Source organism: Peromyscus leucopus, chromosome 17 (genome assembly GCF_004664715.2).
Source record: "Peromyscus leucopus breed LL Stock chromosome 17, UCI_PerLeu_2.1, whole genome shotgun sequence".
Taxonomy (NCBI): Eukaryota; Metazoa; Chordata; class Mammalia; order Rodentia; family Cricetidae; genus Peromyscus; species Peromyscus leucopus.
This window is the reverse complement of record NC_051077.1, coordinates 2,588,084-2,731,875: the sequence shown is the minus strand read 5'-3', so window position 1 is coordinate 2,731,875 and position 143,792 is coordinate 2,588,084. Positions and strand designations below refer to the sequence as shown.

General features: G+C 48.2%; 1 protein-coding gene across 1 annotated transcript; it reads left to right on the top strand.

Moving 5' to 3' along the window:
- Positions 1-79,509: 79,509 nt before the first annotated feature.
- Positions 79,510-138,531, top strand: Tubgcp3 (tubulin gamma complex associated protein 3). The gene is made up of 22 exons (XM_028881296.2): positions 79,510-79,685; positions 87,657-87,764; positions 90,588-90,655; positions 93,950-94,027; positions 94,679-94,890; positions 96,689-96,861; positions 98,674-98,792; positions 99,401-99,526; positions 102,443-102,511; positions 102,825-102,957; positions 104,179-104,345; positions 111,950-112,060; positions 112,334-112,442; positions 113,940-114,129; positions 116,218-116,353; positions 117,123-117,191; positions 122,324-122,459; positions 128,265-128,353; positions 128,451-128,582; positions 131,813-131,953; positions 136,614-136,730; positions 137,476-138,531. Exons 1-22 carry the CDS (start codon positions 79,610-79,612, stop codon positions 137,632-137,634), a joined length of 2,718 nt encoding a protein of 905 aa, XP_028737129.1. The 5' UTR covers positions 79,510-79,609; the 3' UTR covers positions 137,635-138,531.
- The last annotated feature ends 5,261 nt before the right edge of the window (positions 138,532-143,792 follow it).

The following is a 143,792-nucleotide window of genomic DNA, read 5'->3' as shown; positions in this document are numbered from 1 at the left end:
CAACAGCTCTGAGTCTAGCTTAGTGTGGATTTGCTTTTCTAATGGTCCAGGAGGAGCACGCAAATCTCTGCAGCCAGATCCCAAATCCAGCGCTGAACTGGAGTGCAGGTGGGAAAGGGTGACCATGGCAAAAATAAGACCAGAAGCCCAGAGCAAATGCTTTTCCTTGGGAAACTGCACTATCAGAACCAGAGAGTGGCTGGGCAGGGGACCCTCATTCAGTAAGCATTCCTGGGTCAGTAGCAAACCACAGACCCCTTAGTCGTAGGAACTGGGATAAAGTGGGTGTTGGTAGAAACCCAAGTATAACCTTTATATAATGCACACCAACACATAAGAACAGTCCCGTTTCCCAGGTACTGGGCACGTACACCTTCACCTCAAACACGCCATTATACAAGAACACGTCAGGCATTTCTTACTGTAAATGGTGTAGAACTTTTGTTTAATTCCACGATGCTTTTGCTAAATCTACTTATTTTTGCTGGGGTTGGCATCATGTAGGAATATTACTGCCCATAGTTTCCAGACAGAGCCTTGAGTGCAGCACACAGACTGTCCTGTCCACGGTGCTTACTCGGTTCCTTCAGGCTAGGTTTTTGTCATCCAGTTCTTTTAGGTTGTGGTTTCAAAGACTCCTGAAGCCGGATTGAATGCTTCCTCGGTTCTTTGTTCGTGAGAGGAGATGCTGTTCAGAGAGGAAAGTGATGGGCAGGCCAGCCTGCTCTTCCTTTCCTCCTTGCCCTCTGTTGGGACAGTGTGAAGGCTCATCTTCAGCATCAACCTGTTTGGACTTAGAATTGTCGTGGAAGCACCTCTGGGTGAGTCCAGGAAGGTGTTTCCGGGAAGGTTCATTGGAAGAGACGATCTGCCCTGGGCACACGTGGCATCATTACTGGAGGCCTGGACCCAATAAAATGGAAATAATAAGCTGAGCACTAGTGTCCTAGTTAGGGTGACTATTGCTGTGTTGAAACATCATGACCAAAAGCAACTTGGGGGAGGAAAGGGTTTATTTCACTCACAGTTCCATATAACAGTTCACCATCAGGAGCAGTGAGGGCTGGAACTCAAGCAGGTCAGGAACCTGGAGGCAGGAGCTGATGCAGAGGCCATGGAGGGTGCTGCTTACTGGCTTGCTCCCCATGGCTTGCTCAGCCTGCTTTCTTGTAGAACCCAGGACCACCAGCCCAGGGATGGCACCACCCACCATGGGCTGGGCCCTCCCCATCAATCACTAATTAAGAAAATGCCCTACAGGCTTGCCTACAGCTGGATCTTATAGAGGCATTTTCTTAATTGAGGCTCCCTCCTCTCAGGCGACTCTAGTTTCTGTCAAGTTGACATAAAACCAGCCAGCACAATCAGCTTTCATCTCTCTCTCTGCCTCCTGACTGCAGATGAAGTGTGGCCAGTTGATTCCCGTTCCTGATGCCATGACTTCCCCATCATGATGGACTCTACCCTCAAACTGTGAGCCAAAATCAACCCTTCCTTCCTAAAGGAGGCTGGTTAGAAAGTGTGGCTGGCAGATGTAAAGAACTTAGGAATGGAATTTGCAAACAGAATTTTGGTTTATGGACAGGGAATGGTCAAAAAACTCTAGCATCCACAATGCTTCTTTGAAAATGAAAAGGGACTGAAAAATGGACCAGACATTTCCTATTCTGCTTGGCATCTTCTATTTTCACAAATTAACTAAAAATTTAAAACTCAAGGGGCAAGGAGGAGATAGATCAGTAGGTAAAGTTCTTGCTTTGCAAGCAGAGGAGTTAAGTTTGCTCCCCGGAACCTACATGAAGAAGAGGGAAGAGGAGGAGGGGGAGGAGGGGAGGAGGAGGAGGAGGAGGAGGAGGAGGAGGGCATGGTGGGTGGTACATACTCATAATCTCAGTGCTGGGGAAGCAGAGTCAGGAGACTCACTGGGCCTCACTAGCCAGCCATCCCAGCTGAACTGGGAAGATCTAGGTCCCAGAAGGAGAGATTATCTTAAAAAACTAGATGAATATCTCTTGAGGAGCCACGCTGAAGGTTGACCTCTGGTCTCTATATGATGCTCGTCTGCACACACATGAACAGGTACACACACACACACACACACACACACACACACACATTCAAGTTAGCCATGGTGTTACACACTGGTAATCAGTGAGCTAATGAGGATGAGGCAGGAGGGTCATGAGTTTAAGTCCAGCCTGGGGTTACGTTTTTAGTGGTAAAGCGTTCACCTAGGATGGGTAAGGTTGGATCCTCAGCATGACAGCAGAAGACTAAACAAACAATTCAAGGTAGAAAAGTATGCAGTTGTACTCAGTCACAGGTATCACAAGCCTGACTCATTGTGACATAATTGTCTTTATTGTTTTACACTTATTATTATTATTATTATTATTATTATTATTATTATTGTTATTATGTGTGTATGACAAGGGATGAGAGTAATGCATGTGCCATAGCACACATGTAGAGATTGGAGGACAACTTGGTTCTCTCCTTCTTTTACTTGAGCTCTGGGTATTGAACTCAGATCTCTCTGCTTTGCAGCAAGCGCCTTTACTCACTGAGCCATTTTGCTGGCCCTTGAGTTAATGAAATCAATGAAAATGTTCCATTTTTTCCCCTAGAAAGTTTGAAAGACTCACTCATAGTGTATGGTCAATCAGGGCTTGTGTTATCTGCAGCCTTGGACACAGTTCATCTGTGGATGGAGCACGCAGCAGTGTCTCTGGAGGGAGCCTGGCCTTTATCCCACAGCAGAGGCAACTAATCTTTGGACCTCCTGGGGTCTACCTTGATCCATCTCCATAGTAAAAATAATTCACATTTAACCGAGGCTGTAAAAATCATTAAAGAGCAAGAAATAGAAAGTAAGAAAACCAATTTATACTGTCAGATATGGGAAAGATGAACCAAAAAGAATGTGGTCCTATTTAAATACAGACATGCGCTGAAGCTGAGCCTCTTATGAATCTGCACCATTTTAAATGTGGGTGTGCACAGAATCTGAGCATTTATCCCAAAGATCCCTGGATAAGAACAAAGAGGAGCGAGCGTCTGTGGCATCACCGGTGTGTGGGGTGGAGCTCCGACAGATGCCTGGTTACAGCAGCCACAGCGACTTCTTGAAGTGTTCTTGTGCAATGATCCAATTCCTCTGTGTCACCGCCTGTGGCCTTGTCCTGTGCAGGGGCAGCTCAGCAGGGATGAGGCGGGGAAGTTCAGCGATATGTCGAGCTAGGGGTCGAGTGGCTGCTGGATCGGTGGAGGCGCCACTTTATATCACCTTCAGTTGCATTCTTGAAGCCGTGGGTTTGGGTCCGGTATTTCCTCATTATGCCCCCTTCCTTCCCTTTCGGAATGGTAATGTCTATTCTGTGCCACTGTATGTTGAAAGTGTGTAATTTGCTTTTTGATTTTCTAGGAGGTAACGGTGAAGAGATTGCCTCGAGTCTCAGAAGAGATTTTGGACTTTAAACAGCTTTGAGACCGAAAGACTATGAGGACTTTGGAAGTTGGATTCAGTGTATTTTCCATCTTGATATGACTATAAGCCTATAGTGGCCAGGGAATAGAATGTACTGTTTGAACGAGAATGGCCCCTATAGGCTCAAATGTTTGAGTGCGTGGTCCCTAGTTGGTGGAACTATTGTGGGAAGGATTAGGAGGTGTGGCCTTGTTGGAGGAGCTGTATCACTGAGGTTTCGAAAGCCCATGCCAGGCCCAGTCTCCTTCTCTGCCTCCAGTTTATAAATTATGTAAGCTCTCAGCTACTGCTCCAAAGCCCTGCCTGTCTGCTGCCATGCTCCCTGCCATGATGGTCATGGACTCACCTTCTGAAACTGTAAACAAGCCCCCAATTAAATGCTTTCTTTTTGACATTGCCTTGGTCACAGTGTCTCTTCACAACAGAAAGGCCACAAAGACAGGCCAGACTTAGGACTTTGGGTGGGTTTTCACGGAAGAGCTAAGGGGAACTATTCCCTCGCTAGCATCTTACTGAGAGATACATTCATGTTGTTGGAACTAAAAAGAATGCAGATGAACATAAGTAAAGGGTGAAGGCTCCTCCCTCCATTCCCTGCCTCTCCCGAGTCCCTGATCTCACATTCTACCTGTCCATGTGCCTTTGTAGACATAATACCCTCTAACTGCTTCTTCCCTTAAGAAAGCATCCTAGACAGTTTTCATATCTAGACCTACATCTTTTATTTCTCAAGTAGAGGTATTGAAGATTGTTCTATAGTTAAGCCTGTTTATTTCTCCAGTCTCCTTGAAACAGACATTTTGTTGGATTCCATTTTTGTAAACCTCTGGGGCTATTTGATGGTAAATTACAAGCAGAACTTTTGAGAGCGTGCTATTTAAATTTTATCTTTTTTTATATAAAATTTATGGGTGTTTTGCCTGCATGTATGTCTGTGCACCGCTTGTGTGCTTAGTGACCAAAGAGGCCAGGAAAGGATGTTGGATTCCATGGAACTTGAGTTACAGGTGGCTGTGAGCTGTCATGTGGGTGCTGGGAACAGAACCTGGGTCCTCGGCAAGAGCAGCTAGTGTTCTTAACTGCTGAGCCATCTTCCTGGCCCTGAGTGTGCTTTTTAAACTTTGATTCATCTTGTTAAATTTCCTCCCAAGATGGTGGACCACTTCACATTCCCACTGGCAGTGTGTGTCTGTGTCTCCTCTGTTCCTAAGGAGGAGGCTGATTTGACAGGTACAGCTCAGGGCGAAAATGATCAACTGGCTGTTTTCTGTCTTCTGAGCAGCTTGTCCAGCTGCTCTCCCTCCCTCCCTGCCTCCCTCCCTCCCCCCCCCTCTCTGGTTTTTCGAGACAGGGTTTCTCTGTGTAGTTTTGGTGTCTGTCCTGGATCTCGCTCTGTAGACCAGGCTGGCCTCGAACTCACAGAGATCCACCTGTCTCTGCCTCCCAAGTGCTGGGATTAAAGGTGTGTGCCACCACTGCCTGGCTTTGTTTTGTTTTTGTTTTTACTTCTTTGCATTTACTAATTGGCCTCTTGTGTGCTGTGAGTGTTTTTGTATTTTACCCAGAAGGTTCTGTAGTCAAACATCTCTCTCTTTTTCCTTTGTGGTTTCTGGATTAAATCATCCTGAAAACATCTTCCTCGGTTCAGAAGGATGGAATCTTTCTGTTGTGACATTTTTATGTTCTGTTTTAAAGTTTGGCTCCATCTTGCATTTGTTTGGCTCCAGCGTGACCTGAGGGTCCTGAGACCAGAGACTGAACAGCCCAGATCATTCCTCCTGGCTTTCAACGGCAGTTCTGCCATGTGCTGACCTGTATTTGGGGTGTTTCTGGAGTCTTGTCCCTCAGGCTGTGTGTCTGTTCCTCCACCAACACCAATCCATTTCTGTTGCTGTGTCTGCTCTCTGCTTTAATGGGAATTCTCGGGTGACGTCACTCTTAACAGACGGGTAGTTAGTAGCTGACCCTGACTTCTGTGTTTCAGCAAAGCCATTTGGGTTTCTATACAGATTTCATGTCAGAATTACATTAATAATTGCTGAGTGGCTTGGTTTCTGACTCCCAGTGGTATCCTGTGGGGATCGGCAAGGGACAGAACATCTGTCCAGGATGATAGGCGGAGAGAGTATACATATCCTTGATCCTGCAGCCCCCAGATGCAAGGCTTACAGTGACTCAGGAGGACAGTACCTTGCAGGGAGCCTGGACAGTGCTACCTAAAAGGGAAGGAGCCCAAGCATGCTTGCCCAGAGCTCTGCTTCCTCCTTTTGTGGAGCTGCCTGCTCTACACCTCAGGGCTCTAGCCTTAGTCATTGACAGAACTCCACCAGCTGCTGTGGGCTCTTTTCTGCCCTCATTCCCATAACTGTGCTTAAGGACTCAATCAGTGGGACGTGCCATTAGCTCAAGCGAGAGAAAACAAACAAACAAACAAACAAACAAACAAATTGAATTGCATGTTTTTCATACCTATATCTCCTGGACAGAAGCAGTCTGAGGCTGATTGAAGCATGTGGTGTCTGGTCTAAATCAAATTATTCTTGCTCTGTACCCCAAATAAGCAAGCCCAAGGAGAGTCAGTGGTGTCCAGATAGCTCTGGTCAATCAGTAATATGTGCAGATAATGGCAATTCCAACCTTTAGATGCACGTTAGGTCTCAAAGGTGTTTAATCAGGCACTATAGAGAGGAAAACAAAGCGTGGTCCTGAGACGCAGATCACTCCTGATGTCTGTGCCCTCTCTTAGGAGGTGGACACAAGCAGGAGGCCTGCCACCTCCTTTGCCACACTCTTCGTGTGGATAGCTCTGAGTCCCACTTCCGCGGGTCTGCAAAGTGGCAGTGAGGTGACTTGGGAAAGCTGCCCTTTCTGTACCAAATCACAGTGTTTCACAGTTATTTTCCCTTCCTACATAAATATAAATTTGATATTGCATCTCTCTCTCTTTAAACTATTTAAATTAAGAAGTAATAATTCTGCCACGGTGATTCCAAGAGGAACTAGTACCCCTTGTACATGTTGCTGTGCTCAACTTTTTTACACAGGTGTGAGGGATCCAAATCTCCATGCACAGCAAGTACATTGCCAGCTGAGCCATCTCTCCATCCCAGGACTGTATTTTTGTCTTTGGAGAGAGGACAGAGAAGGCTTTAGACATAGAAAGTTAGTGCCAGCTGTCTTAAGGGTTTATTGCTGTGAAGAGACACCATGGTCACAACAACTCTGATTCAGGAAAACATTTCATTAGGGTGGCTTCCTTACAGGTGCAGAGGTTCAGTCCATTATCATCATGGCGGGGAGCATGGCAGTGTGCAGGCAGACATGGTGCTGGAGGAATAGCTGAGAGTCCTACATCTTGCTGGCAATAGGAAGTCAGCTGAGACACTGGGTAGCATCCTGAGCATAGGAAAGCTCAAAGCCCACCCCCACATTGACACACTTCCTCCAACAAGGACATGCCCGCTCCAACAAAGCCATACTCCTTAATAGTGCCACTCCCTATGAGATTATGAATTACATTCAAACTGCCATATCATCAAATGACATTTTTCATATGACGGTATCTGCCCTCCCCCTTTGCTGACCAACAGTCTTCATATCTGGAAAGACCCAACATCTAACATGCTAGGTGACATTCTTCATGCACACCCCCACCCCTCACACACACAGTAGGGATTAGGGACAGGAATCCCTCCTGGCCACTCTCCCTCAGTTCTTGGAATACTTCGTTTGCAGATCTTGAGAACGTGGATGATTTAAAATGTCTCTTTTCCCTTTTGTTTTGGTAAATTTGCTTTCTCCATTTTCTCAGTCAAACCCGATAAGCCTTTTGGATAGGACAAGATGCATTATTCATAAGCTGGTTAGAGGAAGAAATTTTAAGTTCACCATTTTCTCTAGAATTTCTTCTTAGACAGATTTCCTTGCGGTCTAAGGCTGAGGAGATGCACTCATGAATAAGTCATGACTGCCAGGAGAGGGTTCTGCAGCCGTTTCCACCTTCCATTTGCTCTCTTTTCCTAGCTGTGCTTTTCCTATGCACCTTGTGAGGTTCCAGACTTCAGCGAACAGGAAAGCTTTGTGGCTGAAGAGCCTGCAGGACCACACCTCCCCAAAATGGGGCCTTCTACTGGAATTCGAGTTTGGTTTTCAATGGCAGAATGCTAATCATGGTTCTAAATTTTCTCCAAACCTTGTCTGCTTGGCGAGCGTTAAACATCAGAACTGCCTCAAGTACTGTAAGGTCACATCTATACAAGATGCTGTTTTACAGGGACCTTGGAGGTTCCCAAGCATCTTGCCACCATTAGCATTCAGCACTTGCCCACAGAGGAAGCACAGGGTTCACCAAGAGCCAGGCCTTGTACCCCCACTCACTACCTCTATCTCTCAAGCCAGTTTATGGGGATGAGAGAGGCCAACATTGCTAGGCTTTTGCAAGCTGTAGACCAGGAAATTAGCACATAGCCTTTTCCCAAAGTCTCACATTCTTTCCTCATGCGAGATCCCAGGGCTCCCCCAAGGCACTGGGAGACTACTTTCTGTTATTTTGATTTCTGTCTTCAAGTGGTGATTGAATTCCAAAGCCTTCTGATTTGCTGGATAGGTACAAGTTCCAGCTACGCCTGGAAAAGTTCCGCCCAGAAGCTTGGGGTAGCTGGGCAGCATGCGTGTCCTCCAGCCGGTCCAATGCGAAGTCCTAAGTTTCTACCGCCACCCCTGGAGACAATCAGGAAGAAGTCCACCTCCCTGGCCAATAGACAACGGAGGAAAAGAACAAAGCTACAGGTCCATGTAAAGAGGATGGTCACAAAGCTAAAGTCCTTTGTTTACAAATCAAGGCTTTGCATGGGGACAGTCCTCAGCCTCCTACTCAGTGGATCTTTTCTTCTGTGGCACAAAACAGAGCTCTTTGGCCAGAGGACAGAGTCTAGGAGACTCCCTGTACTACTGCAAGTACTCAGATGATCCCATGGCCTTCTGAGAGGCTGTGACCTGCATGCACCTCTGTCCACGAAGTTCCCCATCCTTGCTTCTCAGATGAGGTGACAAGCATGTTTCTGTAACTAGGGAGTGTGAGCAGTTGCTAAAGTCACAAGGCAGGGTCTCCGGAGGAGCCAGCATCTGGAGAGTTTACTCTGCCTAGAGTGGTAAAGATGGGGAGTGGAGGTGGAAGCCACCAAGGGTGTATGTATGTGGGTTGATGGATGTGGAGATGGGTGGATGTGTGGATGGATGTGTGGATGGATGTGTGGATGGATGGATGGATGGATGGATGGATGGATGGATGGATGGATGGGTGGATGGATGGATGGATGTGTGGGTTGGTGGATGTGGAGATGGGTGGATGTGTGGATGGATGGATGGATGGATGGATGGATGGATGGATGGATGGATGGATGGATGTGTGGGTTGGTGGATGTGGAGATGGGTGGATGTGTGGATGGATGGATGGATGGATGGACAGATGGATGGATGGGCAGATGGATGGATGGGCAGATGGATGGATGGGTGTGTGGGTTGATGGACATGGAGATAGGTGGATGTGTGGGTGAACAGATGGATGACAAGTTGTTGCTTTTCTTGCTCTTCTGGCCTAATGCCAACAGCTCACACCCCTACTTCTGTTCCCACGCTCCTTTTGTTCACCTAAGTGATCTGAGAGTAATCTCAGGCACACAGGCCACAGTGCCCTTTGTAGAGTGTGTTAAGATCCTGGGATGTTTACCTCAAATGAAGCTGGGTTTGGAGCCTGATCCCAGCCCTAGGCAGAGCTGCCCTGATACCTTGCCTGCTGCGGGCCAGCTGGGAAGCTTGAGCTGGGAAAGGAGTTGGCCTCGCCCACAGTGGGGAATGGAGAAGCTGCTGCTTCTTTGTACTTGCTGAGAAAATAAAACAAAAGCATGGATGAACACCCAGGTCTTTCCTGTTGGCAAAGCCCTTGGCCAGATCATTTCACCAGCTCAACTGTGCCACTGGAAATGTGATCAGGCTTGAAGAACTGAGCAAGAGTAGAGAAAAACAGCCTCCACCAGGCTTCCTGGGACTCTTCCCTGAGCTCAGGGCTGGTTATGAAATGAATCGCCAATCTGGGGTCCGATCTTGAGGACCCAGGGCTGGTCAGGTGATGACCTCATGGGTGTGGAATATGGACTGAGGTCACTTCTGCAGTGGAAAGGAATCCTGGAAATGCACCCAGCCTTCCAAGTTTTGGTGCTAATAGTGTAGCAGAATAGTGTCTATGGGGTCTTGATCCGGTTCTGCCAGTTAAGGGTTAAAAGGAAGACTCTCGAGCTTAGCAGGTGGCCTCTGGGAGAATCTCAAGCTCAGAAGATGGAATCAGATGGCAAAGAGAGTTTCTTATTACAAGGAAACATACACACACACACACACACACACACACACACACACACACACACACACACACACCAAGGCACACGGAGAGAAAGACCCTCAGAAGAGAAAGGGACTTAAAGCTGAAGTCGGTCTCTCTTTGAGTGCTGGGAGTTTTAGGGCCTTTGAGGGGTCTTCCTACCTAAGTTAGATTGGCCAGTTTGAACAAAGGGAGACTTGTAAGCACGTGACTTTTGGATAAGCATGTCCTGATCTGGCCTAGACTGGCCCACAGGAATGGAGGCCCTACGGGCAGGGGAAAATACCTTTAGGCCTTTTTCTCTAGTCAGAAGTATGAGGAAGAAGCTGCAAGGGTACCGTCTTGACTGTTGATTTGTGGACCTTGTTCCTATCAGTCTGCCTATCAGGGCTCTGTCTAATTCCTAGTCCCCCAGTGAGGCCTTCTTGTCAAGCAAAAAAGACTCAGTATTACTGTGGCCAACTGCCTCGGAGTTGAGGTCCCCTGCATCTGCTAAAAGCTAAGTTGGTGCAAGGTTCTACATAACCAGCCATACCCAGTAATCCACCCCCATGCTTGTAGGCACACAGGGTTTTGGTGGTGCACCCCTCCAGGCTAATTTGGGATATTAGACCCATGGAGGGGGAATCTGCCTTGGCCCTGAGTTCACTCTTGAGAGCCTTGGTGCAGGGTTCTGGCCTGAGTCCCTAACTCCCTTGCGGATGTATGCCTGTATGCAGACACAGACAGGTAGGTTCTTATACCCCCAGGCAGTGCCCCGTGGGACAGCAGGTGGGGACCGGGCCCCCCTCCCGGCTGTTTGGGGCTGAGGAATAAACAGCACATTCAAACACTGCCGTGTGTGTGAATCAATTATTAAACAGTCTGGCTCAGTCGGTGCAACAGCGCCAGCAAGTTTCCCTTAGATCTTTCTGGAGTTTGTTTTCAATATTTAATCCAGCCTGAACTGGGAGGAGGTAGGTCATTAGGAAATGGATAGTCCAGGTCACCACAAGCTGGGGCTGGCATTACCTGTCGCACCACAGGCCGAGGGCTGGCTGGGCTGCACAGTAGGAGTTTGGTGGGCTGTAATTTTGAAAGGCTTTACTCTCCACAGGAAGGAGTAACAGAAGGGGCATTTTAACTTTTCTCTTTCTTTCCTGCCTTAAAAAAAAAAAAGCCTGGGGAGGGTTAGTCTGTTTGCAAGTTACTCAAGTTAACAATTTGCTGGAGTCTCTTGGATGGGTCTTAGTAATTAGTGAGAGCGGAAGTGTGCGTGAGAGTCTTAGGTTTAGTTTATAAGTGGTGGTATGTATGAGAGTCTTAGGTTTAGTTTATAAGTGGTGGTATGTATGAGAGTCTTAGGTTTAGGTTATAAAACAAGGGGAGGGATAAGGGAAGGAGAAAAATGTTTCCTTTTTAGAGTTGTATTTTGTTACAAATCTGTTTTCTCAGTGGCTGTTTCTCTCCTCAGCAGCAGGGAATGGATGAGTCAGGGATGATGGATGCACTTCACCATTAGGAGGGAAGTCAGCTACTCGGACATAAAAGGCTGTGATGTCACATTCCCACAGGGTCACTTCTGACACAATTGCCCACAACAGTCATTAAAACGTTGGTGCCTGTGTGAAGCAGCTTCCTTGAGCGCTGGTCTTCTGCTGTGTGGTGTGTCTTCTCTCACACCCTGCCCACCCGCCCTCCATCTCTGGGCACTGATACATACACCTTTTCTGAGACACCCTGGCTTGTGGATGCATCACTGTGCCTCCTTCTTCGTGTGGCCTTCTCTCTGTGATGGCGACTTTATTTCTAAATAGGGTCTCATTTGCAGTGTGAATATTTCCTAACCTGTGGCTTCTACGGATACCTTACTTACACATAATGTTAGTCACAGGCTCCAGGTGGACAGTACACTGAGAGGAACACTGACCACTGTTCTTGTGTGTCTACCAGTCTTCCCACCCTGAAGACAGGGACGTGACCACAGAGGCCTTGAGGGCCGGAGGTGGAGCCAGGGCCCCAAGCTGCAGGTTTCTCCATGGCAGTTCCAGAGCCTTGAGGGCCATGGTCTCTCTCTTTCTCTCTGTGTATGTGTGTGTGTGAGCATGCGCACGCACGCATGTCTGAAGGTTTGCCCACAGCTGGAAGGGAAACATCATCATCCTATGTACTGGTGTCTACTCTGCTCTTTCCCCTTCCAGCCCCTGGGCTGAGTGGTGGGAGGGAACTACTGGAGTGACCCCGTGGGCAGGGAGCAGAGGCACCTGCCACCTGCATGTGTACTCAGGAGGCTACTTCTGTCACCAGAGGGGGGCCCGGGCTCTGCTCCCGCTGTCATGCCTTCCGAATTGTGCACCCTTAATAAGATTATGTCTGCTGGGCTTAAACAGGATTACTTCTTAGTGAAGAATACGTTTACATAACGACAGGCAAATTCCAAACTTCCAGAAAGGTCACGGGAGCATTTGGACAACTGGTTAAGTCGTGAACAGCCACTCTCTGTGGTAAATGGAGGGGACACTGTCGGGGGTTGAGCAAATCCAGTCCGCTGCTGGAGAAAATCTCTTTACTGGTGATGGGAAAGAACCCCGAGGGCAAACCTCTGGCTTAGCTGGCTGTCACTTAAGCTCCAGGGCTTCCAGTGAGTGTGGGCCACTCCTTTTTCAGTTGTTTTAAAGGTTTAGAGATGAAGAGGAATGAGGAAGAAGAGCGAGCAAAGAAGGAAGATCTCTTTTAGAAAGGGAAGGAATGTTCTGGAATATTCCTTTCTGCCTAAAGGTGAAGTTGGCCGGCATTGATTACTGTTCTGTTCCCACAGGCTGAAGGGCAGCTGGCCGCTCCACTGGGGTGGAATAAGGAGATGACTCTTCTTTAGGTAAGGGAAGTGCTACAAAGCCACACTACCGTGGGTGAAGGGTGAGCTCAGACAGGGGCCCCCCCCAGCACCGAAAGCTGACCTTGTGGAGATGCAGGTGGGCTCGTGGCTGCTCACCAAACACTTCTTTCATTGTTTGTGTGTTTTGCCTGGGCCACCACAAACTGTTGGAGGAAAAGATCGAAGTGATAGATCCAGAGCCAGCAGGATGGCTCAGTGGGTAACCGTCAACCTGAGTTCAATCCCCGGGACCCTCACGATGGAAGGAGAGACCAGCTTCATGCGTGTCGTCCTCTCTCCCCACCACCCTACAGCCACCGGGAACACACAAAATAGGTGAAAATGTCATTTTCGAAAGCGGCAGGTCTGAGAAAACCTTGCTCCTGAGCATCACAAGCCACCGCCTCGCACAGTGTTTGACCAAAGCATCAGAGGTCTCCATGGAAACGACTAGATCAATTGTCTGAAGAGCCCCCTCTGACACGTGACCAAGAGAGGAAGGGTCACGCGGGCATAGGGTCTAGGCAGAGGTAAGACTGGTCCCTGGATACTCATGCAGGAATATCCACCATGCAAGCTCCTCTTCCTTTTCACAGAGGCAGCTGAGCAGGCAACGTCTAACTCCACCTAACTCTCCTGCAAGACCTGGGACCCCAAGGCCTTATCAGCAGCCATCCTCAGACTCTGTGGTGATATACTGTGTACCCTAGTAAACTTGCCTGAGGACCAGAGGACAGAGCCAGCTGCTAGATTAGACATAGAGGTCAGGCAGTGGCGGCGCACACCTTTAATCCCAGCACTTGAGATCTCATACCTTTGCTTGGGAAGCATCATGCCTTTAATCCCAGGAAGTAATATGGCAGGGCAAAGTAAGGTATACAAGGCGTGAGGAAACAGGAACTCACTCTCTTTAGGCTGAGGATTTCGTAGAGGTAAGAACTAGTGGCTGCTGCCCTGCTTCTCTGATCTTTCAGCTTTCACCCTGATATCTGGCTCTGTTTTTTTGTTTTGTTTTGTTTTTTTTTGTTTTGTTTTGTTTTTATTAAAAGACCATCTAAGATTCGAACAACAAGACTTCACACTGCCTTCCCTTTGATGGTGCCCAGATGGCACACTGTCTGGCTTCCCACAGAGCCTGTTTTTCGCCTTCAGACACACTCATACTTCTTTTTGAACACACAGTTTATTGAGCTGCGCAGGAAACTTTTACCTCCGGTTTCAACATCTTCTGGTTTCTCGTCTATTTTTAATACCTCGTGTCCACAGAGCACTTTCCTCCGATGCGGTCGGGCACTCCGCATCATCTAACGAATCCTCCCAGAGCGGTGAGTGACGGGCACTGAACAGCAGAGGCCACGGAGGAAAACCAACCCTGGGGAAGAGCTTGCTTGTTGGCTTGTGTAGGTTTCATGGATCTAGAAAGTTCCATGGTTTTGCTTAATATTTTGTTTCCTAAGTGTTAAACCAGACACCCCAAACTTCAAACGGAACACAGGGAGACTCCCTCAGTCCAGGGCAATTCTATCTTTCAAGAAAATGAACTTGAAAACTCGTCTAGCATCTTAGTGTCAAGAAAAAACCTATATCCTTACCTCTCTCCAGAGAGCTGATACAGTTGCAACTCAGTCTGTGGGAATGGAACGAGGTATATCAAGGGTCCCACCAGTCCACAGCCCAGGAGGGCCATTTGGTGTGGAGCTGGCACTGTGCAGACCTGGAAGAGCCAGGACCTTCTGGTGACTCTGCCTCCACTCCTCACACAGGGCACTGTGTTCTCCTGAGGATCATCATGTCCAGGCTTACAAACACAGGGACAAAGAGTTGAGATTCTGTTGGTTCCTAGGCCCCTTCAGCTCCTCTGGGACTCCGAGGATCAACTGTTTTGATTTTCTGGAAGTCCTACTGATATGACACACAGAGTTTTCCAAACAGATGACCAAGCACACGATGCTGACCCTGCAGGGCGTCACTGGGCTCCATGACGTGATACTCCTGAAGGTCTACATCAAAGATGTGCCACACATCGTAGAGTCTCAATACTGTCCCCATCACATCTCCTCATTTCTTCCAGAGGAAGGAAACGTCCAGAACTTCCCCCAGTAAGGGAAATTCTTTTTGTTTAGCCCTTGTATGTCATTTATGTATCCATCTCTTTAGTCAATCCCAGTGTTATTTATATACTTAATCTATTCTCTGTCTATCGCCATCCACCAGTTGAACTTCAGATGCACCAACTGGACGAACCATAATCTCTGGCAGACAGTGCCCTTCTGATGTTTGCTCATAGACTTGCCTCTTCCTACCCCAGGGGACAACCATCCCAATGCCCCATGGGTAGCTTTTGGAGGTACGGATAAATTCCCTTGGCGAAGCACACACCATCTCACTGGGGGCCTGTGCTGTGGAAAGCCTAAGCGGCCTGTGGAATTACTACGGAGGTTGGTGGCGTTCATGCAGGACTTCAGACTGTTTGCTCACGGTACTTTCTGGAGAAGGTTTTTGTTTGTCAGACTTTCACATTACTCATCTACCTCTCTGACTGTGCATCTGGGCATTTATTTATTCTGCATTTGGCTTCCTCGGCTATCGATCTTCGGGTGTCTGGATCAACCACGAGCTTTGGTGGACGGTGTCCTCTCAGCACTGCCTGGCTTCTTAAAGGGCAGGTAGTTCGGTGGCTCACGCGTTGTGTCTTTACAGCATCCTTCCCCTGCTGTAGCTAGGCTGGAGGGCTGTGCCGAGAGAGAGGGAGAGAGGGAGAGAGAGAGAGAGGGAGAGGGAGAGGGAGAGGGAGAGGGAGAGGGAGAGGGAGAGGGAGAGGGAGAGGGAGAGAGAGAGAGAGAGAGAGAGAGAGAGAGAGAGAGAGAGAGAGAGAGAGAGGATGTCAGTTCTTCATTTCTTTACTCTGTAGCTATGGTTCTCACCCAAGAAGCTTTCAAGGTGAGCCTCCCTGGGACCCCAGGCCTCAGAACAGGCTTGAAGAATGTGTAAAGCTGTGCTCCAGACCTTCATCTTTCAGTCGGGAGTAGAACCATCAGCTCTAAGACATCCACTCATCACCCATAGGTGCCTAGCATCACAACCCCCCTCCTGAGTGTATTTGCACTGGGCATGGGCATTGTTGATGCCCCCTGGGTGTTCCAGACCCTCATGCCTCGGAGCCCCTGTGGTGGATAGCTTTGCCAACTTGACATAACACAGAATTTCCCGGAAGAGAGTCCCAGTGAGCCTGTGAGCCTATCTGTGGAGAATTGTTTTAGTTAAATTAATCGATGTAAGGAGATCCAGCCCACTGTGGGTGGCACCATTCCCTTGACAGGGGGCAAACTGTATAAACGTAGATAAAATGAGCACAAGCCAACAAGCAAGTAAGCCTGTATGCATGCATCCATTCTCCCTGGCTCTGATGTGACCAGCTATCTCAAGCTATGGCCCGTGTGACTTCACCACAATGATGAACTATATATAACCTGGAACTGTGATCTATAATAAACCCTTTATCCCCTCAACTGCTTCCTGTCAGAGTGTTTTATCACCGCAACAGAAGTGAAACTGAAACAGCCGCTGTACCAGGAAAACACTCGTCCCACCTTGTCCCACCAGGGGCTCCTGAGGGAAGAACACGTACTTCTCAGGCCAGTTCAGAGACTAACCCACAGTTCAGGGCAGGGAGCTGTGTGCTCAGTGTGGTGCCATCCCAGATCTGCTCTGCCAGCTGCAGCCATCCCTCTCCCAGAAGCGCAGCCCCTTTGGCTGGTTCCCACGAGGTTGCTGTGTCAGCACAACATGACAAGGCTATTGGATCAATTAATTACTTCTCCCTGGTATGTCCTGTGCATGGGCAGTGGCCTCGGTACCTTCAGACACCTGGCTGTAGTCACTCAGGTCAAGGTTGCCCATGGGCAAGCATTAAGTGCAGAGTAACCCACCACCTCTCACCTACCATCCTCTCTGTCATCCAGAGCTCTCCTGCTCCCCTGGTCAGGGCTTAATTCAGTTAACTCTCCAGGTGAGAAAACTCAAATAAATTTTACTTAATGTACAAATGGATCAATAAAGCTTTATATGGTGGTGACTTCTTATTACCAGCAGCAGCAGCACCACCTCCACCTCCACCACCACCACCACCACCACCACCACCACCACCACCACCACCACCTCCACCACCATTACCACCTCCACCTCCACCACCACCTCCACCTCCACCACCACCTCCACCTCCACCACCTCCTCCTCCACCACCACCACCACCTCCACCATCTCCACCACCACCTCCACCTCCACCACCACCTCCACCTCCACCACCTCCTCCTCCACCACCACCACCACCTCCACCATCTCCACCACCACCTCCACCTCCACTACCACCTCCTCCATCACCACCACCACCACCTCCACCACCACCACCACCACCTCCACCACCACCACCACCTCCACCACCACCATCACCATCACCACCATCACCTCCACCACCACCTCCACCACCACCACCTCCACCTCCACCACCACCTCCTCCACCACCACCACCTCCACCACCACCACCACCTCCATCACCACCACCTCCTCCATCACCACCACCACCACCACCTCCACCACCACCACCACCACCACCACCTCCACCACCACCACCACCACACCACCACCACCACTACCACCTCCACCACCACCTCTACCACCACCACCACCACCACCACCACCTCCTCCACCACCACCACCTCCACCACCATCACCACCTCCACCACCACCACCACCTCCACCACCACCACCACCTCCACCACCACCACCACCTTCTCCACCACCACCACCTCTACCACCACCTCCACCTCCATCACCACCACCTCTACCACCTCCACCTTCACCACCACCACCACCACCACCACCACCACCACCACCACCTCCACCACCACCACCACCACCACCACCACCTCCACCTCCATCACCACTACCTCCTCCATCACCACCACCACCACCTCCACCACCATCACCACCACCACCACCACCACCACCACCACCTCCACCACCACCTCCACCACCACCTCCACCACCACCTCCACCACCTCTACCACCACCACCTCCACCACCACCACCACCTCCACCACCACCACCACCACCACCACCACCATCACCACCATCATCACCACCATCACCATCACCATCACCACCACCATCATTATCATCATTATTTCCTTTTTTAGACAGAATCTCACTGTGTAGTCCTGGCTTGCCTGGATCACAGAGATCCACCTGCCCTAGTCTCCCAATTGCTGGGGTTAAAAGTGTGTGCCACTATGTCCGGCACTGTGGCTGTTTCTTTTACCGTTAGCTTCAAAGCCTTAGTCATAAGTTGTCTGTGGGGTGCATTGGGAAACACCCCTACAGGTGTCTCACACTTCTGCATGGTTTTCAAGTGGGGCACAAACTGCCCTTTGTCCTTAGTGGTCCCTTCCAGAAGGCCTCCATAGCAAATGGCCACAAAGGACCAGGATGGTGTCTCCTCCAGAGAAAAAGGAGGACTAGCCCCCTGCCTGGCATCAAATATCTGAGTTCCTGTCCTCAGAGATGGCATGCTCATGTGTGCTGACATCCGAATGGACCCAGGCACATCACTGAGGGGCTTGGGAACGATGATCTGGAAAGCCATGCTCTTTGCCCATCATCTCTGGCCCAGGACGCTGGTGCCTCCTGCCAGCATCTGTGAATCCACGGCAGGCTGATGGACTGGATCACGAGAAGACAGTCTTCGTCACTTCATAGCTCTGGATCCATATTCATATAATAACATCAAAATAATACGCGAGGGCTGGCCGGATGGCTTGGGGGTAGAGATGTTTGCTGTGCAGTTTGGTCCCCAGAACTTATGTCATGATGGCAGAAGAGAAACTGACTCCACAAAGTTGTCCTCAGACCTCCACATGTGTGCTGTGGTGTGCATGAATGCCCCCCCCTAAAAATATTCTAAATACCCAAAAAGGGCTGGAAGGATGGCTCAGTGGTTAAGAGCATCGGCTACTCTTCCAGAGGACTGAGGTTTGATTCCCAGCACTCACATAGTGACTTACATCCACCTGTAACTCCAGTTCGCACTTCCTCCTCTGGCTTGCAAGGGCACCAGGCATGCACTTAATGCACAGACACACACGTGGGCAAAACAATCATTTAAAATAATTTGAAAGCTAAGAAAGCATGGTAGCAAGACCTGACAAAATGGTAAAACTTGGCGGTTTAATAAGTGAGAAAAAAGTGAGTCCAAAATCACGGTAGAAAGCACAATGCCGTTTAGTGACATTAGATACATGTGTTAGGAATATGGAGGATCACAAAAGCGTATAAAATGCAAGCAAGGCCTTCCCTTGGCCGGGTCTCCTTGATCTCTTCTGATGCCCAGGTGGGAAGGAAAAGCCTGACTGTGGCCCGTCCTTGCTCTGGTTCCTCTTCCCACACAGCTTCCAGAGGCATCCTGCGGAGTCTCAGCTGCTCTGCGGCCAGCCAAGAGAGAAACCGGGGCCTCGTTTCCGCGGCTTGTCCTCTGGTCTACCCACGTCTCCACCTCTTCTCTAGGCTATGCCTCTCTTGCAGAGTGAACCCCCAACAGGAAAGCCACTGAACTCAGGCATTTGCTTGTTGCTGGGATCATGCTGACAGTCCGTTTCCTCCACGCTCAGACTTCACCTCAAAATAAAAGAGACCCAGTTGGGTTTTTTCCTATTATTATTACTATAATTCTTCACTGGCAGCTTAGTGAGTTTGCATGAGTAATCGGACTCCTTGAGCAGGGTTTGACAGACACAGTGCTGCAGAAGACAGAAGAGGACCAGTTCGGAAGGGCGGGGAATTCAGCACTCAAGGTCTGCTGTGATTCTTTCCATCATCGACTGTAAGAGCAGGATAGGAGCCGGGCGGTGGTGGCGCACGCCTTTAATCCCAGCACTCGGGAGGCAGAGCCAGGCGGATCTCTGTGAGTTCGAGGCCAGCCTGGGCTACCAAGTGAGCTCCAGGAAAGGCACAAAGCTACGCAGAGAAACCCTGTCTTGAAAAACCAAAAAAAAAAAAAAAAAAAAAAAAAAAAAGAGCAGGATAGAAGTCAGGGTCCACTGTACGTGAATGATGAGTAAAGTCTAGATGACGTCTCCTTCAAAGACACTAGTCCTTCGTGTTAGAACATTGAATGGTGCTTAACAGGCCTGCGGTTTTTCCTCAGCCCTTCAAATTCTGTAAACTGTGTTTGGCCCAGAGTTCAGACAGCTCAGAATAACCAAAATATCCCCTATACCATTTGTAGATGTCGTCCTTGAGCAACTTCCCACAGTGCTGCTTGGCTATTCCAGGTAAGCAGGGGGCTGGTCCAAACTCCATGTGTCATGAGCCCAGGGGGCCACAGGATACAACCAGGCTTGACATGGGAGGATGCTGTCAGGTCCTGCCTCCTGTAAGCATGGCAGAGGGGTGCATGTGAGTCCCTAAAGTCCCCTCCCTCCCCGCCTACTCTGTGTGTGTAGAACAGAAACAGAGATCCAGGGTGGATGCCAAAGCCATCAGACAAGTCCTTTGACTGCAAGCCAGGTCCCTGCCGGTTCTGCCCATGAGAACAGCATAGATTGTTCTAGAAGAGGCAGAGGGGTGCAGATGTGAGTGGGCCAACTTCCCACTGGCCTTTGTCACCCCCCGAGGACCTTCACTTGTGGGTGCCTCTTTCCTCTTGTTTTTTGGCACAGGGCTGCAGTATCATAAGTGCTTTCTACATGACCATCAAGGCAAGCACTCCGTCAATGTCATCAAGGCAGAGACGAGCCAGGGATTAAGAAGCAAGGAGAATGAAGCGTAGCAGGAGCCTAGAATAGATCCTGTGCCGGAGGGGAAAAAAATATGATGAAGGACGCCACGGGGTCAGGATAAAAGTGGAATGCAGACAGATGTGATGAAATAGCGTGTCAATGTTAAATTTGCTGAACTTGATAGCTACCCTGGGAATGTTTCAGGGAGTATCCATGGCCTTAGGAAACAGACCTGAAATATTCAGAAGGCAAATGTTTGAAGGGGAAGTGTTCAGGCTGCACACAGCTCACTCTGAGTTTAGAGAAAACATGTGTGTATATTGAGAGAGAAAATATAGAACACAATTGCCAAAGGATACAGCACATGAGCAAAAAAGGATATCTGGGTCTTCTTTGTGTTTCCTTTGCAGGTTTTATATATACATATTATTATAATATATAATACATTTAATACACACACACACACACACACACACACACACATATATCTCAAGTTCTCCAAATGTAAATTTTTTTTTTGTTTTGTTTTTGTTTTTTTCGAGACAGGGTTTCTCTGTGTAGCTTTGCGCTTTTCCTGGAACTCACTTGGTAGCCCAGGCTGGCCTCGAACACACAGAGATCTGCCTGGCTCTGCCTCCCGAGTGCTGGGATTAAAGATGTGCGCCACCACCGCCCGGCGTTCCAAATGTAAATTTTTGAAGGTGTCCAGACTAAATTGTGATATTTCTATGGCAGAAAGTTTTTTCAGAAACATGCCATACATGACATTTTCTCCCACATTTGAACCTCTAGGCTTTACTTCTAGCATTATGTTCATGACTATTTAATATTCTCTCTCTCTCTTTCCTCCCTGACTTCCCACAGTGCTGAGGGCCGCAGGAATATATCCTAAGAACACAGCTGGTTATGGCAAAGTCACTACCTGGAGAGATCAGGGAATTCCTCCAGAGGAAGCCAAATCCCACGGAGTTTTTGGTGTTATTTGGCTTGTTATATATCAGCTGTATTCTGTTACAAAAATCATGTGTGCCTTTATAGTTTTCCCAGTTGACTTTTCCCTAAGAAAGGCTAACAGTGTGGACTGATCACTCTCTGGACATACACATTCCAGGCATTTGGAAAACAGCCCCAGGAAAGGCTTTCTCTGGAATCAGATTATCTCCCTTAGCCACTTTCAAGGACTAACAGGAGACACCGCCTAGGTTGACGCCCAACTTTCAAGGACTAACAGTGGTAACAGTCCTCATGCAGGTCTCCTGACTTAAGGTAAATTCCACAAGGAGACACCGCCTAGGTCAGGTGGACGTTAAGTAATAGCTTTACACAATTTAGCTCCGACCCTCCCTTCTTATACCAGGACTTCCAGGGCAGAGGACGGAGAAGAGAAAAGAAAATGGAAGAACTAGATGGGTGAGAACTTGAGAGGAGCCGGGTGGTGGTGGCGCACGCCTTTAATCCCAGCACTCGGGAGGCAGAGCCAGGCGGATCTCTGTGAGTTCGAGGCCAGCCTGGGCTACCAAGTGAGTTCCAGGAAAGGCACAAAGCTACACAGAGAAACCCTGTCTTGAAAAACCAAAAAAAAAAAAAAAAAAAAAAAGAACTTGAGAGGAACAAACTGATGTGGGCAAGAACTAGATTGAAGGGCTAGAAGAGAGTACTAGAGGGATGAGATGGAAGATGAGGAAGAGCCAGATGGGGAAGTACTAGCTGGGTAAGAACAAGATAAAAAGGACCTAGTTGAGGCAGAATTAAGACGAGAAAATTAAGATAGAACTTAGAGGGAGTAATAGATAGAAAAATCAGGCAAGAAAGGAGCTAGGCACGAGAACAGAACTGAAGCTGTGTATATGTGGATGTTATGCCAGAGGAATTAAAGCAAGTAGACTATACACCTCGGTGTGCTGAGATTCTATTTCCTGAAAATAGTCCTCGCCATTAGTAGTTTCTCTCCTGAGCCCCTGGAATGTATAATATTAAGGCTGGTCCCTCTAATATTATATAAGACCACAGAGTCTCACTCTGAAGTCCAGGCTGGCCTAGAACTTACAATCTTTCTGCCTCAACCTCTGAGTGCTGGCATCACAGGTGTGCACAGCCACATCTGGTTTATGATCATTTCATTTGTGAAGTTAGTTCCAGATGTGATATCTCAAAATAACAAGAAATAGGTGTCAAGGGGAACAGGTGTCAGTTCTCTGAGCCTGGTTCCTCACACAGCACAGCTATATCCCTGGGGACTTGCCGGGTGTTTGGGGCACCTTTTTCTTTAATGAGGTCAATTTTAGTGGGATCCCATGCAGGTAGTCCATTCACCCCTACCTGTAGGAGAAGGGAGGGATGGGGGGGTTGAGGCAATGCCTCCATGACACCCCTGGATAACACCACATCCACGGAGACAGAAGCTCCTGTGCGCAGGACCCTCGGGACCTCGCCTTCAGATGCTGCGTCTACCTGTGCGTCCACGTTTTCTTGTACTAACCCAGCCACTGTGCGTCCCCGGGTTCTGCGAGCTGCCATAGCGAGCTACCAACCCTGAAGCAGCATGCTGGGTTGTTTCTGTCAGCTTGATACTAACTAGACTCATCTGGGGAAATGGAACCTGGGTGGAGGATTCGCCTTCACTGCACCAGCCTTGGGCGTGTCTGTGGGGCATTTTCCCGGTGAATGATTTATGTGGAGGGGGCCCAGTAGACTGTGGGCAGGGTGGGTGGGTGGGCCTGGGGTCCAGGAGATAGCAGGCTGGACAAGCCTGGAGGGCAAGGCAGTAAGCGGTGCCCCTCAACAGTCTCTGCCTCGGTTCCTGCCTTCAGCTCCTGCTGTCTTGGCTTCCCTCAGTGACCTTTGAGAAGAAATAAACCCTTTCCTCCCCAAGTTGCTTTTGGTCTTGATGTCTGTGGTGGTTTGAATGGAAATGGCCTGCAAAGACCTGTAGGGCGTGGTGCGGTTAGGAGGCGTGGCCGGGTTGGAGTGGGCGTGGCCTCTTTGGAGGAAGTGTGTCCCTGGGGGGAGGGGCTGGCCTTTGATAACTAAAGATGGCAGTGAACCTGTGACCTGTAAGCCACCCCCAACTAGATGCTTTCCTTTTAAAGAGTAGCTGTGGTCATGGTGTCTCTGCACAGCAGTAAGACATTAACTAAGACAGTGTTTTCCACAACAACGATGAAGCGAGCTAAGATGGGGGATCAGAGAGCGCTCTGTGTGTGGCCAATATGGCAGACTTGGGAGCCACCCGGAGAGATGTGATTGGAACCTGAAGCGGGCATCCTGCGGGGCTAACTCTCAACCCCTGAGGTCTGTGCTTGAGTTTCAGGACACCACTATGTGTCTGCAGCACTGGGGGCATGGGTTGATATGTGGGGACAAACCAGATCTGATATGGGAGTGGTCTCCACCAGTGGAGGAAACCAGGACATGGTCGAGCCCATGCCTGGCATGGTAACCAATGAGCATAATCAGGATTACTTATAGGAACATGGGTGGGGTTTGCTTACAGGCATGGGCAACGGATAGTCAGCTACACCACTGAGGAAGAGTCGCCCTCCACAGCAATTATTAGCTACTTGTGTATCCTTGGGGATGGGCAGGGCCTCGTGGGTCCCCTGGTGCAGCCTCCGCCATCACTTGAGGGAATGTTAGGTGGCTCAGTCTTGTCAGGGTCCTTCCTCATTGGAGTACCCACAGCTGCTATGATATTAGATGACAACTGCCCTGTCATGCCCAGGGGACATAATTCCACAGCAGGGTGGTTATTAAAAAGTCACCACAAATATTTGTGGCAGTCATTGCGCGCACATAGGTTTCCAGGTAAGTTGGAAAAGGACCTGGGGGTGGGGTTGCCTGCTCCAAGGAGACGGTCACACCGTGCTTCCGAAATGGCTGCACTGCCATAATCGCCATGAACAGGGCACCAGCGTTCCTGCCGGGTCAGCTCGTCGCCAGCGCTGGTCATGATTAGGGGTCCAGATTTCTGTCATGTCATGGGTGGGCAGCTGCACCTCGCTGATGTTCTCATTTGCGGTTCTCTGACGACACAGGAGAACCTCTTCACATGCGTCTTTGCTGTGTGTGCTTCTCATTTGAGGAGGTTCGAACCCTTTGCCCATTTTTAAATCGGTGTTTTAAAATGTTCTTCTCATCAAGTTTTAAGCGTTCTTTGTGGATCTTGGATGAGTCTTTCCCAGATATATTTTGTAAATATTTTCTCGCAGTCTGTGGCTTCCATCCTCCTCCTCTATCTTCACGTCTAGCTGTTCCCTCTGTTTTAGATATCGGCAGTTAAATTTCCACTTATTATTATGCAAATGTCTGTTCCTTCAATTCTGTCAACATTTGCTTTATGTACTGGGGCACTCTGTCACTAGATACACTTCTATTTATGATCTGTCTTTATGAATGATTGATTGCTCTGTTATTATGAAGGGTCCCTCTTTGGCTGCTTTATAAAATTCTCTGTTTCGAAGACTGTAGCTGAGGCTACAACGGGCACCGTGTTGTGCAGATCATTCGTAGGACAGACTCTCTTCACCGGTCTCCAGTTCCCCTGCTTAAACTACAGCTCCTGCAGACAGCCTGTAGCCGGGGCTCCCTTCTGGACGCCATTCTGATAATCTTTGAGTCAGAGGGTTTATGTCCATTTTTGTTATAATCGATTTAGGACTCCTCATCTGGGCTTTCTGTTTGCTTCTCCTTCTACGTCTTCTTTTGGATTCTTTGACAAGATTGAAGTGCTCCATTTTATGTCCTTTCTTTGTTTTCCGTCTGTATCTGATCTTATTATTTATTTACTTTTGCTAGTTGGTTTAGGGACGACCTGCACTGATGTTTCGCCGCCTGCTTACAGTTACAAGTGCAGCACTTTGTGAGATGCAGACAGAGCCACTCTGCATACCGTCATGCCCTCCGTGCCCATCTCTCTCACTTCGGTTGCCAGGGGGGTTGTGTGCACAAACAGTACAAACCACAATGCGCAGTTACAAAAACCAGAGGAATGAGGACGGCTTTCTTGAAACGTTGATTATTTCCAGTGCTCCTGATTATTTTTTAAAGGTTGGGATTCCTATCAGATAGAATTCCCTAAATAAGGCTGGGAGTGGTGGCACCCACCTTTCTTTCATCCAGCACCCGGGAGGCAGAGGCAGAGGGAGCTCTGTGAGTTCGAGGACAGCCTGGGCTACAGAGCAAGTTCCAAAACAGGCAGAGCTACGTAGAGAGACTCTGTCTCAAAAACGAACACACCAAAGGAAAATGAGTTAAATTCTTACAACATCAATGTTTAAACTAAACTGCACGTGGGTAGCATTTTCGTAGGCTAAAGCCTTAGCTTTGCCTCTGGCTGTCAGCAGACCGGCAAACGTGGGCTGTGCTGAGTCCTGACCCCCCCACCCCCCCACCGCGCGTCCCTTTTGCACCATGGCATGTGCAGTACTGTCAGCCTCCAGGACTGTGAACAAGGAAGTTCCTACTGTTCTTCTCACCCTGCCTGGGCACTTTGTTAGGGACTGTGGAGCAAATAACGTCACCGAGAAGGTATTATTCTCCTCTTAAGGTTCTGTCCTATTTGGGGTCACTGTGCATGTGTCTTTAGGGAGGTTTAAATTGTTTAAATTAAAACGTTAACAGTTTTTAAATTGTCTTGATGTTTTCATTTCCTATGGAAGGCTGTCTGGGTGCCTCTAGCGGGTGCAGGGGCATCTCTCACTGTAGTCTGGCTGTGAATATTTGTGGGGCTGGTCTCTACGTGGGAGACCTGTAAAAGCTGATTCCGCATCCCTTGTGGCCTTGGTGTCTGCCATTGACCCCAGTGCCCAATGTCCCGAGCCATCCGTCCTGAGGCGGCAGAAGGCAAGGGCCTCTTTACACTCTTCCTAACTTCTGCAATGGCCTTGAGCAGAGGTTGGCTAATTCTGGCCCTTATTTTCCTTTTTAAGCCTTCTGAAACTCAGCCATTGCACTTTCTTAACGCCATTTCCTCCTTTCTCTGCGAAACCACAGTGGCCACAGAGGCTAATGCTCTGCTGCCTCCTCACCTTGCCCCCCACACCCCTGCTGAAGCCACAGTGTGTATTAATTATATCGAGTGCTATGTCTGCTTGTCAGTGAGTGCCACCACCCACTAAATGCCTGTGCCCCCTCTAGTTCATGATGGGGACCTTGCACCTCACAGCTAGTGGGCTGATGAATGGAGGCAGAGCATTTGGGAGGTGAATCATGACAGGTCTAGGCAAATCATGATGGTGGGGCCCCTATAATGGGATCAATTGTCCCTGTAAGAAGAACAGTCAGAGACCACCCTGCCACCATCTCTCGCCCTCGTCTCTGTCTCCTTCTCATCTGCCACTTTTTTTCCTTTGTAAAGTGTTTTTAATTTCTTACTTTATGTGTAAAAGTGTTGCCTGCATGCCTGTGTATGACGTGTGTGCCTGATACCTGCAGAGGACAAAAGAGGGTGTTGGATCCCCTGGAACTGGAGCTACAGATGATTGTGAGCTGCCATACGCAGGCATTGGGAATTGAACCCGGGTCCTCTGGAAGAACAGTCATTGCTCTTAACTGCCGAGCCATCTCTCCAGCCCCCTCCTCTGTCGTTTCTATACCTCCACTCCATCCCCATTTCTATCTCACTCTCTCTTCAGCTCTGTTATATCCACCTTCCTCTCTTACCTGTCACTTCCAATTCCCATCCATCTCTCTCCTTTATCCCCACCTTTCTGTGACCATTGCTAGCTGTTAATGCACCCACTAGGCTATTACCCATCACCCCCAGGTCCGCCTCATCCATCTGCATCATCTCCAGTCCCATCTCCATCATCTCTGTCTCCATCATCTCCATCTCTACATCCATCTCCATCTCTTCACCGTGTGAGGATGCAGAGAGAATGTGACTGTCTACAAACCAATAAGAGGCCCTCATGACACAGGTCTTGATCTTAGACGACAAGCTTCCAGAAGAGTGGGGAGTAATTCACCACACAGGCTGTGAGATTTTTCTGTAACAGCCTGAGCTAACTTGGAAACTCCTCCACCCACCCGGGCAATGAAGTCTATCAATCTCACCCCGAGGGATGCTCTCACTAAGACTTCTCAGCCTGGGGGTGTCTGAGAGAGCAGAGCTGGAGACAAGGGTAGTTTACGTGGAGCCCAGTGAATTGGCTGGGGGACAGGAGTGGCTCTTAGGAGGGGCCTATGGAACGGCCTCCTCCCGAGGCACCTCCTCCCGAGGCACCTCCTCCCAAGGCACCTCCTCCCGAGGCACCTCCTCCAGGGCAGGGTCAAGGAGGGCGACAAAGAGAGTACCCGTGCCCTCACGCGTGCAGGCTGGTACCCCGTGGCTCACAGGAAAGACAGAAGGACGCAGTGGCTTCGGCAATGAGGGCATCTGGGCGGCACAGATGGCAGGGCTGGGATGAGGACCTGCGGGTAGAGGCGCAGTGCAGCAGAGGGGACCACACGGCGGCGGCGGCACTTGTCGCTTGACTCGGGTGTCCCTTCTCTCAGGTGTCCCTTGATTCCTCTTCTGAACACTTCCTTTTTACTGGTTCCTACAGCTTGTGACTACACACCAACTGGCTGGTTTACAGGCTGCTTCCTTGTTCCTCGAGTTCAAGTGGCTGGAGGCATTTGTGCCGTGACATACTGCGGCGTGGTCTCCGTAAGGAGCTATCACCCGATTTCATGGCTCCTAGGCCCACTGTGGGCTCTTCCCATCTACTCAATTTCTTCCTGACTTCCCACTGGAATTGTAACAGGGTCCCAGACCTTAGTAGGTCCTGAGACCTTAGCACAACCAGCTCTCTGGTGAAAGTGCCTTTCAGGCTGTGAAACTCAGCCTGGAGACAGCATCACCTGCCAAACAAAGACCAAGGCCTAATCCATCAAAGTCCATAGTGAAAGGAAGAAGTTTCTAAAGCTACTAATCTTGCCTTTTAGCGTCTGTGTTCCGCTTCTGGCCAACTGTTCTTGTTAACTGAACTATGTCAACCCGTGTGGGCGCCATGGGCCCTGACCCCCGACTGTGAGTGTCTTGCAGCCTTGCTTGCTGACCAGGTGTCCTCCCTATTCAGATTCCCTGCCGGTGTCCTCAGCTTAGGATCATCGGAGAGCTTACCGGAGGTTCTTTGTTCCTACATCCTGCTTGTGGTGTAAACAACTTAGGTGCATCCTGTATTTGGTGTAAACAACTTAGATGCAAGAATGCGGAACTTTGGGTCTAGATTGTAGACCATTGGTAGCGAACTTCTGCCCTCAGGGGATCCTCCATTTGTGCTGTAAGCCTGTATTTAAGGTTTCTTCCCCCTTTCAATAAACGGCATTTGGCATTCAGCTATGGCAAATGACTCGCTGTCTCTTGTCTCTATTCTTTAATCCGCAGCCCTTCGCTCGGACATGGTGAACGGGTATTGGTAACGCAGGCGTTACTGCTACAGATGGAGGTCCCACCGAGATTCCGAGTAAGAAGGACCAGCTGATGGACACTCTTGGAAGGCCGGCCGGCATTTTTAAGGTAAGAGTGGATTGAAATGTTGAAATGGGTGCAATTGGCTCACAGTCAGTTAATTGGACTGTTGAAGCAGGAAGGCACCAAAGTTAAGTAAGGGCAAGACAGCTAAAGATTTTAAATGAAAAAGGAACTCTTCCCAATAGAAAAGAGGGAAGGAAAGGAAGTTTCCCGTTAGAAAAGGGAGAAAATTTTAATCAAGAAAAAAGAATTTTCCTGGTAAAAAGGGGAAAAATTTTTGAAACTAGGCATAAAGATTTGGGCCCTGTAGAGGAAGGATGAAGGAAAGAGAGAAGCCTCTTCCCAATGGTAATGGAAAATGTAAGGATTTTTTTCCAGTTGTAGAGTTTTCAGGATAGCTGAAAACTCTGAGCTCTTTCTTCCCGCCAGTGCAGAGCAGCAGCATCTGAATTACAAAGAATTGGCAGGTAGGCCTCATTGTTGCTGGCTATACAGCAAGCGAGCCCAGAGCTTAAAGTTTTGCTGTCTGTTTGCTTAATTTTGGTTCAAATGTTTTTTATTTTTCCTTCAGAATGGGAATAATTCAATATTTAGGATCCCTTTGTGGGAAATGTTTTTCTGTTTTCCCTTATGGTGGGAATAACTCATTGTTAGGTAGTCCCTTCATGAGAGTAGGAAGTTTAAATATGTTTGTGTGTGCGGGGTGCGCCCAACGGCTGTGGCGGACAAAGGCTTACATGAGATAGCCCGAAGCAGCGGGCGGACAGATACGCGCCGGTGGGAGGCAGAGCCGTGATGAAATGCGGCCCAGGCAGGTGCTGACAATAGAGCCTGAGCACTGGGCAGAGCCAGCGAGCTGAGGCCGGGAAGGGACTAACACTAAAATTTTAAACCGGGCCTAACTTCTGGTGAAAAATGGTTTCGGTCAGGACATTGAATGCTAAGTCAATGCTGTTTAAATAAAGGATGTTCTGTTCTTTTGATTGTCTTGATAAATGTTTGGATGAATGTTTAGATTTTCATGGTAGATAAACTAAAGGAACAAAATTCATAATTTTGAACTATATATTAGGTATGGTCTTGTCTGTTGATCATTACTGAAAATTTGGCTCTACAATTTAAGTTGCTTTCTAGAAATTCTTGGTTTAGTTCTATAAAAATATAACACCTAAAATAAATTGGGTTATTAGCCTATTAAATAATGTTGCTAAAAAAAAAACATAAATGATAATCTCTTACTGATAAAGAGGTTACAAAATTAATTTTCCAGTAAATAAAATACAGGTAAATTGTTTGGTCCACATTGTTAATAATTGGCTATTTGTGCTAATGTGTTATTTGGGATTTATAAAAAAGAATCCTCTTTTTAAGATTTTATAAAATATTCAAGAGTATTACCTAAAGTTTACCTCTTCAAATCCTATAGAGATTGTATTTAATACTTTTATAATTGGCATATGTAAAAAGGACCATGAAAACAAAAGCTGGTGATAAAATTGCTCAATTATTATTGCTTTCATATTTTAAATTCAAAATGGTGCCGATATATAGAACTGGAGGCTTTAAAAGTACAGGAAAAAAGGTGTTTTGACAAACAGTTATCAATGATAATCAGCTTAAATTAAAAATAAAATTATATGGGATTGAGATTGAAAGATTATTGGATTCTGGTGCTGGATATATGTATAATTTCACAAGAATCCTGAGATCCCAATTGGCCCCTTAAAAATTCTACCTCTCACCTACAAGGTATCGGCACAGCTCAGACGCCGTTACAGAGCAAGCTACTTTTAAATTGGAAAGATGAGGAAGGTCATACAGGAACTTTTCAACCCTTTGTGCTACCTGACATTCCAGTGAACTTGTGGGGACGGGATGTGTTGGATGGCATGGGAGCGGTGCTTACTACACAGCCTATACAACAGATGCTGAAGAGTCAGGGCTACTGCCCGGGCAAAGGCTTAGGGAAAATGTTGCAAGGAGACCCGCTCCCTGCAGCAGGCAAAAACTGTGTCACTAGGGGTCCTGGCGATACTAGAGGATTAGGATCTTTTCCATAGGGGTCACTACACAACAGCCTTCAATAATACAACCGATAAAAATCACTTGGAAGAGTGATGACCCTGTATGGATGGAACAGTGGCCCCTTTCTAAGGAAAAATTGGAGGCTGCGTATGCATTGGTTAAGGAGCAGTTAGATGCTAGACATATCATTCCTTCCACTTCACCTTGGAACTCACCTATATTTGTTATTAAAAAAAAATCAAAAAAATGGAGGCTGCTACAGGATCTTAGAGCTGTAAATAAAACCATGCTTCTCATGGGAGCAACACAGCCTGGCTTGCCTGCCCCTGTGGCAATTCCTAAGCATTGGCACTTAATTGTGGTTGACTTGAGGGATTGTTTCTTCACCATTCCTTTGCATCCCGAGGACAGTCCTCGCTTTGCTTTCAGTGTTCCTTCAGAAAATCTTAAGGAACCTTATCAGAGATATCAGTGGGTGGTATTGCCTCAAGGAATGGCCAATAGCCCTACTATATGTCAAATTTATGTGTCTTTGGCCCTAGCTCCAGTTCAAAAAGCTTTTCCAGGTGTTTATATAATTCACTATATGGATGATATATTAATGGCTGCTAAAGATAAAAAACTTGTTTTTGATGCCTTTTCTTATTTACAAGAGGTTCTTAGCTTGGCTAATTTACAGATAGCCCCAGAAAAGGTACAGGTATCTTTTCCCTATCATTATTTAGGTCATGAATTGTTACGCACGGGCATACGCCCACAAAAGATTACTCTGCGTATGGATCAGCTACGCACACTTAATGATTTCCAAACCTTTCTGGGAGATATTCAATGGCTTCGGCCCACTTTAAAAATTCCAACAGGTCAGCTTCGCCCTTGTATGATGTCTTAAAGGGCGACCCTGACCCTTCATCTCCCCGTAAATTAACAGCTGAAGGACGTATAGCCCTACAACGTGTGCAAGAGGCCCTGGAACAGGCTCACGTGCAGTATATAGATCTTAATTCTCCCTTATTGTATTTGATATTTTGTTTTACTCATTCACCTACTGGAGTGTTTTGGCAAACAGGTCCTATTTTATGGGTACATTCCCCAGCTTCTCCAGCAAAAATCATCACTCCTTATCCACAGGCTGTCGCTCAGATTATATTTAAGGGAATCAAGATCAGTGTTCAAACTTTTGGTAAGGAGCCAGATATTGTGGTGACCCCATACACCCAGTCTCAAGTAGCATGGTTGCAAGCTAATGACAATGATTGGGCCATATTGACATGCTCCATGCAGGGTCAGTTTGATACTCACTACCCCTCCAATGATGTGTGTCAATTTTTTAAATTGCATCCTGTTATATTTCCCAAGATAGTACAAATGACTCCTATTCCTCAGGCCCGTGTGGTATTTACTGATGGCACTTCACGTGGTTTTGCTGTGGTGGTTTCTGGTAACATAGTAAAGAGAATAAAAGTCCAGGGCACTTCTGCCCAAGTGGCAGAGGTACAGGCGCTGTTGCTTGCTTTACAGATGTTTTCTGATGAGAGTGTAAATATTTATACCGATAGTCAATATGTGGCACATGCCATTATGCCTTTGGAAACAACAGCCTATATACCATCCATTTCTTCCATTCATGAATACTTATTGCAAGTGCAAGGACTTATATGGTCTCGCTCACATAACCTTTATGTGGGCCATATTAGAGCTCATACTCAATTGCCTGGACCTCTAAGTGAAGGTAATCAGAGGGCTGACGCCATTACTCGTATGGCTGTCACATTAGTCTGTTCTGCCTTTGATAAGGCTACTCAGTTGCATCAGCGTTATCATCTTAATGCTGGATCTCTCCGTTATCATACAGGCATAACCCGGGAACAAGCCATCCAGATAGTTAAATCATGCCCTATTTGTGTGGAATTTTTACCTGTTCCTCATTTGGGAGTTAATCCTCGAGGACTTTTACCTAATCATGTATGGCAGATGGACGTCACGCACGTGCCTTCCTTTGGAAAATTACAATATGTCCATGTGTCTATTGATACATATTCTTCTCTAATTTTTGCTTCTGTCCATTCAGGGGAAAAGGTTAAGGATGTAAAGAATCATTGTCTTCATGCTTTTACTTACATGGGAGTGCCAAAATACATAAAGACTGATAATGGTCCCGCCTACAGTAGTACGGGATTTTCAAAATTCTGCCAAGATTTTTCTATTGTTAATAAGACTGGTATTCCTTATAATCCTCAAGGGCAGGCTATAGTAGAACGCTGCCATCGTACCTTAAAAACTTATATTGCTAAAGTAAAAAGGGGGGAGTTAGGGGCTCATCTCTCCTCTCCACATTCTATTCTTTCCCTTGTTTTATATATTTTAAATTTTTTATCGGTGGATTCTGCTGGATTATCTGCTGCAGATAAGCACTGGAGGGCTCCTGTTGCAAATCATCCTCTGGTGCAATGGAAAGATCTTTCTACTGGCACTTGGAGGGGACCCGATCCGGTGTTGGTGTGGGCCCGGGGATCTGTTTGTGTCTTTCCGCAGGACAATGAAATTCCTCTGTGGGTTCCTGAATGCTGTGTGCGCCCTGTGGCTGCTGCTGAATCCCAACATGGCAGAGACCTATTGGGCCTTCGTAAAAAACTCTCCCCTTCTGATGCCAATGGGGATTGAGAGCCCAATACGGCCAGCCTTGGCAAACATTATTGTAAGCCTAGGAACTGTAGCCATGTGGTTGGATTCTTCAGAAGGTAATGTATGGTAACCTTTTTCAAAAAATGTTGAGAATGTATCACACCTTGGAGATTAAGGATAACTCTGAAGGTCAATGAACTTCATTTGCTAACAGTAGCATGCCAGCTAAGCCTTTCGCATTTTGCAACCCCCCTCAAGCTGGTGTAGTACCTACTTTTCAGAAATGGCTCTGTGCAACATTTATTTGCCTCCTGAAATTTATCTAGCCTTTCTGAAGATACCTCAAAATTTGTGAGCCTAAATGTAGCCATTATTGAGGCCATTAGTTCTGCTCCTTGTTTGCTGTTTTTGTTTTCTGTTTTCTTTATGTTTCTCAGTTGTTCTCTTGCAGACCTGCCAGCCTAAGTAGTGCTGGGATCAAGAAAAATGGGCCTTGGTGGTTCGTGTTCCTGGAGCTGTGTCCATGCCAGTGGACCATGGCAGCTAGACACAGATGATGCTCACACGCTCCAGAAGAGACTCTGACATCGCTGTTGCCGTTGTTGCTGTTATAGCAGTGGTGGCCACTGCTGCTATTGTTTCTGGGATTGCTATTTCATAATTGGTTACTACAGCTAGCACAATGGAGACCCTGGCAACAAAAGTAGCTACCACAGTTAGTTAATCTTTCTTCTTATTGGGCATGATAAATTTAATTCCACTTTTATACGTTATAATTGGCTTTGTAAGTTGTAAATTATTTAAAACTCAAGTTCCATTTGCTCGGGATACCACCTTACAGGACTCCTATTTGCGGTAAGGCTCGTTTAAATAGGGAATGGTTCAATTGCCTGTAGCCTTCTGGCTATGGATGGGTTAGGACTTCTGTTGGTCTTTTCTGTGTCACACAGATTGCAAGCCCAGTGCCACTTTGAGATCTTTGGCAGCAGTCACTCTACAGCTCACGTGGTTGAGTCTGTATGATAATGAGTATTCAGAGACGGGTAATGCTTGGGGGCTGCCACCAACCTAAGACAGAGCACTTGTGTGGCCTGGGCAGGTGTCTCTATGACGGGTAAGGTGGTCTGCTGGTCCCACGCAACCTAAGTCAGAAGCTCATTTAATAAAAAGGGGGGACCTGTGGGCGCCATGGGCCCTGACCCCCGACTGTGAGTGTCTTGCAGCCTTGCTTGCTGACCAGGTGTCCTCCCTATTCAGATTCCCTGCCGGTGTCCTCAGCTTAGGATCATCGGAGAGCTTACCGGAGGTTCTTTGTTCCTACATCCTGCTTGTGGTGTAAACAACTTAGGTGCATCCTGTATTTGGTGTAAACAACTTAGATGCAAGAATGCGGAACTTTGGGTCTAGATTGTAGACCATTGGTAGCGAACTTCTGCCCTCAGGGGATCCTCCATTTGTGCTGTAAGCCTGTATTTAAGGTTTCTTCCCCCTTTCAATAAACGGCATTTGGCATTCAGCTATGGCAAATGACTCGCTGTCTCTTGTCTCTATTCTTTAATCCGCAGCCCTTCGCTCGGACATGGTGAACGGGTATTGGTAACGCAGGCGTTACTGCTACAAACCCGGAACATAGTTTTTGTTCTTAGAGGCTCCCCCTGAAAAAGGCTACGCTGGCATCCGGGACACCCAGTGTAGTCTCCAGCCGGCCGATAAAGACTTCCCATTGGCTTAACCCGTGTGTGAGCAGTCTTCTCTACTGAACACCCTACCACAGAAGAGTGCTGAAGCAGCGTCCTTGATGTGCGTGGAGCCGCGTTGTCTATTTCTTACGTGCTTCACAGGGGTGGCCTTGGCATGGGTCACGGCTCAAGAACCCCCTGCTCTGCCCCAAACAGTGCTGGCCTTCGGCCTTTTCCAACCCAAATATCCCTCATCCCCCAAACCTGCGCCTTGGCATGGAGTGGCACCCCTGCCTCCATGGGAGCGAGGAGCACAGGTGGACCCTGAGCAGGAAGAGAGGGCAGAAGGCATCGTGGAGTCTCCTTCACCAGATGCGTACCCATGCTGCCGAGCTGGGGCACGTTACCCCAGAATAGGAGGACACTTCCAGCCAGGGCTTCTCACTGGGCAGCGATGGTCCGTCAGTGCTGGGGTTGTTGCCTCTGACTCCCCTACCTTAGCACAGATGCCATGCTCCTATTGTGACCTCTGAGGAGCCGGGCACAGCCACCAATCCCAGGAAAAGGTGCCCCCACCTGTGGGGTTGGTGCATATCGTGGAAACTCTTCTGCCAGGACAGGTCCTGAGGCTGGGCTGTCTGTAAGAGGCTGTGTTCAGTAGAGCTACACGGTGGAGGTCAGCTCTGGAAGTGTGCATAAACTGGCTGTTTCTGTGGCTATAGCTGCTCTTACACCCCGGGCTTTACTTGGCCTCCATCATTCACTAGAAAGGTCCCTTTACTGTGCTAGAGACCTAGCCAAACAGCCAGACTTGGCTGTCCTGGCGCCTCAGGCTCTCTGGCCAGGGTCCATTCAGTGTACTTGGCTGTGAATTCTCAGGACTCTTTCACTTGGCTGTCCTGGCTTCAGGGTCCTCTCACTTGGCTGTCCTGGCTTCAGGGTCCTCTCACTTGGCTGTCCTGGCCTCTCAGGGTCCTCTCACTTGGCTGTCCTGGCCTCTCAGGGTCCTCTCACTTGGCTGTCCTGGCTTCTCAGGGTCCTCTCACTTGGCTGTCCTGGCTTCTCAGGGTCCTCTCACTTGGCTGTCCTGGCTTCAGGGTCCTCTCACTTGGCGGTCCTGGCTTCTCAGGGTCCTCTCACTTGGCGGTCCTGGCTTCTCAGGGTCCTCTCACTTGGCGGTCCTGGCTTCTCAGGGTCCTCTCACTTGGCTATCCTGCATCCCCTAGGCTCTCTGACCTGGACCAATTCACTGTCCTTAGCTTTCCTGGCTCCTCAGGGTCCTCTGACCAAGGTGGCGCCCTCCTCACCGTGACCTTGGGGTTGAGAGGTGAGCCTAGCATGGCCCATATGTTCTAGCATTCCTGCACTGTCAGCGGTGCCTTCCCTCCAGTGGCGAGAGCCTGGCTCTGCTGTCCACCATTCAGAGCCCTGTTCCACTTTAGGGTTCTCCTCAAGCACCACTGGAGCGGCCGCTCACCCACCCCTGTGAGAAATAGATGGACCAGCCACGGCCCAGCTTTTACGCAGCCTGGCTTTCCACTAGACTTATGGTTTCCAGACAAAGCACTGACTCCCAGCGTGGCTTTGTCAGAGCCCTGCCCCATGCACACAGTGTGACACTGTCGAGTTCAGTGTTCCCGCTGTGCTCTGGTCTTAGATCCCGGCGGCCTGCTCAAACGTTCCCTCATCTTACTGACGGTCCGGGTGACCGCACTGAGTTCTGTTTTCGCTGGGTTCTGGGAGTAGAGAGGTCTCACACTCAGTGCTTCAGCTGACCTTTACCTATCTCCTGGGGTGGGCAGGATGCTGTCAGTAGCTTCCATAGCCCACAGGACATTTGGAAATATAAATAGCAAGCCCTGAACCACACAGGAAGGAACAGCCACAGCTGAGGCTGGGAGCATTCTCTTGCTCTTTGTGAAGGCTGCCTTACCTTTCAGAGCCACCAAGAGGGTTTTGTTTGTTTGCTTGCTTCTCTCTCTCTCTCTCTCTCTCTCTCTCTCTCTCTCTCTCTCTCTCTCTCTCTCTCTGTGTATGTGTGTGTGTGTGTGTGTGTAAAACAGGATCTCATATGGCCCACACTGAACTCAAAATCACCATATAGCCAAGGATGACCTTGAACTGATTCCCCAGCCGCCACTCCCCGAGTGGCAATACAGAAGGTGTGGGCCACCATAGCTGGTTTGTGTGATGCCAGGGATTGAACCCAGGTCTTCATGGATGATAGGTGACCACTCTACCAACTGAGCTACATCAGAGTTGCCCTTGGGTTGTTGGTGACCTGTGAAAACACGAGGAAAAGCAGTATACTGTCTAGTGTGTGTCACTGCCAACCGTGGTTCCTAGGGAGGGTTGGTTCCACCCCCCCCAATGTCTTTCTCTTTTTTTGTTTTTTTGAGACAGGGTTTCTCTGTGTAGCTTTGGTGCCTACCCTGGATCTCACTCTGTAGCCCAGGCTGGCCTCGAACTCACAGAGATCCGCCTGCCTCTGCCTTCCAAGTACTGGGATTAAAGGCATGCACCATCACTACTTGGCCCAATGCCTTTCTTAGTATTTGAAGTGGAAAATGCCTTTCTGTGACAAAATGATGACAAAGGTAGACTGTACTGTTTTTAAATGTTGGGATTTTTGCAAAATAAGTACTTGACGACCCTATGTTGTCCACCCAGATAACCCACATTAGACTGTTCCCAAGATCCACCATTTTGACACCCCAGCCTCAGCAATGTCTGGTGACCAGCTGTGCACACACCCGAGGGTTCTCCAGTAGGACCTGAGGGCCTTCTCCCACATCCTACATCTCCATCTTGATGCGGAGTGCTCAGATTCTGACATAATTCCCTTGCTGGTTTTGGCCCGCCCCTTCTGTTCAAGCTATATTTATTTAGGGGAGAGATGGTTAAAAATATTTTTCTCACCTGACTTGATTTAGTTATTTCTTCTTGTTTCTTATGTTGCCAGACACCTGTCATTCTCTGGTACTCAAATGGCTCTATTTCCCAAAGCCAAGTGCCCAGCACCTCCCACCACTGCCCTGCAGATCAGCCCACCCCCATGTTCTTGCGCTCACACAACCCATCCTCAGGACAGCATCCTGCCCACTCAGACATGTGGTCTTACTGAGCCCGGCATCCAAACTAGAAACTGAAGAAGGTTCTGAGAGCAGGTGAAGGGGAAGTTTACTGAGCACCCGTCTGGTCTGGCCCTATGAATTCATTGAGAATCGATCCAAGTACATCTCACACAAGGATCTTCTGTCCTGGGAAGGGGGATTCCTCCTCACCAACAAAATCATGGTCTGTGGTGTCCACTCTGGGTTTCATCTGTCCATAGGAAGTCTGAATTGGAACTGGTCCCCTCTTTGGGAAGACTTGCGGACGGATGGACATTTTGTTCTTGGCCACATATTCCTCTTTTTTCCTGCTCCAATTGTCTCTCTTCCCACCTTCAGGAAGGGAGCTGTATCCTTCAGTCTTTGTAAAAGCAGTGACTAGCAATTTGATGGAGAAAGTAAGCAATACAGGGGTGGGTGATAATCCCAGGCCCCAGTGAGTAAAGGCACAGACACACACTGTGACCTTCTCCTCTATGACCCTGAGGCCAGGGGCCTAGGTGGCTGCTTCCGCTGTACCCAGTTGAGATGGGGACCGGTATCAGCACTCAGACACAGGTCGGCAGAAAGAGGGCTCTGTGTCCCACACGGATGTCTTCCGTGTTCTCTACCTCTAGATCATAGGTGTTCCATCTGAAGAATTAGGAGCTTGAGGTACCCTGAAGACCAGTTCGCTCCTGCTACACTGGATACCAGCCTACAACAAGCATGGCTCTGACTCTCCTCCAGCGACACCAGGAGTGAGTGGGGCCTGGAGGATGCTTTGGGACGCTCAGCTCACTCACCCAGGTGGGACACATGAGCACCCACTCGTGCATTAGCTGCAAAGCCCTTCACGAAAGGGGGCTCTATTCACACTTCCGTGTTATACTTTTATACTTTTCTTCGTGCCAAGCAATTGAAGCAGCTCTGTCACCATCCGAGAGGCCATTCCCCTAGGAGGGTCAGCCTGTCAATCAACAATAACTACCTGGCTCTCGAGGGTGGGACTCAGGATTTCAGATGGCAGAGTATGGCGGGTAAACGTGTCCCTTTCCCACGTGTTCCTCTGATGGGTTGGTCTCACAGTTATGTTTCAGCTGTTCCCTAAGGCCAAAGGCAAGATCTCAGTTTCTTCCCTGGTCCAGTCTCTGTGTGTGTCCAGTTACCTCTACCCTCTCCCATCACAAGGAAAACAGCATCTGGTATAAGCGTAGGTGTTAGCCAGAGCCTCGGGGTGTTCAGCATACTCCTCATGGATGTAAGCAGGTTGTCTCAGCTGGTGCATATGAATATGAAAATGAGCATGCGTAAGATAAATGCCGGCAGAGAAGACACTGGGCCTTCTCTGTCTCTGTCTTCTCTTCCCCGTTGACAAAGCTCTTTTCCAAAATCTAACGAAGGATAACTTTAACCCACAAAGGACAAGTCTTCGGCCTTGTGTTGAAATGTTTTGGCAATGTATCATCCCTACACTTGGCTTCAGAAATGGTTTCCTTCTCATGCTCTTTCTTGCTCCCCTTTTTTCCCCTCTGTTTCTCAGCTGCTGCTGTCAAACTTTCCACAGAACACACACCGCTTAACCTTCCTCAGAGAAGGAATGTCCCCTCGGGGCATCATTCTTTCGTTCATCCATTCCTTCATTTCTTTTTTTGCTGAATTGTCCAGAGTGCCTCCCTTACTCAACCCTCAAGCTGGTCTGCCCTTCACCATAGGAACCGTGGTGGTTGGCAGAAAATGGCCCCCAAAGGGAGTGGCACTATTAGGAGGTGTGGCCTTGTTGGAGGAGGTGTGTCACTATGGGGGTGGGCTTTGAGGTCTCCTATGCTCAAGCTACCTCCAGTGTCATAGTCCATTTCCGGTTGCCTTCTGATCAAGATGTAGCCAGCACCATGTAGCGTGCACACTGCCGTGATGATCATGGGCTGACCCTCTGAGACTGTAAGCTGCCACCTCGATGAAATGTTTTTCCTGGATAAGAGTTGCCATAATCACGGTGTCTCCACCTCCTGTTGCCTGCAAGATGTAGGGCTCTTAGCTACATCTCCAGCACCATGTCTGCCTGCATGCCACCATGTCACATCATAGAGATAATGGACTGAACGTCTGAAAATATAAGGCACCCCATTAAATGTTTTCCTTTATAAGAGTTGCTGTGGTCATGGTGTCTCTTCACAGCAGTAGAAACCCTGACTAAGATAGGAACCATCTACAGCACACACAGGAGCAGCAGCAGGCTCCCTGAGGCAGATACTGTTGGTCTGTTTGGAGCAGTCAGGAAACCAAGACAGACTGTTTTATCAATGTTAGTCTCAGGGCAGAGGCCTGGCCCAAGCTGTATTAGCCCTCCATTGCTTTCTACTCTGTTCTGGAAGTACGTGAGTTCCTGGTCATGGTTTCATAGACATCACGGATGATGACGTTGTGGTGGCTTCGTAGAATCCTCACAGCACCTGTCTATCTATCTAAGGCTGGCCTTGGAATGGCTCTCTCCTGTTGGTCACAGGATTTCATTCAGAGTCCTCAAGTGTCTTTTTTCTCATCTTTTTTCTTTTTGAGACAGGGGTTACCAGCAAGTGTGAAGAAGGTCAGGGTGGAGAAGGCTACGGGAAGGGGGAATAAAAAAGAACAAAACCAGGCTAGAGCGATGGCTCAGGGGTTAAGAGCATTGGCTGCTCTTCCAGAGGTCCTGGGTTCAATTCCCAGCTACCACATGGCAGCTCACAACCATCTCTAACTACAGTCCCAGAGGTTCTAACACCCTCTTCTGGCCTCCTCAGGGATGCACACAGGTGATGCAGACACACATAAAGTAAAAGTAAAAACAAAAGAACAAAGCATAGTAACATACACACACACACACATACACATGTATACGTATATGGAAAACGCCATAATGAAGCCCATCACTTTGCATGCTAACTTTAAAAATTGAATTTGGAGGCCCATGAGACGGCTCAGCAGGTAAAGGTGCCTCCACAACGCCTGACAACCTGAGTTCTAGCCCCAGACCCCACATGGTGGAAGAGAGGAGGGAACTGACTCCCACCGGTTGTCCTTCGATCTCCATGTAGGACCACACCACACACACACACACACACACACACACACACACACACACACACACACCACATACCACACACACCATACACACACACATACACCACACATACATACACACAGATACACACACCACACACACATATACCACACATACATATACCTCACACACATACACCACACATACATACACCTCACATACATACACCACACATACATACACTACACACACTACACACACACACACACACATATACACTACACACACACCACACACCACATGTACCACACACACCATCACACACACATACACCACACATACATACACACACCACACACACATATACCACACATACATACACCTCACATACATACACCACACATACATACACTACACACACTACACACACACACATACACCACACACACATACATACACTACACACACACACACACACACACACACACACAAGGAGAGAGAGAGAGAGAGAGAGAGAGAGAGAGAGAGAGAGAGAGAGAGAGAGAACCTTTAAAAGAACACCAGAAGCAAGCTTAGGAAATGTTGAAACAAACATTTTTCTGGATGCTCTGTACACTGGGGTGAGGAACAGGACAGACCCCATCACTGTGACTCTGGAAAAGCAGCACTAGGCACCACACTGCACAGCAGCCGTGTGCTATTGTGTCCATCCCACAAGGGGCTGGAGGACAGAGCTGTGGCTCTGCTCCTGAGTCTGGTCCATCACAGCCCCTGGCATGTGACCTAGCAAAGAAACAGATTTGTGAAAAGAGTGCACGATCTCGGCTGTGGTCATGGGAGGAGAAGGAAAGGGTGGGTGACAAGGATCGGGTTGGAGGCGTTCAAGGTGGCCTCAAGCTCTGCCTCGAGGAAGGACAAGGCACAGGAAGGGCCTGCTGGGGGCAGGGAAGAGGCTCATCCCAGACAGGCCAGGCTAAGGTCAAGAGAATCTTCTGAGCGAGTTGTTCCAGCTCAGGCAGAGAAATCGAAATCCTGTGGACTGCTGTGGTCAACAAGACACCGCAGGAGATGGCTGGGAATCATCAGAAAGGATGATGGAAGCAGAGAAAACACATACATACACCTCACAGCTTCCGGCTGATTCTGCACCCTGAAATTGACGGCTGCTCTTAACTGCCAAGCTCAGAAGTGATGAGGTTAGGAAAAGGCCAGAAGGCAGCCCTCCTCCTGAGCATACAGAGACCTTTTATGAAAAGACTAATGGAGAAAAACATGTATTTTATTTTTTTTATTATTTTGGATTTTTTAAAACAACTAAGGCATGTCTCTGAGTCTTTACCGCCCCATCTATGTTTTCTCTGGTTTTGTTTTGGAGACAAGGTCTCTCTGCGTATCCCTGGCTACCCTGAAACCTTCTACGTAGACCATGTAGCTCTTGAGCTTGCTTTGCCAGTAGAGGATGATCCTGAATTCCTGATCTTTCTGCTTCCATGTCTTAAGCATGGTCACTACAGGAGTTCACCATCGTGCCCAGTATTGAGAAGAAAGTTTCGACTTTTCAGTTGGAAATTAGTCAAGATAAAAGATGTCCTTTAGGAATGTCTTATTCAGTGTTCTATTGCTATGAGGAGACACCATGACCATGGCAACTCCTATAAGGGAAAGCATTTTATTGGGGCTGTTAGGGTCCTGGAGAAGTCCCACAAAAGACCACCATCCATGTATGAAATCAACAAGAGCAGTTATTACCAGCATGCTGGGGCCAACCATCCTACACAAAGGCAAAATGGAGATGACCCTGAGAGAAGCTGGCAGGCTCCTTTTAAGCACAGCTAAGGGGAATTCTTAGGGTAGTTAGGGCATCTCAGATATGATTGGCTTAAGCAAGTGGCAATCATATTAGTATATTCTAATTGGCTAGGGCTAGTCAGAGGCTGGTCAAAGCCACAGCTTTACCATTTGGGGGTAGGCCTGGGCAAGTCCCAGGCGTTGTCCTTATTTGGTTATTACCTTGAGCTATTGACTGTGGGGGCTGGCTGGCCTGGTGTGTGCTGACATGGGGCCTGGCTCAGGCCTGGTACGTACTATCTCCCTTGTCCCTGCTGTCGGGGCATTAAAGATTGATCATCCTTTGTGGCTTCCTCAGAAATTGTCTGCTCAGTCTCAGGAAAATGAAATTGAGGCCTGATCTCTGACAGAAAACCGGCAGCCTATTACGGCATCTGCTTGGTCCTCTCGGGGGCTGGCTTACAGTTTCAGAGGTTTAGTCCATTATCATTATGATGGGAAGCATGGCAGCACACAGGCAGACATGGTGCTGGATGGGTGGCTGAGAGTTCTGCATTCAAGTCCACTGGCAGCAGGAAGAGAGGGACCCTGGGCCTGGCTTGCTTGGGCTTCGGAAGCCTCAAAGCCCACCCCCAGTGACATATTTCCTCCAACAAGGCCACACCTCCTAATCCTTCTAAATAGTGCCACCCCCTAATGACTAAGCGTTCAAAAACGGGGCCATTTTTATCCCAACCTCCTCAAGGGGAAAGGGAAACAGCAGGAGGAGTTGCTGTGAGCAGCGTTCCCATGGGGAACAGACATGAAGTCTGGCCAGAGTCAGTGTGATTCGATGAGAGAAGACACCCACGGCCACGTGTCACTTTCTGTGCTGCTCAGTTCTGTCAACATCCCTCACCATCCCCTGAACCTTAGAGAGATCAAACTGCTCTGGTCATCCTCCCCTGCAGGCAGGCAGAGCTCGGGAAACAAAACAAGTATCACTTCATATACTGAGTCTCAAAATCTTTGAAACTGATTCACCTCTGAAGTTTCCAGTATTTCAAACATCTATCATTTGTGGGCATATTTTTAACTATTTTCTATTACTTTTGTTTCTTTAAGAGGAAAAAGTTCTAGAAACTGGATAGAGTGATTCATGCCTGTGGTACTAGCACTCTGGAGGCTGAGGCAGGGAGATGGTGGTAAGTTCCCAGATGGACTGGTCTACTTTATGAGACCCTGTGTAAGAAATAAAACCTCTCAGTGGATTTTCAAAGATGCCTGGAGCCAGCTTAGGTCCAGCTGCAAATAAGTGGAAAACATGAAACCTCTGCTAATGCCTGCTAAGCTATTCCCTCGTAAACAAACTGCTAAGCTAGCCACCACCCCAGCCCCCCCAAAAACCCTAGACGTTAAGATTAGAAAATTACAAACAGGCAGACTTGCCAACAAGGTCACGTGTCTGATGAGCTTTAAGGTAGAGCCCACACACAGTCTTTGCTGAGAAACAGAGGGACGCAGGCAGCCGAGGGGGAGATAAGACGTAAATGATGTAAGATTGTCCTTCCTGATCGCTGGGGCGAAGTGGGAAAGGAGGCAGGGGCTTGCTGGTGCCAGGGCGTAGCAGCCGTTCTCTGCATTCTGTCAGCGGACCTGACACTCCAGGCCCATGCCCCACTTTCCAAAGCCACAAAAGAAACTGCCTTGTTTCCACAGGTGGAGTCTCCAGCGCTCTTGTTAAGAAGCGAGGATCACTGCTTTTTACGCCTGTCTCAGAACAACAAACAAACAGAACATTCTGGGGCTCCACAGTATGTTTTCATTATGCTGTTACCTAAGGGTGTATCAGTGACGAACTTCGAGGCTCTTACATTTAAAACAGGTCAAGAAAGAGAGACTCTGGAGCAATAAAATCCTAGTGAGTAACATCTTCAGAATGGGTTCATTGTGGCTTGTGCAGAACGTCGACCACGTGCTGGCTTTGTGGTTCCCTGGGCCGATTTCTTCTTCTGATTGAGAACACAATGCACCATCGCTCCAGTCTTCAGACCGTATTTCTTTTGTTCTCAACAAATCAATCTTTGCTGCTGATTCATTATTTAATGAGCTAATCAATTTAATAATGCACCATCAAAGCACAGTTTTGAAAAACAAAACAGCTGTCCCCATGAATGTCAGCACTAGCAGGAAAAGAAATCACGCGGCAGATTGACTCGCGGGGTCAACGTGTCAGAGACTCTGAGGCGTGGTTTAAGATCCATCTCGGGTCCTGCAGCAGGATGACGCCATCCCCAGTTCAGTTCCCAGGAAGCCATTTTGGCACCTTGCCCTTTGAAGTCTTTGTCCTGTACTGAAGTCTGTCTCATTGCGTGTTAAGTTTTTTCCCTGCTCTGTTTTGTCTTACCGTCTCTACTGTTTGGGGGCACATTATTCTATCAAGCAGCAGCGTCTTGGTGGTATCACATCAAAACTGCTGAATCCAGGAAGACAACAGTCTTACTCTGGGAAGATGACTTTCACCAGCAAGAAGAAGTCTCAGCTCTCTATTAGCCAAAGACATCCCTGCACCCACCTCTGCCCACCCCCATCTGAGCTCGGACAGGACCAAGCCAATGCAGGACAGACCAGACATTCCTAGAAGGAGGGCAGAGTGTTTTTCTGGGTGCTCCTTGTGTTGGCATGCCTGAGACAAGGAGTCCTGAGTACGGACAGGGCTTTGGTGGCACCACTGCTCTGGTAGTGGCAAAGCTGAGTCAAGGTGGAGCCCTTCAGACCAACAGAAGGAAGCTATGGTGTCGGAGCACCTTGGGGGAAACTGAGTGTTGGTTTTAATGTGGTGGTGCAATGTTATTCATTAAGCAGCACCGTGGGAGAAAAGCCATGAGGCACGACAAAACCCACTATCAGAGTTTTATTAGGAGAAAGGAGGGATGGAAGAGAACCTGACCAGGCCAGTGGAAGACATGCGCAGAGAGAGATAGAGGGCTGACGGAGCTGCGCCGTGCATGTGCATAGATGGCGTGGTCACGCTGCACTCAAATTGTGCCATCACACAGCACACAGATTACGTAGAATGGAAGGCCCCTTGCTTGGCTACTGAACTGCGCATGTGCGGTCATGTAGCTGGGGGAGTGGCCAGAAATTCCAACACTAAGCAGAAAGTCTGGTTCATGCCATGGTGCCTATGGCCACCTGCCCAGCCTTGGCTCCTCTTGGCTGTCTGGATTTTGGCCCTGCACAAAAGGAAATCAGAGTATTTGTCTCATAGGATGGTTAGAAGATCAAGCAAACATGGACTCACTCAGAATTTGGTGTCGTGATGCAGTGGTTATGGCTACCTATGTCTTCTCCTGGATAAAGGACTCTTTACTTCCTAGCCCTAAGGGAGACAGACTCAGTGACGAACAACATTTCTTAAAGGGACCTTCTTTAGAATATAGGCATGTTAGAATGTCACATCTATTTTACTGTGCTTGTTTATGTCAATCCTGGTTATCTTAGGAGACAGCCACCTCAGCAGTCACAAGCCATGAAAGTTTTAGGACACAATCAAGATAAACAAAGAGCCATGGCCCGACATTCAGCCAGAATCGACCATGTCGATGCGTACTAATGAGTATGGAAGGGCATCTTTGCATAACAGTGGAATCCACTAGAACCCTGTGGCTTCAAGCTTCACTACTGAGAACAGCCAAGCTCAGGCAGATGAAGTCATTCAGCTGGAGTTGGACCGCCGAGAAGATGGAGGATGTGGACATCACTTGACCAGTGTCTGGGCCATAAGCTCCTAAGCGCTCTTTTCATATCACACTGACCTGGAGATGGATGGCTGAGGGGTGGATCAAGGGCCTGATTCATGTGAATTACATCCTGCCTCACGTCTCCTCTGTGTGATGAGGCTAATTGCATCCTCCGGGGCGGCTTTGGATGGCTTGCCTGTGTGGAGTCACATGAGGGAACTGGGGTGAATATTGAAACTTACAGAAATTCTACCAGGGCTCTGACTGTGCTGGGTACCCCATCAGGCGGAAGATGCTGCTTGGCGGGAATCTGTAAGTTACTGACTAACTGAACCGTGCTTGGGTCTCTACCTCAGTAGCGATGTAACAGGCCACCTCTGCTCCTTATTGTACTCACATCTGCTTCGGCTCCCTGGAGATTGTGAAGGCCTTCAAATAGGTCTCAGTGTCCCTCCATCTCTTCTCTACTTTCATCAGAAAGCCTGACAGTGGAGCCTGCCGGTGGAACGGGACATATATGCCCAGCCCCATCTTGTCACTGGTACTTCCCAGAGAAGATGGGGTGGGGGCTGGGCAGTGGGCAGCCCTCCAGAAGATGTAGACTCCCCGGCTCTGGACTGGATGAAAGCAGCTCACAAAGGTGGCAGCAAAGAGAGCAGTCAGCTATTACTGTTGACTCAGCCAGCAGTGAGAGAAAAATAAACACCGGACTCAGATTGGGAGAGATGCCGCTTCCAGACAGGCTTGATGGATTCAGGTCGCATGAAGGAGACGTTCCTGTAAGAACTGATGGCTAAGGAAGGATGTGGAATCACCTTCCCTGAAGGTCTTTAAAGATAGCATTAATTTCTACCTGTCTGAGGCCAGTTAAATAGGTCCAGCTTGAAGGAAGAAAATGCATCAAAGTGATGGCCAAGGTCTCCCCTGGCCCTGCGTGTCTGTGGCTTCTCTACCACTTGAAAGATTCACTCACAGTACATTTTGGGAAACTGAAAGTGTGCGCGGGCTTTGCTCAAGGCTCCCGAGTGATCTGTCTGCATGTCAAGGGAGGTAATTCAGACCATAGAAATAATCTGTATTTGTCTCTTGTGGACATCGGTTTATGAGAAAAGCAGAATGGTGTAGGTCATTCAGAAAGACACTGCAGGAATTACAACAGAGTCCACGGCTCCCCAGTCAGAACAGCCATCATTAAGAAAACAGATGACCACAGCGGCTGGAGAGGGGGTGATGAAGAGAAGCCCTCATTCATGGCTGGTGAGGGTGTAAACCAGTGCAGCCGCTATGGGAATCAGTGTGAGATGCCTCACACAACTAAAATAAATTACTGTGTTGCCGTGCTATGCCACTCTGGGGCATGTGCTCACAGGACTCTACATCTTCCCACAGAGACACTTACATGTCTGTGTTTATTGCTGCTCTTTCCACAACAGCAAGGAAACAGAACCAGTCTAGATGGCCACTGATGGATAAATGGACAATAAAAATGGGTCCATGCACACAACGGACAGGTATTCAGCTGTAAAGAAAAATTAAATCACGCAATTTACAGGATAATGGATGAACCTAGGAAATACTATATCCAGCAAGGTAACCTAGACCCAGAAAGACGAAGGTCACATGGTCTCTCTCACATGGGGATTCTAGCTTTTAATGTTTATATATGTATATATTCGGTGCGAGTGTGGGCATAGGCTGTGAAACTAGGAATGTGACCACAGAGGGGGTAAAGAGCTTTCTCGGGAAGAGAGGCCACAAGGGTACAGAACACATAAAGCAGAAAGGAGGCTCCTGGAGGTGAGGGGGTACAAGGGAAGGAAGGAGGTGGGGGACAAGAGTCAACAAAAACAAATTGTATTTGAAAATCTACAAGGAAACCTATTACTTTGTATGCTAATTTAAAAAAAATTAAAGTTAAAAAGTCACCGCAGGCAAAATGCATGACCTCAGCACATACTAGCAGAGACCTCGCTCAGTCTACTGCAGTTAGCCAGGCTTGCTTCCAAATGCCGGTTCCCAAGGCCCGTGGGAGTGCCCGTCAGGGAGGAGGCCCGCTTCAGCACTTAGCAGGAGGGAGACGGAAGACTAAGAGTCCAGCTGCCTGAGAACCCGAGACCCAGGCAGCACTGAATGGACTGCTCACCCACTGGGAATCCCAGAATTCCAGCAGAGGCGAATTCACCCGCCTCCGAGAAGGACCACACTTTCCACAACAAGCACGTGGAAGCCCCTATAATGACGAACAATAACCATTGAAACAATGAAATTCACTAACAGGCGGTCAGCAGACAAAGCACTGTGGAGGAGAACTGGGCTTTTTAATATTGCAGCGTCAGCCAAGAGAGCAGTAGTGCCACTCAGTGTGCTATGCACTGCGCACTGCATGTCAATGTGCTGTTCACTGTATGTCAGTGTGCTGTGCACTGTGCACTGCATGTCAGTGTGCTGTTCACTGCATGTCAGTGTGCTGTGCACTGTGCACTGCATGTCAGTGTGCTGTTCACTACATGTCAGTGCACTGTGTACTGTGCACTGTGTATGTCAGTGTGCTGTTCACTGCATGTCAGTGTGCTGTGTACTGCATGTCAGTGTGCTGTGTACTATGTATGTCAGTGTACTGTGCACTGCATGTCAGTGTGCTGTGTACTGCATGTCAGTGTGCTGTGTACTATGTATGTCAGTGTACTGTGCACTGCATGCCAGTGTACTGTGCACTGCATGTCAGTGTGCTGTGTACTGTGCACTGCATGTGAGTGTGCTATATACTGCATGTCAGTGTACTGTGCACTGCATGTCAGTGTACTGTGCACTGCATGTCAGTGTGCTGTACCAGTGTACTGAGCGCTGTGTCCCTATTTCAATGAGCAGAATCTTGGGCTGGCTGGATCCTGGGTCACTGCCGGCACAACCCGAGGACCTATGGAGAGGCTACCTCTGTCTCCATGGAAACAGCGTGTATTCAGGCAAATTGAAGTCCTTTTCAATTGGAAGAAATAGCCCTTTGCAAGTGAGTGGTTTTGTGCCAAACAAATGGATATCACGCATCACTTACGCTATATTACAAGGCCAAAATCAGGGAGCTGAAATACCTTAGTCTTACAAAGTGCTTTAAGTATGCTCCTATTTGGCCCTCCCTCTAAATATTTATAATTCTCCAAAAGTCTTTCCCTTAAGTGCCCTTTGAGTCAGGTTTACTGAGCCTTCATTTACTTATTCATAGCAAATGCTGATTGAATGGCAATGTATTGATACTGAGATGTAGGTATTAATCAGGTGTGACCTCTGCCCTCAGGGAGCTCACAGCCAGGTAGGTAAATGACACCAGGGCACAGTGCCTTGCCATGGCTACTTCCTCCCAGGTACCCCAAAGGTGTTTGTGCGCTGCTGCAGGCCCTCGGCTCCGTCCCAAGGATGCTCTCTGAAAGTAGCCTGCAGAGTTAGTGATCACCCAGAGGCCTTACAGCAGTGGATGTTTAGTGGGACAGAAGTTCAAGGTCATCTTCAGCTATATAGTGAGTGCTGAGTGAGTCCTAATCTTTAAAATAACAGCAAAGCCCCAGGATGGAAACCTGGGAAGCCAGAGCTCCAGGGATGATTGACACAAGGAACCACTGACTTGATTTCACAGTTCCAGGAAAAGTGGTCCACACACCAAGAACTGGGAGGTGTCCGGTGAGTGCACGTGGTCCAAAGCTGGATGAAGACTGCGTATGGCCTTCTGAGCTGGGCCACTAGGAGCTCTTGGTGACCTGGGACGAGGTAAGGTTTGAGAGGAAGACAAAAGAAGGAGGCTGAACAAACAGTGTGTGTAGACTTCCTGGTATGGTGTGCAGACTGGCTGCTGCTCAACCTCAGCATCCTCCATTCACATGGGATTCTGCACTTACCCTGCCACGCATCTGCCAGGAGACAGGGATGTCCTCGCCACCCTGGTTTCTCGAGGCAAGCCACTGCAAAATAGAGACTGCGTGTTCCGAATAAAGCCTGACTGCTAGCTCTTATCCTAGCTGCTCTTGTGTTCCTGGTCAACACTCACGTACTGCCAGCTGTTACAGATGAATTGTGCCATACTCAGAATTGCTTGTGTGTGTGTGTGGGGGGGGGTCATTGTGTGTGCGTGAATGTGTGCATATGTGCTCAGACAGGAAAGGCAAGGCTAGAGAGCCGGCAGAGGACAGTGTCACAGGGCTCCAGGGACTTTTGCAGACATAGTCAGAGGCAGAACTTAGGTTTTTCTTCAAGGGAAGTAGAGTCAGAAGTCAGAGAGAGAGAGAGAGAGAGAGAGAGAGAGAGAGAGAGAGAGAGAGAGAGAGAGAGAGAGAGAGAGATATGCAGAGCAGTCCCCAGAAAAAAAGGAAGATGGAGGAGCTGGAAGCCTGACCCTGGTAGGGAACAGAGGCTGAGAGTGGAGTGGATTTTACGTGGTCCTGAGAGACAAACATTGGATGCACTTTAAAATGCCCTGGGGAGTTTTCAGAAATGATCTTGAGTCTACCGTCCAATCCTGTCAGTACTGTGGGGGATCTGAGGGGCAGCCTCTCACTCTGGATGGGTACTGCTGGAAGGGGGTGGTGGGGCCGGAGCCTGGGCTGACTCGGTCCGCAGCCTGGAGTGACGTGTCTGGCACTTAAACCTGCAGGAGATTCTGCTCCTTCTAAACATTGTTCAAACTCACTACAACAGCTTTGATTTTAAACATCTCCCCCACAATTCAACAAGCCCTTCAGGAAGTTTGTCCTTGTTTCCCAGTGTTGTGTCCTATGAGATCATTATTTAAAAAAAAAAATTCATTTTTTAAACCATCATTTTATTTATTTTGCCAAAATTGCACTTTTGAGTCTATTGTTGGCAGCATCATCCCAGCGTTATCGCATACTCGACATTGGCATTGTGGAGATCTGACATAAACCACTTTCCAGCCTGCTCGGATATTGATTTAATATCAGAGGGCCATTTTCTCTTCATCCCTACCAGATGCTAAAAGGAACTGGAGGTGGATGGCAAGGACGTGTCCTGAGCAAGCTGTCCCTCACCTACCCATCATTTCCCTCCTTTTAAGTATCCTGCGGCATATTTAAAAACATCTACAGAAAGGCATGTATGACGCCTGATTAGCAATGGCAGTGTCTCCAAGGGACCCTTTTCACCTGCTTGAGGCACAGGACCCTTTATTTTGCTCCTCTGGTTCAGGAGCTGAGGTCCAAGGTTCCAAGGTCATTGTGTCCCTTCATTACGTAGACCCTTTCGGGGCTGGACCACGTGAGATCTCTCTGGGAAAACGCCATTAACCACAGACACATTGGTACTGTTCCCATTTCCACTCAACGCTTCGCTTCTGGCTTACTTCCTCTTCCTGGGGGGTTTCTGAGCCCTCCAAACTCATGGGATATGGTAGCAACAACAGGGAGCATCTTTGTTCTACCCCTAGTATGAAGAAAAATCCCTCTGCAATGCTCTGCATATGCAGTCCCTTTGAGAATATATTTAATAACGCAGGCAAATGTTGGCTTTAGAGCTGAGTGCTTCTCCTTTCTCTCGGTGAGATTAAATTTGCATGTGATGTGCACAAAACAATAGTCCTCACAAGGTTTGAGGCAGACAGGCACAGGAGAAAGTTTAGCAGCCTGGGGTTCCAGGTAGCTTGGGCAATAAACACATCCTTTTCCTAAGAGAGCACCTAGCAACTTAGGTCGCTTCAACTACACTGAGCTATGCACACACCCCACTTTAAACAATAGATTGAGTTACTTCTTCCTAGCAAGCTTTAGAATAGTAACTTCCTCTTTGGAGTTTGGTTTCCATTCAAATGTACTCCAGAACATATCTGGGTAAGGGAGGCAGGGACCATGCTGGCCCGAACTGGTTTTGGGTGCATGCGCAGTACAACAAACTGTTGTGATACTGCACCAGAAGGCCTTGGCAGGTTAGGCCAAGGTGCCCCAGTGGGTGAGGGAGACCACTCAGGCACAGGGGACATTGGCATGGGGAGGTGGAAAGTTACTCACACAGCAGATGTGCATCCTCGTGGAAAAGTTTATTATAGTAGAGAGGAGAGGGAGAGAGAGGGAGAGAGGGAGAGAGAGGGAGAGGGAGAGGGAGGGGGAGAGAGAGAGAGAGAGAGAGAGAGAGAGAGAGAGAGAGAGAGAGAGAGAAGGAAAGCGGAGGTGCGTGCAGCCTGGTGGAGAAGAGAGAGGGGAAGGGGGAGAAGAGAGAGGGAAGGGGCTATTTCCTCCTAAAGGAGGCTTTATGTGAGGACACAGGGCAGGTCCCCAAGGGGCGGACCAGAATGCCAACAGTCTCCTCTGAGTGAACTCTTGGGGGGAATCTCCTATTTACCTTCTTGTGTCTATGCATAGTTGGGAGTGTACATGATTAAAATCAGATGCATCATGGGAAACGACAGGGGGGAGTAAACTAAAGCTTACCGAACCCGAGCCCATCAATCCAAACACAGAACCACCCTCAACAGAGACCGCCAGCAGGGACCTGGGGTCCTTGAGCACTGTGACTCAAGGATCCCTGGGCTAGCTGGCAGTCTGCTTCTGAGAAAAGTCTTCTTGCTACTTTGCAATCTATGAGATAATCTAGTTCTTTTGTTAAAACACCAAGAATGTGGAAACACTCGGTCCAGACTGCTAGCCCAGTGATGGGTTGAGAGACGCTTGCCTCACGGAATCCACGCCATCTGGATGGTTTCCAACATCTCCCGTGAGTGCCCTCATAGTTTTTGGCCAACCCACCCCCATGGGCACGCCAGTTCTGAGTCCTGCCACTCCCAGTGAAATGTGGATGTCTTTAGCGTCACACAAAGGCTACTCAAGCACACATGATTGTGCACGTCTTATTTATCCTGTTCTCGTTTTAAATCACTGAGCCAGATTCCACTGTGATTTGTAGCACTCTGTTGACCCGTTCGCCTGTGGATGGCTGCCTGTATTGTTTTCAGTTTGGGGGTTGCTGCAGATGGGGGTGCTCTGTGCACCACCGTCTTTGTGACTGTTTTCATTTATTTATGAGCGGGTGCTCTGCTCTGCTTTATGTCATGCAAACCCGTGACACATTTACAAGTAGCTGCACCCATGTGAAGGTCTTAGGACAAGCTGGAGTTCTGCTGCTTCATGTTCTCCGAAGCAAGAGTGGTTTTCAGTCTTCAGGTTGGGGCCCTTCTACCAAGTGCAAAGTGAGATCAGAGTTCTGATTTGGATCCACATTGCAGGGGTGTGAGTGGTGTGGCTTTGGGAGCTGGAGTTGTGTTTGCTGTTGGGCACCTGGCACTGGTGAGCTGTGTCCTGCCTTGCCTAGCCTTTCCAGAGGCTTATTGATTTTTTTTTCTATAAAAAGAAAATTGTCTTTATAATTTATCAGTTTTCTCCTTTTAAAAAAAAATTGTATTGATTCTTTTCTTCCTTCTTTCTTTCTGTGGATTTATTTTTGCCTTCTTTCCCCTAGATTCTTGACTTGAAAACTTACATTATTGTGATTTCTTTTCTTTTACAATGTAAACGCTCTGTGTGTGTGTGTGTGTGTGTGTGTGTGTGTGTGGACAGTGGGTGTCTTCCTTAGTCTTTTTTCACTTCACCTTATTTGGGTGAAGGGCTTGTCACTGAACTTTGGCTCACTGATTCATCTAGACCAGCTCCAAGGACTCCCCATGCATTGGGGTGATGGCCGTGGACTACTGTGCCTGGCTTTTGACATGGGTGCTGGGGAATCATGTTTGTGAGGCAAGATCTTTACTGGTTAACCCACCTCCAGACCCTACAATAACAACATTTACAGCTCTCCATGTCCCTATCAGCTTTGGCGACATTCACAAATTTTTCTGAATTCATATGGTTTTCATATGAATTTTTGCCTTCATGTGCTTTTATGTATTTTCAAATTTTCCTCTCTCTCTTTCCTTTCCTTCCTTCTTTCCTTTCTGTTTTCTTTAGAGGGAGGGTTTTTGAAATGGGGTCTTGTCTCTGCCTTCTGAGTGCTGGGAGAACAGGTGTGTCCACCAAGCCTGAGGTAGTTTCCCCCTGAAACTTCCCGTGTTAGGTCCACTGTTACATTGTGTACTTTCTTCATGTTGGAGATTTTCCTGTCGCCACTGATTTCTGATTTGATTCTATTGTTGTCAGAGTGGTTCCATTGTGTCACTAGGGTCAGTTTTGTGACCGAGGCTGTCGTTAGTCTTGTTGAGCGACTAGAATGATGCTTGCAGAGACTGCACATTCTGTGATTGTCAGAGCTGGCATCTGGGAGTGTCAACGAGACCTGGTTGCTTGAGAGTATTATTTAGTTCCTCTAAATCTTTCTGATTTCTCATCTGGTAGTGCAATGTCTGTATACAGGATGTTGAATGATCTGAGAAGTAATTTTGGATTTGGCTACTTTTTTTTTTTAGGGCTCAGTGTTTGTCTCAGGTATTAATACTTTGCAATTCTTTCCTCTAGTGTCCACATATATGGTTGGATGTAGTGTTAAACACCTATAATCTAGTATTCTGGAGGCTGAGATAGGAAAGTCAGCCTGGCTCGCACAGGACACAGTCACAATCTAAATAAAGCAAACCACACTCCAACAGTGTAAATAATTCAGTGTCCAATGTCTAGGATTCACTCACCATCTTCTGGGCTCCTCCAATGGGCTCGGGTCACTTCTCTGGCTCTGCCCTCTGCAGCACACACAGCTTGTCTTCTAGGCTCCAGGGGGCTCCACTCCATGGCCGCTGCTGTCCTTGGTGGTCACCCCATGGTCCTGGCATCTCCAAAATTCCCGGGGCTCTTGCTCCAACTGAGTTCTTTACTTTCACTAATAGCCGTTCCTGGGCTCTCTTCAGGGACACCAACCCTGCCACACAGTGCCAGGCCTCAGCTGTTCTCCAGGTCCCTTCACGCCTTCAAAATCAGCGCCATCTGGGTGACTACCAAGTTCAGCAGCTAGCACAAGGTACAACCTTGGCCATGTCTGGAACACAGCTTCTGTGTGCTGACTCTCGGAAATACTTCCCAGAAGATTGCACCTCAGTAATGCTGGTCTCTTTGTAATCACTGCTAATTTCTTACCTCCAGCCGACCAGCATCCAGTATCCCAGCAAAGTTAATGTTTTGTAGATGTAATCCTAAACGGTCTTATTAAATAAGAAACACAGAGCCAAATAAAGAGTTAAAAGCCCAGAGATCACAGCAGTAGACAAGAGCTAAGACCACCTTAGCTTGCCACTCGCTGCCATCCTTCCCCTGAGAGAGAGACCTTCTTCCTGTGTGTCTGTCCTTTTATTGCCTTTCTGTTCTGCCTTCTCATTGGCTCTAAACCCAACCACATGACTTCCTTGTCACTGCCTGTCTATACAGACCTCCAGGTCTCTATGGTTGGTACTGAGATTAAAGGTGTGTGTCACCATGCTGGCTGTATCCTTGAACACACAGATTTTGCCTGCCATGTGATGGGATTAAGGGCGTGTGCTACCACTACCAGACTTCTGCTTAATGGCTTGCTCTTAGCTCTGATCTCCAGGCAACTTTATTAACATACAAATAAAATCACATTTCAACACAAATAAAATGTCACCATAATGTTTCACTTCTGTGATACTGGTCTCTTGTTAATCATGGCTAACTGTTCAGTCCTAGCTTACCAGAACCACATATCACATATGCAGTGGTCCCAATAGTGACTCCCAAACTTCCTTCTGCAATGTCACAAGCCAGGCCTCCATTGTCTGCATTTCTCTTGACACTCTTTTCTTCCCACAGAACAGCTCACCAACTTTGAACACTCAACGGTTTTTCTTGTCCAAAATTCCAAAGTCCTTCCACAGTTCTCCCCAAAACAACATGCTTAACTCTGTCAAAGCAATACCCCACTGTCCTGGTACCAATTTGTCTTAGCTAGGGTTATCATTACTATGATAAAATGCTGTGATCAAAGAAACTTGGGAAAGAAAGGATTCCTTTGGTTCATTTACACTTCCACATTGTAGTCCATCACTGAAGGAAGTCAGGACAGGGACCTGGAGGCAGGAGCTGATGCAGAAGCCATGGAGAGGTACTGCTTACTGGCTTGCTCTCCTTGACTTGCTCAGCCTGCTTTCTTATAGAACCCAGGACCACCAGCCCAGGGATGGCTCCACCCACAACGGGCTGGATCCTCCCACATCAATCACTAATTAAGAAAATGCCCAACAGCTGGATCTTATGGAAGCATTTTCTCAGCTGAGGTTCCCTTCTTTCAGCCTGTGTCAAATTGACATAAAGCTAGCCAGCACATCTATTTTGAGGAAACTTACCTGCAACAATTTAGGTTCTAGGCCTGGCAATAGTACATATTTCAGCAGAGTGTAGATTAGTTACTCAGGAGACTGAGCTAGGAAGATTGCAAATCTGCCTGGGCTGCAGAGAGAGACAGAGAGTTCAGCCAGATCGACAAGTTAGTGGTGCTGTGTCTCAAAAGGTAAAAAGCACTTGCCTAGAATATATGAGGCCCTAGGTGTGAGACCAGCACCCCTTGCCAAAAGCAATAAGCAGTTCCTAATTGCGTAACTAGAAAAGTGAAAATCCAATGTGGACATGTGTCTCATGTATAATGTATGGTGTGGAGGACCCAAGGTTCACAGGAGTGATGTCCATGAATAGGGAAGCAGCTGTGCTGGCTAGTTTTATGTCAATTTGACACAAGGTATAGTCACTGGAGAGGAGGGAGCCCCAGTTGAGAAATAAGAATGGGCTGTAGCAAGCCTGTGGTACATTTTATTAATTAGTGATTGATGGGGGAGGGCCCAGCCCATTGTGGGGTGGTGCCATCCCTGGGCTGGTGGTTCTGGGTTCTATAAGAAAGCAGGCTGAGCAAGCCATGGGGAGCAAGCCAGTAAGCAGCACCCCTCCATGGCCTCTGCATCAGCTCTTGCCTCCAGGTTCCTGCCCTGTTTTGAGTTCCTGTTCTGACTTCCTTCAGTGATGGCATACAACATGGAAATGTTAGCCAAATCAACCTTTTCCTCCCCAGATTGCTTTTGGTCATGGTGTTCATTGCAGCAGTGGAATCCTGACTAAGACAATGTGATTCTCATGTGTGACTATTGGAAGTTCCAGGACATGTGGACAACACTAGCTTTACTGGCTGAGTCTGTGAGTCTCCATCCAGACAGGGCTCCTTGACCACACCATCAAAGTCAGGTCACTCTTGTGGGTTCTTTGCTATATTTTAATTTATCCTTGATCCATTTTTAACACATTTCATGTGCTAGAATGGTGTGCTGGTAAATAGTTTCTTTTTCTTTTTTTTTCTTTTAAGGTTTATTTGCCGGGGGGTGGTGGCACATGCCTTTAATCCCAGGCAGAGGCAGGCAGATCTCTGAGTTTGAGGCCAGCCTGGGCTACAGAGTGAGTTCCAGGAAAGGCTCCAAAGCTACACAGAGAAACCATGTCTCGAAAAACAAAAAACAAAACAAAACAAAGGTTTACTTGATTTTAAATTATCTGTTTGTGTATGAGTATGTGCATATTGAGTTCAGGTACCTTCAGAGGCCAGAGAGGGTGTTGGATTCCTTGGATCTGGAGTTATGGACAGTTGTAACCCTGACATGAGTGCTGGGCATCTAAGGTGGGTCCTCTAAAAAAGCAGCACTTGCCCTTAGCCACGGACCTCTCTCTCCAGGCCCCTGGATTTTGTTTATAAATAAATAAACACAGTGTGATAAAATGAAGCTGCTGGTCCTTTAGTGGAATTGTAACCATCCGGATAGGAGAAAAGACAGTGTAAAGAAACACTTGTGCCCGTTCCTTTGACTACCAGATGATTTCAATGATGAACCTCAAGAATAATTTCCTCAAAAAACCTGTCTGGGGGAAAGGAAAGGAAAAGCCCTGACTCCAGCCAGAAGAGGAGCCTGCCTCTCAGAGAGAGACTTCACAGAGTCCCGAGTCCTCAGAGTACCTTGCAGGAGAGACTGGAGCTGAATCAAGGATGGGTCAGTGAAGGTCAGGACCACACATTGGTCTGGACCGCTTAGTCCTCTATACCTCTGCCTGTTTAAAGCTAACCCTGATGTCAGGACACAGAAAATGGATTCGGGGGCCAGGTGTCACCAGACCCCTTTGTTTGTCTTTCTGATATGGACACACTGAATAAATCTTCTTTTCCTGGTTTTTATTAGTGCTTGTCTGTTTAATTGGCATACTGGTCACAAACATTTAAACATACTGAGTATAAACAGTCTTGTTTAGACTTTCAGAGTCCAGGCTTTGAGGCTAAAAACTTCTGTAACAGAATCTTGATAAATTTATCATCCTGAAATTTAGTGGCAATTCCATGTCTTTATTTATAGTTGCCATTTCTAAATGTCTGCAGGCACTTTTAAATATCTATTTGTGTGTGTTGGACTTCCTGGCCACTCCCCCAGCTACATGACCGCAGATGCGCTGTCCAGTAGCCAAGCAAGAGGCCTAGTTATCCCTGGGCCTTATGTCCTACGCAATCTGTGCGCTGCGTGGTCACGTAATTTGCACGCAGCGTGATCACATAATCTGTGTGCATGCGTGGCATAGCTATGCGAGCCCATATGCGCATGTGCGGGGGGGGGGGGAGGATCTATAAAAGCAGGTCACAGACCCCCCCTCCTCTCTCTCTCCGTGCACAATCTTCCATAGGCGTAAGCACTGCCCAGGTTCTCTTTCCCCTAATGAACTCTGACAGTGGGTTTTGTTGTGCCTTGTGGCTTTTCTCGAAAGGTAAACAGTGCCACTTAATGAATAACACACATAACAGTGCCACATAATAACTCCGTGTGTGTGTGTGTGTGTGTGTGTGCGTGCGTGCGTGCGTGCGTGCGTGCGTGTGTGTGTGTGTGTGTGTGTGTGCGTGCGTGCGTGCGTGTGTGTGTGTGTGTGTGTGTGCGCGTGTGCCTGTGCGTGTGCCTGTGCCTGAGGGTGTGTATGTGCACTTCAGGCCTCCCACTGGAGGTCAGAAGTGCCAGATGCCCTGGAACTGGAGTTAAGATGGTCGTGAGCTGCCATTTGACTGCTGGGAACTGAACCCAGCTCCTCTGCAAGAGCAGTCAGTATTCTGAACTGCTGAGCCATAGCTCCAGCCCCTCACAGGCACTTAAAACACAATTTGTTCTTCATTAAAATAGAATTACATCACTTCCCACCTTTCTTCCCGCCCCTCCCAGATACCCTCCCTCCAATTCCTCCCAGGCCCCCAATGCTCAATTTGATAGCCTTTCTTTATTATTGTTACATTCATATAGAGGTGTATATGCATGTGTATGCACAGATATATATATACATCCACTTGCTCAGTCTGCTTTTGTTGTGTGTATATGGTTTCAAGGCTGACCACTTTACACTGGACAACCAATAAGGGGGCTCCTTCCTGGGGGAGGCTAATTTTCCTTCTTCCGGCAGTCAATAGCTGCCTGTAGGTCTTTGTCTAGGGGTGGAACCCCCACTCCCACCCCCGCCAAGTTTCTACCTTCGGTGTTAACATGTTCATTGAAATTGCCATTGTTCCGGTCTTATTTATGCAGCCATTTCTGGGAGGGACTGTTTCACAGCAGACTTCCTGGGACTCTGGCTCTTACAATCTTTCCACCCTGATCCCTTCCTCAACGTTCCCTCAGCCAAAGATGCAGGAGCTGTGGTATAGATGGGTCTCCTGGGACAGGACTCCCCATGATCTGTCCATCTCGTATTGCGTTGAGGTGGTGTGTGTGTGTGTGTGTGTGTGTGTGTCTCCATTAGCTGTAAAGGGAGGTTTCTTTGATGAGGGTTGGTGGCTACTTACACAGGAAAGGTGACTTGCACACCTCAATGGCATTTTTAAAACTTAACACTCATCCTCTCAAAATCCTGTAAGGCAAACCCCTTCACCTCTGTTTCAAAGATGAAAAACTGAATCTCAGAGCTGTGCCCTGCCGGGAGTTTTGCCACTGGATGGAAAGATCGAAAACCAAGTTTTTGAAGGGCCTCCTGATCCCCTTTCCCGACAGTGACAGAAGGGAAGGACCTTACAGACTTTCTGACAACAAGACAGTTTCCCGGCCTTAGCTTTTCTCAGCAAGACTCATTTGCATAAGTATGTGAACTCCTCAACAATCCATTCTTACCGGTAAAACAGTCAGCTGGTTCCCTGCAATTCCAGGCCTCTTATTTCAGAGTGGCTGTTCAGCCCCATTGGCCGGCAGAGGGCAGCACAGGCCAGCTGATGGATGGATCAGCCAGACTACCACAGGCCTCTAGTCTCAGCCCCCAGAGTCCATGCACCTGCTGAACCTCCTGGGGTTGGGTGTACCCAGGTGCAACAGCTCAGGTTCCAGAAAGAGGTTGGTAACTCTCCCTTTCTTCTGGTGTACCCGGAGATGCGACAAAAGTCGAGAAGATTTTGGACCACAGGCAGGTTTTTTTTTTTTTTTTTTTTTTTTTTTTTTTTTTTTTTTTTTCCACTAGTACCTAGCTAGAGACACCTAGTGACCTGTAACATAACTGGAGTTTGGGGTTTCCCTGCATGAACTGTGTTCAAGGACATCTTTCCAAAATAGTTCTGATCATGGCAAGGCTTTCAGTTGGCTTCCTGGGAACTATAAAAAGAGTCAGAGGCCGGGCGGTGGTGGTGGCGCATGCCTTTAATCCCAGCACTCAGGAGGCAGAGGCAGGCAGATCCCTGTGAGTTTGAGGCTAGCCTCGTCTACAGAGTGAGTTCCAGGACAGCCAAGGCTGCACAGTTGAAAACCTGTCTTGAAAAACCAACCAACCAAACAAACAAACAAACAAACAAATGTAATAGAATATTTTTTTAAAATTTATTTATTTATTTATTTTTTAAATTACACTCATGATATTAATCACATTTGTGGTATTCATAGATTACATTTGCAGTATAGAATATTATTTTAAGGTGTGTTTCTTTTGTTTATGCTGCATTTGTTTAACTCTGTGAAGCTGGGTTACTGTGCCTGTCTAAAACACCTGATGGTCTAATAAAGAACTGAATGGCCAATAGTGATGCAGGAGAAAGGATAGGTGGGGCTGGCGGGCAGAGAGAACAGATAGAAGGAGAAATCTGGGAGGAGAGATCTAGGAGCCAGAGAAGGAGGAGGACTCCAGGGGTCAGCCACCCAGCTACACAATCAGCAATGGAGTAAGAGTAAAATTTACAGAAGAAAACGGGAAAAGCCCAGAGGCAAAAGGTAGATGGGATAATTTAAGTTAAGGAAAGCTGGCTAGAAACTAAGCCAAGGTAAGGCTGGGCATTCACAACTAAGAATAAGCCTCGGTGAGTGATTTATTTGGGAACTGGATGGCGGGCCCCCCAAAAGAGAAAAAAAAGAAAATTAACAAACAACCAACCAATCAAACAAAAAACCAAACAAACAAACAAAGGAGTTCCAGGGAACTTGGATTTCCTTGCAGCGCCCAGGGGACTTTGGGAAGATCACATGGTGCTTGTTAGAGAACTCAGAGCAGCAAACCCAGTCCAAAGCTCGGGGTCATGGCAGAGGTCACCTGAGATAGATTTTTAGCTAATTTATTAATAATGTGTTAAAATGAGAAACACAACTGTATGTTATAGCCAATCATTACATCGATGCAGACTTTAGAATTAAACTGCTGCTGCTACGTTTCATTTTTGTGTCATGGAGCCCATTGGGTGGCGTGCTGTGGTGGTCAGGGTAATCTGGCCAATTGAGGACATCCAACTCTGAGGCCCTGCTTCGCTGAAGCAGGAACTTCGGCAGAGCCCCGCCTCCCTCCAGGCCCGTCCAATGGTGGTGAGGCCTGTGTTTCCATATTTGGTGTGAGAAATGGCCTCCCTGTAGGTCTTCTTCGGGAAGGAATGTGTTTCAAGGTGGAGGCTGAGGTTATTAGAGTGCAGTTCCCAGGACTTCTTAGGAGGTCTCGGATTCACCCTCACTACATTGGTGATTGTCACAGTGCAGCTCAGTTAGCCACATTTCAGGGTGCTCACATGGCTTTGTGACGGTCACCCAGAAGGATGATGGCAGATCAGGATGAAGCTTGCTGTGCCCCCTCCCTCTACTTCCTAGTGCTGACAGGATACAGGACATGGTGACCAAAGGCATGCATGATGACAGGCCAGGCTGCCCCGTTGTCCTGGCTTCCACACTGGCTGGCAGATTCATCTTCAGAGAAGCAGTTATGACTCAGACCTGGAGCCCTGGAGGGGACAGAAGCTGCAGACTCGGAATTCCATGGGTGGATGAGGTTTGTACCTAAAGCTGTCTTTAAAATTGCTTTATATTCCTTATGTATAAAATGCTGACGCACAGAGGATACCTGAGAATGCAAAGAAGAAATGAATCCTGTAACTTGAAGTACACCCATTCAGTGGAATGTTGTGTGGCCAACCATTCATGGTCAGGCCTTTGTAGCATGAATCTTAAAAAGTTCTTATTAATAAGATCAAACCTGAGCCAGGTATTGGGGTGAACTGGAAGATCAGAGAACCAGAACAAGCCACAGCTACCTCACCTCGCTGGATCCTCAGCTGGTCTTATTTCCTCAGACTGGAGGCCTCTGAGTCTTCATCCAGAATGGTTCTCAGCTGAACTGCTGCTAGAAGCCTGAAAGCTTAACCAGGCCAAATGCTTAACCAGGCCAAATGCTTCTAGTTCCTGGTCTTCACGCCTTATATACCTTTCTGCTTTCTATCATTACTCCCTGGGATTAAAGGCTCGCTTTCTGGGATTAAAGGCGTGAGTCACCATGCCTGGCTGTTTCCAGTGTGGCCTTGAACTCACAGAGATCCAGAGGGATTTCTATCTCTGTAATGCTAGGATTAAAGGCGTGAGTGCCACCATTTTCTAGCCTCTGTATCTAGTGGCTGTTCTGTTTTCTGACTCCAGATAAATTTATTAGGGTGCACAATATTTTAGGGAACACAATACCACCACAGGCCTTACCTTATTTTATGATGGAGAAAAATAAGAAATGTAATCTTATACGTGAAGGTTAAAATGCCCTGTATAATACAATAGTGTATTTGTATATACACATGTGTGGTGGGTGTATGCATACCAGAATTTCACAGTGAGCATCTCCCTGGGTACAATTAATTATGCCTTAGCCTTTCAGTTTTTTATGGTTTTCCATTTTTTGACGCTGCTGGGGATCTCACCCAGGGCCTTTTGGTTTTGTACTCGGCCACCAGCCGCAACCCTAGTTCTTACATTCTTGAGATAGAGCCTCACTAGTCCCTAAAGCCTTGACCCTCTACATATCCAGGATGGCCTTGAACTCACAGTCATCCTTCTGCCTCAACTTCCTGGGTTCAGTTCTAATTTGTCAATGCACGTTTGTTATTGGAGGAAAAAAAACTTACTCATTTTAAAGGAATTATATATATATATATATATATATATATATATATATATATATATATATATATGTAATAAATTAAAAAGCAAGTTTTCAGGTGAATAATTAATATAGTTTTCCAAAGTAGGGGAAGCCAAAATAGAAAAGAGAAAGACGATGCTATAACATTAAAGTTGAACGTAGTAATGACACGGGTAGAGGAGTTTGACAGACAGTGATGCAGTGGGTTATTTATTGTGACGACTCTGGGTGTCACTGAGATGCTTTGACACAGAGACATGTGGTGACCACTGTGGAGATTATGGTTGTTAGCATGAGGTGTCAGAGACAGTGTCAGAGGTCGTCTATTGTCAAGATTTCAGAAGTAGCCCCAGGCTCTTGCCCCTGACCGACATGTTGCTCCTGTTGTGAATAGTCCCAGAGCTGTGAAGAGCCTGATACAGACTGTGACTGGAGGTGGCTGCTGTGATGCCCCTGGCTGTCACCTGAGGCACTTTATAGAGACCCTGATATCTCACAGTTACTGTGAAGAGTTCAGACGTCACTGTGAGGCCCTGACACAGACAGTGACAAGTGTCAGCTGCTGGGATGTGTCAGATGTCACTCTGAGGTGATTGACAGGGATGGTGACAGGTGGCAGCTGTTGTTAAGAGTGTGAACATAACTGTAAGGTACAATAGTGCGGTGTCAGAGTGAGACACGTGACGCAGACAGGACATGTTGGGGTTGTTGTGACCATTTCAGATATAAGAGTAAGGCATGGGGCTGGAGAGATGGCTCAGCGGTTAAGAGCACTGGCTGCTCTTCCAGAGGTCCTGAGTTCAATTCCCAGCAACCACATGGTGGCTCGCAACCATCCGTAATGAGATCTGGTGCCCTCTTCTGGCCTGCAAGCATGCATGTAGGCAGAACACTGTATACATAATAAATAAATAAATCTTTGAAAAGAAAATAAGAGTGAGGTGTTTGAGACAGAGTGACACGTGGCCATTGTTGTGATGAGTCCAGGTGTAACTATGAAGAACTTGACATCAACAGTAATTAGAAGCAGCTGTTATGATACTGGATGTCACCGTGGGGCATTTGACAGTGACAGGACACAGCAGCTGTTGTGCAGCGTTCAGGTGTCACTGTGGGCACTTGAAGCAGACAGTGACCCGTGGTGACTGTTGTCGAGAGTCCGCGTACCTGTGAGGTGCTTGACACAGACAGGGAAACAGGTTAGCTTCGTGAAAACTACTGGTGCTGCTTTGGGGTTCTTGACAGAGATCATGGTGCAGGGTGGCTGTTGTGAATATTATGGGTGTCACTGTGGGACATTTGACACAGCAATGACATGTGGAGGCTGTTGTGAAGACTCGGGGTGAAACCAGGAGCTGTTGTTCTGACTGGGTCTAACTGTAAGGTGCTTGACACCAACCGTGACACCTGGCTATTGTGATGTGTCCATGTGTCGCTGTGGGGAGCCTGACAAAGACAGTGATCTGAGGGAGCTTTTTGCGATGGCTCTGGGTGTCTCTGTGAGGTATTTGACACAGACACGGTGGCTGCTGTGGAGACCGTGGGTCACTGTGAGATGCCTGACAGAGGATCAGCGGGTGTTGTGAAGGTTCCGGGTGGAAATGTAAGCTAGTATACAGTCAGTCACATGTGGTCATTGTAACTATTCTAGAAGTCATCGTGATGGTCTGGGCGGTAGCTGTTGTGAAGAGTTCAGGTGTAAATGTCAGGAGCTCGACCCAGATGGTGATGATTCAAGGCAGGTCTTGTGAAGAATTGGGTGTCACTGAGAGGTGCGTGACACTCTAGTGACATGTGGTGGCTGTTGTGAAGAGTCTGGGTGTCACTGAGAGGTGCGTGACACTCTAGTGACATGTGGTGGCTGTTGTGAAGAGTTGAGGTGTAAGCATCAGGAGCTCAACACAGTGATTCCAGGCAGTTGTTGTGAAGAGTAAGGGTGTCACTGAGAAGCTTGGCACAGGCAGCAATCCCAGTTGACTGTTACGATTTTGGTGTTACCGTGGGCATTGCCAGAGACAGTGACATATAATGACTGTTGCGAAGAGTCTACGTACCTGTGAGGAGCTCAGGCCCAGGATACTGGTCCAAGGCCGCTCTTCTGTCGACTCTGGGTGTAACAGGGGGTGGGGTGGGTGGGGGTGGGGGACTTGACACAGACAGACATGTGGTGGCTGGCATGAAGATTCCTGGGGTTATGGTGAGTGACTGACATAGAAAACAACACTAATGGATTTACACACTTTTAGTGGGGGTAGGAATGAGCTCCTGTGTCTACAGAGGTGAAGAGGAGGCACAGCTTTGCTGACTTAGAGCAGGCAGCCTTCCCGGAGGCTACGGCTAAGAGGCAAGACCCCAAGGCTTCACGGGTGGACACTGAGAGCTTTCACCTCAAAGGCGCATGAGATCATTCGTTTCTGAGCCAAACACAAATCATCGTGTCCTGGCAACAGGGATTCGGGTTACCCCCAAATGTCATATTCCAACATGATAACAGCTTCATGAAGATTTTATAGTTACAGAAGGAAAGAAAGTCATAAATCAAGACACTTCTCAAATACATGGGTGGATCATTAGCTGGGAAATTATAGTGAAGTGGGGAAGTCTCTGTTACAGACTTCAGGTGACATTCTTAGCCTTAGGGCTGGGGGGAAGCTATGATCTCCTAAGTTCATACAGCCTAAGAGGTTTCAGATGGTAGTTACAGGATGCAGTCTGAGTCAGAGGTGTCGTGGACTATTATTTTAAGGTGTGTTACATTTGTTTATGCTGTGGAACATTTGTTTAATGATGCAAAGATGGGCCGGGCGGTGGTGGCGCACGCCTTTAATCCCAGCACTTGGGAGGCAGAGCCAGGCGGATCTCTGTGAGTTCGAGGCCAGCCTGGGCTACCAAGTTAGCTCCAGGAAAGGCGCAAAGCTACGCAGAGAAACCCTGTCTCGAAAAACCAAAAAAAAAAAAAAAAAAAAAAAAAAAAAAAAAAAAAAAAAAAAAAAATGATGCAAAGATGTCTTGCATTCTTTCCTGTTGCATTTGTTGAACTCTGTGAAGCTGTGTTACTGTGCCTGCCTGAAACACCTGATGGTCTAATAAAGAGCTGAACGGCCAATAGTGAGGCAGGAGAGAGGATGGGTGGGGCTGGCAGGCAGAGAGGATAAAGAGGAGGAGAAATGTGGGAGAAAGGAAGAAAAGAGCAAAAGAACAAGGAGAGGAGGGTGCTGGGGGCCAGCCACGGATTAAGAGTGAAAGTAAGATTTACAGAAGTAAGAGAAAGGTAAAAGCCCAGAGATAGATGGGATAATTCAAAGTTAAGAAAATCTGGTAAGAAACAAGCCAAGCTATGGTCGGGCATTCAAAAGTAAGAAAAAGCCTGTGTGTTTATTTGGGGGATAGATGGCAGGACCCCCAGAAGAGCAAAAACAATCACCATTTTGGCTCCTAACGTGGGGCTAGAGTAAAAGAAAATCTAAGAACACAGAGGTGGCCAATGGAGTGTCTCTAAAGGGGACTGTAGATAGCCCAAGATGAATTGGCTCTGGATCTGCAACATTCCCACTCCTCAGAGTCATACAGTTACAAATCTATGAGACTTGTGGAATCACTAACACATAGGTGTAGATGTAACCAACCGTCTTATTAAATAAGAAACACAGAACCAATGTAAAAGAGAAAGCCAAGAGGTCAGAGCTCAGAGCTAAAATCTCACCCTTCCTCCTGCGGTGGTCCTAGCTCTCCGAAAGAGAGCTACTTCCTGTGTGTATGTCTTTTCATAGTCTTTTTGTTCTGCCTTCTCATTGGTTGTAAACCCAAACACATGACTGCCTCGTCACTGTCTGTATGTACAGCCCTCTAGGTCTTAAAGGCGTATGTCTCCAATGCTGGCTGTGTCCCTGAACACACAGAGATCTATGGGATTAAAGGTGTGTGCCACCACCGCCATGCTCTGTCTATGGCTCTAATAGCTCTGACCCCCCCAGGCAACTTTATTTATTAACATACAATTAAAATCACATTTCAGTACAATTAGAATACCACCACATTTCCCCTTTTCTATTTTAATAAAAAGAAAAAAAAGCAAAAGGTTATAACTAACAAAAGAAAAACTATATACAAAAGTACAATAACCATATACAATATATACAAGTAATAAATTAATTAGAAATATACATATAGCATTTTTTAACAATATTAATTTCAAATTTGTATATAATATAAAACAATCCAATCCAATGTAAAGTATTTAAAACTAGTAATTGTCGTTTTGTTTTCTTTCTTTCTTTTTTTAAACAAGAACCTTAAATCTAATCTCCTTTGCTTAGCCTTTTTCCTAACCCTTGACAACAACTTGTAACCAACCCCCCTAAACAATGAAAATTATAACAGACCCAAAACCCATTAAAAAGACCAAAAAAACCACCTGCTCCACACCACCTCCTTGGGAATGTGGGCATCATATTCTTAAAATTGCTTCCTGCTGGGTATGGGCAAAGTTATCTTTATCCTGAAAGAAAATTTTAGGTTAGTTGTTAAATTCTAGGAAAGGTAACTATATCCTTCATTATCCAGTCTGTGTATAATGCCAAAGTTCAGGGTTTATCTCAAGTCCTTATTCAAGTAGTCTTTGAGACTGGATCATCTCAGCTAGTCATCTCAAAATTGCTCTGAGCACCTTATAGTTCAAAGTTGATCTGTAGATGATGTTTGTCAGCTTAGTGATACTATTATTGTCCACGTGGAATTATTGTTGTTGTGGGGCCCCATCTTCTTTCTGGAGACTTCAGTTGATGTTAGGCCTGGCCGTGATTTCCTGCAGAAAACTGATAAGAGACTTGAACACAAAGACATATATATGCAGCTAATTGAAGCCTTTTTTTCTAGAATTAGTTAGTACTCTATATGACCATTCATATCTTAACAAAGTTTAAAATGTATATATATCTATATATGTTAATCTTGTAAATTTTGATATAAAATTCATACTTTAAGAAAAGTTTAAAGAATCAGAATAGAATCAAAGAGTTGAGATTAGTAATAGAATAGTCCCTTAATTAATTTGGCTTTTCTCCTGTCCCATAGCAGAAGATGGCTCTTTTCTTCTGGCATGACACAGGGAGTTTGCATTTTCCTTTTAACAACATGCTTGAGTTTAAAGAAGGAGAGAGCCATTCTCCAACTCCAAAGTCAGCTTTAAATTTTAATTGAACTGGGACTATTACAAGACCAATAGTGTTAAATCTTTAGAGAAAAGCAGAAACAAACATTTAGGAAGACATAAAATTTTTTAGATAATATATACTCATATGCCATTTCACTCTGTTTCCTGGGATAGATGATTTGTCCCTTTTCTTCAATTGTCTCATTCGTCCAGTGTTCTTCAGATTCCTTAACCTTCATTCTTCTAAAAGACAAAAAACAAAAACCTTTCCCCCAAGACTAATTTTGGGGATGTTCCTTTTTGGCAAGTTATTTTCTGATTAAATGAAAAGGCATGTGTTACTGGTACAAGTTAGTTCAAATTGGATGTTCATGCTAGTTGATGAACTATCACCTCCTCTAATTAAGAGGTCTCTCTTGTTCAAATCAAACCTTTATCAATTTTGATGGTACACACACCTTATCTTCTGTAGAAACAAAGGCAAAACCTCGTCCCCAACATAATACATACCCTGGTTTCCATTCTGAGGTCAGCATATCCTTAAAGTATATAGGCTGATTTAATTCTGTAGTTTTTTCTATTATCCAATGTCTCTCTGCAGCTGTTGTTCCTTTCTCATTGGCATTGAAAAAATTCAAAGTTAATAGAGCATTATGCAGTCTATTTTTTGGAGGTTTTGTTACCCCTTTCTGTTTATTTAGCATATCCTTTAGAGTTCTATTTGATCTTTCTATAACTGCTTGACCTGTAGGATTATGTGGTATACCTGTAATATGCTTTATATTATAATAAGCAAAAAACTGTTTCATTTTAACAGAGACATATGATGGAGCATTGTCACTTTTGATTTGTGCAGGTATACCCATGATGGCCATAACTTCTAGCAAATGAGTGATTACAGAATCAGCTTTTTCAGAACTCAAAGCAGTTGTCCATTGAAATCCTGAATAAGTATCAATGGTGTGGTGTACCTATTTCAGTTTTCCAAATTCTGCAAAGTGAAACACATCCATCTGCCAGATTTCATTCCTCTGAGTACCCTTTGGGTTACATCCTGCTGGTAATGGTGTTTGATTGTAGAAGGAACAAGTAGGACATTTCTTTACTATTTCTTTGGCTTGTTGCCAGGTTATAGAAAAATCCTTTTTTAAACCTTTACTATTGACATGATGTTTTTTATGAAATTCTGAGGCCTCCAGCACATTTCCTATCAATAATTTATCAATCTCATCATTGCCTTGTGCTAGAGGGCCTGGCAGACCAGTATGGGATCGAATGTGAGTTATATATAAAGGATGACTCCTTTTCCTGATTGTATCTTGTAATTGAATAAATAGTGAAGTTAATTCTGAAGCATCAGGGATAAATTCTGCAGTCTCAATATATAACACCACTCTTTCAGCATACTGAGAGTCAGTTACTATGTTGAGAGGTTCTGAAAAATCCATTAATACCAACAGAATAGCATACACTTCTGATTTTTGAACTGAATTATAAGGACTTTTGTGGTGGTATTCTAATTGTACTGAAATGTGATTTTGATTGGATGTTAATAAATAAAGTTGCTCGGGGCTCAGAGCTATTAGAGCCATAGATAGAGTGTGGCGGTGGTGGCACACGCCTTTAATCCCATAGATCTCTGTGTGTTCAGGGATACAGCCAGCATTGGAGACATATGCCTTTAAGACCTGGGGGGCTGTACATACAGACAGTGACGAGGCAGTCATGTGTTTGGGTTTACAACCAATGAGAAGGCAGAATGACTATGAAACGATTTACACACAGGGAAATAGCTCTCTTTCGGGAAGCTGGAACCACGGCAGGAGGAAGGGTGAGATTTTAGCTCTGAGCTCTGACCTCTTGGCTTTCTCTTTTACATTGGTTCTGTGTTTCTTATTTAATAAGATGGTTGGTTACATCAACAGACTTTGAACCACTTTACTTAAATTTTCTGATTTGTAACCTGCCTTTCCTTATTTGTTGGCATCTGTATAAAATGTACAAACTCCAGATAAGGGTTTTTGCTGTACAATTCAAGGCAAGATCCAATCAGCTCTCTTTATAAGTTCAATTCTATCGCTTTTGGGATATTTGCTGTTAATTTCTCCCAAAAAATTACTGCAAGCTCTTTGCCAACGTTCACTTTCTGTCCATAATTTTTCAATGTCCTCCTTAGTTAAAGGTACGACAATTTCTGCTGGGTCTATTCCTGCTAATTGACGAAGTCTCAATTTTCCTTTCCAAATCAAGTCAGAGATTTTTTTCCCCTTAAGTTTTAAATTTTTTTATTTGGTTTATTTGGTAAAAATATCCATTCCAATATAATATCTTCCCTCTGCATTAATATTCCAGTAGGAGAACGCCTAGAAGGTAAAATAACCAAAATGCAATCCAGCTTTGGATCAATACGATCCACGTGCCCTTCATGCACTTTCTTTTCTACCAAGGCCAATTCCTTCTCAGCTTCAGGTGATAATTCTCTTGGACTATTTAAGTCCTTGTCACCTTCTAAGGTTTTGAACAAATTAGTCAGTTCATCATTTTTTACCCCAACAATAGTTCGTAGATGAGAAATATCTCCAAATAATCTTTGAAAGTCATTAAGAGTCTGTATTCTATCTATCCTAATTTGCACCTTTTTTTTTTTTTTTTTTTTGGTTTTTCGAGACAGGGTTTCTCTGTATAGCTTTGCGCCTTTCCTGGAACTCGCTTTGGAGACCAGGCTGGCCTCGAACTCACAGAGATCCGCCTGCCTCTGCCTCCCGAGTGCTGGGATTAAAGGCGTGCGCCACCACCGCCCGGCCTAATTTGCACCTTTTGGGGTCTAATTTTTTGTAGCTCTATTTTATATCCTAAATAATTAATAGAATCTCCTCTTTGTATCTTTTCAGGAGCAATTTGTAATCCCCAGCAAGGCAAAATTTTCTTTACTTCTTCAAACATTCTTTCTAAAGTATCTGCATTTGAGTCAGCTAGTAAAATATCATCCATATAATGATAAATTATAGATTTAGGAAATTTTTATGTATCACTTCCAATGGCTGTTGTACAAAATATTGGCACAGAGTTGGGCTATTCAACATTCCCTGTGGGAGGACCCTCCATTGAAATCTTTTAACCCGTTGAGAATTATTATAAGTAGGCACTGTAAAAGCAAATCTTTCTCTGTCTTTTTTTTTGGTAAGGGTATTGAAAAGAAACAGTCTTTTAAATCAATAACTATGAGAGGCCATCCTTTTGGTAATAGAGTAGGCAAAGGCATCCCAGATTGTAGAGAGCCCATTGACTGAATTACTTTGTTAATTGCTCTAAGGTCTGTTACCATTTTCCATTTACCAGATTTCTTTTTAATAACAAATACAGGAGAATTCCAAGGGCTGGTTGATTCTTCAATATGCTGAACATTTAACTGTTCTTCTACCAGCTCTTCTAAAGCTTGGAGTTTCTCTGTTGTTAAAGGCCATTGCTGGACCCATACAGGCTTGTCTGTTAACCATTTTAAAGGTAGAGCTGTTGGTGTCTTTGGAAGATCATCAGTTGTTGTGCCCTTTTCTTGTATAATATGGATGGCTGGTGACCACTCATTAGAACAATATCTTCTAATATTTGTCTCAGAAACATGTGATAGTTTATGATTTGTTTCTGAGATTGGAGGGATGTTAATCTGAGTATTCCATTGTTGCAACAAGTCTTGACCCCACAGGTTCATAGTTATGTTAGCCACATATGGTTTTAATTTTCCTCTCTGTCCTTCTGGACCTATACATTCGAGCCATCTTGCACTCTGTTTCACCTGAGATAATGTCCCAATTCCTAACAGTTGAACGTTTACCTCCTGAAGAGGCCAAGTTGGATGCCAAAATTCTGGTGCAATTATGGTAATGTCCGCACCTGTGTCTACCAGACCAGATAATAAAACACCATTTATTTTTATCGTTAATTTTGGTCTTTGTTCATTAATAGAAGTTTGCCAAAAATTTTTCTTTATGTTTTCTCCTGAATTTTCTATTTTCTCTGTTTCATCATCCTGACCAGCGTGATTTATTCCAATAGACATTTGGTTATTTAATCGCTCGGAGCAGGGGTTTCCTCTATGGCTGTTTGCTTCTCTTTTTGTAGAATTTCAGTTCACAGTGGCCATGAAGAAAAACAGTGTTTCAGAGTAAACCTGGTAAAAGAACCAGAATCTACTCAGGGACAGAAGCCTAGAGACTCACTGTATAGGTGTGGGATGAGTGTGGTGAGTGTGGGTGAGTGAGGTGGTCAGGGTTGCACCATCTTGGACTTGACTTGGTAGGTCCAGCTCCTCTTTTCCTCCTCTGCCAGCCCTCCGGAGAGCCAAAGAAATTCTCAAAAGTTGTAGAATTTACTGAGAGAAGTAAGCCATTTCCACTTCATGAATGGATGCCAGAGGACAATGAGGACGTTTACAAATGAACTATGAAGGCTATGTCACAGCAAGCGCACTTCTGAGATGGGAACTATGAGGCCTCTGTATTGGTTCATCAGTTGTAACAAGTTCATCAAACAGTGCACGATGCTGAAAACTGGTGAAGAGGGGTTCCTGTGCTGGGGGCAGAAGGGAGACAGACACAGGGGTGTGACTGTCATCCGTCCCAGCCCATGTCTCTGTAACTGAATGGTAGGGGAAATCCTATTCATTTTATTTTTCTTTTCCTTCCTTCCTTCCTTCCTTCCTTCCTTCCTTCCTTCCTTCCTTCCTTCCTTCCTTCCTCCTTCCTTCTTTCCTCTCCCTTCCTTCCTCTTTCTTTCTCTTCCTTCCCTTCCTTTCTTTCTTTCCTTCTTTCTTTCTTTCTTTCTTTCTTTCTTTCTTTCTTTCTTTCTTTCTTTCTTTCTTTCTTTTTCTTTGTGGTGTAAACACAAAAGACAGCTCTCACCTCAAAGGAATAATTTACTCTGAGTCAAACATGACTGACCATAGCCCAGGAATTGTATTCGGGTTGCTCTGGATAAACATATTCCAACACGGAAGTGGTCAGATGAACACTTTCTATTCAGAGAACAAAAGAATGTCACAAATCAAGGAATTTACCCTATCCATTGGTGTGGACATTGGGTATGGGGTTACGTCAAAGCAGGGGAATTCCTGCTGTAGATCTGGGTGCTGCCTGGTGGCATCCCACGCTTTGGGGTTGGTGGAAGCTGATGTCTGGTTGCGTGTGCCAAAGGTTCCATTACCAACACAGAGTTCTAACCAGTCGATCAGTTTCGTAGAAACTTAAACACAGGTGCTTTTTCTGTGAACTTTCCACTGGGAATCACACCAGAAAGCCTTGCACCCAGTACTGAGTATTTTTAAAAATTCACAGCAGTGAGGGAATGTTCAAAGGTTACACAAACTATCAAAAATTGAATCGTCAACTCTGGATCCATTTCAGCAATAAAACGGGACAGTACAGGATAACTGCTTGAAGTATAACATTCACACGAGCACATTGTGATCTGAGGTATCCATTGGTTTCTGATTGAACCATTGGTTCCCAGCTGGGAACACTACTTTGGGAGACTTGGAAACACTGGGAAGCGAGGCCTCCTTGGGAAGAACAGGACTCTGGGTGGGCCTACCCTACTTCCGGTCCTGTTTCCTGGCCCCCTGAGACATAAGCAGTCAGCCTTGTGTTCCCTGCTGCCACAGCCTCCAGTCCTTCCCACCATGCCTTCCCTACCGTGAGGGATGGGCTGTACTCTCAAACGGTTAGCTAGGATAAATTCTTCCCTGGAGGTGCTTCTTGTCAGGCATCTGGTTACAGTGTGGAGAAAATAGCTACTACATGGACACAAAGAAGTTATTGACTAAATAAGCAGATGGGAGAGGACAGACAAGCCTCCCATGCAGAATCCCCAGTGATCGCTGTAGATGGTCGTCTCTGGAGGGATGAGGCAGAGTTAGTCATTTTTCTCAAATTATACTGAGTTTTGGATGTTGATCAGCTAAACCTCCATCAGTGTATGACATGAGTGCAGATACACGCATACAACAGGACATGTACGGAGGTCAGAGGGCAGCGGTAAGGAGCCAGTTCTCTCCTTCCATTGTGTGGGTTCCAGGGATCAAACTCAGGTTGCCAGGGCTCCACAGCACCTGCATTACATCCACGGAGCCATCTCACTGGTCACTGACTTTCATTACCTCATTTTCTTAGCAGATACGTGGGTTGTTGAGTTACAGATATCTTGAGCTTTGGCTATTTGTGTATTTAAGGACCTGTCTGGCTATCCAAAGTGCAGCTTTTATTCCAAGGTTTTGTCCAAAATGTTCATTTCCAGGCCTTTGGCGTGAGACTCCGCAGCACCACTGCTATTATTTCTGTGTTTGTAAGTTTGTGTGCATTGTTTTCCCCCTGGACTTAAGCTGCTTAGCTGGGGTCCTGGTGTTGGGTAACTGCTTTTCCTACTCATTTAAAATTCTCACCTGATTTCTATAGCTGGCTTCTCAGGTCTTCCCTGTGTCTGCACAGCTCATCCGCACATCTTGACTTAGGAAGAGCCTGTGCAGACTTCCTGCTGCACTGACAGACCTGGGTGTGGGTTAGAAACACATTCAAACGAATCTTCTGTCTCTCCTGAGTCTGGTGTCCTGCTGAAGTCTCACATGATTTTCTTGTCAGCTAGCATTTTTTTTTTTTTTTTTTGGTTTTTTGAGACAGGGTTTCTCTGTGTAGCTTTGTGCCTTTCCTGGAGCTCACTTGGTAGCCCAGGCTGGCCTCGAACTCACAGAGATCCACCTGGCTCTGCCTCCCGAGTGCTGGGATTAAAGGCGTGCGCCACCAACGCCCGGCTGTCAGCTAGCATTTTGTGGGATGCTCATCTCAGACATTCATGTGTGTATGTATGTACATGAGCCTATTTTAAGGTACTGTCTTTACTGTATGGGGCTAACAGTGCTGAAATCTTCAGAATGGGCTGTCTCTATAAAAGTCAGCCTTTTTGTTTTGTTTTTATCCAGGTGTGGGATGGATGGGGTTTGACTCCAACAGGAAATGGAATCTGTGCTATATTCAAATTCAAAGACCTTTGTCATGCTTCGGATCTGAAATACCCCCCCCCCCCCCAGAGCTCACTTTTTGAAGACTTGGTGTTCAATGAGGCAGTGTTTAGAAGTGACTGGATTTTAGCGGCTAGAATTTAAACTTCATGGGCATGAAGTTAATACTGATTGTCAATTTGACAGGACCTACAAGTCACCTGGGAGACAAGCTTCTAGGCATGCCTGTGAGAGATTGTTTTATTGGGTTAATTGAAGTGGGAAGAAGCATCCTCAAAGTGGGTGGTACCATCCTCTGGGCTTGGGTCCTGGACTGCAATAAAGGACAAAGCTAACTGAATGTGGGCATTCACATATTTGCTTCCCATTGATGTAATGTTACCAGCTGCTTCAAGTGCCCACCACAAGGAGCATCCTGGTGGCCTGTACCGCTGAACTGAGTTCAAATAAATAAAACCTTTCTCCTGTAAGTTGCTATAGTCAGGGTATTTCATTATAGCAATGGCATGATTAAAATACCCATCAATGGAGTTAATAGCTTAATCGGCTACTAGTGGGTGGAGCCTAGTAGAAGAAGCAGGTCACTGCTGTGTGCCCTTTAAGGATATATTTTCCCTCTCAGACACGTCTTCTCTTCCACTTTGCTTCCTGGACATCCCGAAGGCAGCAGACCTCTTCTGCTATAAGGTGCTACTTTCTAGGCCTCAAAAACATCTGGATTAAGCAACCTTGGGCTGAAAGCCCTGAAACCACAAGACAAAATAAGCTCTCCCCTTTTAAAATTATTTCTCTCGGGTTTATTATCAGGGCAGTGGGAAGCCGACCAACTCAAATGTTCACAACATCCAAAGAAACAGCCACAGTGATGCTGAACCCAGCCAGGCTAACCAACAAACCCTGATAGCATAGTGTTTTCTGGGCAAGTAGTCCTGACTGTGGACTGAAACGCCTGCTGTTTCCCAAGCCTTCCTTCTCTGGCACCGCTTTGAACCACATGACCCTTATGCAGTCTGTTGATTGTGGGACAAATCTGACCATTGGGCAACACTGTGGTCCTCACTGACTGGGTCTTGAGCTGGGCTGCTGGTGACATATATAAAGATGTATTCACTTATTTTATGTATTTTACCTGCATGGATGTAAGTGCACCATGTGCATGCCTGGTGCCTCAGATAGTTAGAAGGCATCAAATCTGCTCAAACTAGTTACAGGTGGTTGTGAGCTGCCACGTGGGTGCTGGGCATTGAACCCAGGTCCTCTAGAAGTGCAGCTAGTGGGCTTAACCACTGACCCATCTTCCCAACCCCAGTTATTATTATTCTTGAGGCCCTGTTTCTCTATTTTGGAGCTTAGGAACTCACTGTGTAGATCGGACTTTCCTTGAACTCAGAGACCACCTGCCTATTCCTCCCATGTGGTGGAATTAAAGGCGTGTGCCACCATGCCTGGCCTTTGAGTGTCTGTCACTGGCCTAGTAGATTTAGTATCCTGACTTGGACAGCACGTGGAGGGTTTGATGTCTTCATCTAATTATGTCTAGAAAGCTTCTCTTGTTTCATGCACTTTGGAACTTTATTACTAGGCACACACACACATTTATATTTTCCTAGTGGGTCAAACTTCTTGTCATTATGATCTTTATGACTTAGAAAAGCTTTTGCAAATTCATTGTGTGTGTGTGTGAGCACCCACACGAGGTCAGAGGACCGAGGGAGTGGCTCCTCCCCTTTTTCCACGTGAGTCCTGGGGGAACTCAAGTCATCAGGCTTGGTAAGGCTGCCAACTATCTTCAAGACCACGTTACTATCCAAACGCTTGCCAGGAGCAGCTACTTAACTTTTGAAGTGTTGCTATCAGCTGGCCCTTTACTTCAGTCAGTCACACATAAGAGCAAACCACTCTGGCGATTTTCCTGGCTCACTGGCCACCCTCAAATGATTGTCAACACATGGGCCATTAGATGTGTGAGTATTCAGTCCAGAAAGGCATCTTAAGACTTCTTGCTGGGATCACTCCTATTACCCAGGATGGTGCTAGGAGCCCGTGAGCAGAACAGAAGCTATGGGAACTGAAGACAGAGAACTAGCTACTTGGGTGATGGAAACTGAAGTGGAACTCTGGGAGGTTAGCTACTGCCCCGGGGGTGAGGGAAACAGCAGGAATGGGTGAGGTCGGTCACCATAGCCACATTCTAGACCTGCTGATGGAGCATCATCTGTGTGGGAGGTACAAAGTAGGTTTGCGCTATGAAGAATGGGGCTGAGGGCTGAGGCGTTGACAGAGTCTCACTGAATCACAGAGGTAATGTGGGCTGAAGCCGGGAGTCTCCTCTTGCAGTGAGTGTTCCATCGCTGGCTTCCACCGGCTGAGCCCCACCAGGTACCATTTGTGCAGGGAGCTTGTCAGCATTCTGTGCACCACAGAGGAGGCAGGAAGGGTGGCTCAGTGGTCTGCGAGCAAAAGACGAGCAAGGGTATGCCCTCCACTAAACCATCCCTGAGCTCCATTGCGACCACAGACCTGACTCTGGGGCCAAGAAGGAGGCTTTCATCTGCCCACCACCGCGCTTCCCGGCAGGAGCTGCTGGGCTTCCTGTGTTCCAGAGACACCACGGGGCTTCTTGTGCCTGCGTGCCTTCTTTCCATACCGCAGCACGCCGGGGGATACCGCTCGAGCCTCTCCGTGTCACCACCAGCCGCTGACAACGAAGGTCCCCGTTCCCAGGACTATCTCCCGGGTGACGTCAAGGGGCTGAGGTCCCAGATCCGTGAGAAGTCACTTCCAAGAGGCGCACGTAGGAGTCCTGCCGCCCCCTGCGCCCTGGTCACGGTCCTGCGGCTCACGCGCGCTCGGACTCCGCATCCCAGATGTTGACTCCAACCGGGGCTGTGCACCAAGCAGCGTGCGGGCTGCGAGCTGTGGAAGTGCACGGGCCGCCAGGATCCAACGTTTAAGCTGGAGCACCGCTCGGCAACCACCCTCGGTGGGGGCCGCCGCCGCGGCCGCCGCTCTGCTTCCCGCGCGGGGAGGCGGAGCGGCCCCGGCGCCGAGAGAAGGCGCAAGCGCGCTTCTGGCGCGGGGAGCGGGGCATGACGGGAGGCGCGCGCTTTTGCCGCTTCCGCGAAGATGGCGGCGCCGTAGTCCGGGCGCGGGGTTCCTGGGGCGCGGGGGAGGCTGCGGTGCGCAGTCCCGGCGCGGCGATGGCGACCCCGGATCAGAAGTCGCCCAACGTTCTGCTGCAGAACCTGTGCTGCCGGATCCTGGGCCGGAGCGAAGGTACGCGTGGCGGGGCTGAGGGCAGTGGAGGCTGGACGCCGTGACCCCCCCCCCCCCCCCTTGGCCGGCCCCGGGGGTAGCTGGTATCCCAGGGCGCGGGGAAAGGGAAGGGGTGCGGCTCGTCGCTGCTCCCGGGGGCCCGGGCCCTGAGCTGCGGTGCCCGCCGGGTCCACACTGCACGGCGGCCCGCAGCTCTGCCTCTGCGCGCTTCCCTCTCTGCTGTCACCTTTGCCGCTGGCGAGGATGCCAGCTTAGAGTGCAAGCCTCGGCGAGGATGCCGGCTTAGAGTGCAAGCCGCGAAGCCAGCTTGAGTGCAAGCCGCGAAGGGCGCGTCTCAGAAGCCGGACCTCAAGGCGCTTCTGCCCACTTTGACCCGCACTGTAGCCGTGGGAGTCAGTCGCGGGCGGCAAAGAGGTCCGGGATCTGGTCTCTTGAAGCTCATTTTGTAAATGAGTCGGGGGGACGCATCATTGAGGGACCGTTTTAGTAGTAATCGACCTGACTGGGTTATTTGCTCCTTAATGCCTCAGGATGTAAGAGAGAGAATTCGCGCAGGTTTTCCAGGAAGACTTTCCACAAAATTGCATTTTAAGAACTGAGAGGGCCTTTTGATCTTTCATAATTTGTAACAACCTATGTAACAACTTGTCAGGGCAGAGAATGAATTTATGTGTGTCACTGCTAAACTATTGACTTAACACGGTTTTTGCTTTAGACCTTGCCGTGTTTTTTATTCATGAAAAAAAAAAAAATCTGTGAAGCCTCGTCGCCCCGGTTATGCCAAAGGAGATGTTCCTACTGTCTAGTGGGGAGGAATGTGACTGGTGTGTTGGTGAACAAGTAGTGTATATAAGTAATAAACGCTGTGGGGAAAAGGTAGGGTGAGCAGACAGAAGGAGCTTAGGGGGAAAATAAGTCTCCAGGAACTGAAGCAGCTGTCCCAGCGATCCAGTGAGAGTGAGGGAGGGTCACTCCAACGTCTGGGGAGAGTGTGAGTTGAGGGGACAGTTTACCTTTCTGATTGAGTGTCCCAGTCATAGGCGAAATCGGGTAGCTAAGGTTTCGAGTTATGACTTACTGCACCATAACATCATTTTTCCTTTATTGCATTGGGTCCAGAAATTTTACCTTTCAGGAAGAACCTCATAGTTATAACTGAATTTTGAAATTATTCATTATGAGTTTCTAAATTTGAATTTTTTTTTTTACATGAAGGCCCCTTTTGATTGATAGACGTTTCACAGCTTACAGGTGATTCTGAGCAAAATTTTGTAGCCTCCCACTCCCCCCATTTATAATTATGTCTGAGTTGGGAGTCACTGGTCTCTGAGATACAGGGTAAAATATTCCATAAAGCTCACTAAAGATGATGCTGTCTTTGCTGTGGATGGAGCTGAGGGTTGCTGAGTGGACTAGGCTCTCTGTCCTCACACACTTGGTTGGAGTTTTGTCCTGGTCTGACAGGTGTGGACGAGCATCTTCTCACGACTTCTCGTTTGGACATTGGGTACCTTCCTAAAACTGTGACTGGTTTTGTTTTCTCCCCAGCATTTGCTTATGTTCTTCCCAAGTTGCTTCATCCACACTTAAGATTTTGAGTGTTCTTTATGTCTCTGGGTACAAGTCCTTTGTTTTGTGTTTTGAAAACTTCCCCCGCGCCCCCAGTATTTTAACTTAATAGTTGTTTTCTTTGCAGAGCAGAAATTTTCATATTTTTAAAAGTTTTTTTTTTTTGAGGTTAAAAAATATTCGTATAGGTATTTTGCTTGCATGTCTCTGTGTGTACCATGTGTATGTACTGTCCGCAGAGAACAGAGGTCAGTGCGGGATCTCCTGGAACTGCAGGTGGTTGTGAGATGCCGTGTAGGTGCTGGGAATTGGATCCTGGTTTTTTGGAAGAGCAATCAGTGTTCTTAACTGTTGAGCCCCCAAATCCTGATGAATTCCAATTTATCCATATCAGAGAGTGGGGAGGGGCAGGGAGCTATCTCAGCAGGTGAAGAGCTTGCTCTACAGTCTCTGGGACCCATGTAAAAGCCTTGCATGGTGGCAATGATTTGTAACAACAGCTCTACTAAGGCAGCATGGGAGGCAGGGACAGGGGGATCATCTGGAAGCTCAAGAACCAGCTAGTCTGGAGTCTGCTGCTGCTCAGTGATAACAGCAAGAGAGACCGCTTCCTCACAAGGTGGGAGGCGAGGACAGACTCCTGAGAGTAGCCCTTTGATTTCTACATGTATGCTGCCCCTCAACTCCATAAATAAGAGAAAAAATATTTTAAAATGACGATTTTGGTGTCATGTGAAGAACTGTTATCAAGTCCAAAATCGTAAAGATTTCTTTCATCTTTTTCCCTAGGAGAGGTTATATTATGTTTTTATGTGTGATAGGAGTTAGATTTTTGTTATATGGTACGAGTTGAGATTCATTTTTGAGTTTACCAAAAGAACCCCTAACCCCAACTGTACTTGTTTCATTCTTGTCTTGAAGACTGAAAGTGTTGAATGGAGCTTTAAGGAATGTTGATAGCATGGGCTGCTCCAGACAGTTTGTGAAGGGGAGGGCCTCATGTCAGTGTGGTTTTCAAAAGCACCCAATGTCTTAGAGTGGTTTAGATTTACAAGAGAACCGTACACACACAGTTCTCATTTGCCCAGCACCATCTCTTCTGGTCTTCGCATCTTGCTTAGTGAGGTGCACTGTCACAGTTAATAATAATAATAATAATAATACATAGGTATTACTGATGCAGACACACAACTCTCATTTCAAAGGGAGTAAGAGGCAATTTATTTTGGAGGCAAACACAAGTGACTATGGTCTGGGAACATAGATTTTGGTTACCCCTAATGCCTTGTCCCAGCATGGTCACAGTTTTATGAAGTTTAGTGACAATAAAATAAAGTCATATGTCAAGGTGCTTTTTGACTATATTGGCGTTATCATCAGGTGGGCAGGTTACAGCAAAGTATGGAGTCTGTTATTGGCCTCAGCTACTATTTGATGACATTCTCATCGTAGAGTTGGTGGAGGCTGGGGTGCTCCACATTTCAAGACTCTTACCTAATAGTCACAAGGATGGATGCTAGGTCAGACACAGAGGTGAACAGTGAATGGCCTTTAAGAGGGCGAAGGATAGATGGCCAAGACAGCTTAGCTCTAGACCGGCAACATCCTACCTGTGTGTAATCACAGAAGTTCTAATTAATCATCTGTAGAGTCTTTAACACAGGGGTGACTTTTCTGGGCATTTCAGTTCACGGTATTGACCAAGCTCTATGCTCTTTTGGCTGCTCAGGTGTGGCTTACTACTTAGGCCTCCTAGCTTGAGGCCTCCCTGTTCTTATTCTTCAGGTCTCCTTGGGCTCCTCCGGGCTTCTTGGGACATTCTTGATTTTTGTTTTTTTGGTGAGCTTGGCAGTTTTGAAATTTAAAGTTTATTTTGTAGACTTGTTTGACATGTTTCCCATGGTTAGATGGGATTCTGTTTGGGGATGAAAACCGTAGAGCGGAAGTACCATTTTCATCGAATGGCGGCCGGCACAGCATGGCTGTCGCTGTTGATGCTGGTCTCGACTGCCTGGCTTGTGTGTCCCCACTCTGGAAGCAGCTCTCCCTCACACTGACCAAGGAGCTCGGCTTTTATCCTTGAGTGGGCGTCTCCACATGAATATTAATATTAGATCTCCTTTCAGGTTTCTGCAGCATTAGTGCCACTCTCCCATCTTACTGTTATTATTTCTTAATGCATACTTTCAGTTTAGTTGTTCTGGGTGATAGATTTTATTGTATAAACTAAGATTATTGACTTCAAGTCTGTCTAGTATGTCATATTTTCATTTCCAAAATTATTTTCAATTTTTAAAATTTTCTTGGGATATGTATTATGAATTGATTGCCTCAAAATATTTGGTGTTCTGGGTAGTTCGGTGTCAATTTGACATATGCTATAGTTGTTTAAGAGGAGGGAACGTTGATTAAAAATGCCTCTATAAGATAGAGCTGTGGGCAAGTCTGTAAAGCACTTTCTTAACTAGTGATTGATGGGGGAGGGCCTAGACCATGGTGGGTGGTGCTGTCCCTGGGCTGGTGGTCCTGGGTTCTATAAGAAAGCAGACTGAGCGCCGGGCGTGGTGGCGCACGCCTTTAATCCCAGCACTTGGGAGGCAGAGGCAGGCGGATCTTTGTGAGTTCGAGGCCAGCCTGGGCTACCAAGTGAGCTCCAGGAAAGGCGCAAAGCTACACAGAGAAACCCTGTCTCGAAAAAACCAAAAAAAAAAAAAAAGAAAGCAGACTGAGCAAGCCATGGGGAGCAAGCCAGTAAGCAGCACTCCTCCATGGCCTCTGTATCAGCTCCTGCCTCCAGGTTCCTACCCTGTTTGAGTTCCTGCCCTGACTTACTTTAATGATGAACAGTGATGTGGAAGTATAAGCTAAATAAACCTTTTTTCCTCACCTTGCTTTTGGTCATGGTGTTTGATCACAGCAATGGAAACCCTAAGATACTTGGTGATTTTTCAGATTTGATACTGATTTCTAGGTTAATTCTGGTAGTGTTGAAAAATATTTGATGGCCAATTGCAGTTACTTAAAAAATCTCTCTCTCTCTCTCTCTCTCTCTCTCTCTCTCTCTCTCTCTCTTCTCTCTCTCTCTTTCTCTCTCTCTGTGTGTGTGTGTGGGAGAGAGAGAGAGAGAGAGAGAGAGAGCGCGAGCGAGAGCGCACACTAGTACACATGTCCATTCATGTATGAGAATGAGAGCACATGCATGTGTGGAGATCAGAGGACAACCTCTGTTCCAGTCCTTGCCTTCCCCTCTTTTTGAAACAGGACCTCTTGTTTGCTTCTGTGTCCACTGACGGGGTTAGTTGGCCCAGAAGCTTCCCTTTTCCCTCCCTTCCTCTTCCTCTCTGTATGCAACTTTGTTTTGTTTTGTGCACTGTCCTCAAATGTCTGATGGTATTTAAGCATGAAGATGGACAGGTGCCATGCTTCTTCGTGGAAGAACTGTTGCGGATCTGGCTGCTTGCCGGGAGCATCACCTGCCCTTGTCTTTCCTCTTGGCTCCTTTAGTCTCTGAGGTCAGCCCCTGACTTTGATCACTACTCTTTGCTGATTTGCTGTGTGCTGTGAAGTTTGCCTGGATGGGGATCAATGGCTGTTAGGAGGACTGGGGTTTGGGCAGGCTTTGGCTCTCCCTCCACATGTGCAGCGCCTTCCCTTGGTATCCATCTGCTGAGAGGATGGCAGATGAGCCTTCCCTTGCTGAGCCTCCCTGGGCTCCTCTAGAGCGAGGAAATACTGGACCAAAGCAAGACTGAAAACCAGCAGAGTAAACTCCAAATTCTGCATCTCCATGTCTGAAGTCAGTGGGCTCTTCAGATCTCCAGCTCCTCTCTGCTTTGTGGACTGCAACACACTTCTTTCTCTTAGACTGCTTCCACTCTCTGTTAGCAGCCTTCCTTGGTTGGTATTCCACAGCTCTGGCGTTTCCAATGTTTTGGGGTCTCCAAGGCAATCTAAGCTTCACCTTCACAGCTTCACATAATGGTCTCTCTAGGTCTGCATTCAGGGACACCCCTGACACATGCCTGGCCGCAGAAGCTCTCCTGAGCTGCAGAGGGAAATTCCACAGTCCTTTCTTCTGTCTTTGACTCTGAAGCCAGAACCACATGGCCGAGGCTGTTCTTCTGCATTCTAGTACTGGAACTTGACCCTCCCTTGTTCAAATAAATTTTTACCAGCTTTCTGTTTTCTGTGGTTTTCTTCACTGTTTGAGCTTTCTTTAATTCCTTTCCACAAGTTGGAAGCTTAACTGGTTGGGGTTTTGCCCCAATATTACCGCTCCCTTTATGTCACTTAGCATCAAGCTTTTCATCTCCTTGAATATTGGACTTAGCTCCATTACACTTCCTGATGCTCCCTTTCTCCTCAAACTGTACGTTTTATATTTTTCTTTGCTCAATGTGCTCCTTTTCTTTGTAAATCTGCGTAAGAGTGTCCACTAATAACCACAAGACACAGTCAATGCTAGATTGTCTTGAAATCTCCTCTGCCAATGCCATTAATCTAAAACTTTTATTTACCCTTAGGCAGATTTTTAGGATGAGGGCAAAAAGCATTCTTTGCCAAAATATTACAAGGATGATCTCTAGGCCACTTACTAATATTCTTCTGAAACCTCTTGAACTGAGCTATCATAATCTTAATTTCTCTCATCACCACTGTCTTCCATGCTCCTACTAGTATGGGCCATTAAGCCTTACTTAAAGATTCAAGTGCTTTCCTAGCCCAAAGTCCGCATTTTGCCAACATTATGGTTAGGCCTGTCACAGCAACACCCCACTACTGGTACCAAATTCTGTCTTAGTCAGTGTTCTAATTGCTGTGAAGAGACACCATGACCATGTCAACTTTTATAAGAGAAAACATTTAATTAGGGCTTGTTTACAGTTTCAGAGGTTTAGTCCATTATCAGCATGGCTGTGTGCAGGCAGACATGGTGTGGGAGAAGGAGCTGAGAGTTCTACATCTGGATCCTCTGGCAGCAGGATGCGCCAGAGCCACTGGGCCTGGCTTGAGCATCTGAAACCTCAAAGTCCCCCCAGTGACACACTTCCTTCACCAAGGCCACACCCCCTAGTCCCTCTCAATTAGTACCACTTTCTAATGACCAGGCTTTCAAATCTGTGAGCTCATGGGGGTCGTTTCTGTTCAGACTAGCACAGAGCATAACATGAGACTTTGAGGACAAAGAGTAGAAGGGTGTGGCTTAAAGTGATATGTTTGTGTCATGTTGGCAAGAGGTGAAATTGTGATCATTAGTTTTAATTATCACCTTGACTCTAGAATCACCTGGAAAGGTAGTCTCGATGAGAGATTGTCCAGGTTGGCCTGCTGGAATGTCAATAGGGAATTATCTTGATTTGTGGGAAGTCCTGCCTGCTGTGGATGCCATCGTTCCGTGGGTCCTGCCACCTGTGGGTGTCTCCATTCCCTGAGTCCTGCCTGCTGTGGGTGCCACCGTTCCCTGGGCAGAGGATCTCAGTTTGTCTGAAAGTAGAGAGAGGGGGCTGGGCTCCTGCACACTATTTTCAGTTCATCACTTTCTTGACTGAATGAATGATATGTGACCAGCTGGTCCACGTTGCAGCCCTTGGACTTCCTTGCAGGGATGGAGTGTAACTTGTGAGTCAGTAAGTCCATCCCTGCTTGAGTTGTCTGTCAGCGTGTGAACCACAGCAACAGAAAGAAAGACCGCTCCCACTCCCCTTCCCTCCTGTCCTTGCAGACATTGGGTCTCCAGTTTGATCATCCCGGAGTGAGCGTCGCATACCCATCGCTCTCCAGCATTTCCCTCTGACTTCTCGTCTGTCTTGGTGAATTTGTGTCCTCCTCATTTAAATGCTTCATTCTGAGTTTTGTGTGTTTCTTTAAGGAAGCAGAGGCAAACCTGTGTTGTAACATAGACTGTAGAAGTGTGCACGTAAACTCTGTCCTTTCTTCTTGGGAGCGGCTCAGAGGTTTTTGACCACGCTTACTTTCTAAGCCCTCGTCTGGGCTGTGCCTTTAATCGCTCCTTTTAAAAGGGCTATCTGCCGGGCGGTGGTGGCGCACGCCTTTAATCCCAGCACTTGGGAGGCAGAGCCAGGCGGATCTCTGTGAGTTCGAGGCCAGCCTGGGCTACCAAGTGAGCTCCAGGAAAGGCGCAAAGCTACACAGAGAAACCCTGTCTCGGAAAACCAAAAAAAAAAAAAAAAAAGGGCTGTCTGTCCAGTTTGGTTTTCCTTCAGGATTCTTCTGTGTCTCTGCTGTCTTCCCATCTTTTCCGGAACACTTTCATTCCGTCGTTGATTTCATTGGCTTTTCTGTCCTTTCAGTTAAGACTGGGAAAGTGGCTTGTTCTCCTGACTTGTGCTCTGCGGATGAAAACTGTCGGGCTGTAACTTGCACCTTTTGCTCACCTTGCAGCTGATGTCGCCCAGCAGTTCCAGTTTGCCGTCAGGGTCATTGGCAGTAACTTTGCTCCGACCGTTGAAAGAGATGAATTCCTAGTGGCTGAGAAGATCAAGAAAGAACGTACGTATTTTTCTTAACTATTACCTGTTGGATTATGAAAATTGTGAAAACTTAAGAATCCCTATGTGACATGGATATGTGCATGCTCATGTGTGTATCTACATATTTGTGTATGCACATGGATATACACATATGTGTGTATGTGTCTGTTTATGGATGTATTCACATGTGAATGCATGTGCATATGTGTGTATGCTTTTCTCAAGCACGTTTTAATCATAGATACTATTAAAATAAGGACAGTTCGATTTTGTCTTGGCATTAAAATTATTGAAATATATTGGAAGTCTATTTTAAATGTGTCATGGCACTGCAATTGAGTTTTAGAATATGAAAGATGAAAGGCCTCGCTGTCCCTTCCTGCCTCTCTGATTTCCAGTGTCTAACATAACAGCTAACCACTCTCTGCGAGGCATCACTGCATCTCCAGTGTTACCGGCACAGTTTCAGTATGTCAGACCTGTGTGAGCATTTTCCTTCTCCTCAGTGGTGGCACCCTGGAGAAGAAGGTTCTCCACTCGTGACACTGGCTTTGGTAGTAGTGGTTGGGTTGGGTGAGGTTGGCTCTGCCGCCCCTCTCAGCCTCTGGAGTGTTTGTGGAGTCTGGGCTCTGAGTGGCAGGCAGTCTTCAGCAATCTGTGGGAGAGCGGTTCTGGTCCTGGGTGGGAGAGTGCTTTGCTGGTGTGCTAGCATGCCGCAGTGGGGGCCTTTCAGTGGGATTGAAAAACCTGCCTTCGATAGTAGCAGCCTCTTCCTATTGGGGCCTACTGATAAACTGCCCAAATGAAGTCGGCTTTGATTTTGTTCCTAAGTCAAACTGCATGGGCCAGTGATCTGTGTGGATGTGATCTTTTGGAGCTGTAACACAGAGCTGAGGAGTGTTGGCTGGTGACAGATCTGAGGCTGTGGCCCCAGAATGATTGGATCTAGTGCCTTTGCCTATTGAGGACTCGAGCAGCGTGGCTCTCTAAGGACCCAGCAGCTAGAATGGCAGCCTTGATGTGACACAGTGGTCATACCTTCAGCATGCACCTGCAGTGGGCACACACACCTTCAGCATGCATCTGCAGTGGTCACACACACCTACAGCATGCACCTGCAGTGGGCACACACCTACAGCATGCACCTGCAGTGGTCACACACACCTACAGCATGCACCTGCAGTGGTCACACACACCTACAGCATGCACCTGCAGTGGGCACACCTTCAGCATGCACCTGCAGTGGGCACACACCTACAGCATGCACCTGCAGTGGTCACACACACCTACAGCATGCACCTGCAGTGGTCACACCTTCAGCATGCGCCTGCAGTGGGCACACACACCTTCAGCATGCACCTGTAGTGGTCACACCTTCAGCATGCACCTGCATTGGGCACACACCTACAGCATGCACCTGCATTGGGCACACACCTACAGCATGCACCTGCATTGGGCACACACCTACAGCATGCACCTGCATTGGGCACACACCTACATCATGCACCTGCAGTGGGCACACACCTACATCGTGCACCTGCAGTGGGCACATACACCTACAATGTGCACCTGCAGTGGGCACACACACCTACAGCATGCACCTGCAGTGGGCACACACACCTACAGCATGCACCTGCAGTGGTCACACACACCTACAGCATGCACCTACAGTGGGCACACACACCTACAACGTGCACCTGCAGTGGGCACACACAAGCAAGTGTCCTTTTGCTCTTCTTGTCTTGAGTGACACTTTCCCTCACTTCCTGTGGTCCTCTTGTCTGTGGCTGTGTTGGCCCGTCACGTATGAGTTCTCAGGCATTTGGAATTTGATTGTGGTTGTTGGCATCTTAGACTATTTGAGTTATAGTCAGTCCATCCTCTAGAACACCACAGGAAATTAATTTTCCATTTGCCATGGCTGACTTCAAGTGTAAGAGACCAGTGAATTTTATTTCGAAACCCCTCACAGCGCGGGCTTGCAGGGGAGCGTTCCGTTAGCCCCTCCTCTCTCACACCAGCAAAGTGGAGTGCACTGAAACTCAGGGCTCTACCTCTGCTCAGCAACTGTGAAGCGAAAACTATGTTTACTTGTAGTAGTTGCTTACTGTATGACTGTGCTATAACTGTTTTCAACCGCACTAAGAGCATCAATTGCTTAATGTCATGGCCGTATTTATTTGGAGTCCATTTCTTTTGTTGTTTTTTGTTTGTTTTTTTCAAGACAATTTTTCTCTGTATAACAGCTCTGGCTGTCCTGGAACTTACTTTGTAGACCAGGCTGGCCTCAAACTCAGACATCTACCTGTCTCCACCTCCGAATGCTGGGATTAAAGGTGTGTGCCACCACCTGGCCATTTCTGTTGTTTTAAAGGTAGTGACTGTGTTACATCTTGCTAGGATTGTTTTTTTTTTTGGGGGGGGGGTTTATTTGTGTTCTGTCTCTCCGTGGTTCACTGTGTCCTCTGTAGGAAGCTGAACAACAGCTGTGGCTGGGATTACATTGTCTCTGTGAATTCATGATTTCCTAGATAGCTCCCCCCCCCCCCCCCGTAGCTGTTAGTCAGTTGATGATAGCTTGCTTGCTTCACTGTGGATCAGTATTTGTAGCCAGACCTCTCTGTGTGCCAGCCTGATAGTCGCCTCCATGTCTTACATGCACAGGGCTAGGTGAGCTGACCAAACTGATAGTGCTCAGAGTCTCCTGGTCCTGTTCTTTGGATTCCTGGGCTCAGGGTTCTTTTCAGCACGTCCCAGGCTGTTAGCACAGAAGAAATGATTTCCTAACATTGACTCTCAGTGTGTGCAGCTAATGGGCTCAATTCTTTTTCTAAATTTTCAGTTATTCGACAAAGGAGAGAAGCAGATGCGGCACTGTTTTCGGAGCTGCACAGAAAGCTTCATTCGCAGGTACAGTGGAAGGTTTGGGGTTCTGTGAATAATGGCTTGGGGATGCTTGGGTGTCCTCGGGTGCTGACTTCTCAAACGCCCCTGTAATCACTAATGGCTTGTAGCTGTAGACAGCGCTTCCTCTTAAGAGGGTCAGTGTCAGAAACCTGTGGTGTGTCCTGTGGGTGGGAATTGGACTCCGGTTGGCACTGCGGTTGCTTTGATGGCATTGCCAGGGGCAGGCATGCTGGTGGATGTGCAGGCCTGTCCCACCACAGCAGAAACTCCATGGCTGATGCAGTTATCTGTGAGAACTCATTTTATTGCTGTAGTGAATAACTAAAGGAGAAAAAGTTTGGAACCCTTTGCAATTAGATACTGATACTTGAAAATTGTCCTAATCTAATATTTTGATAAAGATTTGTCAGCCTCTGTCAAAAAACTCCTTGGACCACAAGGTGAGATTTTGTGATTTCTGATCACCGAGTTCACCCAGCTGTCTCCCTCCTTCTGTAGAGAGGACTAGGGACCCAGAGTTGAACGTTTGCTCCACAGGTCTGTCAGCCTGAGACAGTGCAGAGGGCCCAGGACTGTGGAGTCTGAGCTTGTTCGCGTCCCCCAGTCCTCGCCTCTTTGTGCCCTGAAACGTTTGCCGAGAGCTCCGGTTCCTCAGTGCATTTGACTGCCTGGTTTGCTGCCTTGGGATCCCTCTCGGTCTCGGAGAGTGCTTACCAAGTCAGGATGAGAGCTTGTGTGCAGGCCGTCCCCAGGGAATGCTTTCTTCAGTCTTCCTCCCCGTGAATGGCTTCTGCATTTGAGGTGTGACAAAGGCGTTTAATGCGCTGTGGTTAGGGAGCTTCTTGGCCTTGCTGGGGTTAGCGATAGTTTTCTGCGGCAAAACCTGTGTGTTTGATGCTGTGGCCACTAGGTGGAGGTGCACTTGGGAAACTGACATTTAAGGTTTTTTTCTAAAAGTTTATTTGAAACTCTGTTTATTCCTATGCTTACTTGCTTGCCTATCTGTCTGTCATCTATCTACCTATCATCTGTCTATCTACCTACCTATCTATCATCTGTTTATCATCTGTGTATCTATCTATCTATCTATCTATCTATCTATCTATCTATCTACCTACCTACCTACCTACCTGTCCATTCATCCATCTTTCTATCTACCTATCACCCATCCACCCATCCATCCATCCATCCATCCATCCATCCATCCATCCATCCATCCATCATCTGTTTTGTGAGATAGTCTTTAACTAGGCTGTGCTGAAATTCACTATGTGGCCCATGTTGACCTGGAGCTCACAGCAATCCTCCTGCTTCAGTCTCCCTTGTTCTGGGATTACAGGTCTAAGCTACCTCACCTAGTTCCTAAACATTGTTCTAAATGGTGGCTGGCTTCCCACCATTTAGAACAGTACACAAGTTAGCCCACAAAACCAACCTAGTCGAATTTTTCATTCTGGAGATGAACCATGTTTTCAAACCTATGAGACAGTGGCTTAATACTAAGGCAGGAAGTATGTCCAGATAGTAGCCATTCCATCATTTTGATTTAAAAAAAAAAAAAAATCAGCCCTTCAAAGTACAGAGGTCATCGATACTATTTGTCCTGTTTTCTGATCAGTGAGGGTGTCTCATTTGCTGTGTATGCCACGGGGTGCCCTGGGAGGAAGGGTCCAGGGGCACAGTGTCTTCAGAGCTGGAGCAGGGAGGATCCAGGTGTGGTGGAAGGCACTGGGGTTCCGAGCTGAGTTCAGTGTGGCCCGGAGCAAGGGCAGCGGCTCGTGTGGGGCTGCAGCACAGTGCGCAGCCGGGACTCACGAGACAGGGATAGGCCTGGGCAGCTCCTGTGTGCGTGAGTGTCAGGTGCCAGGGGCGGCTGCCCAGTAAGCTCGCACTCCTCAGACACCGTTGTGTTCGTAGTCCTCCACTTTGGGATGTCGTTTGTCCACACTGAACACCCGGCTGACACCCGGTGCACGAAGCCGGGTGTCTGTGTGAAGGCCCTGGTGGGAATCTGGGGTGGCTGGCTCCGAGGGTCAGCTCTGGTGAGTTCAGCCCTCAGCACCGCGGGCTGGCCTGGCTGCATTCAGTCTTTGTTCTCCCAGGTTGATTGCTTGCTGCCCTCGGGCTTCAGCTGGCACCGGCTGTGGGGCTGGTGAGGCAGCTGGGTGGGGAGGATGGAGACTGAGGGTGACCATGACTCCTGAGCTAAATGGAGCGAGCCTTCCTCCTGTTTCTTGTCTGTGCCCCTGTGTGTCCACACATGTCTGTAGTCAGCCTGCCTCTCCCTTTGGGCTGTCCATCGCCATCATGACTCCCCGCAGCAGTCCTTGTCTCTGCCTCCACCGACTGTGGAAGCCGGCGGCCAGGTTCCGGTCTGAGCCTCCCTCAGCACTGCGAATCTGTCTGCTCTCGGTTCCTTGTGGGTGGAGAGTCTTAGGGCATCACAGTGAAGACGGGAAGTGGTGCACAGAGTGTGTGGCCCTCGGGTATTTCTGAATGGCAGCGGCTGCAGTTGACTGACAGAAATGGAACCCAGGGAGAGTCTGTGGGGCAGACAGAGCTTGACTGCCGGCCCAGGGCCTGGGTAGGTCAGTGAGCGGCCTGGCTCCTTTCCTCCATGTCCTCCTTCCTTATGTTGGCAGTGTCCTGGGTCCCCAGTGCTGGTCCGTGGGTCTGGTTAGGCCTTCTGCTCCTCATGACTGGATTTCTAGAGATTCCTCTCCATGTGTAATTTGCCTCCATGTCTGTTTCTACTAGAAAAATGAAATGCTCACCAGGGTGGGGCTCTCTCCATCCTTGTCTTTTCTTTTCCATAATACTCTCCTCTGCTCTAAATGAGACATTAATTAAGAAAAACAGTTCGCTTTCATCCCCGAGACAGTCGCAGTATGTACGCTTAGCGGCCTGAAATTCTCCGCATTGATGAGACTGGCCTCGAACCCACAGAGATCCACTTGTCTCTGCGTCCTGAGTGCTGGGATTATAGGTGTCACCACGGCCAGCTTAATCTACAGGTGTTGATAATGTTTCTTTATCACCACGGTGCTTGCTAAGTTTTATTAATCCAAAGCAGGGTAACTTCAGGATTTGTTTTCAGGGAGTTAAGGGCCTGAGGGTGTTGGTTACAGAGTGTTGCTTCCAGCCTTCTGAGGGGTAGCACCATTTGTGATGCATGAAGTGAGCTCTGATTAAATGTCCACAGGTGAATTTTAAAATGTTTGTCTATGTTGGAAATAAGTATAAATAATAAAACAGGAAAGGTAATAGCTCTTGTAATATTATTTTTAATCTAAACAGGGAGTTTTGAAAAACAAATGGTCAATCCTCTACCTCTTGCTGAACCTTAGTGAGGATCCTCGCAAGCAAACCGGCAAGGTGAGTGAGCGGGCCTCAGCCGTGTCTCGTGGGACAGTTTACCATGTTTTCATAGGGAGGAAAATAATAGGAGAAGAGCAAACGCCTGCGAAGCCTGGGAGTCGAGTCATTTCTTCATTCCCAAGGGCAGTTTCTGGAAGATGTGTCTGGAAGTTGTGTTATTCTGATGGAACAATGCATTGAGCAGCCCAGGTGGTTAGAGTTGACACCGTGAAATCAGGGCCATCTGAGCTGGGAAGCCATGGGTGGTTCTCCCACTTCCAGGAGTTGGAGCGCATGTCACTGTCGTCATACCAGTGGCTTCCTGCTGCAAATCCCTGTGCTCTTTCCACTGCAGGGTCCAGTACAACAGAAAGTTCTGCAGGGGTTTGGCTGGCAGGAAGCTGAGGAGTGTGGGTGCAGCATGTGTTCCAACCTCCTCGTTAGGTAGCTGTGATAGACTTGTAAACTTGTTTGTGTTTTCTGTTGGAGTTCAGAGAACACCTAATCCTGTCAATTATGACCGTTCACAAGCATCTCCGTTGACTTGCTTGAATAAGTGTGAAATTCAAATCCAATTCCAGAAATAGCATGGCGATAGGAATGGAAAGGTCTGAGGGCAAGCTGTTCTGCAGTTTCTCACCTGTGTGTTTATAATGCACTTCATTTCAGGTAACTAGCTACTCTTCGTTATTTGCACAAGCGTTACCAAGGGATGCTCACTCGACACCTTACTACTACGCCAGGCCTCAGACCCTCCCCTTGAACTACCAGGACCGCAGCACACAGGCACAGAGCTCCGGCAGCTTGGGCAGCAGTGGCATCAGCAGCATCGGCATATGTGGTCTCAGCGGCCCCACCCCCGTGCAGCCTTTCCTCCCTGGGTAACTTGAGCTCATCTGCATGTACACGCGCACGCACGCACACACACACACACACATACACACACACACACACACACACACACACACACACACACACACACACACGACATGATAGAACCAGTAGCATCTGGGGGTTTATGTTTGTCTTGCCCATGTTTCTAGGGCATTTTGTGTGTGTGTGTGTGTGTGTGTGTGTGTGTGTGTGTGTGTGTGTGTGTGTGTCTTGGTGTTGCAGATCTGTCCCCAGGTTTTTAGGTAGGCCCTTTTAAGAAGTGCAGGGTGAATTGTCCTCAGGCCGTGATTTTCAGACTCACAGTTGATGCTGTGAGCAAAGAGGGTGGAAACCAGGATGTGCAGCTAGGACAAGGCAGTGTCTGGAGTCTTAACTTTCTATCCGGTCTGGTTATGTGGCTGAGACAGCAGGTGGCCATGTGGTTAACGGACCTTCAGATTCTTTTCTGTCAAGTACACGTTTTTTGTCGGTGGCTTAGCTTCTGGCCATTGTCGTTCCTGGCGACCACAGCATAACAAGATGGAGCTGGATAAGTTTCCAGAGGAGCAGTGATCAGAGAATGGGTATCAAAAGCTGGTGTTTTCCATGTGAGCCTGGTGGAGCCCCAAGTCACTCTGAGTTACAACATTGCACAGAAGGTCTTGACTGTGGATTACGTGCACCACACACAGGCTGCTCTGTGATGATCCCATAACAGTTTCCAACAGCACTTACTGCTGACCCAAAGCCCATATTTGGCTGAAAGGTTCTCGTCTGTGACCTTGGAATTTAGAGTGCTTATTGTTGTCAGGAAATTTTGAGCCGACATTTTATTTTACATTTACAGTTCTTTTCAGACATGTAGTATAGCTGAGCCTGTGCCCACTGAGGGTAGTGCAAGAATGGCGGTGCTCCTCACGCTGAGGGTGCAGGATGGGAGTGGTGGTGCTCCTCATGGTGAGGGTGGTGCTCCTCACGCTGAGGGTGCAGGACAAGAATGGCAGTGCTCCTCATACTGAGGGTGCAGGATGGGAGTGGTGGTGCTCCTCATGCTGAGGGTGGTGCTCCTCATGCTGAGGGTGGTGCTCCTCATGCTGAGGGTGGTGCTCCTCATGCTGAGGGTGGTGCTCCTCAAGCTGAGGGTGCAGGATGGGAACGGCGTCCCCAGAGCACCCGTAGGGCAGCAGGTGCAGTTGAGAGCCTGTGGCTATTTGAGGGTTCCAAGAAGCAGTGGTTTTGTTACAGTTGCCACTGGAAATCAGCATCAGGTTAGAATTTCACAGAGCGACCGTGATGTATTTTCCAGGTTACTTTGCCTTACATTTATGTATTTGTGTATTTTTCAGGTGAATTAACAGCAGGGTCTTTTCATAGTATGCATACGAGAGTAGGAGTGGGGGGTGGTGACCTCGGATGAGACGGGGCCCAGCTGCTGAAACCTATCAACTCAGGAAATGGTGAAGGAATGAGAGGCTAGGAGCTTGACGTTACAGCTGCTTTAGAATTTCCAACTGCTCCCGTGTGGGTGTGCTGTGTGTTTGTCGAGAACTCAAGTAAAGAAGAGAAGTATGGACAGCAGATGAGATGTCCACCTGGGAGTAGGTCTGAATGCTGGGTCTGTGTCCCCGGACAGAGCGAGGGACCTGGAGCTGAGCATGCTGGGACTCCGGGTTAGGAGACTCCCGGGGTCCAACTCACACACTGATGTGGTTAATGTGGTAACACAAGGACACTTGCTGGCACATTCATCTCTAGTGGACAGTCTGGACGTGTGAAGCCGAAGTGTTTCTTTCTCTCTCTCTCTAGGCAGCCTCATCAAGCTGCACTAGTTGGTGATGGCCTTCGGCAGCAGCTGGGGCCGCGGCTCGCATGGACCCTGCCTGCAAATCAGCCCTCTTCCCAGACCCCTACCTCCAAGGGCCTCCCAAGTGCCCTCTCTCGCAACACGGCAAGGTCGAGGAGAGAAGGGGACCCGAGCGGTAAGATGTGTTCTGACGTTCAGAAGCCATTTCACTCTCCACCAGAGCCAGGACCTCTGCTGCAGGGTCCCTCAGTTTCCATGGACTGACACCAGGGTCCCTTCTGGGCAGATGCCCTGTGAGGTCACTTCACGTGGCCTGCTTTCAGTCCTGCTACCCCCACTCCTCGGCTGTCTGTCTGTCTGTCTGTCCGTCCCCTGTGTTGTACTCTCCCTTCTTGTCCCAGTCCCCTCCCCTCCTGCATTCTGCTGTCCTCCTGGGAAGCCACTCAGAGCTTCAGGAAGATTCCTCTCATGTCCAAATCCAACTCTGCAGGACAGTGTCTGCCCTGGTCATGGGGTTAGTGCTTAGTGTGGTTCCCGGACTGCGAGGGGGTGAGAGGAGGAAGACCTCCGTAAGGTTTAATCCTGTTAGACTGTCGAGGGGGACGTGCTTTTCTCACGTAGACCATGTAGAGCGGTAGTGGGCAGGTGGGTTACGAGTACTGAAGAATGGGCTTCGCTGTGGTTCACGGCCTGAGGCTGAGCCGAGGCTGGGGCTGCCGCCTCCTGTCCTTAAGGGCAGCCGAGGGGCCAGTGTCCTTGTAACCTTGGCCATACAGTTGTCCCCATGGGGAACTCACACATGTCATCTTCTCTACACATTATCCCCCATGTGTAAAGGTGGGTACTCGGGTGACGCAAGCCAGTGCATTGTCCTCAGCCTGCATGCCTGTGTTCCCCACATAGCCAGAGGGACTTGGAAGAAGTAGATGAGAATGAGAAGGGACAGTGGGGTAGACAGGGTCAATAGTGGTATGGCTGCTTTAACCCAGGTGCACCTGTTAAAGGCATAAATACTTATTTTCAGTGACAGTTTTGAGAATAATTCCAGTCTGAGTAGTACATGCTGCTTACAAGAGATACATTTTAAGAGGGTTACAAATAGGTTAAAAGTAAGTGGTTAGATGCTTGTAAAGTCAACCATGGAGGAGGGTAGTGCCTCTGTCAGGATAGACTTCAAGTAGCAAGATGGAGGTAGGCCTTAAGGATAATGAAAGTGTACTCCTGCGGAAGAGTCAGTGAGTCTGGTGTACATGCCAGGAGAGTTTCCCCTGCTCACGTCTAGGTGCACAGGAGAAAGAAAGAACAGGAGCCCAGGGCTCACATCCGGCTCTTAGCTGCTGCTTAGTGACTGAACCACAGGTGGAAATGGGCAAGAATGCCGTGGGAGATTTGAAGGACACCGTTACCCTGATAGGTGACTGCAGCAGTTTTACCCACAGCCAAGGATGTGCCCAAGCTGTACTCTATGTGGTGGCTCTGAATGCTGACTGCTCCTGACTGTCTCTCTGGGTTCCCTCGACATCCTGGGGTTCTGGGTGTTGCTCTTCCTCTTTGTGCTCATTTTTGGCTAACCCCCTAAGTTTATTGTGGCATTTGTTCAGAAGACCCGAGGAAGCTGATGTTTTTTCTGAGCCACAACTCCATTTCTGGTGGTGTTAGAAGGATCACTTGCAATAAGCTGTTATTACCCACCCCCCTGCTGTGTGGTTACTCCCTATGGTGGGTTTGTGCTGTGATCTGTCTGATGGCTGGTGGGGGGGGGCCGGGGGGCTGCTTGTCTTCAGAGACCTCAGCAGGACACTGCAGGAGCCCCGCCCCTCAGGAAGCCTATCCTTGCCTGTCTTATGTGTCTCTTGCTTCTTGAGCTCACTTAATTCACAGCTCAGTAGAGATGGTGTATGTGGTCTGGGAGCAAATGTATAGCACACAGCTCATCAGTCATTTTCCGTGGAGAGTGTTCCTTACTTTCTTAAAAATCACTTTGCAGGCTCATTGGAAGTTACTGAAGCAGCCCTTGTGAGGGATATTCTTTACGTGTTCCAGGGCATCGACGGCAAAAATATCAAAATGAACAGCGCTGAGAACTGCTACAAAGTGGAAGGCAAGGTATGCCGACAGAGTCCTGCCTGCGGTGCTCAGACGGGATGACTCACAGAGTCCCGAGGGTGCTCAGACGGGAGGACTCACGGAGTCCCGAGCGGTGCTCAGACAGGAGGACTCACGGAGTCCCGAGCGGTGCTCAGACAGGAGGACTCACGGAGTCCCGAGCGGTGCTCAGACAGGAGGACTCAGTGGAGTCCGTCATCAGGCTTCTTACTGCAGGCATCCCGGCTTGGTGGTCCCCATGAGTCACTGATGGGGCTGTTGCAGGGTAGAGGACCTAGGAAACAGAGGTCGGTGTGGTGTCTTGTCCTGGACCCAGCATTCCTGACGCAGGCTCCCACATCCCACTCCTGTGAGTGACGACTCTGCTCTCGGCTCTTCTCAGCAGGCAGGGCTCATCACTCCCTGTGTCTCTGCGGACTGTCAAGGTCCCGGCGGGCACGCCCCAGAATGCTGTTCCACAGGGTGACACAGCAGGAGCCTGGCGTCCTCGGTCCTCGCACCGTGTCCTTCCTTCTAACTTCCTCGTGCTGGGGGGTTGAGGTGAGACGGTTAGAGCGAGTGCCTGGGGCTGATGATGAGTTGTGACCTCTGGTGTGCTTCCTTTTCAGGCAAACTTAAATAAATCTTTGAGGGACACGGCAGTCCGGCTTGCTGAGCTGGGATGGTTACACAACAAAATCAGGAAATACGCGGACCAGAGGAGCCTGGACCGCTCCTTTGGACTTGTAGGCCAGGTGTGTTCATCATTGTTAGGTTTGACGTGCTTAATCTGTTTAAGGCTTGCATGTGAAATTCACGGTCAGGGCTCTTCCTGAGGAAAGTGTCCTTGGTGACTGGTGATGCTGTCAGCCAGAGTCCACTGGGAACAGGCAGACTCGGAGCTGGTGAGGGGATGGCCGAGGGAGGTCAGAGGAATGAGCTGGGGAGAGGTCGGGACTTCGAAGATGGCCCTGTAGCCATCACTGCCGCCTGGGGGAAAGGAAGGGCCCTGGGAGTATGGCCAGATCTTCAGGCGCCCCACATTTCCGGTGCTGCGGCTGTGGGGAGCAGGGACCTGCAGCTCTCACGCTTGGATGGCCGTGGCTGGGGCACTGATGGACCTGCATGTCACTTGAAGCAGCCCCCCCCACCCCACACACACTGCTGGATCTTGAGGGGAGCAGCAGATATAAAGTGAGCGTGGGGTTCTTCCAGAGTCCCGGCCTCTTGCAGAGGTTTAGTGGTGTGTGCCTTTGGTCTCAGTTACGTTCTTAGGCAGGAATTGCTGCCAGCGATGTCTGAAGCTACCGAGAGGATCACAGGCAGCAGGGGCAGCGTGGCTGTTAGCCGGGAGCATGGCAGGGGGCAGTGTGGCTGGTGACTAGGAGTGTCACGGGCAGCGTGGCCGGTGGTCGGGAGTGTCACGGGCAGTGTGGCTGGTGACTAGGAGTGTCACGGGCAGTGTGGCTGGTGGTCGGGAGTGTCATGGGCAGCGTGGCTGGTGGTCAGGAGTGTCACGGGCAGCGTGGCTGGTGGTCGGGAGTGTGACTGTGACGTGAGACCTCAGAGATGAAGTCCGGCTTCACGTTTGACAGTACGTCACTTTGCACAGATTCTGCCCATTCTCCCTAGTCCTTTCTGCAATAGGAAGGTGAAGAGAGAGTGCATAGTTAGCTGCTGGTCCTGAGCCTGCCTGCCTCCTCTCGTACTGTCTGCTCTCCAGACACTTGCCCAGGTGGCCATCGCCCTTCTTCTGAGGGCTGACACTAAAAGCAGGCTTTGCGGGGCTGGTCTTTACTCTCTCCACCCTTCATTCTGTCTGTGACGACAGCATCTTCTTTCTGGTGGAGTGGGATCCAGTGAGTTTCCACGTGTGGCTGCTGTGAATTGTGCTGCAGCGATGGATGCCCAACAGCCCTCCCCTCAGCACGCTGGCTCTGTGTCCTTTGGACATAGGTCCTGGGTGTTGGCACCTGGAAGTTCCACTTTTAGTTATTTGAGGAGCCTCTGCATAGCTGATACAGTGTCTGTCCGTCCCCCGTCCCTGTCCCCATCCCCACTCCCCACCCCCACCTCTCCACAGCGTGCTGGCTTCCCCTTCTTCCTCATCCCCTGATAATGGTGGTTCTTCTGGAGTTAGGCTGTGTCTCAGGTTTTGATTTGCATTTCCTTGGTGATTAGTGGCCTTGAACATTTCCTCATATGCCCATTGGCTGTATTTTCTAAGAAATGTCCAATTCTGTACTTTAAAAAATCAGACTCTAGGTTTCTTCATCCTTTATATATTCTGGGTATCAATGACTTGTCAGATGTGTGTCCTGGGTAGTTACTGTGCACGTTCTCTCTGCGGCCGCAGCAGAGCCCATCTCCTACTCCAGGTGGCACAGAGCTGTGCCGAGGGAGATGCTGGCTTCCAGTACATTCTCAGCCTCCCTTCTCTTCTGGCAAGCCCAGGCAGCCCAGCCCAGGCAGCCCAGCCCAGCCAGCCACTCAGCTCCCTGGCTGTAGGTGCGCTCACGGCACCCTGCTGTATGGATGTTTGGTGTGGAACCACCTGTAATTGGAGCTGCGTAGTCTGCGGCTTTGCATTCTCCATGGCACACTGCAACTGGAGCTCTTGATCGGTTGATAAACGGTTTATTATTTTTATTTTTTAAACTTACATGGTTGTGGTTCTGTCCTTTGGAGGCTGAGTGGCGGCTTTGTAGAATGTGATGATATACCTGAACAAATTCCACATCTGTTTCTGGTAACATTAGGGAAACTTAATAGTTTGGTAAGGACTTCTATGCCCCTGTGCAAATTATTTCCTTATATAGAACCTGGCAGAGTGTGTGTATGGTGGTGGGAAATGTGGAGGGTCAGCCTTCATCGGGAGCCCAGGATTTCACTCCCAAGGTCTGTGGTTCCCTTGGTTGGGACAGTTCGTCTTGCAAGTCTGACTTTGGAAGTATTGCTGTGTGTCCACAAAACTGGTGTGCTCGTCTTCAGAGCTACAGAAGATTAAAATGTGCATTTTATGTTCATCTTTATAGCTGAAAGGGCATTTTGTGTTTCTGTCTGGTAAAATAAGTCTGTACTTTATGAGATTGTATTTTGCATAAGGTGTGTGGGAAACCATGGAGCTGCATATTAATTTAAAGAGGATAGATTTTAGCCTTGCTAGTGTGTTTATGGTGGCTTGTCTTGCAATGCAGGCTTTGGGCTGTGTGCTCTGTTTATAGCCTTGGGTTCATGCCAAGAGGACTTAGCACTGGACTGTAGGCCAGTGGGGCTCTTCTTTACTGCTTCTGAGAGTGTGCATTTAGTTCAGGGAGATGCAGCGAGAAGTGGTCAGTGCACTGAGTGGGAAAGTAAGCCGGGTCAAAACGGGCTGGGAAGTTCCTAATGCTTGGAAGAGCATTCAAGAAAGTTACTGTAGCTCTAAAACTTAGAAACGCCACCATCTTAAAGGGCCATCCTCTAAAGTGACCACATTTTTAGCTTCATGAAAACCTTTCACATCTCCATTTCTCTTCTGCAAGGTTTGTGCTTTTTGTTATTAGAATAGACGCCACAGGTCCAGGATTTCAGTTCTGCTGAGCTCCTTGGGAAGGTGTCTCCTCCCGCACAGAGTGAGCCGTTGTGTGTGCATGGTCCTGCTTTAACCCCGCTCTCTCCCTCCCACACAGAGCTTTTGTGCTGCCTTGCATCAGGAGCTCAAAGAGTACTACAGACTCCTCTCTGTTCTGCACTCTCAGGTAAGCGCCTCCCTTGGAATCCGCCAGGTTCTCAAGAGTTAGAAAATGCACACGGTAGAGGGGATTTTGTTCTTTCATACACATACAGGAGTAACCACGTCTGCAATCCAAGATTTGTTCACTGCATCCCAGAGCCAGTGAACTGCTCATTTCCGGGTCCTGGCTGCCATGTGACGTCTTCGTTGTGTGCAGCCTGAGCATGTGCAGTTTCCCAGAGGGACCTTGACCTTGTTGTTAGATTCACTTTGTGTGGGTTAGGGCTGACGGCTTGTACTCAGTTACTTCTGTTTAACCTTTCCCTGTTGTTTTTTAGCTCCAGCTAGAGGACGATCAGGGTGTGAATTTGGGACTAGAGAGTAGCCTCACACTGCGGCGCCTCCTGGTCTGGACATACGACCCCAAAATACGACTAAAGACCCTCGCTGCGCTGGTAGATCACTGCCAAGGTCTTCTGAGTTCCTCTTTTCTGTGCCTCTAGACTTGAGTGCCAAACTTGTTTGTCGGCAGGGCCCGGGGTTCTGCTCTGCTTGAGGGTACACTCAGTGAACACAGATAATAGATACAGGCTTGCAGGGAAAGTCACCTGGCACCAGTGTGGTCTGCTTGTTAGCCTGAGGCTCTCAGGGCGCCCCCGAGATGAAACTGGGGAGAGGGTGCATCTGGTGACCAGAGGCAGCTCTGTGGGCTGCCTGCCAGGGACACGCCTACCTGTGCCCTGCCTGCACGCGTTTCCTCACAGCCTTCTCTGCCTTCCCATGCTCTGCACTGTTTGCTGCCACCCTACCTCCCCCACTGAGCTGCCCAGGACCTGAACTTGAGCGCCCCGGAGTCCAGGTTCACCACATACGATCCGGGGGCAGCCTCCCTCACCCTGGTAATTCTGTGAAACAGAGCGAAGGGACAGAACAACCCACTGCCCCATTCCTCCTCACCACATCCCTCCCCAGCTGGGTCCCTGCCATCATTCCTCTTCCCTCTGGGTTTCTCACCTCTGCAGTAGGTACTGGCCACTGACCCCTGCAGCTGTCTTGCAGCAGTTTGTCCGTCCTGTTTGGTCTTTGGCAGATGTTGTTGTAAGAACTGCTCCTGAGTTCCTAGGCTTATCAGCCTCTCTGTGTAAGACTGGAGGCCGCGTAGAACCCCCAGCTTCTGATGCAGCACTGACCACTATGCTTGCTTGCGTTGCCGGGAGCCGTTCTGCCGCTTGTGCGGCCCGCAGGGTCCTCCTGGGCCCCACCTGCCGAGCCGTGCCAGGCTGCAGTACCACTGGCAGGGAGTTGGCCTTGTGTGCCACACCCCGAGTCTTGTCCCCATTGCTCCTTAGACCTTTGTTTTTCGTGGATACTATGGTGTGTGGTGCACTCCAGTGTGAACTGTGGATTTCGAGTGTCTAGACTGGGCAGCTGCTCACTTTTGGTCACTTTTATGACTGAAAAACTCCTTGGCTGACTCCTGCTTGAGTGTGCAAAGCCAGCCACTGAATCCCGATGCCTGGGCCTTGCTGCGTCACATCGCTGCTGCTGTTGCTAAATATGAGAAGTTCTCACTGACTCAGGAGAGCAGATGCACTTGTCTCTGCTGCTTGGCTGTCGTTGGTTTAGTGTCATGGGATTGGTTTGTGCCATGAATTCAAATTTATTTCTGTGTATTTTTGCCTCATTCCCTAGGACGGAAAGGGGGCGAGCTGGCCTCTGCTGTCCATGCCTACACAAAGACAGGAGACCCCTACATGAAGTCCCTGGTGCAGCACATTCTGAGCCTAGTGTCCCACCCTGTCCTCAGCTTCCTCTACCGGTGGATCTACGACGGGGAGCTGGAGGACACTTACCATGAAGTAGGTACCAAGACTCGGGGTTAGGGGACGCCGGCGTCGCCTTCTCCAGTGTGATTTACCTCAACCGTTACCATTCCTCTGACCAGGACTGTGCCTCACCTCCTTGGAAGGCCATTCACGTTTGGCATTGCGCTTTGTGATCAGTGCAGTCGTGAGGTTAGGGGAAGCTGCTCTCCCAGTTCCGGTGCTGGGAGCTCAGCCAGGTGGAAGTGCATGCTGCTGCATGCTGCTGCATGCTGCTGCATGCCGGTGCTCCCTCGCTGACTGACGGAGCACGGCCTGGTGACACAGCTCTGGGGAGCCGTCTCTTCACATGGTCATTTCATAAGCTTGGTCAGCTGTGCTGTTGGTTTGAATGCAGCAAGCGAGGGCATTTGTGCTTATGTTCCTCTTGAAACGTAGGTAGTTACGGTGTGATGCAGCATGCAGAACCATGCAGCAAACCCCAGAGGACTTCGCAGTTGTTGGGGACCAGGGTAGGGACATCACACCCAAAAGTGTTGTCAGTAGCACTAAGGAATTGAAAGACAGGAACCCGATAAAAGTTGTATCATATGTTAACACATGCTAAGAGGTTAAGAAATATTTAGATGCCACGCTAAATACAGCATTCATCACGAAAACTCCAGTGTTTGCCATGGAAGTGGGTGCAGGAGAGGCATTTTTTTTTGTGGGGAGGAGAGGTTGAATCCAGGCCACATGCATGCTAGACAAATGCTCAACCACTAAGCTACATGCCCAGACTTCTTTCTGGATTTCTGAAATGTGCGATACAGACACTGATTTACTGTGATGTGGTATGGTATACTCTTGGGGTCATCTTCTGAAGACACCTGGCTGCTGGGAACATGGGTGACTTTAAGGTCTGATTTATGGTGGGTATGTGTGTGGGGGTGTTGTGCATGTGTGTGCCTGTGTGTATGTGTGTGTGTCTGTGCGCACGTGCACGCATGTGTGTGGAAGCGCAAGTTAGTCTCATGCATTTGCTCTACAGACAACTTTCACCTTTACCTTTTTTTTTTTTTGGTTTTTCGAGACAGGGTTTCTCTGTGTAGTTTTGGTGCCTCTCCTGGATCTCGCTGCTGGCCTCGAACTCACAAAGATCTGCCTGCCTCTGCCTCCCGAGTGCTGGGATTAAAGGCGTGTGCCACCACCACCCGGCTCACCTTCACCTTTTGAGGCAGGGTCTCTCACTGACCTGGAACTTGCTGAGTAGACTAGGCTGGCCCTCCAGCATGCCCCAGGAGTCAGCCTGTCTCTGTCACTCCAGCACTCAGCTTACAAGTATGTGCTACTTCACCCAGGGTTTTTGTTTGTTTGTTTTTAATGGTGGTGTTATTTTTCTACATTTTTTCATTGAATGTTCTGATTATGGTTCCCCTTCCCTCAACTCCTCCCAGGTCTGCCCTACCTCCCCTCCCACCCAAATCCATACCCTTTCTCTCTCACTAGAAAACAAATGGGCATCTAGAAAATAATAATAAAATACGATAAAAAACATGCCAGAGAGATCCAGGACAGGATCCAAATCTACACAGAGAAACCCTGTCTCAAAAAACCAAAGGGGGGGAAAAAAAACATGCCAGAATAGAACAAAACAAATGGATAAACAGAAGAAAGAGAGGCCAAAAAAGACACAAGAAACAAAAATTCAGACACACACACACAAATCCCATCAGACACAAAAGTGGAAACCATATATATATGCAAAAGACTATAAGGTAAAGAAAACAAAGAACCTTATTTTATTTTAAATTGTCTCTGTGTGTAAGGACGGTGCCCACAGAGTCCAGAGAGGGCTTTGGCTCCCCCTGGAGCTGGAGTTATAGGAAGTTGTGAGCCATCCACTGTGGGTGGTGAGTATCAAACTTCCATCCTCTGTGATTGCCATACCCGGTCTCTGCAGCCCTCGCCAGGCTGGCTTCGTTTTTCTTCACCTGCTGACCCATCTCTCGGCCCTAGGTTTTAAAAGTTACCGAGTGAGCATCTTTGTTGAGTTCAGTAGAATTGGTTCATCTTGTCACTCAACAAACGTAACCTCAGTTCTTGTCCCATTGATAAAGATTTTATTTTTTCATGCTTTCCTTAATTTAAAATTTCTAGAGAAGTCCCATGAGTTCTGCAAACGTCCCCTGGGTCCTTCCCCAGGGTTACCTGACATCTACAGTGTCACTGCGTTGACTCATCAGTCTTCTCAGACCTCCCCACACCAGAGTCTATGGTCTGATGCTGATGCATAACCCCTGAATTCACACAGGCACCCACAAGATCAGGGTCCCCGGTTTGCCTGCCAGGTCCTTTGCCCAGTGACCCTTTGACCCTGGTGCTCATTTGCCCGGCTCCTTTTGTTGGTGAGTGACGCCTGGTGAGGGTGGGTGCAGTGTGGTCTTTGTGGGGTTGTCGTGTTGTCCTCGAAGTCCACGCTGCTGTGTCTGGAACCTGCTCCCTTGCTGCTGGGTCCTGCCTCACTAGATCTGCATAACGTTCGGCCTGTTGAGTGCATTCGGGGCCAGAGGGAGGCGAGCGGCAAGTGGCAGGATCTGCCCACGCCTGTTTCAGGTCGACTGTCGGGTGACATGTGGCCATCTGCTGTCCCTGAGTATAGATCCCTGATGTCCGTCATTGTCTGGTGAACTCTATAAACAGTTTTCGTGTAAGTTTTAAGTCACTTTCGTGAAGATTATCTCTAACTGCAAATGGTAGATTTACCATACAGAGTCAGTAGGTTAGAGAGTTACATTGTGTATTTGATTGTTGTGTAATACAAGCTTGAGGGTTTTGCCTCTTTAGTCCTTGCGTAGGCTAATTCTTCAGCAGGGCCAGAGTGAGTTATAATTTGATTGTGAAATCGAATGTCTTCAGTGACTGTATATGAGCTGTGCAGTCACTGTAGTTTATGGAATACCTGCACAGGAAATGCTTCTCCAGCCCTCAGATGCGGGTGCAGACACCGGCCAAGAGAAACTGAGCTGAAAACTGCCTGACTCCTGTGCTCAGTCTTCATGGTCAGCCTGAGTGGCCGAGGAGCCCTGGTAAAGCACAGCCGCCTGGGTGTGTCTGTGAAGGAGAGCCCAGCGAGGACGAGTTAGGATGTGAGCGGCAGCACCCCAGAGGCGGGCTGGGGGCCCAGGCTCCACAACAGGGGGACAGAGACAGCTCTGCCGCTGCCTGCCACTGTGGACGGACCTGTGAACTGTGACCGGGATGAGCCTTCCTGTCTTACCTGTGCCATTGTCTCACAGCAGACCATCTAAGATTGCTCTACAGCGGACTGGAGCAGAGAGACGAGACACACCCACTGCCGGGAAGTGAAACGAGGCTGTCCAGCTTGACAGACAGGGGACCAAGGGGGGAAGGGAAGAGACAGCTTGAGTCTGCGGCTTGGAACTGATGAGCAAAATCCTCATTATCAGTGTTCAGTCCACGAGAGACGCAATGAAGAGGTCCAAGAGCAGCCAGACATGTTATAATGAACTGCAGAGAGCCAGAGACGGAGACAGTCTTCCAGCAGCTGCCTTTCCACGAGAAGGCCAGAAGGTGGCGGGTGTGTGGACTAACATCACTGGGAGTTCTGCAGCCAGTCAGAGTCTCAAGCAGAAATGGAGAAAGAAGAGATTCCTCTTCAGTAAAACCCGAGATTCCCCAGAATGCAGACTTGCCCAAACAGATTCACGAAGAAACAGGAATGTACACAGACCTCCAGCAGGTCAGTGGGTCCGTCAGTGATGGAGAAATTCCCTGAGGAAAAGCGGTGATGAGAAGATGGCTTGGTACGGTGGAGTTTCTGTACAGATGCTCCATGGGCCTTCTCAAACTCTAGGATGTACAGTGGGAAGGAGCGTGAAGTCTGTTGTATGAGGCCACTGTAGCACCACACAAGACACACACATGGGCCCAAAGCCTCCACTAAATACCAGGATGCAGAATTCAGGAGCGTATTGAGAACGCTCTTGTAACAAGGGGATTCATCCCAGTAATACAGAGGTGTGACCATAGTCCACCAGTGTGACAGCCATGGTAATCGTGTAGGGACACAATCTACTCTGTTCATGCTAGAGAACAGTTTGGTGACAAAATGCTGAAACCTGGACCAGAAAGGAACCTTTTTGAAACAGTAACAGCTAATGAGGCTGTCGTCTGCCTTCTCCCTGGGTGAGGACCAAGACAAGGACTCCACCGTCACCACCCCTCCTCGGCCTTGTGCCGAGTGCACACTGAAGCACAGGAATGAAGAGATCCAGTCAGGGAGAAAAGAAGTGCACTTACCCTTTCCAGATGACATGATCTTAACGTCCAGAAACCCCCAGCATGCACTGTGCAGATGTGCACTGGAAAGGGGGTACACCTGCGTCTGACACTAAGGTTCTCAAACTAGCAGCCCACCAGTCGGGCAGAATTCCTTGTGTTTCTCTATACTCAGTAAACGTTGCAAACAGGAAATAAAACAGCTCCACTCACATCAAACACACTAAATACTTCAGGATAAAATTAGCGAAGGATCAGTCTGGTGCCCTTTGAAATACTGTACCTGGAGAGTTTGCCTGGTCCGTGACCTTTGTGACACAGGGAAGCTAGCTGACTGGATTGCGCCCCCTTTGAAGGTGCTGTGAGCTTCAGGACAAAGCTGGAGTCCTGGCTTCCATAGCAGGCACATTGGTGTGGGAGCTTCTGTGGTCCTGTGCTGTTGTATCTGATTCCTAGGAACTAAGTTGCATGCTAAGAAAATGTCCCCTTTGCTCCCGTTTTGGGGGTGGGGAGTGCACATTTGTCTAGCAGTTAATGAGAAATCAGGGTACAATGACATTTTATTTTTTTCCCCTAGATTCTTTCTGTGTTTGACATAATGGTAGAAATGAAAGGACCTTGAGGGGAAAATACATCAATATAATGAAGGCTTATTGCAATTATATTCTGACCTTGGTTCTTTCCTCCGCCACCATATATGTCTCACAGAGTTCATTATATTCTAGAGATGAGTACACCCTTTGTGCTCACTACTAGCTGCTCGTAGAGTGACTGCACGCTCCTGTGCCCCAGATGAAGCAATGTGTTCATGACTTCCAAAGATGACTGAATTGTCTGGGAGTTTTTTATGGTTTAAATTAAAATTTCTTATTGTTCACACTGATAGAAACCCCGCTACACTCCAGCCATCAGGATAAATTGGTGTGCTGTCTGTAAGACCTAGCTCTTGTGTTTAAGTGAATAACAGAAATACAGTTTATATGCAATTAATCTAATCTGTGGAATGGCAAGCCAGAGGGCAGTTGCAGCACAGAGATGGAAACCGGAGAGGCCCTCGAGGGGGGGTTGGGGGTGGGGGGGTTGTAACGTTTCCTTGTTTTCCTCAGGGTTAATTTCAGTACGTGTTGCATGATAACCTCATCAGAGCAGAGTGTTTATTTCCCCAAGATGCCATGGTTATATGTTTTTAATTGGGAAGGTAATATACAGTAAAAGGGTGTAAGATAGATGAGTTAGTTGAAAGCAAATGACCTTTCTCTGTGGTCACAAGAACACCAACATTCGTAAGCTTGGCCTACAAAGTCAAGTGGGAGACTCATCGTTACTGACTGTTACACAGCTGGGCAGTGGATTTCTACTGAAGAAAAACTGTTGATTGCTCTGAGAGAATGACGCTATCTAAAAAAACCAAAACAACAGAATGGTTAGCTGGTATCAATTATTAAAGTTTTTCTAATTCACAAATTATTTGTGCAATTTAAAAGTTTTGATAGTATAAACACATCTAACAGAAAAAGTTAAAGTGTTAGTAATCTGATCATGAGTAGGTAATATTTGTGTTTACTCTGTTTCAACTGGACTGTTTATCATGTCACACATAATTTTTTCTTAGAAGAAGATAAATGAGTGTCACTTTCTGACATTAAATTCTTCTTCACCAGGTTCTTAAAATGTTCTTTGAAATCCTGACTAGCTATTAGTCTGGCCTATATTTGTAAATGTAAATTTGCATTTTGTTTTTCCTGGAAAGATTAGTGCTTTTCCTCATGTCCTTGGATATGAAAGAAACTTTATTTTTAATGGTTATATGATCATTATAGATCATTGACATATTCACATGCTTTTTAACATTTTCCCAACAAAACTGGCTTTATTCATCAATTGTGTGATTGTCTAAATGGAAAACCCAAGAAAAACCACTGTTAGAACTAATAAATATAAATAAATATAATAGTTTCAAGCTATTTGTTTGTTTATTTGTTTGTTTACTTTTGAGGCAGGATCTTACTGGGTAGACCAGGCTGGCCTGGATACTTGCAGAGATCTGCCTGCCTTCCGGTTGTTAGTATTGAAGATGTGCAGCACCATCCCAGAAAGCCTCTGACATATTAATAGCATATTAGAAGGACACGATACTTCAATCAAAAAGATTTTGCCAATAAAAGATAATATTTTACTTAGAATAACTAATAATAGCAATAATACAAACTAATGAAAGTAAAATGGTAAAGTAGATGGAAGGTTATTTCTGTAATCTGGAAATGGGGAGATAGCATCAGAGTCGGGAAGCCCAAGACTGTAACAACGACAGAATAGGCAAATAAAAAGCACAGAACATACTGCCAACACTGGCAAGTGCTTCACTTTGGAAATTTGTAATGTATGTGATGTACGTATAATGTATGAAGACTCTGTTTACTAATGAAAGTTGAGATAGAAAGGTAGGCTAGAGACAGAAAGGACAGTCCACAGGAGGAAAGCACCGCACTGTGGCGGTATACTAACTTTGTTTAGCTAAGGGTGAAGAAAGAATGCAGGGTCCCCTGCTGGTGGGGCTGCTAGCTGCACAGGCTTTGGAGATGTGTGTGGTGTCATACGTACAAACTGAACATCCCTCACCCGTCAGTTCTGCTTCCAGAAAGCCAGTTGGTAGGATCAGAGCAGTGGTACTCCGCCTTGTGGCTAACGTGGAAGTGGCGTGGATAAACTGGAGCAATCACAATGGCAGCTGGGTCTTTCCCTGCTACAGAAAGCCCTCTCTAGGCTGTGGGTGTGGGAGGGGGACGATGAGAGTCACGGGGGAAAGTCTCCCCCTCTAGTGCCCCTTGGCCGGTTGACTGTAACTGGCCTTTGCACAGTTGACCGTGTGCTGTGGGCACTGCTGTGGTGGCGGTTTGTGTGCTGCGTATGTGCTCGTGTGTGTGCTGCTGACCCAGCCCGTGCTGGGCTGCTCTGAAGTGGAGGCGGGCAGAGCAGGTGAACCCAGTGAGTGCTAAGAATGCTCTGGAATTCCATGTTGACTCCATGCTCAGAACTCCATGAGCATGCAGAAGCCCTCAGGACATGGGTCCTGGAGGCTGCCAGGGAGAAGCTTCGTTCATGCTCGTGCTGAGGCTCGCTCCTAAGTCTCCAAGGAAAGTGCACTTTGTTTTTGTTGTAATTTGGTTTTAAATGTCTGGGAACATAATCAACTTAGCTTTCTGTCCAGAATGCTTTGTCAAACAAGTGTATTGTATAAGTGAGTGGACTCCTAGTGTCTGAATAACTTACTTAGAGAATAGCTATAATAATTTCTTTTGTTACTAGTCACTAATATTTTTCACAACTATTTCTAATGCTCAGTGTTCTTTTACTCTTAGTTTTTCGTGGCGTCAGATCCGACCGTTAAAACCGACCGACTGTGGCATGACAAGTACACGCTGAGGAAGTCGATGATCCCTTCCTTCATCACGATGGACCAGTCTAGAAAGGTAGGGCTGGGCCGGAGGACACTGCTGTGCTCAGAGCACTTGAACTGTATGACGCAGACTGATGTGCAGTAAAGACGCTTTCGCTGTGTTTTGCTGTGGACTGTGCTGATGTACACTTCCCCGTGTGTTTTTGAGCTCCTGAACTCACTTATAAGGATGCGATGCTCGGGTCCTGTGGTTTTAATTCAGTAGCTGATACGAAACGTGTGAATATTTGAGATGTTTGGATCCTAACTTTTGTACAAAAGTAATCATAGCTTATTTCCTTTCTAGGTCCTTTTGATAGGAAAGTCCATCAATTTCCTGCACCAAGTCTGTCACGATCAGACACCAACCACAAAAATGATAGCTGTGACCAAGTCTGCGGAGTCACCCCGTGACGGTACGGTCCTTTTGAGGGTGGTGACGGAAGGGATGGGGACAGTGACCATGGCTGGGCATGGTGATGGAGGTGTGGTGACGATAGTGTGAGGTGGTGAGTATGAGACAGTGGTAGTGACCCTGGTGGTGACAGTGATGGTGACCTGGTGGTGACAGTGATGATGGTGACCCCGGTGGTGACAGTGATGGTGACCTGGTGGTGACAGTGGTAGTGACCCTGGTAGTGACAGTGATGGTGACCTGGTGGTGACAGTGGTGGTGACCCTGGTGGTGACAGTGATGGTGACCTGGTGGTGACAGTGGTGATGGTGACCCTGGTGGTGACAGTGATGGTGACCTGGTGGTGACAGTGGTGATGACCTGGTGGTGACAGTGATGGTGACCTGGTGGTGACAGTGGTGGTGACCTGGTGGTGACAGTGGTGGTGACCTGGTGGTGGTGATCCGTATAACCTGTAGCATCTGTAGATGACTTGGATCACTAACACACCTTCACACAGAGCATATGTGTACACCTGTGACACAATGTGGCCATGTGGGTGTTCAGTTTTTAAAATGAGTGAGACAGCAGCGTTGGAGCCGAGTTAACCGCTTCCTCCTTAGTAATGCGCATGGCTTTACCCGCTTCGTGAGAAACAGACAGTGAACGAATGCAGCGGATGAGAAGGCAGGGTCAGCTCACGACGCAGACTGCGGAGGTCCGCTCTGCCCGCGCTGGGCCGCTGCTCCCTGTTGGCGGGTGGGGGCCGCTCCTCCTGCCTCCGCCTGTCCTCTCCTCGCGGCCTGCTGGCCCCAGTGCTCCCCAGACTCCCGCCATCTTGATTCCGTTAACTCTGCATGCTGTATGGAAGTGGTGTGTGAAAACTCCAGCCAAGAGGTTTGGGGAGCCCCTGATCTCCACGATGGCTAAGGACAAGGCTGACCTGTGGCAAGGGCTTCTGAGGTCAGGAGGCGGCCTCTGCATTTCCTGAGAGTGCAGCATCCCACGCAGGTGGCTTGTGTGCAGACTTGTAACCTCTCAGGTGGTCCTGGGAGAGAGGTGGGATCCAGAGCCGGCTTCGGGGAAGATGACTGTGTTTAAGAGATGGAAGAGGAGTCAGAAGACCCTTTATAGTGCTGGAGTGAAGGCCATTCCATCATGATGGAACACACAAGAGGTGTAGGTGGTCTCCTGTAGTCTCCTAGTCCTGCTAGGAGATGATGCTCACATCAGTTAGTGAGACACGTTAGTGAGACTTCCTTTAATGTCAGCCTGCATTGTGACCCTTGAGCTTACAGGCACTGCTGGGCACGTTCCTCCTGGAAATCAAGGGCCAGCACCAGCTCCTGGTATGGGGGATGCTGGCCTTTCCGTCTCAGACTGCTTTGCCTTGACTGACTGACTGGCTGGCTGGGGTCTACACTGATGGTTGGCTCTGGTTCCATGGATGCCTTTACTGTTCCTTTGTTAGGATACATGTTACACATGGATGTGTGCCTTTCCCTTTTGTTTTCTACAGCTGCAGATTTATTCACAGATTTAGAAAATGCATTTCAAGGGAAAATTGATGCTGCTTATTTTGAAACCAGCAAATATCTATTGGATGTCCTCAATAAGAAGTACAGCTTGCTGGAGCATATGCAGGCCATGCGGCGGTACCTGCTTCTGGGCCAAGGAGACTTCATAAGACACCTAATGGATTTGCTCAAGTGAGAAGCTCCATCTTTAAAGTGTGCAGTATCTCTAACATGATAAAGACCTGACATCAGGAGGAAATGAATTGAATTCTTACAAAGTCTGTGTTTAAAACAAACTACACAGATAAAATTTTCGTGGCTTCAATCCCTTACTTTCTTCTCTGGTTGCCAGCAGACCATCAGATGTGTGCCTTGCAGAGTTCAGGGGGATGCCTCATGTCCCAGAGAGCACCATGACATGTACAGTAGCTCCCTGAGTGGGTGGAGTTGGGGAATAGTCACAGTTAATTTTGGCTTTAATTTGAAGTTAATTTGATAAATGCCTATTTTAAATTGAGAAGTGTTGCCCTTCTCACTGTGTTCCCTGTGGTCTTCCTCCTGTTGTAGAGCATCCACACTTGGTGTAGCTCAGGGCTCCAGAAGGGCTGATGAGGAACGGGCCACGTGTGGACACAGCAGGGCAGTGTTTTCATTGAGACACTTGCTGGGAATCAGTGTTCCCTTTGGGATACACAGTTAAACATTCCTCTTAGGACAAAAAAATAGCAAGTTACCTTTGCACCTCGCCTGTGCTAACGAAGCTGATGCTCTGGCCCTGTGGCCTCAAAGTTAGTTTTATCTGTCTTCCCTGGAGGTCCAGTCCCCAGCTGTCCCATCTCATCCCCTGGGGAGTTAGTGTGTTGGTGCTGACCTGGAGCTCCTGAGTTAGAGCTGGCCACTGGCTGGTGTGGACGCTTGGCATTCCCACACACTGTAGAGCATTTCCACACCAGAAATGAGGGGGCAGCTTTCCTGGAGAGTAGCGTGTGTGATACGGAGCTGTTAAAGGGAAGATGTTCTCTGGGGGCTTGTGGGAGGGGTGCACAGGGTGCGGGGTGTGCAGAGTGGGCACGTGTGTGCGGGCAGCCCAGCCAGGCAGTGCAGAGAGAGGTCTGGAGAGCACTGCAGGCCCCGCTGTCCTCTGCCCTCCTGGGGTGTCACCGGACAGTGCCGCGCTCTCTTCTCAGAGGTGAGGTTTAAGTGTAAGGGAGACCATCAGTCTCTCCTGCCTTCCCCTTGTCTCTGCCCAGCACTGCATAGGCGGCCCCGAGGTGATCTCTTAATCAAGGAGTGGGCGCTTCGTGTTTGGAAACACAGCATGGTGGTGTGGCGCCGGTGGGCCTGTGGAACTATGATTTTTATATGTGTGTAGACATTGAGTCCTTGTAGGAAATTATAATAATCCTACCCATAGGCCAGTCATAATTGGGAAATTTCATCAAAATGTATATAGCATTGTAAGTACCTTTAGCCTAAGCTGAATGAAAATTAATGTTTTAAGTATTTTGAAGAAATGTGCTTTCTACAACCCTGTGTGCAGTTAATATCATGAAGCTTTTTTTGATGAAACAGTTTGTTAAAAGTATTTTAATAGATTTTAAGCACAGAGGTAGGAGAAAGAAGCACTCAGAAGACAGCAAAATATTCCAAATCATAGTGTGCGTGTTCAGAGTGGCTGGCTTTACAGTGGGTACTGTAGGCAGAAGTTTCTGTCCCGCCCACAACTCCCAAATACCCAGCAGCTGCTTCCCAAGTTACCACACAGAAGCTTATTTTAATTATAAATGCTCAGCAAGTAGCTCAGGCTTGTTACTAACTAGCTCTTACACTTAAATTAACCTAACTCTTATCTACGTTTTGCCATGTGTCTTGGTACCTCTTCTCAGTACAACATTCTCATCTTCCTCGTGTCTGACTGGTGACTGACTCCGCCCGTCCTCTTCCCAACATTCTTAGTTTGGTTGGACCACCTATACGTCCTGCCTGGCTACTGGCCAATCAGCGTTTCATTAAACCAGTTCAAGTGACAAATGTTTACAGTGTGTAAGAGGATTATTCCACACCAGGGTACCATAGGGTTTTGGAGCTGTACTTGAAAGGGCTTCTAAGAAACCTACCTGAGACCACAGGGTGGATGCTAGGGTGCACCATAATGTTTTTATAACTACATTTATCCATCCCATTTGTCTTTTTAGTTTTTGAACTTTTACCTTTTTTAATTCATAATTTAAAAAATTTCAAATAACAACAATAACTTTAATTTTAAACACATTTCTTAAGACCAGAACTTGTTCGCCCAGCAACAACTTTATATCAGCATAACTTGACGGGGATTCTTGAAACCGCTGTTAGAGCCACCAACGCCCAGTTTGACAGCCCAGAGATCCTCAGGAGGCTAGATGTGAGGCTGCTGGAGGTATGTGAGGCTGCTGGGGGCGTGTGAGGCTGCTGGGGGGCGTGTGAGGCTGCTGGGGGCGTGTGAGGCTGCTGGGGGGAGTGGGGGTGCTGGGGGCAGCTGAGTCCCAGTGTCCTCTCTAGTTATTGTGTCAGGCACAAATCGGTAAGTCATTCCTGGAAACGAAACATCCTGGGTGTGCTCTGCCCTGTGTTAGAGGAGGCAAGTTCCCCTGCTTAAGTCACACACCGTCTCACTAAGGGGACAGCTCCCAAGGCAGACGCTGTGCATGAAGCAGGCCCCACAGAGCATGGGGGCGTCACAGGTGTTTAGCAGTAAACTGGAGGTGATTCGAGTGGTCAGCAGGCAGGGGCCACATCTCCTCAGATGTGGTGTCTGGTGGTGGTATGACAGAAGGGCTGTGCTGGAGGTGAGGCTGTGAACATGAGTCCTTACTGGCTGATCTCTGGTCACTACTAGAACCCACTGGTTCTCTTGAAAACGGGCCTTTTGAGGTTTAGGGCCTGATAGGAGGCCGTGTGGTTTTGTCCTAAAACGGTTCTGAACTTTGAACCTGTCTGTAGTGTTGGCAGCGCACATGTGGTGTGTCGCCCTGCTTCTCACCACTGTGGGTGCTGTGCTGGTGAGGAGGAGCCCTCCGCTGGCTCGCACAGCAGAGCACTGCCTGGTGTGACCCTGTCCCTTACTTTACCACGCTTTCCTTGAGTGGTTAGCAAGTTCTTCAGCGGTAAGTACAAGCCTTTCACTCGTGTGTTGTTTATCACTGCAGGTGTCTCCAGGTGACACTGGATGGGATGTCTTTAGCCTGGATTACCACGTCGACGGACCAATTGCCACCGTAAGTCATCTGTGTCCTCGTGTGGTATTCACAGCTGCTGGATTGCTGGACATTTTATCATTTCAAACTGGCTTTCTTGTCTAAAAACTAAGGTTCCAAGTAATTGTGCTCTTAGGATATGCCCACTGAATGAGTTGCTTAAGCCAGATAATTATTAATGAAAGCTGAAATGCTCTATTATTTTAAGAATTCTTAGAAATATCATTTGTTCTGTCACAGGTTTCAGCAAGTGCTTCATAAACGCATTGTTCATTTTACACCATTATTCTTAGACTGTGGCAACTAATTTAGGATAATTTGGAAGGAAGCATAAAGTGTGTTTTCGGGGAATCGTATTTTTCGTACTTAGATGAAATTGGATATTTAGCATTCATTCAAGCAGATGAGTCGGTAGCTGTCACAGCGTTCACGGCCCTTCCACTCGTGTGTGAAGAAGGAGGACCATTTCTCCTGCCCCGTCACAGAAGCTTGCCTGGGGGATTGTCTTTACATGTCTGCGTTAAGCCGCCTTTCTTTAGGATTGAGTGAGTCCTCCTGACCACAGAACCCCAGAGACTTAGTCATCTCTGTGTCTGAAGTGCTGGGGAAATAAGTTGTATTTCTTTCATTATTGGGACTGTTTGCTAAGCAAGGTCTGGCTGGGCTCTAAAATCCCATCTCTAGTGGTGGCTGCAGAGTGGCTTCCAGACTGTCCCTTCTGTGGGGTAAATCACATCCTTGCTGTGACCGTTCCATGGAAGCCACATTCACAGAATGCCCCGAGTCTTAAGGCCACTGTGGCCTGAGAGCTGTTAGGGAGGGTTCTTTGACTCGTGAATCCCATATCTGACTTGGATCAAGTCAGAGCTCCTAGTTTAAATGCGCACCCGTTCTTAAGTTTAATCTTTCACCGTAGTCTGAGTGAGTGGCTTTTCTCCTCAGCTTGTGTCCCGAGCACTGATTAGTTTGCGAAACCGTGTGGTATTTCAGCAAATTATTTAAGACTTCGTATCATCTGCTTTGTTAGTTGATGTGTGTTATGTATTTTGATGCATGAAAGATGCAATGCCAAGGCCTGGGATGTAGCTCGGTGCTAGGGCACTTGCTTAGCATGTATGAGTAAGGTCCTGCGCTCCTTCCCAGGCCCTGAAGCAGAAGATGCCATAGTAAAGATAAAAAGTAAAGACTGTTAAGAAAGTGAACGGGCCTCGATGAGGAGCTCGATGGTGGTCTAGGTGTGTCATGTCAGAGTGACATTGTGTGCTGTGTAGAGCTAAGACTCAGGTTTTGAGTACAGCTTTAGCGGGACTGAAGAATAAAATAAACAGTTCATACCGCTGTAGCTTGAGTTTTTCTGCCTTGTCCACAGTCAGGACAAACCTCTGTCACCCGCCAGTCCCACAGCCGCTCAGACCCAACCAAGTAAACACAGAGACTTATTTTGCTTTCAAACTGTATGGCCGTGGCAGGCTTCTTGTTAACTATTCTTATATCTTAAAGTAACGCATTTCTACAAATCTATACCTCGCCACGTGGCTGGTGGCTTATCGGCGTCTTCACATGCTGCTGGTCATGGCGGCGGCTGCAGTGTCTCTCCGCCTCAACCTTCTGCTTTCCTGTCCTTTTATTTCTCCTCTCTGTTAGTCCCGCCTATCCTTCCTGCCTAGCCACAGCCGATCAGGTTTTATTTATTGATCAATCAGAACAACTTGACATACAGACCATCCCCCAGCACAGCCAAGTGCAGACCATCTCAAACCACCTGCACTCAGGCCCGTGGTCCTGATCATCCTCTATGCGGACCTGCTGGGTAACGCCACAAAGAACCCAAGAAGGGCTCCCACAGGACTTACAGAACATCCCACAGCATACCGCAGCTTTAGAAGAAGAAGAAGGACTCATGTCTGGTTGTTTGGTAGCTCAGCCAGGAATGTGTGTGTGTTGGGGTGCTCTCCTGCATGACTTCAGTGTTGTTTAGGGGTGGTGCAGTCTTAGCAGTTGCCATAACTGTAGGCATATTCTCACGCAAGCACACGTGTTCAAACTGGTATTGAGCTCGGTTTGTCAGATTTAATTGTATGTAGAAGTTGCCGAGATAGAAAAGGAGGGCCGGGGAGAGGGCTCAGTGAGTTAAACTTGGCTGTACTGGCTTGATGACTGCAGTTCAGGTCTCTGGCTCTCATGCTGAGTAGACGTGGTAGCCCTCCTGCCCAGGGCACAGGAAGCAGAAGCAGGAGCGTCCCCGGAATGAGCTTGCTAGCTGGGCGAGCTGAATTAGTGAGCTCTGGGTTCAAATAAGAGACTCTGTCTCAATAATAGATGGAGAGCAGTTGAAGACATCTGCGTGCATATGCACCCATTACACACACACACACACACACACACACACATACACACACACACACCAAAAAAAACCCACGAAAGATAAAAGGAAGCCTATTGTATAAATACAGTGTTTTTTTCTGCTTTTCCCTTGGTTAATTTGTGTGTTACCTGTTTCCGTTCTATTCTCATTAATTGAGGTTCTCATTTTTTAACAGAAGTTAATTATAGTAGGAATAAATCTTGTAGCAATCATATAATTATATCTTGTATAATAGCAATGTTAGCTTCTACTAATTCTAAGATATAAAATGTCAGTGAAATTTTTGGGTAAGTCTAATTTGGGACGTTGTGAAATTCACAACCCAGGTTACTGAAGAACACATTAGCTAAATACAGCTCATTAACTATATGAAGTATTTCTGGTTGACCTTGAGTTCTGCTTTTCATGAGTCTCATGTTATTTGTGGTAAAGTCCATCCAGATTGAAGTGTGGTGAGGTCACTGAGTCTTGATTCCAGCTGCAGAAGGCTGGTTTGGAGGCCTTGTGGCCATGCTGTGTGCTAGGACCTGAGGTTGGTGAGGGAGGTTGAGAACAGGACATCATCAGGGCTGCTGTCCCACACTGGGCAGGATGGAGACTTGCTCACTGTTGAGGTCTCTGCAGATGAGGAGGAGTCTGGAGCTTGTTGCTGTATATCGGGACTATAGTTTCCCTTAGGTGAGCTGTGGAGCCAGATGGTGAAACTGCTGTGGGTGACTCCTGCTTCCCGGGCAAAGCAGTGAGTGTCTTCCTCTTATGTAGTCAGTACATGAAAGATGGCTTAACTGAATTTTTAAAATCTGTGAGAATGTGGTACTTCAAAGGCCACTCCAGGATGTATCATGTCAATAGAGAAGAATCCAGTAATTGACTCATGGCATCCAAATCAGTCATGTTAATTTCTGTTATCACAGAGTGATAATTAGTAGTGTAGGAAGCACGTGGTACACAGATAATCCCCCAGGCCCCGGATTTGATTTCCAGATTACTTAAGAGCAGTTTCCAGTCACTCCTGTGTGTAGCTGTTTGCATGCTCTCCACCGTCGTCCTCCTCCTCCTCCTCCTCTTCCTCTTCCTCTTCCTCATCATCATCATCGAGTGCCTTCCAGAGCTGTAGGAGGAAGTGCTAAATGGTCTTATTAATAAAAAAAAAAAAACCCAGAGCCAAATAACCTGCCACCCAAGGAACAACATGCCAGCAGACCAGTAAAGCCATGGAACATGTGGCAAAACATAGATTAATAGAAATGGGTTAATTTAAGATATAAGAGCTAGCTAGCAAGAAGCTTGAGCCATAGTCCATCCAGTTCATAATTAATATGAGCCTCTGTGTGTTTATTTGGGTCCGAGCGTGGGTGGGAAAGATTTGTCTGGATCACAGGGCCGGGCAGGACCAGAGAAACCTTCAGGCTACACAGAGCCTGCCCTTGAGTGGTATAGGGGGTATGCATAGGCGGTCCTCGTGGCGTAGATGTGCGAGGTACACAGAGGAACACAAGCTGAGCTGGCCTGCAGCTATAGTTCTGCTAACGTGTAAGGAGCAAGGTTAAAGTTCCAGGAGTCTAAGGAGACTGGCGTGGGGTCTAGATGGACCAGTGGGAGATGAAAAGGTGGGTGGGTTGAGCAGCACCCAGGGTCTCCTGTAAAGGCCACAGGACAGACATGGACAAGGCAAGGTGCTTTTGTGATCCGAGCTCCCTCAGAGCAGAGTGTGGCCTTCCTCCTGTGCTGAAGGCACATCCTGTGCAGGGTTGGTGCGGCAGCTGGGACGGAGCGTGTGTGCATGTGCTTCCTCCGGTGGCACTGACCTAAATTCCGTGTCCTTTACCGATGTTCAAGTGTAACTGGAGAGCCTGAACGTTTATTTGTGACACTTAGCCAGCGCCGGAGGCATGACAGGAGGAGGGCGGGAGGGGTCTCTGCATCAGGACCCGTCCCTTGGGAAGCCACATCCAGGGCATCAGATAGAGGTGTTGGAAAGGAGTCAGTAATCCTGTGATGATGACCTCAGGGTCGAGGTGCTGCTAGGCTAGCTTCTGCTTTTGTGGCTGTTGTCACTGAAGCGAGTGACCCCTCTGTGTCTCTTAGAAGTTGGGGTCACAGTCAGGTGTCCAAGTTTAGACCGATGTGGGCTGGGTTTAAAGTCCTGGCGAGTTACGGCTGGAGAGTTGGCTCAGTGGTTAAGAACACTTGCTGCATTCCGGAGGACCATGTTCTACTCCTGGTACCCACACAGCGGCTCACAACTGTCTGAAGCTAGAGTCCCAGGGGATCCAGTGTCCTTTTCTGGCCTCAAGGGATACCAGGCTTGCACATGGTGTACAGACACACATGTAGGCAAAACATAAAGCATAAAATAATTGAAAAAAAAAAAGCTGGGCATGGTGGTGCACACCTTTAATCTGAGCACTTGGGGGCAGAGGCAGGCAGCCCTCTTGAGTTCGAGGCCAGACTGGTCTACATAGCGAGTTCTAGGACAGAGAAACCCTGTCTTGAACTGGATGGGGGAAGAAAAGTCCTGGTGAGCTGTCTTCCTGCCATACCACCTCTGCCCTGTGTCTCAACTCCAGGACTGCTGGGAACATACCTGCCACTGCTGCCACTGGGAGTCTGCCTGCCTGGCCTACAGGGACCACGTGGCTGATATGGTTATGGTGTGGTTCTCCTGGAGCGTGCTGTACCGTCTAGGATGTGCTGGAACCCTCCCTGTGTTTGCTGATTTCGGGAGGCTAGGCCCCGGACTAGGAGACTCTTTGCACAAGCCACGGCCTGTCTTTTGTCTCTGTAGGTATTCACACGAGAGTGCATGGGCCACTACCTGAGAGTGTTTAACTTCCTGTGGAGGGCCAAGCGCATGGAGTACATCCTCACTGACATCCGGAAAGGACACATGTGCAATGCGAAACTCCTGAGGAACATGCCAGGTAAGGCCAGGGGAGGCCAGGGAGCCTGCACCACCTCAGTGTCGCGCTCCCACAGTGAACGTAAAAGTCTCAGAGTAACTGTGCTGGAAGGACTCACTGTCGTGTTTGAGTTTGGTTTTTGAAAAGGCTTATTTGGATCATTGTATCTTGACTTCCTTAGAGATTTAGAGAAAATTAAGTCACGGTGGATTTTTTCCCCATGCCATGAAGATTCTTTTAAAATCACATTTGTTTTTTCACGACTGTTCATGGGTGTAGTTGTGTGAGTGCCTGAGACTGTGTATGTGCGCTGTGTGTGCTTGGTGCCATGAGACCGGAGGAGGGTGCTGGGTCCCTGGAACTGGCATTACAGACAGTGTGAGCTGCCATGTGGCTCCTGGCCCTCTAGCCCAGAGTCTCTGAAAGAACAGACTGCGCTCTTAACCACTGAGCGCCGTTCCAGCACCTAGTTTAATTTTCAAGGAAGGAAAACCTTCCAGTAGGTCCTTGTTCATTTCAAATTCACTTAGTGCCTTAATTATATTCTCTTGGAGGTGTTAATTTTTATTTTGACCACTATCCAGGATGTGGACATGTTTTATATTTTGTAATTTAGAACTATAGTTAAGAACTTAGGCATTTGGACAAGATTTTGTTAATGTTACAATATTGAATTACTTCAGTTATGAATAATTTTGAGTTCATTATGTTGAAATCGATTATGAAAACATTTCATAAACCTCTAAAGAACAACTGAACAGAATCTGCCCTTGGATTAGTAAAATTAATTATTATAAATAAGCACAGTTTGAAGGAAGAGGTTTCCTCATCACTTCTTCAGTTGTAGGCTGACTCTAGACAGCTTCCAAAGGTCCAGACGGACGGCAGGCAGTGGCGCTACCCAAGCCAGGGTGACCTCAGACAAGAGTGGCCTGTACCAGGGTCTTGACACAACCAGCTAGTCACTGATGCTGGTCCCTGGTTGGTGGCTGAGGAGGACCGGGATGCGGCTGCGTTCCTGTTCCTCTGATGAAGCCGACAGTGTGGGGATGAACATGTCTCCTTCACCGCCTTCTCTCTCACAAAGAAGCTGGCCTCTCAGTCCTCAAGGAGAAAGAACAGTGTCTTTGTGCAGAGCTGAGGCGAGCCTTGTGCAGTGAGGTGCTGCCCTCTCCGCCCCTGTCTGACCTGCAGTTGTGTTCTCTTTTGTTTAAGCTGTGTGCTTGCTCACGGAGATGCACAGTGACGTTTAGACAAGTGTGGAAGATAGTTCACTCTGGGAGGGCTGACAGCAGAGCGCACTGGTTGGAGGCAGTGCGCTCTGTTATGTGTAAGATACGTAAGTAAGTGGCCGCAGGTTGGCTTAGTGGTTTAGAGTACTCTTGCTCTTGCTGAGGACCCAGGTTCAATTCCCAGCACCCACACGATGGTCACAAACACTCTAGTCCCACCCAGAGGAACTGATGCCCTCTTCTGACAGCCTCCAGCCCCAGCATGTATGTGGTGCATGTGCGTACATGCAGGCAAGCTGGCACTCATACAACAATAAAACAAATGCTAATTTATCACCAGATAGTAAGAACAAATAAACCTAAAGAAACGGAAGTAATGATTCCCTTTGGAATGAGTGTGTATGAAGCAACACATTACGCCTGGACTAAAATGGTGACATAACACGCTGCTTCTCTGACCGCCGAGTAGGACTGCTCCTGCTGGCTAGGGTCTGCAGTGAGGCCGTGCCCCCGCCGAGCGCTGTGTCTGCCCTGGAGGTGCCCTTTCAGGTGCGCAGTCGCCAGTCAGTCCTAGAACCTCTCGGGAGGCATTGTGGAGACCTCTGTCACATGTCCTTCCCTCCAGTGGAGAACAGTCCAAGGCTGAGCGAGGGAAGGGACGGCCAGCCTTCTGTGATCGCGTGTCTGTACCATGGGTTGAGGCTTAGGTTTATTGGAAGGCAAAAATGGAAGCCTTGGAAAAATGAGTCATGAACAAGCTAAAGTGAACCAAAGGTGGAAGGCCTGTGGAGGAACCCAAGCCAGCTTCAGAAGCCCTGCACAGAAGCCATGCATGAGGAGCCTGGAAGAAGGGCACATATGACAGTTTCCCGGTCACTGCGCTGTAGGAAGCTTTGGGGACATGATGTTGGATGGGTGCCCGGGCTCAGCCTCCTCCTGCGTCACAGCCTCACTTGCCGCTGCTACTGCTGACACCTTCTGCTCAGTGTTCTCCTCTGCGAGGCTTGTCCCTGCAGCAGACAGTAAAGGTCGGGAGGCTGAGCCAGCCTGTGGTCTCCTGAAAGCCACAGGGATCAAGGGTTCACCTTCTGCATACACCACATTGGATCACTTCTGAAGTGAGCACTGTTACTCTTGGGGTGAGCACTCTTGGGGTGTGTCTGCAGCTGCTGAGCCGCAGCCGTCGGGGGCTGCATTGCCTGCATGTGTGACGGCCACGGCCACGCCAGCTGCCTTTGGGAGGATGGCAGTGGTTCTGGACTGAGGTGTGGAAGGGCAGTTTGTATGCATTGCTGATCATCGGAGGGAGAAGAGCGGCGCTGAGGAGTGACTGGGGCTACAGTCTGATGTGCAGCACAGCCAGGCTGCTTGGCCGCCGTGTGTGTGTGTGTGTGTGTGTGTGTGTGTGTGTGTGTGTGTGTGTGTGTGTGGTGATCTATTTAATGACGATACATCTTACAGCGATGGTACCTTACATGTCTTCCTCTTCAAAACCTGTGTGTGCGGAAACAGCTCTCCGCCTGCCTCCACAGTGCCACTGTCTACGAGATGAAATCTGCAAAAAAGTCCTCAGAACAGCACCCAGCTTGAGCCCAGCAGTGAGCCATTGTCTTTGTGAGTGACACTTGCCTGTATTTCACACACACCGAATGAGGTTAGGAAGGGCATGAGGGCAGCTGGATGGTGAACACAAGACATGAAGAAAAAAAACGCTAGTTCCTGAAGCATCTTTAAATCCCAAGTAGAAAATGAATCAGCTAGGTATTTGATGGAGCCACCTTAAACAGAGCAGGGCCAGGGGAAGTGCAAGTTGGGGAGCGTAGTTTGAAGCTTCGATGAAACTGCCTTAGGGCATTTCTTTAAAAAGGAATCTTGGACTTAGGGCCTGTCCAGGAGCGCCTTGCTGAAGATGCCTGGGACACTGAAGATCTCTGAGTAGCCTTTAGAGGGCGGTAGACAACCAGGAATGAATCTGCCTAGCGTCTTGATAAGCAGAAGGGAAGGCTGGTCATTAAGAAGATTTGAGTATCTGCCTGCATTTGTGTGTGCGCACCATGTGTGTGCCTGGTGTCTTCAGAGCTGGGGGAGGGTGCGGGTCTCCGGAAATTGGCATTACTGACAGTTGTGAGCTGTTATGTGGGTACTGAGAAACTGAACCCAGGTCGTCTGCAAGAACAGGAAGCGCTCTTAACTGCCAAGCCATCTCTCCAGCCCCCTAATAGACGTTCCTAACTTGCTGTGTAAAACTGGGTGTTAACCCAACGGGGTACACTTGTATGTTCACTGCACCTCAGTGCAGGTTGGTGCTGTTCTGAGACCATTCTTACAATTTTTTACGGTTCTTCTGGGCCATCATAAAACATACTTTAAGCATGTATTTTGTATGCATTTTCAGGGTACTGGATAGAGTCAGGGGATAGCAGGTATGAGTTATATATTCAGGTATAAAGGAATATGCTGTGCTTTTAAATATAGCCCATATTCCTCAGCCTACCAGCAGCTGGCAGACTGTTTGGACTCTTTGGCCAGAGGGGACAGCCGTGAGGGTAACAGATTTCCGTCGTGCCCGGAGGGGTTGAGTTCTCAACTTTGTTTTCCAACAGCCAGTGGCCTCACTGTCAGTTGTTCCTATGGAAGAGTGTCTCCTTCACAAGGTGAAGTGATGGGTTTTCCTAGGAAGAAAACCATGTCTGTCCTGTGTGCAAACTGAAGAAGGCGCATGTTAACATTGGTCAGTGTGGCCCTGGTCACGCAGGTCTGTGGGCAGGGTTTGAGTCCTGGGATGGAAGTGAATCAAGCAGCTCTCCAGCTGGATCGCTCAGCCTGGAGGCTGTTGCAGGATGTACTCAAAGTGCACAAATGTGAGGTAGCATGCCCTGATACACATGGAGGTTTCAGTGTGCACTGCTGGGGTCCAGGGAGGATCCCCTGGAACATTTACCATCAAGGGGGTGGGGGTGGGGGGACAGGCAGAGCTCTTTCCTTCCAGCTCGGGGCGAAAACCCAGAGTAGCTCTGCAGAGACTTTCCTCTGAGGTTGCAATCATGCATAACTGAGCGCCTCTAGACAGAGGAAGGTTAGTCCTCTGCGTGGAAATCAGAAGTCCAGTTGTATGGCGTTAGGTTAGCTAGCCCGGTTTCAGTAGAGAAAACCACACTCTGTTCTATGCTTCAAGAGAACTGGGAAGCAAAGTCTCCTTGTCAGATGCATGTCCACCCTTATGTGACTTTTCCCAGGGAGATGCGAACAGACGTCTGCTAACTCCAGACAGGGAACCAAGTCAGACCACAGTAGTAATTACCCTGAAGTTGAGCTCTGCAGACCAGTGAGTTTATTGGGGTCAGGAGTATTGGGGAGGGGCTACTTGATGGAGCACGTGTGACCCAGAGGCAGCTGCATCACCGGAACCCCATCCTGGCTTGGGTACGGCTAACCTAAGCTGTGTCCCTGGAGCTTGCTCTGCACCCCTGTGGATGCGCAGGCAGCTGGACGGGTTGACAGGCCTCCTCCTGGTGGTGTCCCTGCACCTGTAAAGACAGGCCTTACAGCTTCTCTGGACTGGGGAGGTCCATATTAACAGGCTCACCCACCTCCCTCTGTCTGCTCGGACTGTTGCAATTCAAAGAAAATGGCTACACAACAGCTGTATTCATAGACTCAGATTCCAAACTGTGGGGGACCTATGGAGTGTGATACTCCTCTGAGGGTCCTGTGCTGGGTGCTGGGTGGGTGCACTCCTGGTTGAAGGCTCCTAATAGTCACAGGGGAAGTGGCATGGCACCTGTTGTGTGGACACATAGCTCTCTTCAGCTATCTGGGGTCCTGATGGGAGCAGTAGGGAATCTTTGGAGTTTTGTAAGGAAGGTGCTGTGACTTCTGCACATGCATGTCTACTCCCTGGAGTCCCTGCCTTTCTTCTCACTGAAGTAGGGCCCACCCTGAGGCCTCTTGTCATCCAGATGACTAGGGGGATGTAACTAGTCCATGTGTGGTGGATGGGCCAGAAGCAGAGAAGACATAAGGCTTCTGTTTATGCATGATGCTCACCTCTGTAAAATCAACTCTATACTCAGCCGCGTGCTGTGTATGTGTTGCATGTGGGCGTGTGCCCATGACCGAGCAGAGACCAGCAGAGGGCATCATCTAGTGTTCTTCTGTCACTTTGCACCTTCCTCCCTGGGCTGCCAGTCAAGCAGCCCCTGAGAGCCCCTGTCTCTGACCCTCCAGTACTGGAGTTCCAGGCATGCATAACCGTGCTTAGCCCTTCACATGGGTACTGGGGATCTGAAATCACGTCCATGTGCTTGCAAAGCAAGTCCTCCTACCACCGAGCCACCCAGCGCTGTACTTACTTGTTAAATATGATTGTATCTTGTTTCATGCTGTTCCTCCTCAGGCCTCATCTTTGATAAAGTAATGTGTCTCTCCTTGATTGTGTAGCCAGGTCCTTTAGCTAAAGCACACAAGTGGGTGGAGAGCTCGTGTCCTGCTCATGTCCTTGGAATAAGGCTTGTGGCTTCATTGGGGGGCAGCTTGCGGCAGAGGTCTGTGCTGTCACCAAGCACCTCCCCTGGTGACACCCTGTCTCTTGCAGAGTTCTCTGGGGTGCTGCACCAGTGTCACATCCTGGCCTCCGAGATGGTCCACTTCATTCATCAAATGCAGTACTATATCACCTTTGAGGTAAGCCGGCTTCCGCCCCATGCTGTGTGGCTCAGCAGTGTGAGAGGTGATGCCTTCAGAAGAATAGGCCCTCCAGAGTCTCAACTCGTCCTTTCAGGTTCTGGAGTGCTCCTGGGATGAGCTTTGGAACAGAGTGCAACAGGCCCAGGACTTGGACCACATCATCGCAGCACACGAGGCGTTCCTGGACACCATCACCTCCCGCTGTCTCCTGGACAGCGACTCCAGGGTAAGGCTCACTCCTACAAACCAGGACCAAAGCTGTCTAACACAGCAACTTGGGGTCAGTGGTCGTTGAGAAAGGCTCATTAAACCTGGTATTTGAGGCTCACTTTCTGAACAGAACTGAAGTAAAAGTGAAGTGAGTGCATGCTCTCACAGCTGCCATGGCTGTGAGAGTGGTGAGCAGCAGTACACTGTTGACGGTGTATGGAGCAGGAGAATCCGTCATGAACGACGACACCCTTTGGAGCTGTGGCAGGATGGACACCAGAGAGGCACCTAAACATCAGAACAAGTGGTGGCATGTATCAAAGGCCCAGAGAATGCAGAAATCTAGAGCTCTGGACGTCTTCCTCTTTCTCCTTGCTGGGAATCAGTCCCAGGGCCTTGCATCCCTAGACTGAGCGCCCCATCCTGTGGTCGTGTTGTTAGTCTGTAGGGATAATAGTGTTTTAGTTAGTGGTGTATGGCTGCATGAATTTCAACAGACTGTGCACATCTGAGCTTGAGCATCTCCTGGCCAGGGCTTTCTACTGAATTCCTTTCTTGTAGAGGGCCCTGTTCTGGGAAGGTGCTGAGTAGTAAGGCTCTGGAGTTCTGATTTCCTTTAAAGATCCGGCTCAAGAAAGAACACGTTCTGAGTTTGAAGTAGGGGACTGCATCTGTGTGAAGTACCAAGAGCGTTTCTTGGTGTGGACTGCTCGAGACACACGTAGGGCGTGTGTCTGCCTATACTTTACCAGGGCTTTTGTTTTGTGTTCCAGTCCTCTGCATTAGCCTACTGTGGTGGAGAAAAGTACTGGATAAACTTCATTGTTATAGTGTGACAAATAGTGACCAAAGGCATTCTATGTGGAATTTGCTTTCTAGATACTGAAATGATGGCCTAGAAGTGGTAACATACTTTGAACATAATTAGTAACTCATGCAATGTGCACCTGAAGTGGTCTGGGGCCCTGCTGACCACTTTTACTAGGTTCAGTCTCTGTGAGGTTTCTATTACAGTGGGCATCACCTCTGTCACCTGGCACCCATGTTTGTTATGAAGGGGGTCTTTGGCCATTCTGTGATGTGTCATGGACGTGGAACATGTGAGCCAGAGTCAGTGTTCACACCAAAGACAGGCTCTCCTTGTCACTCCAGGGTTCTCCTGTTTCCAGAGGCACGATGTAAATTTGTGGGAATTAAATGATATGACTCACCATGGTAACCGACTTGTAGATATAGCTGCTACCTTTTTCAAGCTGTGGAAGTCATGTTTTCTGTTGTTTTGCATAGGTTTAACAGATGTGAAAGTCACCAGCTGTAATGTTGGAATTGTTAAGGACTGCACCTGCAGGGCACCCTGTTCAGGGTGTTCTCTCTGGCTCTGCTAACGTGGGGCCTGAGCCATGAAAGGATGGGGAATGGCTGAGAGACAGGTTGAGTCACCCCGGCTCTCACCTTTATAGAATAGCTGTTGTGGATATGGGCAGAGTCCAGAGATTCTGCTGCTGCCTGCTTGTGGGCAGTGGTCATGGGGAGTGTTTGGGGGTCCCAGCCAGCTCACTGAAGGAGCCTCACCCCAGGCTCCAGCAGGCCTGGAACTGTGCCTTCCTGGGTGTTTAATATAATGATTGGCTGTTGTTTGTTGCTTTAGGACAGGGTCCTGCTCTGTAGCTCAGAATGCCTGGAACTCGTGGTCCTCCTGACTCCAGAGGACATTGTTGTTGTTTGTTCCTAAGAAAGAAATCTCTTGTATAAAACAGAGTAAGGCAATCTGTTGTGGACATAGTAATTTCAAGTGTGGTACTTTGATTATGCCACTTGTGAAAAAGTCAGTGATGACAATACACAGAGCTAGTTGGAAGGAGGGATGACAGACAGGTGCAGATATGTGTGTGTCTCATCCTTTGTTTGTGCAGTGTTGAAAACACTGAGCAGCCCACTGAGAAGGTGCAGGCTGGAGGCAGCATGGAGCGTGCAGTTGCAGACCCCTGAACAGACCAGTACCCACAGTGCACACTCCACTTAAAGGAAACGTCAGTTAGTGATCTCAGGGGCGAGGCAGTGTTCCAAAAAGAAGGTGTTTTTGTTTTTGTTTTGTTTTTGTTTTTGTTGTTGTTTTCACATGACTACAATAGAGAAACTAGAGAACTACATCCTTATCAAATTTAAATGTAGCCATCTCCATTCTAGTTTTATCATAATAAAATTCTGACAGAGAACAGGTTGAACTTGCTTGAGCCTGTGGTCAGAACCAGCCATGTGGCTGCCTGTCAGGAATGGCGTCCCCTGATCAGGTCCTTCTGGCTCTCTGCATTGCTGTGCAGTTGAAGGACCCAGGTCACATGAGTGCATTATGGGAAATGAGAACCAGGGATTGTTTATTTCCAGCATCTGTTCTTGGGTTAGCTTGTTCTCAGAGTTGCTCAGCAAAGGCTCCGGTTCTGTTTGACTGGAGATTCAGTTAGCTCAGCTGTGGGTGACACTGCCTGACATCTCAGCATGGCCTAGAGATGGGCAGTAGGGACAGCGTCCTTAGCTGTGGAGTGAATGTGAGATAGCTGCTTCTCTCCAGGCTGGCTGGAGCACGTCTTCTAAAGTGTCATGGTTTGAATGAGGATGGCTCATATGTTTGAATGCTTGGTCCCCGGTTAGTAGAACTGTTTGGGAAGGATTAGGAGGTGTGGCCTTGTTGGAGGAGGTGTGTCACTGGGGCTGAGCTTTGAGGTTTCAAAAGCCCAGGCCAGGCCCAGTGTCTCTCTGTGTGCTGCCTGTGGATCAGGATGTAAAGCTTTCAGGTACTGCTCCACTGCCGTATCTATTTCCCTGCCATGGTTTTGGAATTAAATGTTTTCTATATGAGTTGCCTTGGTCCTGGTGTCCTCTCAAAACAATAGAACAGTAACTAAGACTCAAAGCAAGGACTAGGAGGAGCCTCTCCATCTAGGCACACAGAAAGCACACACGTGATATTTAGTATGTATACATCCTCAGTTCACACTTTGTGCAGTACGTTACTTTAGAACAGTCCATTCTCAAGAGTCAGAATTCAGTGCTGTGGGAATCCAGCAGCCACCAGTGAGCAACAGCAACCGCTTTGGTAGGGTGGAGGCCTCATTACCCCATGGCTTCCTAGTCACCACTAGTGTCTCTGCGGTTTAGAGGGCAAAGCACTAGTACAATATCTTTGAGTAGAAATGCCTCACTAGCACGTTGAGGTTCTGTTCATTTGAGAACGCTGTGTCTTTTCAGGTACTTTTAAATCAGCTCAGAGCTGTGTTTGATCAAATTATTGAACTTCAAAATGCCCAAGATGCAATGTACAGAGCGGCTCTGGAAGAATTACAGAGACGACTACAGTTTGAAGAGAAAAAGAAGCAGCGTGAAATCGAGGTACGGTTTTTAACCCACGCTCTCCCCGTTGGCCGGCAGTCTGGGCAGCGGCAGCAGCAGCTGCTCCCCTGCTGAAATCCGCACGCACACAGAAGCGGGTGCAGTCCGCTCCAGTCGGAGGACGTTCTGACTCCTGTCCCATTGAGTGCTGTTCCGGTGTCCGAACTGGACACTGTACTATTGTCTCCAGAGTCGGCCTGGCGCTCTGTCACTGACTTGAAGCTGAGGGATCAGACACCTTGACTTGCTTACTGACGCATGAGCTAGGTTCCCTTCGGACATTTTTGTGTATTCCCAGTAGCCTGAAATAAGTAAGATCCATTAAACAAGTCAGGCTGGTGGTGGGGTTCCTGTGCTTGCTGGCCTGGACCGTCTGCTCTGTCTAGGTGCTTGCCTCGGGGTCATGAAAGGCAGCTTGTTTGGTCGGCAGTTAGGCTGGTTTACTGCCAGCCCATGTGAGGGGCCTGGCAGCCAGGTCACAGGCACTGAAGTATGGTAGAGTTTGGAAGCAAGAGGATGTGTCCTTTTGGTACTACTGGGTTATCTGCTGGCTGCAGTGGTTTGTGGGTACCTCTGAAGAGCCCTGGGATTTGCACACACATAATCTCCTGATCCATGCCAAGCAGCCTGTGTGTGACTGACAGACGCAAGATTTTGATAATAGCTCGATGGCTGCTTGTGTGCATGGAGGTGGTCTTCCCAGATGTCAGCTGTCAGTGACGGAAGGGACACAGCCACACGAGTGTGGGTTTACTGGGTGTGTTTCAGAGAGAGAGGGAGAGCCGTAACACTGAAACTGCCTGCCAAATTTATTTAAATCCAAAAAGTAAAATAATTGTGCAACAGTCGTGCAGATGTGGGTCCACTGGGTCCGTGAGCGATGGCGCTGGCCCCTGAAAGGGTTTCAGCACTTGAGTGCCTTGCTGCGGGGGTTGGCTTCCGCTTCTGTCATGCTGCTGTTAGGTGGAGCGGTCCCAGAGGTCCTTCCTTCTGCAATTCATGGCTCCTCTCTACTCTCTTCCCACTTTTCTTCTCAAAACCTCCTCTGTTATTATGATATTTCCAATTCAAATTTAGGATTGAAGGGCTTTTACTTCCTTTAGTTTTACAAACTACACTTTATACATTGACATTCTTGGTTCTAGCATTAGCATACTTACTTCCTGCTGCCTGTGACACCCACACTTCTGTACACACCCCTGTGCTCAGTAGGATTCCGGGACCAGTACCAGCCACAGAAATTGAAAAATACCGTGACTAGTGCTACTTCCTGAGAATCTGTCTCACTAGGTGATGCATGCCGAGTCACGTTGTCCTGTCCTGTGGAGTGGGTTCATAATGGTGACCTCTCATCGCAGTGAGCATTAACTGGCTTCATTTCTGCTGTTCTCTGTGTAGTAGAACGTGGATATGAAACTACAAAATTTTTACTAATTGATGTACCAAATGGAAAATATGTTATAGAACATTTGAGATCATTCCAAGAATACAGAACTCTTTGTATTGGTATAATAAAATTACTGTAACTCACTTTTGCAAAATAAAGGAAAGGATTAATTAATCCCCAGGAAGATCTGACTAAAGATCTGGGTGGCAGATCTGCCCATTGGTGAAATGCTGAGAGCGTCTTAGGTGAGAGTGAGCCTGGGAACTGCTGGCTTCGCACACTGCACCTACCGTCGCCCAGTGTGAGCACGCAGGGAAACAGGTTCTTTTGCAGAAGTGCTGGACATGAAATCCAAGATGACCCTGAGGTGAATTTTGGCATGAATAAGTGTGTTTTCCCAGCTATTTAAAAATCAAAGTTAACATGCAGCAGTCAGTTTTCTTTCTATCAGTGGCAATTGTGATGGACGTTTAAAAGAAATGCCACTAAAAAGAATTGTAATCTGCACATTTCCATAAGGAGCTCCACAACTTGACTTCCTTCAAGTTTTGATATCCATCCAGGCTGCTGGAACCAGTCCCCTGTGGATCCTGACGTTCTTCCAGTTGTAACAAACCATCCCGACGATAGCAACTCAAGGGAGAAAGGGTGGTTTCCCCCACAGTTCCCGGTTCCCGGTGGAGGAAGCTTGAGGGAGCTGTATCAGCCACCAGGAACAGAGAGCCAAGAATGCATGTGACCAGTCAGGGCCCAGCCAATGACAGCTGAGATGGGTCCTTCCACCTCAGTCAACAGTTTAGAAAATCCCTCCCAGACTTGTCTCTAGGCCAGCCTAATCTAGACAAGTCTTCATTGACACTCTTCCCAGGTGATTATCCATTTCATCAATTTGATAACTAAAACTAATCATCACAACTCCCTGCTTGTCTGCTTGACGCACAGATACATCACTTTAAACCACACCCCACTGTCTTAGTCAGGGTTTCTGTTGCTGTGGTGAAACATTGTGACCAAAAGCAAGTTGAGGAGGAGAGGGTTTATTCGGCTTACTCTTACACATTGTAGTCTATCACTGAACAAAGTCAGGACAGGAACTCAAACAGGGCAGGAACCTGGAGGCAGGAGCTGATGCAGAGGCCATGGAGGGGAGCTGCTTACTGGCTTACTCCGCTCGGCTTGCTCAGCCTGCTTTCTTATAGAACCCAGGGCCACCAGCCCAGGGATGGCTCCACCCACCATGGGCTGGGTCCTCCCCCATCACTTGCTAACTAAGAAAATGCACCGTAGGTTTGCTTACAGCACAGTCTCATGGAGGTATTTTCTCTGTTGAGGTTCCCTTCTCTCAGATTACTACAGCTTGTGCCAAGTTAGTATTAAACTAGCTAGCACATCTTCTGTCCCTCGTCCTCAAAGTCTCATGTTACTCTCCTGATGTAGAATACAATCCGATTTTAAAAGTTTCCAGCCTTAAAAAGTTCCATTGTTTTAGAAGTTCAAAGACTCTGAACTATGAACTCCTGTAAGATCTAAACAACTTGCATACTCTAACATCAAACGGCACGGAATTAACATTCCAGGTTCAAAATGAAACAATCAGGAGCATGGAAAGGAATAATCCTACTAAAACCTCAACTCCAACAGGGCTAATACCAAGTCCTGCAGTTCCATGTCTGGCTTCTGGGGCTCATGATGAAGTCGGCTGGGCCCCAAAGGGTTCGGGCAGCCGCATTCCCTCAGCCCCTCCCACTGTGGCGCACAGCTTCCCTCCCAGGCTCAGGCCAGATCCACTTCATGCCTGTAGCTCTTCCTCGAACATGTCCGGTGATCCTGGCATCCCCAGCACGCTGAGGTCTCTACCCCAGCTTCACACAGTGGTCTCTGAGGGCTCGCATCTCTATGAGCACCTCAACGCGGCCACACAGTGCCTGACCTCAGCTGCGCTCCGTCACCCCTTCCTTCCTGTGTCTTTTACACCTTTAAAACCAGTACCACCTTCTGGAGAGGTAGACTGCCCCATGAACCACAGCTGTGTCAGCTTCTGTGTGCTGACCCGAGGAAACACTTTTCCCTGGGTCCCGATGCAGACACCAGGTTTCTCTTTCATGGTGAGGAGCTCTGTAACAGCCACAGATGCTCTGTCTGTCCTTCACTGTCAAAAACTTGAAGCTTGTCCACACACCTTTCTAACAAATAGTTCATCATCTTTAAATTCAACTTGGCTCAAAAGCTCTGGACACTGGCAAAATGAAGCCAGATTCTTGCTAAAACATTCCAGGACTGTCCCTGATCCAGTTACTGATAGTTCTTGTTCTTGGAGGTCTCAGGAGCGTGGCCTGGGTGGCTGGAGATAGAGGGCAAATAAGCTGTTGGTCTAGTGGCTAATAAGAGGTGAGAGCACACATGTGAAAAATTGAGAAGGAAATAGTTTATTTCCTTAGATGTATGCAAATAGATTGATATCTGTAAATGAAGCTAGTGGTCTGTAGACACCCAAATGGCCTGCAGAAGATGTGCTAAAAGGCAGTAAGCTGTCGAAAGTACCATTAGCTAAGCTGTCAAAAGTACCATTAGCTCTGCTGGAAAGGCTCCACCCTGCCTAGCCACAGTTCCAAGTTACGACAGGGCCATTGCCAGACTGTGTGAAGCACCTAAGGCCGATAGGACTCAGAAAGAACAGGCCTGAGTTTTCAGTACCAACGGGCAAATCACATACAATGCAAATGAGAAATGCTAGCAAAACGAACAACTTCTCCAGACCGAGGTGTGTGCCGGGAATGCAAAGGTTCAGATCAGAAAATCTAGTCGATGGAAGAGAACTAGGTAACTCCCATACAGGCTGGCTGGACACACGTTCAGTGAAGTCTACCATTTGCTGGGGGGAGGGATGAAATGGTCTCACTGTATACAACCCAGTCTGGCCTCCACCTTAACCATTCTCTTGCCTCAGATGGGATTACAGGTGTGGGCTACCAGGCCTGCCTGGCTGAAAATGACGTTTTAGAATGAGAATAGGTGAACGTGTCCAAGGGAGATTGCCAGGGGAGTCCCGCTGAAGTCAGGAGTGCCAGCACTCGGCTGACTAGTGCCCTAGTGCCCACTGTCTGAATGAGGAACGTGGAGGGACCCAGGGCCATCTGTACCACAGCACCAAAGCCACAAGAAGATGGGTTAGTGGGAGTGGGTCACAGTGGTGTCTGAGCATATGACGCTGTTAGCGGTATGTGCAAGGAGGCATCTGTCCAGCAGTTGAACTTGCTGCTTCTAATTGTCCAGGGCCAGTGGGGGGTGACAGCGGCAGAGGAAGAGGAGGAGAACCGGAGGATCCGAGAATTCCAGGACTCCATACCAAAAATGTGTTCACAGTTGCGAATACTGACACACTTCTACCAGGTGCGTACAGTACAAGCCACGGTGCCCTCTTCCGTGACTGGCTTGCTTTCAGAGGTTAGAGATGTGGCTCATCCTTGTCACATGAGCAGCATCCAGGGTGGAGTGTCTCGGGAGCTGGTGGTCCCCCTGAGGATTCATCCTCGCTGGGCTCCCCTTGGGGCAGCTGTAGAGCTAGGATGAGAGCCTGGATGGGAGATTGGCCCTGGGGACCTGTGACTTCTCCTGCTCCCCAGAGGGACTGCATGAGCCTTGGGTGGTGCAGGCCGAGCGTGGCCTTGTGGAGAGATCGAAACCGTGAATAGTCACGATGACTTTGCTACATCACCATCTGACAGGACTTGTGTCCTACATGAGGGCTGCTTTCACAGTGGTGTGGACTCCCAGTAAACGGTTTTGATCTAGGATCTGTTCCCCCGTAGAGTGATGACTGAGCATGCATTTGTGAGCCAGTGAGATGTGAGAGAGAGCAGGGGCCCCTGAGCTCTGTGCTCATCACAGAATAAGATGCTTTGGCATCCATGACTGTTTAGTCCTGTAGTGTGAGTGCAGAGGGGACGTCAGGAGGCCAGTTGCTCTTACACGGAATGTATGCATTGCCTGTCTGACTGTACAGGCAGGGACCCCTGATGGGAGCAGACAGGCTGAGCGAGTTCCTGCTGGAGGCTCGTGGGTACAGTGGCGCTGGGGGGGGGGGGGGGCTGTGCATGGACAGGGCTTTGACTGACTCTGCTGCGTTTCATCCTAGGGTGTTGTCCAGCAGTTTCTGGTGTTGCTGACGACCAGCTCGGATGAAAGTCTCCGCTTTCTCAGCTTCAGGCTGGACTTCAATGAACATTACAAAGCCAGAGAACCCAGGCTCCGGGTTTCCCTGGGCAGTAGGGGGCGGCGCAGTTCCCACACGTGAGGCTTAGCGGGACTGTGAGACGCCCACTCAAGCCAGAGCCTCCAGGCAGCAGGGAGCTGCAGGTGCCCCCTGTCTGCACACAGGCCACAGTGTTTCAGCACTCCGTCTGCTGGAAGAAGTCTCATCACCCACTGGACCTGAGTGTAATGTCACCGAGTTCAGCAGGCTGCTCACCTACAATGTAGTCTTCATAGTTGAGAGATGCTGTGATGTGTTGGAGCATCTTATTTCCACCATGTAATTTATATTTGTCACTTTAAACAACAACAGCAACAGTTTCTTGCCACAAAAAAACTAGGGCAGTGGTGTGTTCCTAACTAAGAGTAATGTCACACTCTTTCCTACCATCTTCTGTAGAGACAGTTTTTGTTACCATGGTCACACTAAGTTGAAACATGTCTCTAGGAAAAGGAAATATGTAAATGTTTTACTTTGGTTTTAGTGTTTAAGACACTAGCCTGCGTGAGGACATCGATACCCAAGCGTCGCCTTCACATACTTGTTCTTACTTTCTCTTCCAAAGTTTACATTTTGATATTTAGTTTGCTATTTCAAATAACTTGTAAAGCAGTACAGAAGAACAGGAGCCATGTGGAGAGGGGTGTCCTGGGCTAGCACAGCCCAGCTGTGCAGACCACCAGCTGAGCACTGGGTACGAATGAAGCAAGGCGGAATTGTTTTATTTTCACAATTCTGATAAGTGTTGGAAAGAAGCAGCTTGGATGTTGGAGGGTTCCCTTCTTCCCTATTTTTTCATTGTGAATATTTATATACTACTGACCAGATGATGGAGGGAACTGTTTTTTTTGTAAAAATGTCCTATCCAGTCACATAATTATGCCTTTTTTATGTTGCATACGTGAGAACTTAGAGAATTAAAGACCATTATCTTTCAGATGTTTTGCCTATTTCTTGAGTAGTCTGGCAAAACTGTCCGCTTCCTGGGTCTGTGAGTTGGACCTGGTGGAATTTGGTTGACTGTGTTCCGGTACATGTGCAGTTTAATTTGTGAACTCATATACCACTTGGAGTGCAGAACTTGAGGGAGAGCAGGCAAGCACTGCTGTGCGCTGGTCCCTTCCACCAGCTGACAGCACAGCCAAGTTCCGGGGCACTAGAGTCCTGGCATCACAGGAGCGAGTTCATGGTGACAGCCAGGAGTTCTTAGGACATAGCTTTAACTTAATCTTGCCTTAAAAGTTTACAGATGCAAAGCTGGCTGTAGAGGTCCATGCCTGTGACCTCTACCTGGGTGGCCGGGACAGGAGGACCAGGAGTTCAAGGTCATCCTTTGCTACACAGGGAGTGTGAAACCGCTTGGGATTCATAAGCTCCGTCGTCCCCCCAAAATTCATAAAATCAGAACTTTGAAGCAAGTTTCCACATTGTGAGACATTGCAGCAATTCTGGTGTATGCTCTATTCCTGAGAAAGATTTCCAGTGTCGTTTGCTCATGGGTACTGCTCTTGTCTTGTCTGTTCCCAGTTCCTCCGGGGTTAATCCTCCGGAGGAGCCCCACATCCTGCTCTTGAGTGGCTCCTTTCTCAGGGGCAACTGAGTAGGAAGAGGCTGGTCTGGGCCTCACTGTGCCCTGCCTACTTTCCGGCGACTTCTGCCCCCTGAGAGCTGAAGGAGCACACCCTTCCACCACCCAGAGAGGGATTTGCGGGAGAGGGGGTCCATTTTCCTTGGGAGACAAACACAACTGCCAGTGTCCTCATGGTGGCATGGCAGGGAGACAGCTGTGCCAGGCATGGGAGAATCTGCCAGTCTTACGTATGGCGGATGGCACTGTGAGGAAGCCCCTGGGCAGCAGACACTCTGAACAACATGAAAACACTGTACCCGCCTCTCCTGGGTAGGTGCTGCAAATGATGTTTTGACAGTGAGTGAGGAGATAAACACCTCTCAAAAGACGTGCATCTGTGAGAAAACATTTTGAAAATGGATTTTCAGAAATGTTATAAAATTTTATGATTTCATTGGTAAGGATGATGTGTGTTTCTGCTTTTCTTTGTCTAAAACATGTAAGAAATACCACAATGTGGTTTTAAAACTCATTCAAAATGTTCAAGGCAGTGCGTTTTGGTAGCTGCCCCTACTTATCGAGATTTACAGTTCAGCACATTTACTCCGGAGCGTAGGTATTTACTGGACCGACTTCAGCACAAGCCCGGCAGGGCTGGCGCTGTGGCTGGACATCCGACAGAGTTTGGGGTATAGCGGGTGAGGCGTGTCTCTGTCCTGCCTTCTGTCCTGCAGTCCTTCTGGGGCCGTTGTTTTCAGGCATCACAGTCATAGGAGCCGAGTAGTACAACTCGCTGACTGAAGTATGACTTCCCATCATGCAGTGCAGCGTTAAGCCAAGTGTGGCAGAAGCAGGAAAGCCGCTTCAGGCTCAGCTCTTGCTGACGTCCCTGCACACATCTTCCTGCAGGGAAGAAACCGTGGCTGCTCACATGGTTTGAGATCTCACCCTCGTCCTCTGGAAGTTTGTTTTGGTTCAGTAGCGTGGGCAACATTCTGACAGTTCTCTTTACAGTCAGTCCATCCCCACGCTCACACCTCGAACTCACTGCCACACTTTCTGCCTGGGCCTCCCTCGTGCTGGGATTGTAGGTGAGAGCCAGCCCTGGCTTCACAGTTTTCAAATCAGTTTTCAGGGTTGGGATCCTCAGAAGATGGTGTTCTGTGTCCCACGGAGCAGGACGGCTCGGCACGGCTCGGCACGGCTCGGCTCGGGCACGGCTCGGGCACGGCTCGGCACTGCTCGGCACGGCACGGCTCAGCTCGGCTCGGGCACTGCTCGGCTCGGCTCGGCACGGCTCGGCACTGCTCGGCACGGCTCGGGCACGGCTCGGCTCGGCTCGGCACGGCTCGGCACTGCTCGGCACGGCTCGGCACGGCTCGGCTCGGGCACGGCTCGGGCACGGCTCGGGCACGGCTCGGCACAGCTCGGCACTGCTCAGCACGGCACGGCTCAGCTCGGCTCGGCTCGGCTCAGGCAGGGCTCGGCACGGCTCAGCTCGGCACGGCTCGGGCACGGCTCGGCACGGCTCGGGCAGGGGATAGCCAGAAGCGTGTGGTACCCTCCCTCTGCTGGGCAGCCTGAGCAGAGCTGTCCCCGAGGAACCCTTTCTTGGCATCACCCAGATGCTCCTTGAGGGACAGATGGGGTGATGACTGCCAGGGAGCCGAGGGACATTTGGGTGGTGGTACCCATTGTGTGTCCCTGCCGGAAGAGAGCATCCAAACCTACGCAGGATGCCCGTGCAATTGGCCTTCGTCCCAACCCTGGGATCGTCCAAGGATGCTATATGGGAACCCCAGTGTTCTTAGGATGGGGATAATTCATCGAGATTTTGCTAAGTTCGAGCAGTCAGACTACAGCTGCTCCTGCCAGCAGCCCCTGCAGAGCCTGGGTGTGGACCAAGGATTGGGCCCAGGTGTGCAGATATTCCTTCCCCGGCCAGGTGTTACTCCTCGGTTGTATATTATCTGTTGGATTGGTAATGTTTTAGATACATTTGCAGTCTCCTACCTTTTGTTTCTTTTCGCATTTTAAATGATGGCCGCTGGATAGCTCGGGCAACATGGCTGCCATCTGTGGCTTGTGTCACCCTGGCTTTGCACAGCGGCCACTGACCTCACTGTGGTTGTGTGCCACAGGCAGAGTGGACAGACAAGGACCATTTTGAAAGCAACACATTTCTTTTCTTTTCCTAGCTTCTCTGTTTCTACCTTCTTGGTGAAGTTCAGGGTGTGGGAGAAGAAGCCTCAGGCCAGACTCTGGGAGAGGCCTGCCTGCCATCTGCCTCCCCAGTCTCCACCTCCCTGGTCAGCAGGACCCTGCATTTACTTGGGGCCTAAGGAGTTCATGTAAGACCCTGCAGGAGAGTCTGGGCTTCAAGTAGGGATCAGAGGAGAGTTACCACAGCCTGGGTTCTGTCCTGTGGCGGCCTGCTTTGTATGTTTGGTACAAATGTGAGTATGGGCAGCATGCAGGTTAGCTTTAGACAGTGGACTGTCCCCAAGGGAGGGTTTCTTCCCTGTCTGGTTTCACCCCTGGCTATGGAGTTATAATGACAAACAGCGTGGTGCCAGCCTAGAACCACACAGACCCATGGGATGGAATAGAAGACGCAGACTCACGCCCGCACAGCTGTAGCCACCCAAGCTTTGGCAGCGCCTAGAACAATATACATTGGCAAAAAGGGCATCTTCAACACGTGACGCTGGCAAAACAGTCAGTTCCGGGTGAAATAAAGACTGTAATGTCACACCTGAACTCTAAAACAGCCAGAGGAAAAAGAAAACTCTTTAAGATCTCAGCACGGCTGCTGGGTGGCGGTGGTGCACACCTTTAATCCCAGCACTCGGGGAGGCAGAGGCAGGCGGATCTCTGTGAGTTCAAGGCCAGCCTGGTCTATAGAGTGAGGTCCAGGACAGGCACCAAAGCTACACAGAGAAACCCTGTCTCAAAAAACCAAAACCAAAAAAAAAAAAAAAAAAAAAAAAAAAAAAAAAAAAAAAAAGATCTCAGCACAGGCACTTTCCGAACAGGACTCTAGGCACTCAAGAAATCGCTCCACGGTGGAGTTGCATGGGATTAAAAGGCTTTGGCACAGCACAGGAAACAAGTGAAGAAGCAGGACCTTCAAAACCGGAGATTTCTGCTAGCTCTACATCTACAGAGGCTTGACATCCAGCACATGCTAAGAACTCAAAACGACAGCAAAAACAACTCAGAAAGAAATGGACTAATGAAGCACTCTCATAAGGAGATAGCAAATGGTCAACCGACATGAGAGATGCTCAGCCTCACTGGCTGTCAGGGAATAAAGGCAGAGGGATGTTGAGGTCCTGTCTGTCTCACTGGGCAGGATGGCAGCCACTAGGAAAACAGCACATGCAGATAGAGATGTGGAGATGTGGACAAAGGGAACCATCCGCTGTTCCAGCTACTCTGGAAATCCTGGTAGAGCCTCCTCGAGATGCCAAAAGAAGACCCACCATATGACCCAGATAGGCCACTCCTGGGCAGTAACCCAGACTCGGGGTCTGCACATCCCAGAGACACCTGCACGTCAATGTTTAAAACTCTTCCCAGTAGCGAAGCGATGGAACCAACACAGGGGGAAGGGGAACTTGGCCATGAAGAATTAAGTTTCGCTGTTTGTAGGAAAATGGATGCAACAGGAGATAATCACATTAAACCAATTAAGCCTGTCTCAGGACAAATGCATAATGTGGTTTGGTTTTGTTTCTCTCTAGACTTTAAAGACACATGAAATCAGAGGTTTCTAGTTAGCATGAGAGCAGAAGACAAGTGTCTCGGGGACAGAGGGACTGATGGAGGACAAGAAAGAGGATATAGGTCCATAAAAGGGGGTATGTTCACGCATACACTCGAATGAAAATGGCTCATGTCACCTACTGTCCTTATCTAATCTTTAGAAATAGCTTAGGTAGCCGTTTAGTGCCCACTGTTGCTTGGAGTCCCCACACTCGGGGTGAAAGCAAGTTTAGCTGGCTTCTTGGGATATCCAGCTGGGGATGCCCCTGCTGAAGCCCTGTCCCCGACCCCCTGGCAGTCAGAATCAGGGCAGCTCCACCCCTCCGTTCATCTCACACCCTCACTGCAGTGGCTCCAAGGGGCCCTCGGTGTAGTCTGCACGCACGTTTATTAATTTCCTGTGATGCAGAGAGGGTCCAGGCATCTCCAAGAGAGCACGGCTCCTGCCTTGCAAGCCCGTGTGTTTCTTCTGCTGTCCGGCTCTACAGGCCTGGGGCTCCCAGACCATGTTCTTTATGTCGCCAGACACTCAGCATTCAGCCCCCTCTCGAGGGTTGCTGGGTCGGGGATTGGACAATCTGATCTTGCCCCTAGGATCTCTGCCTTGCTGCTCTCTGGGGACCTGATCTGAAGGGACTCGGGAGGCCACCTTCTGGGATGGACACGGAGTTGAATGTCTCCTTTCTCTTATTGCAGTGGGGCCCTGCTCAGGTGCCAGGAGGGAGCAGCCCGAAGCTATGCTGGGGGCCCAGGGTGAAGGCCCGTACTCCCTCACGCCAGCGGCCCTGCAGTGGGGCTGACCCTGCAGTCCTTCCCTCCTCTGTTGGGGGTCAGGCTCCGGGGGACCCTCCAATCATGCCTG

What these genes read in the sequence shown, in the direction of transcription:
- Tubgcp3 (XM_028881296.2), top strand. Translation starts at nt 79,610, where the DNA reads ATGGCGACCCCGGATCAGAAGTCGCCCAACGTTCTGCTGCAGAACCTG. An exon ending in GTGCAGCCTTTCCTCCCTGG is followed by an intron (nt 94,891 to 96,688) that starts GTAACTTGAGCT and finishes CTCTCTCTCTAG; the next exon opens with GCAGCCTCATCAAGCTGCAC. An exon ending in CACCTAATGGATTTGCTCAA is followed by an intron (nt 114,130 to 116,217) that starts GTGAGAAGCTCC and finishes ACATTTCTTAAG; the next exon opens with ACCAGAACTTGTTCGCCCAG.